At 43.9% G+C, this 120,759-nt stretch overlaps 1 protein-coding gene, 1 non-coding gene and 2 pseudogenes across 7 annotated transcripts; 1 reads left to right on the top strand and 3 right to left on the bottom strand.

Annotated features, from left to right (window-relative positions):
- Positions 1 to 11,874: 11,874 nt before the first annotated feature.
- Positions 11,875 to 12,942, bottom strand: LOC139564855 (erythroid membrane-associated protein-like; annotated as a pseudogene).
- A 194-nt stretch (positions 12,943 to 13,136) lies between these two features.
- Positions 13,137 to 17,691, bottom strand: LOC139541025 (zinc-binding protein A33-like; annotated as a pseudogene).
- Positions 17,692 to 29,081: 11,390 nt separating this feature from the next.
- Positions 29,082 to 29,153, top strand: trnaq-uug (transfer RNA glutamine (anticodon UUG)). Its single transcript has one exon. It is a non-coding gene; the product is annotated as a tRNA-Gln (tRNA).
- A 2,558-nt stretch (positions 29,154 to 31,711) lies between these two features.
- LOC139564823 (tensin-2-like) lies at positions 31,712 to 106,782 on the bottom strand. 6 transcript variants are annotated; one of them, XM_071384671.1, is made up of 26 exons: positions 106,035 to 106,779; positions 90,263 to 90,371; positions 90,143 to 90,180; positions 66,606 to 66,655; positions 61,107 to 61,290; positions 59,941 to 59,991; positions 59,641 to 59,763; positions 59,448 to 59,512; positions 59,245 to 59,328; positions 58,967 to 59,082; positions 58,035 to 58,095; positions 57,706 to 57,781; positions 57,274 to 57,403; positions 49,888 to 49,953; positions 49,684 to 49,800; positions 48,080 to 49,558; positions 47,786 to 47,942; positions 45,209 to 46,311; positions 44,863 to 44,991; positions 44,408 to 44,500; positions 39,651 to 39,728; positions 39,314 to 39,391; positions 38,723 to 38,891; positions 34,675 to 34,743; positions 34,033 to 34,059; positions 31,712 to 33,614 (listed from the first exon to the last, which is right to left on the bottom strand). In XM_071384671.1, the coding sequence occupies exons 1-26, from the start codon at positions 106,149 to 106,151 to the stop codon at positions 33,467 to 33,469; spliced, it is 4,917 nt and encodes a 1,638-aa protein (XP_071240772.1). In that variant the 5' UTR covers positions 106,152 to 106,779; the 3' UTR covers positions 31,712 to 33,466. The 6 variants fall into 6 exon arrangements, 5 of the variants coding, with proteins under 5 accessions (XP_071240772.1, XP_071240775.1, XP_071240780.1 ...); XM_071384674.1 differs by having other exon boundaries at positions 66,606 to 66,652; XM_071384679.1 differs by lacking the exon at positions 34,033 to 34,059.
- Between the last annotated feature and the right edge of the window lie 13,977 nt (positions 106,783 to 120,759).

The following is a 120,759-nucleotide window of genomic DNA, read 5'->3' as shown; positions in this document are numbered from 1 at the left end:
AACATTAGGAACACCTGCTCTTTCCTTGACGTAGACTGGACAGGTGAATCCAGGTGAAAGCTGTGATCCCTTATTGATTTAACTTGTTAAATCCACTTCAATCAGTGTAGATGAAGGGGAGGAGACAGGTTAAAGAAGGATTTTTAAGCCTTGAGACAATTGAGACGTGGATTGTGTATGTGTGCCATTCAGAGGGTGAATGGGCAAGACAAAATATTTAAGTGCTTTTGAACGGGGTACGGTAGTAGGTGCCAGGCGCACCGGTTTGAGTGAACTGCAATGCTAATGGGTTTTTCACGTTCAAGAGTTTCCCATGTGTATAAAGAATGGTCTACCACCCAAAGGACATCCAGCAAACTTGACACAACTGTGGGATGCACTGGAGTCAACATAGGCCAGCATCCCTGTTGAACACTTTCAACACTTTTTAGTCCGAGCCCTGATGAATTGAGGCTGTTCTGATGGCAAAAGGGGGTGCAACTCAATATTAGGAAGGTATTCCAACTATATCATCAACTATACTGAACAAAAATATAAATGCAACATGCAACAATTTCATTGATTTTACAGTTTATACGAGGAAATCAGTCAATTGAAATAAATTCATCAGGTCCTAATCTATGGATTTCACATGACTGGGAGTACAGAAATGCATCTGTTGGTCATAGATACCTAAAAAGAAATGGGTCTCACAATGGACCTCTTGATCTCATCACAGTATTTTTGTTTATTCAAATTGCCATCGATAAAATGCAATTATGTTTGTTGTCCATAGCTCATGCCTGCCCATATCATATTCCCACCACCACCATGGGGAACTCTGTTCACAATGTTGACATCAGCAAATCGCTCGCCCACACGATGCCATACATACGCCGTACAGACGAACCATCAAACAGGAAAAGCGTCAATACAGGACTAAGATTGAATCCTACTACACCGGCTCTGACGCTCTATTACAGACTACAAAGGGAAACCCAGCCGCGAGCTACCCAGTGACGCAAGCCTACCAGACGAGCTAAATACCTTTTATTGTCACTTCGAGGCAAGCAACAACTGTGTGATCACGCTCTCAAGCCGATGTGAGCAAGCCCTTTAAACAGGTCAACATTCACAAAGCCGCGGGGCCAGACGGATTACCAGGACGTGTACTCAAAGTATGCACGGACCAACTGGCAAGTGTCTTTACGGACATTTTCAACTTCTCCCTGACCGAGTCTGTAATACCTACATGTTTCAAGCAGACCACCATAGTCCCTGTGCCCAAGGAAGCGAAGGTAACCTGCCTAAATGATTACCAACCCGTAGCACTCACATCGGTAGCCATGAAGTGCTTTGAAAGGCTGGTCATGGCTCACATTAACAGCATCATACCCTAGACCCACTCCAATTCACATACTGCCTCAACAGATCCACAGATGACGTAATCTCAAACGCACTCCACACTGCCCTTTCCCACCTCGACAAAAGGAACACCTATGTGAGACTGCTGTTCATTGACTACAGCTCAGCGTGCAACACCATAGTGTCCACAAAGCTCATAACTAAGCTCAGGACCCTGGGACTAAACATCTCCCTCTGGATCCTGGACTTCCTGACGAGCAAACCCCAGGTGGTAAGGGTAGGCAACAACATGTCTGCCACGCTGATCCTCAACACTGGGGCCTCTCAGGGGTGCGTGCTTAGTCCCCTCCTGTACTCCATGTTCACCCACGATTGCATGGCCAAACACAACTCCAACACTATCATTAAGTTAGCTGACGACACAACAGTGGCAGGCCTGATCACCGACAACAATGAGACAGCCTATGGGGAGGAGGTCAGAGACCTGGCAGTGTGGTGCCAGGACAACAACCTCTTCCTCAATGTGAGCAAGACAAAGGTGATCGTGGACTACAGGAAGAAGCGGCCTGAACAGGCCTCCATTAACATTGATGGGGCTGTACTGGGGCGGGTCGAGAGTTTCAAGTTCTTTGGTGTCCACATCACCAACAAACTATCATGGTCCAAACACCAACACAGTCATGAAGAGAGCACGACAACACCCTTTCCCCCTCAGGAGACTGAAAAGATCCTCAAAAAGCTGCACCATCGAGAGCATCCTGACCGGTTGCATTACTGCCTGGTATGGCAACTGTTCACCATCTGAACGTAAGACGCTGCACCGGCTCTGACGCTCGTCGGATGTGGCAGGGCTTGTAAACCATTACAGACTACAAAGGAAAGCACAGTCGAGAGCTGCCCAGTGACACAAGCCTAACAGACGAGCTAAACTACTTCTATGCTAGCTTCGAGGCAAATAACACTGAAACATGCATAAGATCACCAGCTGTTCTGGAAGACTGTGAGATCACGCTCTCCGCAGCAGATGTGAGTAAGACCTTTAAACAAGTCAACATTCACAAGGCCGCAGGGCCAGACGGATTACCAGGACGTGTACTGCACTGACATTTTCAACATCTCCATGTCTGAGTCTGTAATACCATCATGTTTTAAGCAGACCACCATAGTGCCTGTGCCCAAGAACACTAAGATAACCTGCCTAAATGACTACCGGCCCGTAGCACTCACGTCTGTAGCCATGAAGTGCTTCGAAAGGCTGGTCATTGCTCACATCAACACCATTATCCCAGAAACCCTAGACCCACTCCAATTTGCATACCGCCCCAACAAATCCACAGATGTTGCCATCTCTATTGCACTCCACACTGCCCTTTGCAACCTGGAAAAAAGGAACACCTATGTGAGAATGCTATTAATTGACTACAGCTCAGCATTCTACACCATAGTGCCCTCAAATCTCATCAATAAGCTAAGGACCCTGGGACTAAACACCCCCCTCTGCAACTGGATACTGGACATCCGGATGGGCCGCCCTCAGGTGGTAAGGGTAGGTAACAACACATCCGTCACGCTGATCCTCAACACAGGGGCCCCTCGGGGGTGCATGCTCAGTCCCCACCTGTACTCCATGTTCACTCATCAGGCACGACTCAACACCATCATTAAGTTTGCCGATGACACAACAGTGGTAAGCCTCATCAACGACAACGACGAGACAGCTTATAGGGAGGAGGTCAGAGACCTGGCCGTGTGGTGCCAGGACAACAACCTCTCCCTCAACATGATCAAGACAAAGGAGATGATTGTGGACTACAGGAAAAAGAGGACCGAGCACGCCCCCATTCTCATCGACGGGGCTGTAGTGGAGCAGGTTGAGAGCTTCAAGTTCCTTGGTGTCCACATCACCAACAAACTAACATGGTCCAAGCACACCAGGACAGTAAAGAGGGCACAACAAACCCGATTCCACCTCAGGAGACTGAAAAGATTTGGCATGGGTCCTCAGATCCTCAAAAGGTTGTACAGCTGCACCATCGAGAGCATGGTACATCACTGCCATCACACCATCGAGAGCATCCTGACTGGTTGCATCACTGCCTGGTATGTCAACTGCTCGGCCTCCGACCGCAAGGCACTACAGAGGGTAGTGCGAACGGCCCAGTACATCACTGGAGCCAAGCTTCCTGCCACCCAGGACCTATAAACTAGGCGGTGTCAGAGGAAAGCCCCAAAAATTGTCGAAGACTCCAGTCACACAAGACATAGACTGTTCTCTCTGCTACCGCACGGCAAGTGGTACCGGAGCGTGAAGTCTAGGACCAAAAGGCCCCTTAACAGCTTCTACCCCCAAGCCATATGATTTCTGAACAATTAATCAAATGGCCACCCGGACTATTTACATTGACACCCCCCCCCTTGTTTTTACACTGCTGCTACTCGCTGTTTATTATCAATGCATAGTCACTTTACAAATTACCTCGACTAACCTGTACCCTCGCACATTGACTCTGTACCGACTCTGTATTTGATTAGATTTTTAAAAACTTTTGTTTATTTAGTAAATATTTTCTTAACCCTATTTCTTGAACTGCATTGTTGGTTAAGGGCTTGTTGTATTTGGCGCATGTGACAAATACAATTTGATTTGATGGTCTGCGGTTGTGAGGCCGGTTGGACGTACTGCCAAATTCTCTAAAACAACATTGGAGGTGGCTTATGGTAGAGAAATGAACATTCAGTTCTCTGGCAACAGATCTGGTGGATATTCCTGCAGTCAGCATGCCAATTGCATGCTCGCTCAACTTGAGACATCTGTGGCATTGTGTTGTGTGACAAAAGTGCACATTTTATAGTGGCCTTTTATTGTCCCCAGCAAAAGGTGCACCTGTTTAATCAGCTTCTTGATATGCCACACCTGTCAGGTGGATGGGTTATCTTGGCAAAGGTTAAATGCTCACTAACAGGGATATAAACACATTTGTGCACAAAATTTGAGAGAAATAAGCTTTTTGTGCATATGCACAATATCAGATATATTTTGTTTCAGCTCATGGAATATGGGACCAACACTCTAAATGTTGCATTTATATTTTTGTTCAGTATATATATACTAGGAAAACTTGAGGGCCCCCCCCCAAAAAAAAACCGTCCAGTTGTGGAACCCTGACATATAGACTTCACAGAAAGGCATAGTCTTCCCTTTCAACATAAAAATGAATTAACACAGCCACACTATAATACCTCCTTTATTGTGTTGCATGTGTTAAGTGAACTTGGGAGTGAAGACACTTCAACCGCAGATGGAGATAGGAAGGATGTATCTGTAGCCTATTAAGTTTTTCGTTAACTCCTTACATTGAACTTGAATTTAGAGTGAAACCAGAGAGACATTTATTTTGTCATAACCTGGCACTTTTTTTTACCTCACTCTGGCAATATCATTACAGATTTTTTTTTACATTTAGCTGTTGAATTAATAATGATTCGTAATATGCAGTGGTGTAAAGTACTTAAGTAAAAATACTTCAAAATACTACTTAAGTCGTTTTTTCGGGTATCTGTACTTTACTCACTATATTTTGGACAACTTCTACTTTTACTTCACTACATTCCTAAAGAAAATAATGTACTTTTTACTCTACATGTACTTGTTACATTTTGAATGCTTTACAGGAATGGAAAATTGTCCAATTCACGTACTTATCAAGAGAACATCCCCGGTCATTCCTACTGCCTCTGATCTGGCGGACTTACTAAACACACATGCTTCGTTTTTAAATTATGTCTGAGTGTTGGAGTGTGTCCCTGGCTATCCGTAAATAAATAAAAATACAAGAAAATGGTTCCTTCTGGTTTGTTTAATATAAGAAATGTGAAATTATTTATATTTTTACTTTTGATACTTAAGTATATTTTAGCTATTAAATTTACTTTTGATGCTTAAGTATATTTAAAACAAAATACTTTGACTCAATTAGGATTTTACTGGGTGACTGTCACTTTTACTTGAGTAATTTTCTATCAAGGTATCTTTAATTTTACTCAAGTATGACAACAACTTTTTCAACCATTGGTAATATGATACAATTAGTAAATGTACTATCCATTTTCATATTAGAAAGACGGACCCTTATTTCTTGTCTTATGCAATTGTTTGCCTCAAATCCTTAACATTGTTGAGATTCTTCAACTTGGAGAATGTATATTTGTGTATATTGACCACATGATAAAAAACCATAAGTTTGTTAAGCATTGATTACTTCTGTGCTATTGGCTCTGACCCCTGGCCTGGGACTCCATCTCCCTCTACAGGCTGTATCTACATAATGTACCTACACCACAGCACTTCTGAAGAAACATCGTATGCTTGCAACAGTTCTGTTTCACTATTGAACATTAAATAATGGGGTTGTCATAGTGGGTTAGGATTGTAGGTTGGTGTAATGCTTTGGTAAGATACATTACCATATACTGCTGTTCCATTGATAGGCGGAAGAAAAGAAAAAAACGTTATTTGCTCTAGTCGTGGAATAAGGAATAGCAGTTACAGTATGGTTTTGTATTTCCATGTAATTGGTCAGCAAGATAGGAGAAAAAACGGAATATTCCACTAAAACTGGACAAGGTGGCAACTCTTGTACTATCAACATTTTTAGCCTGAAGTTCAAATAAATACAACTAGTAAGAGACATTATCCACTCTTTCTGCTGTTCTTTTATAGATGCCATGGCAAGATCTTTAAAGACTGGCATTCACAGAAATGAGAAAAGCAGGGAAAGACTGTCTCAGTTAAAGTTCCTGTGAATGTGTGTCGGTGTGTGTTATTTATAGGGTCTTTCTTCTGTCCCTGTCCAGCTGCACTCTGATCCTCTGTGGTCTCTGTCTGGCTTTGGTGGGGATTCTTCTGAGTAGTCAGAATAAGCTCCATTACAATATAAACACGAATCCACTGGGTATGACTCCTTTCCTCGGGGCAGACTGTGATCACACCCAGGAACCAGCATATACTGTCCTCAACCTCAACCTCAACATCTAAGTTGTTTGTCCCTGAGTTTAAAGCCCTCAGAGCCCAGAACCATTCTGCGTTGTCAGGAAGCTGATATGTCCCATGCCCAAGTCTCACACTTGTCAAATCCTCGACAAGATCAGAGATGGGTGGCCAGTCTTGGGGTCCAGAGCAGTAGCGGTGTGTGGGTAAAATCACTGGGGAAGACAAGTCAGAAAAAAAAGCCATATTACAACCTATGTGTTGTGATAATTGCGTTGTTTTCTCTATAACCTGTTAGTTCATATGCCTTGCAACCGGGATATATATATAGGCCTCAAGCTGAGACAATAAGAAGACACAGTGGCAGAATACATTCAACCACACTTTTGTTTTAGCACAAAACTGGATAGCAACCTCTGTCCAAAGCATATTGCATGTAACAAAGAGTTATATTACCTACAGCATGGTCAAGCAAGTTAATGTTCCCAAAAATGTGCAGACTACTAAACAACTATTGATTTAGAACCACAGAGAGTTACCGCAAGTCACAAAGAAAACAGGAGCTGCCTCCACTATTCCAGCACCATTTCAACATAATCAAATCACCTCTGCTTAGTCTAATACAGTGACAACTAAAAGATACCAAAACATATTTAGCCCAATCAACGTCAGCTAAATGTGATGTGGCTGTCAATGGTTCTGATTTGTGTGTGTGTGTGTGTGTGTTCGTGTGTGTGTGAAAGTAGAAGAAACATGTTGACTCACCCTACTTGTAGAGAAACGTCAATACCATCCTCCTCTCTTTCATGTTGACGAAACAGTCTATGACTCATACAGTACACGCTTTTATTTTTTGATGTCCTAGCCTTACTTCCTTTCGTGGGTAACGTTAGCTGGTTAACATTAGCCTTCTACATCTAGAATTCATCCTCCTCTCAGTCCAGGGGCACAATGTATGAATTTATGGTTGGATCAGTATCGTCATTATTATCATTGGCCAGTACGGAGAATTAAGTAAAAACACAAGTCCAAATCTCTATCGCCATCCATGGCTTATTTAGGAAAGGGCCAATTGACTTGTGGCGGTATTGATGCGGTGGCGATGGGCCAACTGACGCACGCGGTGGTGATGTTGACAAACACCAAAGGTCCAGAGAGACGTCCTGGATCCATTCCTTAGATACTTTAGTCCCCAAAGGGCTTAATCTAGAGAAGGACTATAGTATTTTTTTGAGAAGGGCCCCATCCCTTTTGTTGGTCCAGTGACCACCCCATCCCCCCATTTGTTTTTCTTGTTTACACATGGAGGGAACTTACTAGCTCACTAGCTGTTGTCCAAACCAGTTGTTACCCAATACCCAACAAATTCAACATGTATTATATAGTAGTGGTTGTATATCAATTACACCTACTTTAGTTGAAAAAAGCTTGCCCCGTTTTCCAATTGTTGTTTAGTGGTTTCACTCCTGTGTTGTATCACTAGGTGGAGACATTGACCGCAGCACACCAGTACTAACCTGTATGGTCTCTCATTAGCACCACCAGCTGAAGAGAGTTTTCTCCCTAATTGTCTTCCCCATGCCCTACATGAACTTGTCCATTCCCTTCGTGATTATCCTGAAGAAGGCCATTGAAGGCCGAAACGTCAATCTTTTAAACTTGTCTAATAAAACAATGTCTTTTTTAATGTTGAGCGAGCGCTGCACCTTTTCCTGTCCAATGATGTCGACACATTTTTAGGTCGCCCCTCTATTCTAGTTGGTTGAGCACCTTCTACTTCTTTCCAAATGTTAAAAGAGTCATACATGCTGAAACATGAGGCGATGGCAGCGGATGAATGGCATGACAATGGACCTCAGGATCTCGTCACAATATCAAAATGCCATCGATAAAAATGCAATTGTGTTCGTTGCCCGTAGCTTATGCCTGCCCATACCATAACCCCGCCGCCAGCATGTTCACAACGCTGACATCAATCAGCAAACCGCTCGCCCACATGACGCCGTACACGCTGTTTGCCATCTGCCCGGTACAGTTGAAACCCGGGATTCATCTGTGAAGAGCACACTTCTCCAGCGTGCCAGTGGCCATCGAAGGTGAGCATTTGCCCACTAAAGTTGGTTACGACATCGAACTGCAGTCAGGTCAAGACCCTGATGAGGACGATGAGAACTCAGATTAGCTTCCTTGAGACGGTTTCTGGTTGTGCAAACCCACAGTTTCATCAGCTGTCCGGGTGGCTGGTCTCAGACGATCCCGCAGGTGAAGAAGCTGGATGTGGAGGTCCTGGGCTAGTGTGGTTGTGAGGCCGGTTGGACGTACTGCCAAATTCTCTAAAACAATGAAGGAGGCGGCTTATGGTAGAGAAATTAACATTCAATTCTCTGGCAGACATTTCTGTAGTCAGCATTCCAATTGCATGCTCCCTCAAAACTTGAGACATTTGTGGAATTGTGTTGTGTGACAAAACTGTACATTTTAGTGGCCTTTTATTGTCCCCAGCACAAGGTGCACCTGTTTCATGATCATGCTGTTTAATCAGCTTATTGATATGCCACACCTGTCAGGTGGATGGATTGTCTTGGCAAAAGTGAAATGCTCACTAAGAGGGATGTAAACAAAATTGTCTATAACATTTTAGAGAAAAACTTTTTGTGCGTATGGAAAATGTATGGGATGTTTTATTTCATCTCATGAAACATTGGTTCAACACTTTATATGTTGAGTTTGGAGTTGATTTGGCGATCATTTTTAGCTAGCGGTGGCTAAAGTGAGTACATTTTATATACAAAGTATGTGGACACCCCTTCAAATGAATGGATTCGGCTATTTCAGCCACACCCGTTGCTGACAGGTGTATAAAAGCTAGCACACAGCCATGCAATCGCCGTAGACAAACATTGGCAGTAGAATGTCCTTACTGAAGAGCTGTGACTTTCAACGTGGCACCGTTATAGGCTGCCTCCTTTCTACCAAGTCAGTTCATCTAATTTGTGCCCTGCTAGAGCTGCCCCGGTCAACTGTAAGTGCTGTTATTGTGAAGTGGAAACGTCTAGGAGCAACAATGAACACAGAACGGGACCGCAGAGTGCTGTAGCGCGTAACAATCTTCTGTCTTCGGTTTCAACACTTACTACAGAGTTCCAAATTTCCTCTGGAATCAACATCAGCACAATAACTGTTTGTTAGGGGGCTTCATGAAATGGGTTTCCATGGCTGATCAGCTGCACACAAGCGTAAGATCACCATGCGCAATGCCAAGTGTCGGCTGGAGTGATTTAAAGCTCACCGCCATTGGACTCTGGAGCAGTGGAAACTGAAAATTATATACTTTTTACTCTATACATTTTCCCTGACACCCAAAAGTACTCGTTACATTTTGAATGCTAAGCAGGACAGGAAAATTGTCTGATTCACACTCTTATCAAGAGAACATCCCTGGTCATCCCTACTGCCTCTGATCTGGCGGACTCACTAAACACATGCTTTGTTTGTAAAGGATGTCTGAGTGTTGGAGTGTGCCCCTGGCAATCCGTCAATTAAAAAAAACAAGAAAATGGTGCCGTCTGGTTTGCTTAATATAAGGAATTTGAAATGATTTATATTTTTACTTTTGACACTTAAGTATATTTTAGCTATTACATTTACTTTTGATAATTAAGTATATTTTATACCAAATACTTTTAGACTTTTACTCAAGTAGGATTTTACTGGGTGACTTTCACTTTTACTTGAGTCATGCCCATGATTTTGGAATGAGATGTTCGACGAGCAGGTGTCCACACTTTTTAGTGTAAGTTATACTAACCCACTGGGCACAGACGTCAGTTCAACGCCTAGTTTTGTTTAACATTTGGTTGTCAACTAACGTGAATTCAACGTGAAATCACCATGTCTTTGGATTTACTGTAGGTTAAAAGTTGGGTGAAAAAAAGAAGAAATGCCCTTAAATGTATGACTTTTTGCAAATCCAATCAGTTTCCCACGTTGATTCAACGTCATCACAGCTGTTTAAAGAAAACCGAGCCATGGATTACAGTTCCTCCTGGTCAATATACTACATTCAGGGTGAGCAACCATCTAACATAATGTTGTCAAATTCTGAACTTACCCTTTAATGTTTTGTCATTTAACTATACTCAATCAAACATTGAGGTCTGTTTATGCCCTTGTTTTTAGATTTTTTTGTTGTAAATTAATGTATTATCTTAAGTTAGTAAATGAACGCGTTCATTGTAACATAAGAATCATACTCACTCTATTGAGCAAACACACATTTTTGCCACAGGTTGTCAAGGTGCTTAGCCACATGGATCCGTGCTCCTGAAACCCTCTCTGGATCCGGCAGTGTGCACTGGGCTCTGGAAGAATATTCAGGAGTTAGTTCAAATGTGGGGTTGGGTTAAGAATAACCTAGGTCAAAAACCAGGGATAAGAGACAGAGACACGTGGTAGATCACTTACCTTGCTTTCACTGTAGGCCTTATAGTTCTGTCGGAGCACAAAGGCCAACTGAGTAATATATCCTCATAATACATGAGATGAAATCAGTTCATCGATAAATGTATCCCAAATAATGTCTTCTTGTCACAGAACTGTTGGTTCTTACCTGCAAGAATGGGATACCTTCTGCTTTCAGCTCCTCTACGGCTCTGATTGTGTCTGAAGGGAGCAGTTTACTTCAGTCTTGTTTAGTCAGGTGTGCTTTCAAATCTCAGTATTGATGCAGTCGTATCTTTCTCTTCGGAGTTGCTATCTTGTAGTCATAAAAAAAAGTTTGAATAACTTTGATTCCTATATCGTATCCAATGTCGAACACAGCAGGTAAATTACACCTGTAGCTGATACAAGCTGAGTTCTACAGTGTGAGAGCCTTTACCCAGGACAGAATTCACAGTTCTACAAAGCCAGTCACATGTATTTTATGTCTTGATGACTTATCACTTGCCATATACAAACACATCAGAGGTGGAAATAAACTTTGGGACATTCCAATGCAAAATCCTTGAATTCAGCGCAGTTAGGTGTAGCCAAATATTCTTTATTTACTGAATATTCCTCTCTAATTGAGAGTTATTGGTGACCCTTGCCTGACCCTGGCCAGTGACTCTCTATCTCCCTCTGCAAGCTGTCTCCCTCTGCAAACCTACCACACCGGTCTAAACTGGAAAAGCATATATTTCTGAAGAAACTTTATGTGCTTGCTCCAACTGTCGAAAAGTATGCCATACTAGTTTGAGAAGATTAAATCATGGAAGTGGGTTAGGCTAGTGGGTGAATGAAACGTTATGGTAAAACAGCATCGACTTTAACTGTGTTATTCCACTCTCATAGACAAAAAACAATAGAATGTATTTGGTTGAATCATGTAATAGGGAATGACAGTTACAGTATGGCTTTGTATTTCCATGCAATTGATCATATACTTAAGGCAATAAGAGCAAATGATTAACAAATCAATCGTATATAATACAAATAAGAAACAGGATTATACACTAATAAATTTGGACTGGGTGTCAGTTCTACTCTCGTGCTTTATCAACAGTTCAAATCAGTCAAGTCTTTATAATATCAGTGGGTGCTCGATTTAAAGGTGCAAAGTGCAGAAATTGCTCTCCCATTTCCTAGTTGCCAAAATTCGAATAGTTCGCCTAATTTCAGTTTATGTGACAAAACAAGCAATGTACAGTGTAGAGAATAATTGTACCATCTCAACCGCTGTGAAATATCTTTTCATAACCAAAAAGATTGTGTTTTCAGCTGTTTGAAGCTGGTGTACAAGACCGAAAGTAAAAGATACAAAAACGAAACTTAGGAACGGGAAGCATAGAAGTAGCGCACAAAGAACAGATCTTCCGCTTCTTAGACTTTCTTTCAATGAGAATTGCAGATCTAACACTCACCTTTCTATGTGAAGTTGGTCAGGTCGCCCAATAGGTTACATATTTCACCTTTAAAGTTGTAATATGAGACATTATAACTTCCTTATCAGCTCCAACTGTGCTGTTCCTAGACAAGAGGCCTATCCGCTCTATGTTGTTCCACTGTTACAGAGGCCATGATAAGATCTTTAGAGGCTGGTGTGTACATCGATTACCAAGGCAGGGAAAGACTCTCTCAGCGAAAGTGTGTGTGAATGTGTGTAGGTGTGAGTTATTAAAAGGGTCATAGAATGACAGCTTTCCTCTGTCCCAGTCCAGCTGCACTCAGATCCTCTGGGGTCTCTGGCCCAACGTGAAGGGAATGGTTGAATTTGGTAGGGAATATGCCCTGTATTCACCTGATTTATAATTTAGACCCCAGAGTCCACTGCGTATTCCTCCCTTCCTCCGGACAGTCTCTGTAACCACACCCAGGGTCCAGCCTACACTGTCCCAAACCTCAACATCCCAGATGTGTGTCCCTGAGTTAAAGCCGTCAGAGCCCAGGACCATTCTATTGTTGTCAAACCTCTCTGGGTTGTCAGGATGCTTCTGCGTCCCATCACCAAGTCTCACAGTGGTCAGATCACCAGACAAGATGAGAGATGGGTGGGCAGTCTTGGGATCCAGAGTCACAGCAGCTAAACAAAGAGAACAGAGATTCTGTATGGGGTTTTTCAAACTGCACATTTGGGGCTTAGACCAGGGCCAAGCAACGTTTCACACTTGCATGAAGTAGCATTATGTATTAACTATGGCTAGTAACTGAACATCTTGTCAATTGCAGCAATAAAATTATACTTACTAAATTGAGCAAACAATGTCCTGCATCTTCAACAATGTCCTGCATCTTCCCACAAAATCTGTGCAGGTTGTCAAGGTGCTTAGCCACATGGATCCGTGCTCCTGAAACCCTCTCTGGATCCGGCAGTGTACACTGGGCTCTGGAAGAATATTCAGGAGTTAGTTCAACTGTGGGTTTGGGTTGAGAACAGCCTTGGCACCCTAGGTTAAGAACCTCAGAGAAGAGAGAGCGAAGAGGCAGATCACTTACGTTTTCATTGTCACCTTGTAGTTCTGCAGAAGAATAAAATACCAAATTAATAATAAATAATGATAATACATGACATGTAATCCAGCCTGGCCTCAGAGCCAATACGTATGATATGTTACAAATGGTCGGATTACTTAAAACAGACACGAAAGTGGCATCTTATCTGATTAGCAACTTTAGCTAACCATCACCATAGCGTTTTGCAACTGCTGAGCATGTTATCGAACCCTCACCCCTATCCCTTACACCTAACCTAGCTAACCTTAGTGACAAATGCTAAAGCATCGGTGACTGTTGTTTAAGACGTATCATACGAATTGGAAGGATGTAACAAATAATAGATATTGGAGGGACCCCAAAATAACGTGCCAAGTCCTACATGTGGGTGTGAGATGACATTGATTAATCAGTTCATCAATAAATACACTCAGCAAAAAAATAAACGTCCTCTCACTGTCAACTGCATTTATTTTCAGCAAACTTAACATGTGTAAATATTTGTATGAACATAAGATTCAACAACTGAGACAAACTGAACAGGTTCCACAGACATGTGACTAACAGAAATTGAATAATGTGTCCCTGAACAAAGGGGGGGTCAAAATCAAAAGTAACAGTCATTATCTGGTGTGGCCACCAGCTGCATGAAGTACTGCAGTGCATCTCCTCCTCATAGACTGCACCACATTTGCCAGTTCTTGCTGTGAGATGTTAACCCACTCTTCCACCAAGGCACCTGCAAGTTCCCGGACATTTCTGGGGGGAATGGCCCTAGCCCTCACCCTCCGATCCAACAGGTCCTAGACATGCTCAATGGGATTGAGATCCGGGCTCTTTGCTGGCCATGGCAGAACACTGACATTTCTGTCTTTCAGGAAATCACGTATAGAACGAGCAGTATGGCTGGTGGCATTGTCATGCTGGAGGGTCATGTCAGGATGAGCCTGCAGGAAGGGTACATGAGGGAGGAGGATGTCTTTCCTGTAACGCACAGCGTTGAGATTGAGATTGCCTGCAATGACAACAAGCTCAGTCTGATGATGCTGTGACACACCGCCCCAGACCATGACGGACCCTCCACCTCCAAATCGATCACGCTCCAGAGTACAGGCCTCGGTGTAACGCTCATTCCTTCAACGATAAACGCAAATCCGACCATCACCCCTGGTGAAGAGCACTTTTTGCCAGTCTTGTCTGGTCCAGCGACGGTGGGTTTGTGCCCATAGGCGACGTTGTTGCCAGTGATGTCTGATGAGGACCTGCCTTACAACAGGCCTACAAGCCCTCAGTCCAGCCTCTCAGCCTATTGCGGACAGTCTGAGCACTGATGGAGGGATTGTGCATTCCTGGTGTAACCCAGGCAGTTGTTGTTGCCATCCTGTACCTGTCCCGCAGGTGTGATGTTCGGATGTACCGATCCTGTACACGTGGTCTGCCACTGCGAGGCCAATCAGCTGTCTGTCCTGTCTCCCTGTAGCGCTGTCTTAGGCGTCTCACAGTACGAACATTGCAATTTAGTGCCCTGGCCACATCTGCAGTCCTCATGCCTCCTTGCAGCATGCCTTATTCACATTCACGCAGATGAGCAGGGACCCTGGGCATCTTTCTTTCTGTTTTTCAGAGTCAGTAGAAAGGCCTCTTTAGTGTCCTAAGTTTTCATAACTGTAACTCTTTTGCTGAGTTTATATCTCAAATAATTTCTGCTTATTATTGAGTTATTGGTTTTTACCTGAAGGAATGAGATATCTTCTGCTTTCAGCTCCTACTCTATTGCTTTGATTGTGTCTGAAAGTGATGATAACCCTCCGATCATCTCATCAATCTTCTTCTTCATCAAGTGACTCTTCTGTTCCTCTTCTTCCTTCAGAGTAGCTAATCTGGCCGCCCCGTCTTCTCGAAGCAACTGGTGTATCTTCTCAAACTCCCCTTTAATCTGCCTTTCTGTGTCCTCTGCTTGTAGCTGCAGACAGCGGGAGGAATATGTGAAATACTATTATTACCACAGCTATTCTCACAATGAATCCACAAATGCACAAAGGCATTCAGCTACAGTTACATTGCACTGTGGTATTAGACAACATAAGTCAACATTCTCACCTTAATATGGGTTACTGCTTGATGCCAGGCTAGTTTCACTTTATGGAAGATCTCAAACTTCTTCTGTAAGTGCTTCAATAAAGTCTTGAGTTCCTCCTAGAATTGAAAATTGACACTGTATTGAAGACGGTCAACCTGCTATTATTACTTTGTGTGAATCGGGATGACTGATTATTAGTTTCTAGTTACTTTCAACAGCATTAAAAGTGACATAAGAGCCTAGAACAGACATGCGATATACACCTACAAGAGTGGGGAATGAAACACTCACAAATTCTACAATGCAAACATGCTGTCCATAAGGACACCAGACTTTTTCTTCTGGTGTAAAATGTCAGCAAAATGATGTTGTGGTAATGTTATTATAAGCCCCCTACCTTAAAATCCTGTGCAGCTTCATCCATGGGACAGAAATTGTGGTTTGCATGTTTTTTAGAAGTATGACACACAAAACACACTGGCTGTTTATCATTCAGACAGAAGAGTTTGAGTTTCTCGTGGTGCAGACAGCCCCTCAGGCCCTGCTGAATCTCTCTGATTCTTCTCCTCTAAGAAGGCCTCACACATTTTCTTTAAAATTAGGTTACGAGGAGGTTCTTCCTTTGAGGATATTCTACTGCAAATTGGACATTCCAGAGAATCCTTTTGTTTCCAGAATTCATTGAGACAGACTTAACAAAAGCTGTGGCTAGATGACAGGATTACAGGATCCTGGAAGATGTTACTGCACACTGGACTTGAAATTTAGAGGAGAAATGTATGGCAACTGGACAATGAAAGAAAGTGGAATCGCAATAGAACATGAGAGAAATGCTGGTTTCAATGGCATATGAGGAAGTGTTTATAAAATAAATATGGTCAGATTTTTCTTAGGCAATGTTTTTTTACATGCTGACCGCCTCTGCTCAGATTGCAAGGTGTGTGATGTTAATGTTAATTATCCTACATTATATTTGTGAAACATGACTGGCGTTTGGCCTATATATATATATACAATTAAATGTCTCATTAAAGTTTGGCTACATTTTCTATAGCCTCTCTCATGTCAGCATCGGTGTGGTATGGACATGAAAGTCTGTAGCTAATATACATAGTCTAGCACTTACACTTTGACATGTATGCTAATTATTTATGTATATTTACATTGCTTGTGTTTTTCTAAAGAGAATAGCTTGTGTTTTTTGGTTTTCTCTAATCAATCTAATTGACTATTTTGATTAATGGCCTTGGTGCCCTGGCAGATGATCTTGGTGCCCTGGCAGATTGGGCACCTCTTGAAGGCTAAATGTCCGTTCCCTTAAAATCACGAAATACCAGTGCTGCCCGGAACATATCCCATTCTGTACTAGCGAAAGTCTTGTAGCTTCGTGTCTGCTTCATTGGACCACTTCCATACTGAGCGTTTCACTGGTACTTACTATTTGAGCTTTTGTTTGTAATCAGGAAGCAGGAGGATAGAGTCTTGGTCTGATTTGCCAAAGGGAGGTCAAGGGAGGACCTTGTATGTGTTTCTGTGGGTAGAATAAAAGTGGTCCATAGTTTTGGCGCCCCTTGTGGCACATGGAGACATGTTGGTAGAAGTTAGGTAGAACGGATCTTAGTCTTTCCTCGTAAAAATTTCTGCCCACAAGAAACACCACCTCTGGGTCTGCGGTTTCTTGTTTGTTTATGGCCCCATACAGTTCATTGAATGACAGGTGGTGTTTGCTTTTTGTGGGATGTAGACAGCAGTGATAATTACGGAGGAGAACGATCTTGGTAGATAAAAAGGTCTGCAGTTTACCATGAGGTATTCTATGTCAAGTGAGAAAATGCTTGAGATTTCCTTCTCACTGGAAGCCGCGCACCAGTTATTGTATACAAAGAGGCACACCTCTCCCCCTTTGGACTTGCCCGAAGCCACCGTCTGATCATGATGCTGCATGGAGAAACAACTGAGTTGTATATCCATAGATTCAGTCAGCTAAGACTCTGTAAAGCACAGAATATTGCAGCTTTCAAGCCTATTTGATAGGAGACTCCCGAACTAAGCTCATCCATTTTATTCTCGAGTGACTGGACATTTGCCAATAAGTGCCGTTAGATTTTCTCTCCATCTCAGTCTCACCAGGACGCCAGCATGCCTTTTGCATCTATGCCTACGGCGCTTAGGTATCCAAAACAATAGGGTAGGATCCGGTGTAAGTTTGTACTTCAGGATGGACCACCGCCAGGTAGAGCTCCACACAGATACAGGACTGGAACACGGGCCGGCCAGTGTAGATGAGACGTGAAGAAAACGTAGTCATGTATCGAAGAACATGTCCCAGGACATATTGGTCCAGATAGTACAAGGCCGCACAGAGGCAGTAGAGGATTTCAGACACGGACAGGTTGAGAGCGGAGAAGTCCTGAGGCCCCAAGGCCTTCCCCTCCGGTCACTACCAGCCACAGGAAATAGACATTGTTTGGGACACTTAGAATGATGTTGGTTACTGCAGGCACAAGGTAGAGCAATGTGATTCATGCAAAAGCAGGATCCAAAGGGACAGGTGGAGGCAGTAGTGAAGTTATTTGCTTTGGAACTATTCATTTCCTTGATATGTCTGTGGTTTCAGTGGACACTGCAAAAAGAGACTAAATAAAAAGAATAGTCAGGATTTTCCGTTGTAGAGGGAGCAGTTTCGGTACCGCATGACCAAAAACAAAACATAGAAAATGTTCAATTAATTTCCCAAAGTGACTGAATCAGGCTGGAATTTACATCAACCCTTCAAAGCATACAAAATAGACCATAATGTTTGAAATATCAAAATTTGACATTTCTAAAATACAAAGTATTCAGTTTAAAAGAACACTTCACTACATCTGATGGTTGATAACAATTGCTACAATTGCCTAACTTATAAAAAGCCATACCTTGGCTGAAGGAGTTCTGTTTGCATTCATGGGGTGGATGTTGTGTGTAAGCCTGAAGAATCAGTTCTTGATGAATCTAAACTTCTCTTCCACAAACAAATTTTGCAAACAAATACAGCCCATCATCTGGAGCACGGTATGCAAATGTAGAGGAAAATCAGCACTCATTGTACCATCCCTGGTTAAAGGGAGCAGGTTATTTTTGCTCTTGGAAGGAACGCGACAGTGTATAGGAGTGCATCATAAATAAGACGGTTTATTTTAATATTGAAAGAGGAGAAGACATGGCTGTTTCCAGAGATCTCTCCATCTGCCTGCTCAAAGGGTAGTATTATTACACAGGCCATCCACCAACGAGGACCGTCAATTGAGATGTTATTAACCAATAAGGAGGATGCATTATGTGATCGCGCACTGAACAAGTGCATGCACCTTTAAATAAAGGCATTGTGTGCATAATAACATTCTGCTGTCTATTCTCATACACAACATTCATGACTAGTCTCATCAGTCCATTATTACATTTTCCATTCTGTTCACACTCAGGTTGTACATTGTCTAGCTAAGGATTCTCCAACCCTGTTCCTGGAGAGCTACTGTCCTGTTGATTTTCACTCCAACCCTAATCTAGCGCACCTGATTCTAATAATTAGCTCGTTGATGAACTGCATCAGGCTAGTTACAACTGGGGTTGGAGCAAAAACCTATAGGAGGGTAATTCTCCAGGAACAGGGATGGAGAACCCTGGTCTAGCTCATCATGTTCTTATTAAATTGATTGCCAAGATATTTTGTAAGTAAACAAAAGTATATAAGCTAAATGATATTGAAAATATTTTTAATACAAGGATAGAACAGCGGCCTCTGGTAAGACAAAGGGTGACGGTCTATGTATATTTGTAAACAACAGCTGGTGCACGAAGTCTCAAGGTTTTGCTCGCCTGAGGTAGAGTATCTCATGATAAGCTGTAGACCACACTATTTACCAAGAGAGTTTTCATCTGTATTAGCTGGTGGTGGTATGTAGCTGTCTACATACCACCACAAACCGATGCTGGTACTAAGACCACACTCAATGAGCTATAATCGGCCATAAGTTAATAGGAAAATGCTCATACCAAAGCCATGGATTACAGGCAAAATCTACAATGAGCTAAAGGGTAAAGCTGCCACTTTCAAGGAGCGGGACTCTAACCCGGAAGCTTATAAGAAATTCCACTTTGCCCTCCGACAAACCATCAAACAGGCAAAATGTCAATACAGGACTAAGATTGAATCGTACTACACTGGCTCCGACGAGCCATCACCCCTCAAGTGTTATTAAATACAGCCGGGAAGAACTACTGGATATAAAAGTGATGTCAACTTACCAACATTACGACCAGGAATATGACTTTCCTGAAGCGAATCCTTTGATCGGACCTCCACCCTGGACACGGGATCTTATTCCAGAGGCTGGCCCAAAACAATGTGGTCGCCGCAGACAGACTGAGCGGCCTACTGGTCAGACTTAGAAGGTGAGCACACCATCCACCGCTTCCGAGCATATTACTTGCCAATGTCCAATCTCTAGACAACAAGGTGGACGAAATTAGGGCACGAGTTGCAATCCAGAGAGACACCAGAGATTGTAACATTCTCTGTTTCACGGAAACATGGCACACTTGGGATATGTTGTCAGAGTCGGTACAGCCAACCGGTTTCTTCACGCATCGCGCCAACAGAAACTAACATCTCTCTGGTAAGAAGAAGGGCGGGGGTGTATGCCTCATGATTTACGACTCATGGTGTAATCATAACAACATACAGGAACTCAAGTCCTTTAATTCACCTGACCTAGAATTCCTTACAATCAAATGCCGGCTGCATTATCTCCCAAGAGAATTCTCTTTGATTATAGTCACAGCCGTGTATATCCCCCCCCTAGCAGATACGTTGATGGCCCTGGAAGAACTTCACTGGATTCTATGTAAACTGGAAACCATATATCCCGAGGCTGCATTTATTGTAGCTGGGGATTTTAACAAAGCTAATCTGAGAACAATTCTTCGTAAATTCTATCAGCATATTGAATGCGTGACACGAGCTGGTAGCATTCTGGACCATTGCTACTCTAATTTCCACGATGCATACAAAGTCCTCCCCCCTTCAGCAAATCTGACCATGACTCCATCTTGTTGCTCCCAGCCTATAGACAGAAACTCAAACAGGAAACGCCCGTGCTCAGGTCTATCCAACGCTCGTCTGACCAATCGCATTCCATGCTTCAAGATTGCTTCGATCACGTGGACTGGGATATGTTCCGGGTAGCCTCAGACAACAACATTGACGTATATGCTGACTCAGTGAGTGAGTTTATTAGAAGTGCATCTGTGATATTGTACCCACTGTGACTATTAAAACCTTCCCTAACCAGAAACCGTGGATTGATGGCAGCATTCGTGCAAAACTGAAAGCGCGGGTGCCCCCACCCAGGCAGTGGCAGTGCTGGCAACACTAGCTGCAGTAACCCATGGGGAGGGGGTCACACTCGGACATTCAGAGAGGGAGTATATTATTGTGACCCTGGTGGCACAAAATCAAAGTCGGACTGCATGGAGATGCTTGGGAATATGGTCAATACGGGTGACCGTATTGTGGGTGTTTCAGGGAAAAGGTGTACATTTGACCTCCATCACCTAGGATGTGACAATGGTAAATAAAATCTCAAAATTTTTGCCCATTTTTTGCGCGGTCTTGCAGGCCTTCTCATGCAGCAGCAACTGTAAGTGCATTTGTAAATCAAGACCTATCTTGAGTTGGGCTCTGGGATGGTGCAATTGTTGAGAAAGTGAGCTTATGGTTGTGTGGGGGTAAGGGTTGAGTGTGTGTGGGTGTATGTGTGTATCCCACAACTGTTGCGAAGGAGTAAAAGATGTTAGGGACAATAGAGGATGATCCACAGCTATATATAATACAAATCGAGGTGAGAGCAATGGAAATGGATATGGCAATTGATCTACTTCAATTCGGTAAATGGCACTGTGTGCTCTTTTCAAAGGATGGATCCCAGTCGGTTCAGGGCTATGGGATACAGGGGGTCGAGGGTGGTCTGCCGGGCATTGGGATGACAACCCAACTCGGGATGAGGAGGGCTTTTAGCGGGTGGAATAGTAGGGACCAATTGGAGGTTTACTTAGTAGAAATGCAAATATCATGGTACAGCTATATAGAATCATCATGTTACTTTTTAATGGTACGTTTACAAACATATATTTTGATAAAAAGAATTGAAAGTTGTGTCTCATTATGGTAAGTGGTGAAATAAGTATAGCCAGTTACAATTGTAATGGCCTGGCAGATAATAAGAAAAGACGATCACTATTTACCTGGCTAAAAGAGAAGGAATATAATATCTATTGTTTACAGGAAACCCATTCAACAGTTTTAGATGAAGTTTTGTGGGAAAAGAACTGGGGGGGCGAAATATATTTCTCCCATGGGCAAAGAAATTCAAAAGGGGTGATGGTTTTAATTAACAATAATTTTGATCCAAATGTGCAAATTGTCCAAACAGATCCTCAAGGTAGATGGATTATTTTAAATATGTTATTGGACAATAAACATATATGGCTTATTAACCTATATGGTCCGAATAATGATGATCCAAGCTTCTTTGAAAATATATATAAGAATTTATCAACTCTACAAGCAACACTAGACTCTATTATTATGGTGGGAGATTTGAATACGGTCTTAAATACCTCTATGGACCGGAAAGGAAATCACACTACAAACTATCACCCTCAGGCACTTAAGGAAATCATGAATGTCATGGATATATTGGAATTAGTGGATATATGGAGACTTAAATACCCTGACCTAGTGAGATATACATGGCTGAGGTTTAATCAAGCTAGTCATCTTGACTACTTTCTCATACCATTCTCTCTGGCACCAAAAGTTTAAAAAGTGTTGATAGGGGACAGAATGCGGTCGGATCATCACATAATTGGCATATATTACTCTTACAGAATTTCCACGTGGGCGAGGATATTGGAAATTTAATCAAAGCCTACTAGATGATAAATTGTTTAGAACTAGGACAGAAGAATTTATAACTGACTTTTTCAGACATAACATAGGTACAGCAGATCCCCGTATTGTATGGGACATTTTTAAGTGTGCCTTTAGAGGCCATGCAATTCAGTACTCATCTATAAAAGAAAAGCAATTTAGATCAAAAGAGTCCATATTAACAAAGGAAATTGAAGGACTAACAGTACAGTTAGATAGCAATAAAAACGGTACCATAGAGGCACAGAATAAGTTAGAGGAAAAACAAAAAGAAATGGAGGAACTTATTCAAGAAAGATCCAGTGTAATATACTATAAAAATAACTGGATGGAATATGGGGAAAAATGCACCAAACTCTTTTTCAATCTTCAATATAGAAATGCTACCAAAAAAAAATGTATTAAAAGTTGTTACAAATGATGGAGTCACGCATGATTCACCATATTATATTTTGAAAGAGGAAGTAAAGTACTTTAAGAATATGTTTTCGTTTCAGGCTCCTCCATCTCCACTAACTGAAACTAATTGTATGGATTTCTTTCCTAATAATAATGTAAAATTAACATCTGTACAGAAAGACTCATGTGAAGGCCAAATTACAGAGGACGAACTGCTTGATGCAATTGGGGCCTTTAAGGATGGGAAAACTCCAGGGCTGGATGGCATACCAGTGGAAGTATACAAAACTTTTTTTGGTATACTCAAAGGACCATTATTAGCTTGTTTTAACCACTCCTATATAAATGGTAGATTATCAGACAAGCAACAAGAAGGTCTGATATCATTATTATTGAAACAGGACCCAAGTGGTACAGTGGGGAGAACAAGTATTTGATACACTGCCGATCACGAGGTGAGATCTTGCATGGAGCCCCAGACCGAGGGTGATTGACCATCATTTGGAACTTCTTCCATTTTCTAATAATTGCGCCAACAGTTGTTGCCTTCTCACCAAGCTGCTTGCCTATTGTCCTGTAGCCCATCCCAGCCTTGTGCAGGTCTACAATTTTATCCCTGATGTCCTTACACAGCTCTCTGCTCTTGGCCATTGTGGAGAGGTTGGAGTCTGTTTGATTGAGTGTGTGGATAGGTGTCTTTTATACAGGTAACGAGTTCAAACAGGTGCAGTTAATACAGGTAATGAGTGGAGAACAGGAGGGCTTCTTAAAGAAAAAGTAACAGGTCTGTGAGAGACGGAATTCTTACTGGTTGGTAGGTGATCAAATACTTATGTCATGCAATAAAATGCAAATTATTTACTTAAAAATCATACAATGTGATTTTCTGGATTTTTGTTTTAGATTCCATCTCTCACAGTTGAAGTGTACCTATGATAAAACATTACAGACCTCTACATGCTTTGTAAGTAGGAAAACCTGCAAAATCGGCAGTGTATCAAATACTTGTTCTCCCCACTGTATGTGGCAGGGTCTACGGTCAATCACGGATTGCAAATAGAAAACCAGCCCCGTCGCAGACATCGACGTCTTGCTCCCTGACAAATTAAACAACTTCTTTGCTCGCTTTGAGGACAATACAGTGCCACAGACACGACCCGCTACCAAAACCTGTGGGCTCTCCTTCACCGTGGCGAACGTGAGTAAAACATTTAAACGTGTTTACCCTCGCAAGGCTGCCGGCCTAGACGGCATCCCGAGCCGCGTCCTCAGAGCATGCGCAGACGAGCATGCGCAGACCAGCTGGCTGGTGTGTTTACGGACATATTCAATCAATCTCTATCCAGTCTGCTGTCCCCATATGCTTCAAGATGGCCACCATTGTTCCTGTTCCCAAGAAAGCTAAGGTAACTGAACTAAATGACTATCGCCCCGTAGCACTCACTTCTGTCATCATGAAGTGCTTTGAGAGACGAGACAAGGATCATATCACCTCCACCCTACCTGATACTCTAGACTCACTCCAATTTGCTTACTGCCCCAATAGGTCCACAGACGACACAATCACCATCACACTGCCCTATCCCATCTGGACAAGAGGAATACCAATGTAAGAATGCTGTTTATTGATTACAGCTCAGCATTTAACACCATTGTACCGTCCAAACTCGTCATTAAGCTCGAGACCCTGGGTCTCAACCCCGCCCTGTGCAACTGGGTCCTCGACTTTCTGACGGGTCGCCCCCAGGTAGTGAGGGTAGGAATCATCATCACCACCCAGCTGATCCTCAACACTGGGGGGTCCCACAAGGGTGCATTCTCAGCCCTTTCCTGTACTCCCTGTTCACCCATGACTGCGTGGCCATGCACACCTCCAACTCAATCATCAAGTTTGCAGACGACACTACAGTGGTAGTCTTGATTACCAACAATGATGAGACGGCCAACAGGTAGGTGGTGAGGGCCCTCGGAGTGTGGTGTCAGGAAAACAACCTCTCACGCAACATCAACAAAACAAAGAGATGATCATGGACTTCAAGAAACAGCAGAGGGAGCACCCCCCTATCCCCATCGACTGTATAGTACTGGAGAAGGTGGAAAGTTTTTAAGTTCCTCAGCGTGCACATCACAGACAAACTAAAATGGTCCACCCACACAGACAGCGTGGTGAAAGCGGCGCAACACCGCCTCTTCTACCTCAGTAGGCTGAAGAAAGTTGGCTTGTCACCTAAAACACTTTAACTTTTACAGATACACAATCGAGAACATCCAGTCGGGCTATATAACCGCCTGGTACAGCAACAGCTCCGCCCACAACCGCAAGGCTCTCCAGAGGGTAGTGCGGTCTGCACAATGCATCACCGGGGGCAAACTACCTTCCCTCTAGTACACCTACAGCACCCGATGTTACAGGAAGGCCAAAAAGATCAACAAGGACAACAACCACCCGAGCCACTGCATGTTCACCCCGCTATCATCCAGAAGGCGAGGTCAGTACAGGTACATCAAAGCTGGGACCGAGAGACTGAAAAACAGCTTCTATCTCAAGGCCATCAGACTGTTAAACAGCCATCACTAACATTGAGTGGCTGCTGCCAACATACAGACTCAAATCTCTGGCCACTTTAATACATTTAATAAATGGATTTAATAAAGGTATCACTAGTCAATTTAAATAACGCCACTTTAATAATGTCTATATATCCTACATTACTCATCTAATTTGTATTTACTGTATTCTATACCATCTACTGCATCTTGCCTATGCCGCACGGTCGTCGCTCATCCATATGTACATATTCGTATTCCTCCCTTTACATTTGTGTGTATAAGGTAGTCGTTGTGTAGTCAGCTCTCCTGCTATCTCTCTCAGAATGACCTTCTTGATCCAAATCAGTCAGGTTTCAAGACTAGTCATTCAACTGAGACTGCTCTTCTCTGTGTCACGGAGGCGCTCCGCACTGCTAAAGCTAACTCTCTCTCCTCTGCTCTCATCCTTCTAGACCTATCGGCTGCCTTTGATACTGTGAACCATCAGATCCTCCTCTCCACCCTCTCCGAGCTGGGCATCTCCGGCGCGGCCCACGCTTGGATTGCGTCCTACCTGACAGGTCGCTCCTACCAGGTGGCGTGGCGAGAATCTGTCGCCGCACCACGTGCTCTCACCACTGGTGTCCCCCAGGGCTCTGTTCTAGGCCCTCTCCTATTCTCGCTATACACCAAGTCACTTGGCTCTGTCATATCCTCACATGGTCTCTCCTATCATTGCTATGCAGACGACACACAATTAATCTTCTCCTTTCCCCCCTCTGATAACCAGGTGGTGAATCGCATCTCTGCATATCTGGCAGACATATCAGTGTGGATGACGGATCACCACCTCAAGCTGAACCTCGGCAAGACGGAGCTGCTCTTCCTCCCGGGGAAGGACTGCCCGTTCCATGATCTCGCCATCACGGTTGACAACTCCATTGTGTCCTCCTCCCAGAGTGCTAAGAACCTTGGCGTGATCCTGGACAACACCCTGTCGTTCTCAACTAACATCAAGGTGGTGACCCGTTCCTGTAGGTTCATGCTCTACAACATTCGCAGAGTACGACCCTGCCTCACGCAGGAAGCGGCGCAGGTCCTAATCCAGGCACTTGTCATCTCCCGTCTGGATTACTGCAACTCGCTGTTGGCTGGGCTCCCTGCCTGTGCCATTAAACCCCTACAACTCATCCAGAACGCCGCAGCCCGTCTGGTGTTCAACTTTCCCAAGTTCTCTCACGTCACCCCGCTCCTCCGCTCTCTCCACTGGCTTCCAGTTGAAGCTCGCATCCGCTACAAGACCATGGTGCTTGCCTACGGAGCTGTGAGGGGAACGGCACCTCCGTACCTTCAGGCTCTGATCAGGCCCTACACCCAAACAAGGGCACTGCGTTCATCCACCTCTGGCCTGCTCGCCTCCCTACCTCTGAGGAAGTACAGTTCCCGCTCAGACCAGTCAAAACTGTTCGCTGCTCTGGCACCCCAATGGTGGAACAAACTCCCTCACGACGCCAGGTCAGCGGAGTCAATCACCACCTTCCGGAGACACCTGAAACCCCACCTCTTTAAGGAATACCTAGGATAGGATAAAGTAATCCTTCTAACCCCCCCCCCCTTAAAAGAGTTAGATGCACTATTGTAAAGTGGTTGTTCCACTGGATATCATAAGGTGAATGCACCAATTTGTAAGTCGCTCTGGATAAGAGCGTCTGCTAAATGACTTAAATGTAATGTAAATGTTGTGAATTTGTTAGATTACTTGTTAGATATTACTGCACTGTCTGAACTAGAAGCACAAGCATTGCTACACTCGCAATAACATCTGCTAACCATGTGTATGTGACCAATACAACTTGATTTGAAATATTTGGCATGGGTCCTCAGATCCTCAAAAGTTTCTACAGCTCCACCATCGAGAGCATCCTGACTGGTTGCATCACTTCCTGGTATGGCAACTGCTCGGCCTCCGACCGCAAGGCACTACAGAGGGTAGTGTGTACAGCCCAGTACATCACTGGGGCCAACCTTTCTGTCATCCAGGATCTCTATACCAGGCGGTGTCAGAGGAAGGCCCTAAAAATTGTCAAAGACTCCAGCCATCCTAGTCATAGACTGTTCTCTCTGCTACTGCACAGCATACGGTACCGGAGCACCAAGTCTAGGTCCAAGAGGCTTCTATACAGATTCTAACCCAAAGCCATAAGACTCCTGAACATCTAATCTAATGGCTACCCAGACTTTTTGCATTTTGCACTGAAACTGCATCCAGATTATTTCAGTTTAAGGGCTCCTTCAATGTAGTCTTGAGTTCCTCCATGGAATGAAGCTATGGCTACACGACAGGAGGACAGGATCCCTGAAGATGTCACAGCACACAGGACAGGATAAATCATTTTCTTGGAGAATGTTTGGAAGACATAAAAAAAAAATCCTAGTCACAATCCTCTGAAATGGCCTCTGAAGGGAGGAGAAATGCCTAACGCTAGGCTACTTCAGTTTTATTTAGTCAGACGTGCTTTCAAATCTCAGTATTGATGCCATTTCCTCCTACTCTTCGGGGGTTGATTTCTTGTAGACGTTGGAGTACGTTTGAGTCCTGTATCGTATTCTATGTCGAACATAGATAGCAGGTAAATTACACCTATAGCTGATACAAGATGAATGTTAGTGTGAGCCGAGGGACTTTACCCTGGACAGTTGTCATGAGTTCACATGAGTCAGTCACATGAATTGTTAAGTATTATATGTCTTGAAGATGACTTATCACTGGGCAGAACCCTCCCCCAACTCTCTCTCACACACATAAAGCATTAATGCACACACACATATTATGGGATTTTCCAGTCAGAACATACTTTTCTGTCAATGGGAAAGGATGCAATTAACAAGTCTTTGTTTGGAATGTTCACAAGGGCCAACAAGTCTTTTTATTCACAATTCCCAGCTTTAACAAATCCATAAATACTGGCCATATAAAGCATAAGTATAGTTTGTGGGCCTAATTAGACCCAAATATGTATTATTTACTGAATCTTCCTCTTGTTGAGCATTATATTACTGGTGACCCAGGCCTAACCCTGGGTCGTAACTCTCTAGCCCCCTCTACAGACTATTTACAACTTAAGCCGCAATATTATAGCCAGGGCTAAGAAAGCAATGCCATCATGTACCTGCAGCAAAACCACACTTACAGCAGAGCTAGCTAGCTAATAGAACGAAAAGGACGGCGATTAGAATGTTTTGCCTGCTATAGTATGTCATGCAGAACCCGAGATTCGTCTTCTACATTTAGGGACCTGCTTGTGGGATTGCCTTTTTTGGTTAAATTTAGCTAACTAGCCAACAGCCAGCATAAATATGCTAGCGTTAGCTGGCTAGCTAGCTAGTGACTTTTGCTAGTTAGGACAAATATCAACACCCTCAGCTAGCTGTTGAAAGCAGAAGCGAAGACGACAAATACATGTTTATTATTTGTCTTATTATTTGTTAGCAAGCTACGTAGGAAAACACTTCGGGAAAAGCTAGCTACCATGCTGCTCTAATATATACAGTACGCTAGCTGTTCAACTAAGCTAGCTAATTAATTTGCTTGTTTGGTAGCTAGCAATGTCTCTTTCTTTTGCCTAGCATTTCGGTATGCAGGTTTTTGCAATTCCACGTTGTAAATGTCTGTTGTCAAAGTTGCTACTGAATTGCATTACCGACGCACGAGTAGCTTAACAGCTACTTGTAAAGTGTTAGACGGCACGTGCATGTACCGGATAAGAACCCAGGTTTTAGCTATTTGTGCTGTGAGTGGTCCTATGGTGTAATGGTTAGCACTCTGGACTTTGAATCCAGCGATCCGAGTTCAAATCTCGGTAGGACCTCGTCATTTTGATTTAAAATATCCTAACAGTTACACAAATATTATGGACACTGAAATTATTGGTAGTTATCTCAGATGTGGATTTGTTGTCTCCTGTCAAAAGGTAAAATACAACAGTTTAAAATACAACAGTTGGTGGGTCTTCTGTACTAGGGCCCCCCAAGTTTTCTGAGCAAAGAAATATAATAAAAAAATACGTTTTTTAAATAATTTGTATTTTCATTGTTGGACATAATAGACTGTAAAACAGGCAATCTGCTCCAATTGATTTTAATTTAAGAAATCTTCTAAAGTATTCCCACGCATAATAAAGAGACGTGATCGTTTACACACGTAAGCAAGGTTTGAAATGATTATGTTATAGTCAAAACATATTTTGGACTTCTCGCGGTTAATTTGCAGTTTCCAAATTATTTGTAATTATGTTCCAGCCCCCGTCCACCCCTTCAAGAAAGAAATAGGCCCGCAGCTGAATCTAGTTGATGATCCCTGCTATAGATTCAGTGCCTTCAGAAAGTATTCATACCCCTTGATTTATTTGACATTTTGTGTTACAGCCTGGATGAAATTTATATTTTTTCGTCACCCATCAACACACAATACCCCATAATGATTAAAGTAAAACATGTTTAAAGAAATCTTAAATACAGAAATATCTATTTTACGTAGGTATTCACACCCCAAGTCAATACATGTTAGAATCATCTTTGGCAGCGATTACAGCTGTGAGTTTCTGGGTAAATCGAAGAAATTTGCACACCTGGATTGTACAATATTTACACATTATAATTTAATTCTTCAAGCTGTGAAGTTGGTTGATCATTGCTTGACAGCCATTTTCAAGCTGATTTAAGTTAAAACTGTAACTAGGCCACTCTAGAACATTCAATGTCACCTGGGTAAGCAATTCCAGTGTATATTTGGCCTTGTTTTAAGTTATTGTCCTGCTGAAATGTGAATTTGTAACCGTGTCTGTTGGAAAGCAGACAACCAGGTTTTCCTCAAGGATCTTGTATGTGCTTAGCTCTATTCCATAATTTTTGTAATCCTAAAAAACTCCCTACTCCTTCCCGATGACCATCATACCCATAACATGTGGCCACCACCTTGCTTGAAAATATGAATAGTGGTACTCCGTTATGTGTTGTGTTGGATTTACCCCCAACATAACTCTTTCTATTCAGGACAAAGTTCATTGCTTTGGCATATTTTTTTTCAGTTTTACTTCAGTTCCTTATTGCAAACAGGATGCATGTGTTGGAATATTTTTATTCTGTACAGGCTTCCTTCTTTTCACTGTCATTTAGGTTAGTATTGTGGAGTAAATACAATGTTGATCCATCCTCAGTTTTTTCCTATCACAGCCATTAAACTGTGTAAATGTTTTAAAATCACCATTGGTCATGGTGAAATCCCAGAGCGGTTTCCTTCCTCTCTGGCAATTGAGTTAAGACGCCTGTATCTTTGTAGGGACTGGGTGTATTGATACACCATCCAATAGGTGTCCTCCTTTGCAAGGCATTGTAAAACCTCTCTGGTCTTTGTGGTTGAATCTGTGTTTGAAATTCACTGCTCGACTGCGGGGCCTTACATATAATTGTATGTGTGGGGTACAGAGATGAGGTAGTCATAAAAGTAATTTCCTCACCATCTTAAATAAGCATGCCCCTTTCAAAGAAATGTAGAACTAAGAACAGATATAGCCCTTGGTTCACTCCAGACCTGACTGCCCTCGACCAGCACAAAAACATCCTGTGGCTGGCCATGCTTTCCTCCTGGCTACCCCAACTCCGGCCAACAGCTCGCCCTCGCTACATATTCGTCGCCAGACCTCATACCTCATTGTTTTTTACTTTTTTGCTAATTTGCACATCAGTATTTCTACTTGCACATTATCATCTGCACATCTATCACTCCAGTGTTAATTTGCTAAATTGTAATTACTTCACTACTATTGGCCTATTTATTACCTTACCTCCTTACTCCATTTGCATACACTGTATATAGATTTTTCTATTGTGTTATTGACTGTACATTTGTCTATCCCATGTGTAACTCTGTTGTTTTTTATCGCACTGCTTTGCTTTATCTTGGCCAGGTCGCAGCTGTAAATGAGAACTTGTTCTCAACTGGCCTACCTGGTTGAATAAAGGTGAAATAAAAAATGATGTAACTTGTTGAGCAAATCTCTACTCTTGAACTTATTTAGGCTTTCCTTAACAAAGGGGTGAATAGTTATTTACAAGACGTTTTTTATTAATTCGTCAACATTTCTAAAAAACATAATTCCACTTTGACATTATGGGATATTGTGTGTAGGACAGTGACACAAAATCTATATTTAATCCATTTGAAATTCAGGTTGTAATAAAATGTGGAGAAAGTCAAGGGGTGTGAATACTTTCTGTAGGCACTGTAAATGGTTTACCACCACTAAACATAGCTCTAGTATGTTTTTATTGGTTCTAAAGGCCTATTAGTATTTTGATGGATCTAATAAAATCCCTTGGAAATATCACAACATTTTTGTAAGGTAATTGCAATTAAGGCAGACAGAACACATTTCCCCCCAAACCTTTATTTACTAAATTTGTTAAAAATATCAATGTTTTTCTTATACTGCTTTGTTATAAACTTTACCAGAGACTGAAAATATATCATAAACTCCATATGAAAAATACAAACAATAAATCATTAATCTAAATACTGTAACGATTGTCATGTAAAACACTCGATAACAAAACAGCACAAAAAAAGTATACAGGAATCAAGCCTCAATAATAAAGTATTCCTTTACAAAACATAATATGAGTGCTTGGTTGTCTATGGCTTCAGCATTATTTATGGCTATACAGTATGTTTGGTTTAATACAAAGCAAATTGCATCATAAAACTCCCCCCAAAATTTGGCTCAAGATAATACTAGTTCAATCTATTCTGTCATGGTTTTCTTTTATCTTGCTGTAGCCCATCCTTTGAAGGATGTTCAGCTACGACTCATTTTAAGTTACAGTTGACTGCAAGGTTCACTAGCAGGTTGATTTAGTTGACATACAGTATGAAATATATCTAGATGTTTGAAAAATAAGTTTTAGGGGGGAAAATAAGAGTATTTTCTGATTCTTAATGCAAGGCCCATATAACTTGGGACATGGTGAGCTACGCTCACATTTATTAATCGCTACATTGAAGTGCATAACGCACCATTGTTAAATAAATACATAAACATAAGTGTAGGAAAGTTCTTCTATGGTTTGGAAAATATTCTTTGGGATATTGTGTGTAAATTTAAACTTTAATTTAAAAACGTCACAGTTCATCGTATCAACATAGCATTTAATAAACTCTTCAAATAGCTCTCTTTATATTCCTCTCCACAGGATCACTTGCTTTTCCTCTCTTTGGCATGCCAGCCCAATGTATCCACCTCAGTACTGGCATGATAGAAAAAAACATAATAAAGACTATGGTCATGTTCATTAGGGCACGCAAGGGAAAACATTTTAAAAAGGTTTCGGAACAGAAAATGAAAATGAGCAAGTCCAGGTTATCCTTTGTTTCAGTACATAATGAACACGACCCAGGATATGTTGCCATTCCAGTTAAATTATAAACGCAATAAAATGACTGCCAATCCGATTCCATTTCTGACATTCCATTACACTCACACACATTTACTATAACCAGCTTCTGCGCTGTTTTGTCCAACTCGTCAAAGAGGTTGACTATACAGAAATTGGGTAACATAATACTGACCAATAAAAAGTGATCTTCCAAATCTGCTTGTGTGCAAACTGGGTAGTCATTGACATTGTACAGGCTTTTTTATAAGGCTTGCCTATTTAAAATTACACATACTTCATAGTCATACAAATATGATTAAATGAAAGGTGATGGCAAACAGTAACTGAATGGACCCCCCCCCCAAAAAATATATAAATCTCACCCGGTAGAGGTGGTGTTAATCGACTCGCTTAACTGTAGAGGAAAAGCTTAACTCTATCACCTCCAAATATATTCTCTAACATTTCTAACGTACCGTCTTGATGGACATGATTCATGTCCAATCCTGTTCCTCTCCTGGACCAGTGGACAGCTATCTTCAAACATGAACACACACAAACACACACACACCAATTTGCAAACCCATACCCACCACCTTGTACACACACACTCACACCCACCACTTTGTACACACAAACACACCGACCAATTTGCAGAAACACATACCCAACCATTATCGCCCACCAATTTACACACTGTGACCCACACACTGTTATCCCCTGTTGTGGCTCTTGCTCTGGGGGCCCTAGCTCATCTGCGTTGCTGTTGGGGTCCCAGCATGACCTTGTTGATAAAGTTGACGATAGCCACAGCTGGCTGCTCCGGGTCCATCTCAGCAAACAGGTGACACACGTTCTCCGATGCGCTGCCCGTCCGCCTGGCCACAAAACCAAACACCCTACAGGAGAGAGGGATGATGAGAGAGAGAATGAGAGAGAAAGAGAGGGGGTGGGGGGTGAAAGGAGGTGAAGAAAGGGGACCAGAAAAAGGATGGAGTAGGAGATTAGTTCAACAGACAGGTGAATCAAAGAGAGCAGGTTTTGTGGTTGTTTTTAGATCTATGATGGTAGCAGAGTTCCCTTTTCAGTGCGCTCATTGTGTTCTTCTAATGAGAATCACGGATATGAGAAGAAACTGTGGGGCATCACTTGACTTATATTCACTTTAATGATCTTTTAAGGATCATTCACTGTAAGGATCAATTTGATAAAAGTCATATTTTCTAAAAGAGGATACTGTTTGATAAATTGCCATGCACACACACAATGCTATCCACACACACACAGACAAGCAGAGAGACACACACAAGCACTTACTTGCTTGACTTATCAGAATTAGTCCACCTGAAGCAGACAGACAGGCAGAGAGACAGGGACATAAAGACAAGGCTTAGATAATCACATGGATGCACGAGACAGATAGAGCTTCTCAAATACACCAAAAAGAGCAGTCATACAGTTACAGCTGTTGTACTTAACCAGAAAAAAATCATACTATAGTTGCACATTGCACAAACAGGTTTATACTGTACCAGTATTTAGAAACATGAATAGAAGTCCCTTCAAGCTGTAGCAGTCATAATAGCTCAATACAGGGTTAATACAGTTATTAACCCTACAACATTTAGCCACAACAGGGTTGGGATCAATTAGATTTGAAATAACATTGAACGAGATGAATTGACCCCAAACCCTAAACTACAATGCAATATCTGTTTACCAAATGAAGCAGTGTTTAGAAATGACAAAACACAAGGTCAACTTCGCTACATAGCTAAAGACCCTTATGGTCTGTATTTGCTCAACACATAATTTTTCACTGTTCACTCGGTGGTATTCACATAGAAACACGATCTATGTGACAGTGGTTGCATATAGGCATAAAGCCAGAGTGTCAGAACCTATCGTTCCATGTGTTGTCTAAAGGTTACTCTAACGTTTGCCTGACGTTGGGCCCACCTCTGATCCTGAGGCTCCACGCTGCTGAAGGTCACACTGTTGATGGGGTAGTGTCTCCTGAAAAATAGTCTGCATAGAGGAAAAGATAGGAAAGGTGGGTAAAAAGAGATGGGGGGGAAAAAAACATCAGAGGATGACATACCTAAACAAGAAGATAGCTTTACGGAGGTAAAGTTCCATTAAAAGTTAGAAAGTTCCTGAGTTAGAATACCACATGATAAGCTGTAGACCATGCTATTTACCAAGAGAGTTTTCATCTATATTTTTCGTAGCCGTCTATTTACCACCACAAACCGATTCTGGCACTAAGACCGCACTCAACGAGCTGTATAGGGCCATAAGCAGAGAAGAAAATGCTCACCCAGAGGCGGCGCTCATAGTGGCCGGTGATTTTAATGCAGGAAAAATGAAAAATGTTTTACCTAGTTTCTACCAGCATGCCACCTGTGCAACAAGAGGTGAAAAAACTCTAGACCACCTTTACTCCACACAAAGAGACACATACAAAGTTCTCCTTCACCCTCCATTTGGCAAATCTGACAATAAATCTATCCTCCTGATTCCTGCTTACAAGCAAAAATTCCGACAGGAAGTAACAGTGACGCGCTCAACACGGAAGTGGTCCGATGAAGCGGATGCTAAGCTACAGGACTGTTTTTCTAGCACAGAATGGAATATGTTCCAGGATTCATCCGATGGCATTGAGGAGTTTACCACATCCGTCACCGGCTTCATTAATAAGTGCATTGATGACATTTGTCCCCACAGTGACCGTACGTACATATCCCAACTAAAAGCCATGGATTACAGGCAACATCCGCAATGAGCTAAAGGCTAGAGCTACCGCTTTCAAGGAACGGGACACTAACACGGATGCTTATAAGAAATCCCGCTATGCCTTGCGACAAACCATCAAACAGGCAAAGCGTCAATACAGGACCAAGATTGAATCCTACTACATCGGCTTTGATGCCCGTCGGATGTGGCAGGGCTAGCAAACTACCACAGATTACAAAGGGAAACCCAGCCGCGAGCTTTCCAGTGATGGGAGCCTACCATACGAGCTAAATCCCTCCTATGCTCGTTTCCAGGCAAGCAACACTGAACCATGCATGAGAGCACCAGCTGTTACGGACGACTGCGTGATCAGCCAATGTGAGTAAGTCCTTTAAACAGGTTAACATTTCCAAGCCCACAGACGGATTACCAGGACGCGTACTCAGAGCATGCGCTGACCAGCTGGCAAGTGTCTTCAACATTTTCAACCTCTCACTGACCCAGTCTAATACCCACATGTTTCAAGCAGACCACCATAGTCCCTGTGCCCAAGAATGCCAAAGTACCCTGTCTAAATGACTATCGTCCCATAGCACTCACATCTGTAGCCATGAAATGCTTTGAAAGGCTGGTCATGGCTCACATCAACACCATCATCCCAGATACTCTGGACCCACTCCAATTCGCATACCACCCCAACAGATCCACAGATGAAGCAATCTCTATTGCTCTCCACACTACCCTTTCCCACCTGGACAAGAGGAACACCTACGTGATAATGTTGTTCACTGACTACAGTTCAGTGTTCAACACCAAAGGGCCCTCCAAACTCATCACTAAACTAAGGACCCAGGGATTAAACACCTCCCTCTACAACTGGATCCTGGACTCCCTAACGGGCCACTCCCAGGCAGTGAAGGTAGGCAACACATCCACTACACTGACCCTGAACACGGTGGCCCCTCAGGGGTGCATGCTTGGTCCCCTCCTGTACTCCCTGTTTACCCACAACTACGTGGCCACACATAACTCCAAAATTGTCATTAACTTTGCAGACGACTCGACGGTGGTAGGCCTGATCACAGACGACGATGAGACAGCCTACAGGGAGGAGGTCAGAGACCTGGCAGTGTGGTGCCAGGACAACCACATTTCCCTCAACGTCAGCAAGGCAAAGGAGCTGATTGTGGACTACAGGAAACAGAGGGCTGAGCACGCCCCCATCCACAGAACTGTAGTGGAACAGGTCGAGAGATTCAAGTTCCTCGGTGTCCACATCACTAAGGAATTATCATGGTCCACACACATACCAACAGTCATGAAGAGGGCACAGCACCACCACTTCCTCCTCAGGAGACTGAAAACAATTGGCATAGGTCCTCAGATCCTCAAAAAGTTATAGTTGCACCTTTGAGAGCAGCTTGACTGGCTGTATCACTGCTTGGTATGGAAAATGCTTGGCATCTGACCGCAAGGTGCTACAGAGGGTAGTGGGTACGACCCAGTACATCACTGGGGCCCGAGCTCCCGGTCATCCAGGACCTCTTTACCAGGCGGTGTCAGAGGAAGGCCCTAAAAATGGTCAAAGACTCCAACCACCCAAGTCGTAGACTGTTCTCTCTGCTACCACACGGAAAGTGGTACCGATGCACCAAGTCTGGAACCAATGGGACCCAGAACAACTTCTAACCCAAGTAATACGACTGCTAAATAGTTAGTTAAATAGTTAACCAATAGCTACCTGGAATATCTGCATTGACCCTTTTGCACTAACTCTTGACTCATCACATAATCTGCTGTTTCTGTGGACACCCCTTCAAATGAGTGGATTCGGCTATTTCAGCCACACCCGTTGCTGACAGGTGTATAAAATTGAGCACACAGCCATGTAATCTCCATAGACAAACATTGGCAGTAGAATGGCCTTACTGAAGAGCTCAGTGACTTTCAATGTGGTACAGTCATAGGATGCCATCTTTCCATCAAGTTAGTTCGTCAAATTTCTGCCCTGCTAGAGCTGGCCTGGTCAACTGTGAGTGCTGTTGTTGTGAAGAGGAAACATCCAGGAGCAACAACAAGCTCACAGAACGGGATCGCAGAGTGCTGAAGCACGCAGGACGTAAAAATCGTACCTCCTCGGTTGCAACACTCACTCCCGAGTTCCAAACTACCTCTGGAAGCAACGTCAGCACAATAAACTGTTCGTTGGGAGCTTCATGTTATGGGTTTCCATGGCCGAGCAGCCGCACACAAGCCTAAGATCACCATGTGCAATTTCAAGCGTCGGCTGGAGTGGTGTAAAGCACTCCGCCATTGGACTCTGGAGCAGTGGATAAGTGTTCTCTGGAGTGATGAATGAAGCTTCACCATCTGGCAGTCGGACGGGCGAATCTGGGTTTGGCAGATGCCAGGAGAATGCTACCTGCCCAAAAGCATAGTGCCAACTGTAAAGTTTGGTCGAGGAGGAATAATGGTCTGGGGCTGTTTTTCATGGTTCGGTCTAGTTCGCTTAATTCTAGTGAAGGGAAAACGCTACAGCTTACAATGAAATTCTAGACGATTCTGTGCTTCCAACTTTGTGGCAACAGTTTGGGGAAGGCCCTTTCCTGTTTCAGCACGACAATGCCCCCATGCAAAAAGCGAGGTCCATACAGAAATTGTTTGCCGAGATCGGTGTGGAAGACCTTGACTGGCTTGCAGAGCCCTGACCTCAACCCCAATGAACACCTTTGGGATGAATTGGAACGCCGACTGTGAGCCAGGCCTAATTACCCAACATCGGTGCCTGACCTCACTAATGCTCTAGTGGCTGAATGGAAGCAAGCCCCCGCAGTAATTCTCCATCTAGTGGAAAGCCTTCCCAGAAGAGTGGAGGCTGTTGTAGCAGCAAAGAGGGGATCAACTACATATTAATGCCCATGATTTTGGAATGAGATGTTTGAGGAGCAGGTGCCCACATACTTTTGGTCATGTAGTGTATGTACATATCTACCTAAATTACTTCGTACCCCTGCACGTCGGTACTGATACCCCGTGTATGTAGCAAAGTTATCGTTACTCATTTTGTATTTCTTCCTTGTGTTATTCTTTTTCTAATTTTCTATTACTTATATATTTTTTTCTCTGCATTGCTGGGAAGGACGCCTTAGTAAGCATTTCACTGTTAGTCTACATCTGTTGTTTCCAACGCATGTGACAAAAAAAATTACTTGATTTTGGATGTAAACAGACTAGGTTCGGCAGGAGTAGGCCTAATCCAGGTAGTACACACCTTCTCTGGCTGTCGGTCAGCGTGATACCCTGAGTGGACACTTTGAAGTGGACCACTGTGGCTGTGGGCCGAGGACTCTGGGTCAGAGTGCACCTGGTCGCCTTGGAGACAGCTTGAGGCCCGGTCAGTGACTCTGTCTCCACAGAGTTCAGGTAGAGTACGTTACAGGCTGGAGGGAAATAGGGATGGAGAGAGGGAGAAAAAGGAGGAGAGAGAAAGAGAGGGGGAGTGAGAGAGATGGAGGGGGGGGGGTGAGAGAGATGGAGGGAGGGAGAGGTTAGGGAGAGAGAAAGAGAGAGAGGGAGATTAGGAATGATGGATTTCCATGGATTAACATGAGCAGTATTTAGAGATGGAATTAGGTCAGGTCACACCTACACAAGGCAAACCTAACTTGAGAGGAGCTTGCCGAGCTTAATGCAATGATAGACAGTGAGTGTGGATTGACGTAAATGGGGTGGGTATATTTGCTAAATCATGCTAGCATTCCACACTGTTTTCCTATCTCTCGGTGGTGATTCAGGTACCTTGAGCAACCACTACTGGCGAAAGCCTGCATTGCAGCTGTATTTGACCCTTGAACTCTCTCACCTGCACCCTGTTTGAGGAGGTCCGCTGCAGTACTGGTGTTGCTGGAACTATGCATCTCCTGCAGCTCTCCAACCAGATCTGGAAAACAGTGACGTTAGGACAACATTTTCCCATGACTCACCTTAAAACCATGCAGACACTGTGTACATACATACACAACACAAACAAACACATAACACACTCCCAATACACACTTCACATGCACCCCATACACTTTCTGTAAATTGTATATCGTGTATTGCACACATATAGCTTATGCACTATTGATATAAACATGTAGTATCTGCCCCATATTGTTAGATAAAAAGTTGCTCCTTTGAAACATATAGGGATTTACCTTTCTCTGGGATGCACAGGGCACATGGCAGGGAGATAGGAGTGATGGAGTGCTGGTACACTAAGGCAGATAAACTTCCTAAAACACATACGCATATCAGATCAGCACAGGTAAAGGAGAGGAGATGAGGAAGGGAAGTTCCCATTTTCACAATAAATCAAATCAAATTTGTCACATGCTCCGAATACAGCAGGTGTAGACCTTACGTGAAATGCATACTTACAAGCCCTTATCCAACAATGCAGTTCAAGAAAGAGTTAAGAAAATATTTACTAAATAAACTAAAGTTAAAAATAATTTAAATAAAAAGTGACACAATAAATATAACGAGTTTATATACACGGGGTACCGATACCGAGTCATTCTGCGGGGGTACAGGTTAGTCGAGTTATTTTGTACATTTAGGTAGGGGTAAAGTGACTAGGTAAAGTGACTATGCATAGATAATAAACAGCGAGTAGCAGCAGTGTAAAAACAAAGGGAGGGGGCGGGTGTCAATGTAAATGGGCGGATGGCCATTTGATTAATTGTTCTGCAGTCTTATGGCTTGGGGGAAGAAGCTGTTAAGGATCCTTTTGGTCCTAGACTTGGCGCTCCGGTACCGCTTGCCGTGCGGTAGCAGAGATTACAGTCTATAGCTGTGTTCAAATACCCATACTAACATACTGTATACTACATACTTAATGAGTATATACTACATACCATTAGTTAATTTTAGTATACTGTAAACGGAACAGTATCCCTTTCAGTTGAGCGTACTAGCTTATCGCCAGTCTCCCAGAAGTTGATGCTGTTGCTATGCAACCTCTTGCTAGCTAACTAGCATAACAAATTACTAGTTAGACATTTTACGATTTCGGGTGTGTCCTTAAATTCAATCTGGAGTGCCAGAGTGCGCTCGTTGTCAGATTGTCCGTTTGTAAATTCAGAGCGTTTGGCTCTCAGAGCGCACACTGGACGCTCAGGCCGAGGAGTAGGGTTGATTTGAGCGTTCTGACCTTACAACGGTAGTCAAGCACCCAAGCTAACGTTGGCTAGCTACTTCCAGACACAAATGAGTGACCACTCTGACCATTTTACTCGCCTTAGCAGAGCTGGTTAGGCTGTTTTCATGTTATACAGAGCGTTGGTGACTGTTGCTGGAAACAATTTAATTACGCATTTTTGCCGACGATAACTGACACCAGCCATATCAAACCGGTGTTGAGCGCTTGTAAATTAATTAATCTGGCTCTGGTACACTCAGACAAGAGTGCTCTGAAATCGGAGAAGATAGCCAAAGCGAATTTATGAAAGCACCCGAATGTCCATTGAGAACCCACAACGACTACACAATTTAGCTAAAAGTTGGGTAATTAGATAGCATATAGTTTATATACTGGCAAGTGTGATGTTTATGTAGCCAATTTACGTTAGGTAACTAGCTAACAAACCGGTACATACTGCTGTAATGATATGCTATGTGGTTCGTAAGGACAGCGTAGCTAACAAATTGTCCGCCAACATAACGTGCAAGGTAACTTATTTGAAAAGTAATTACTTGATTACATTGCTCAACAATTTTTAACATTTGCCATACTGAGTTAAAGCAATGAATTTGTAAACACTATCGCTATCATATTTACCGCCATTTTCTTAAAATCTGAAACGATGTGAAGCCACGCCCATTTCCTGAAGAATTGCATTATGGGCCCTAAAGTACGGAAAATCTGCGTGTATACTTCATATTTTGGCGAATATACATCCGGGAACTTTTGGCATACTAACTATATCCATACTATGACCAATAAGCATAATATATACTAAATTCACGTCACAAATAGTATGGTTAGTATGGGTAATATGAGTATTCGAACACAGCTTATGATTTGGTTGACAGAATTTTTTGGCCTTCCTCTGACACTGCCTAGTATATAGGTCCTGGATAGTAGGTAGCTTGGCCCCAGTGATGTACTGGGCCGTATGCACTACCTTTTGTAGCGCCTCAGATGCCGAGCAGTTGCCATACCAGGCGGTGATGCAACTGGTCAGGATGCTCTCGATAGTGCATGCTGTAGAACTTTTTGAGGATCTGGGGAACCATGCCAAATCTTTTAAATCTCCTGAGGAGGAAAAGGTGTTGTCGTGCCCTCTTCACGACTGTCTTGGTGTGGTTGGACCATGATAGTTTGTTGGTGGACACCAAGGAACTTGAAACCCCCTCCACTACAGCCTGCCAATGTTAATGGGGGCCTTTTCAGCCCGCATTTTCCTTAGTCCACAATCAGCTCCTTTGTCTTGCTCACATTGAGGGAGAGGTTGTTGTCCTGGCACAACTGCCAGGTTTCTGACCTCCCTATAGGCTGTCTCATCGTTGTCGATGATCAGGCCTACCACTGTTGTGTCGTCAGCAAACTTATTGATGGTGTTGGCCACGCAGTTGTGGGTGAAAAGGGAGTACAGGAGGGGACTAAGCACGCACCCCTGAGGGGTCCCGGTGTTGAGGATCAGCATGGCAGATGGGTTGTTGCCTACCCGTCAGGAAATTCCTGGATCCAGTTGCAGAGGGAGGTGTTTGGTCCCATGGTCCTTAGCTTAGTGATGAGCTTTGTGGGCACTATGGTGTTGAACGCTGAGCTTTAGTCAATGAATAGCATTCTCACATAGGTGTTCCTTTTGTCCAGGTGGGAAAGGGCAGTGTGGAGTGCGATTGAGATTGCATCATCTGTGGATCTGTTGTGGCGGTATGTGAATTGGAGTGGGTTTCCTGGATGATGGTGTTGATGTGAGCCATGACTAGCTTTTCAAAGCACTTCATGGCTACCGACGTGAGTGGTAGGCAGGTTACCTTGGGCACAGAGACTATGGTGGTCTGCTTGAAACATGTAGGTACTACAGACTCGGTCAGGGGGAGGTTAAAAATGTCGGTGAAGACACTTGCCAGTTGGTCCACGCATGCTTTGAGTACATGTACCTGGTAATCTGTCTACCTGTTTAAAGGTCTTGCTCACATCGGCTACCGAAAGCGTGATGACACAGTCGTCCAGAACGGCTGGTGCTCTCATGCATGCTTCAGCGTTGCTTGCCTCGAAGCGAGCATAAAAGGCATTTAGCTCGTCTGGTAGGCTCCCGTCACTGGGCAGCTCGCGGCTGAGGTTCCCTTTGTAGTCTAATAGTTTGCAAGCCCTGCCACATCCGACGAGCGTCGGAGCCGGTGTAGTATGATTCAATCTTAGTCCTGTATTGATGCTTTGCCTGTTTGATGGTGTAGTGGTATTTCTTCTATAAGCGTACAGATTAGTGTTGCGCTCCTTGAAAGCGGCAGCTCTAGCCTTTAGCTCGGAGCGGATGTTCCCTGTAATCCATGGCTTCTGGTTGGGATATGAATGTACGGTCACTGTGGGGACAATGTCGTCGATGCACTTATTAATGAAGCCGGTGGCTGAGGTGGTATACTCCTCAACGCCATTGGATGAATCCCGGAACATATTCCAGTCTTGGTTAGCAAAACAGTCCTGTAGCGTTGCATCCGCGTCATCTGACCACTTCCGTATTGAGCGAGTCACGGGTACTTCCGGCTTTAGTTTTTGCTTGTAAGCAGGAATCAGGTGGATAGAATTATGGTCAGATTTGCCAAATGGAGGGTGAGGGAGAGCTTTGTATGTGTCTCTGTGTGAAGTAAAGGTAGTCTAGAGTTTTTTCCCCCCTCTGGTTGCACGTGACATGCTGGTAGAAATTTGGTAAAACGGATTTAAGTTTGCCTGCATTAAAGTCCCCGGTCACTAGGAGCGCAGCTTCTGGATGAGCATTTTCTTGTTTGCTTATGGCCTTATACAGCTCGTTGAGTGCGGTCTTAGTGCCAGCATCTGTTTGTGGTGGTAAATAGACGGCTACGAATAATATAGATGATAACTCTCTTGGTAGATAGTGTGGTCTACAGCTTATCATGAAGTACTCTACCTCAGGCGGGCAATACCTCAAGACTTCCTTTATATTAGAAATAGCGCACCAGCTGTTATTTACAAATAGACACACACCCCGCTCCTCGTCTTACCAGACGTAGCTTCTCTGTCCTGCCGATGCACAGAATACCCAGTCAGCTCTATAGTATCTGTGTCGTTGTTCAGCCACGACTCGGAGAAATGTAGGATATTCTTAATCATAGATTATCCATTTTATTTTCCAGTGATTGCACGTTGGACAATAGTACTGATGGTAGTGGAAGTTTACTCACTCGCCTACGAATTCTCAGAAAGCAGCCCGACCTCCACCCCCCTTTTCTCCATTCTTCACGCAAATGACAGGGGTTTGGACCTGGTCTCGAGAAAGCAGTATATCCATCGCGTCGGACTCGTTAAAGTAAAAATCTTTGTCCAGTTCGAGGTGAGTAATCGCTGTTCTGATGTCCAGAAGCTCTTTTTGGTCATAGGAGACGGTAGCAGCAACATTATGTACAAAATTAGTTTAGAAAATCAGTTTCAAACAATGCGAAAAAAAAACAAGCAAAATAGCAGTTGGTTAGGAGCCCGTAAAACGTCAGCCATCCCCTCCGGCGCCATTATACACTAGAGTCGAGTAGAGCCGTACTGCGCTGGCCTGGTTATGCATCCACCATAGTTGCTGGAACCGTGCTGTGAAGACAATGTCAACTGAAAATATCTGAGCCAGCACAGTAGGTCTATGGTTTGGGTCTGCAGTGTACTGATAGTGTGAAAAGGGAATGATTGACGTAAATGTGAGGCCAACAGCGACATCTGCAGGATGGAAATAGGACTCACCGAAATAGGACTCGTTCTGACAGCCCTTTATCTTGACCCCCCGCGAGCCCGTCTCTATGAGGAAATGTCTGACTAGCTGCGCCTGAGAATCGACTGAGACAGACAGAGAAAAGGAGGGAGGAAGGAAGGAAGAGAAAGAGGGGGGGATAGGGAGGAAGAGAGAGACAGAATGAGAGGAGGGAGAGGGAGACCTCAATGAATGCTAGGTAGTTGTAGAAGACAACACCTTGCCATAGTATCAAGAAAAACTATGCTGGTCATAGTAGTGAACTACAGTGGTCATAAGTAGTGCACAATTGGCATTGCCCAATAAGAACGATCACCCTTTCTTTCGCTTAATCTTCCAACAAAATTAAATTATGATAAAGCAAAACAGTACAATGTCAGTAAACTGTTACATGAACCAAAATCATGACATTTGCCTTTTGGGAACAATAAATATTAATTGAATTTACGGCAAGCGTTGTTGACGTTGTTTGAAGGATGGCTGGCCACCTTGAGGGCCAGGCCGTAGGCCCCTTGGAAGGAGTTACTGTCCCGGATCAGGAAGGACCCTGGCTCCTTGTCCTTCAACACAGCGATGGCTACATGGAGGGAGAAGAAACACATATTATGGAAGAAATTAGTTACTAAGACTTTAATTTAGAAAATATACACTACAACAGTGTTTCTCAACTCCAGATAATATAGTACCAGATGTTTCCATATAAACACAGTTGCAATTGACATTAGATCATGTGTTGGGGACTATCCAAATAAAGTGAGACCCTTCAAAACCTCAGAAGAGGCCTGTACCCTTACCTTGGTCTCTTGAGATGCTAGGCTTGTACCAGAACTTGGAGCTGTCCTGGACAAACTTGGCATTGACCTTGCTGCTCTCCACCACCTCCTCTCTGACACCAGGGTGTGCCAGTCCTCGTCTGACAGATGGGGGGAGCTCCCCCACCGAGGGTGAGAAAGTGACCTGGAGGAGGCTGGACTGGGGAGAGAGACCCATGGGTCCTACGGCACCCAGAGAGGCCCTGAGAAGAGACTGTGAGCCGTAACCATTGGGGGACCCTGGCATGGAGGACAGGCGCCTCTTTTCGGGGAGCGGGGGCTGGGCGGCGGGGATGGTGACGGCGGTGTAGCCTGTGTAGGGGACGTGTGGCACGTTGAGTAGAGGGTAGTAATAGGACGCCAGGGGAAAGGTTGGGGTGTTGTACCCATCTGGGACAGGCGACGGGGGTTTGGGGTCGCTGTCACTCACATGGGTCAGTCTTCGCCCAGCTGGGTCCGTGGCCAATGGAGAGGGCTGAGGGGAGGGGCGTCGCTCTGGGGAGCCAATGTAAAGGTGCGGAGAGGGAGGGACAGAGCTGGGGCTGGAACAAGGGGTCAGGGATGTGCCACTGCCCTTTTCTGACAGGGGGTAGTCACTAGGGAGAGCGGTGCCATTGAGTTGCACTTGGACTGGGCCGAATGAATTCCTTGGGCTCGGGACGGAGGCGGCCTGAGTGGACATCTCAGTTCCGCTAGACCCCTTTGTTTCACTCTCTACAACCTTCAATTCTCCATCTTCAGCTGTAGTTGGAGGTGGATGCACACTTACAGTGTGCACTTGCGTTGAGCCAGTAGGGTTTACGCGTTCATTCGGCATCTGTATGGTCTCTTGGTTTTGTGTCTCCACCAATGTTGGTGGTGTCGTGGAGTGTCCATTCGGCAGTGTCCATTCGGTTTCTGGTGTGCTACTGTTACTGTTAGGCTCCCGCGTGGTGGAGTGGGAGGCTGAGGCTTCAGACATTGGAGCCACACTGAGGGACTCTATCAGCTGGGGCCCTTGACTTGGCTCCTGGGGGCCTGCTGGAGGACTCCAGGTGGAACCCTCGGTGTGGTCACACATCTTCTCTTCATCTTGCTTCTTCTCACTAGAGCAGAGATATTAGAATGTCAGTTTCTACTCATTGACACATTTAAAAAGTACTAAAGCCAACGTGATGACACAGTACAAGGAAATGCCAACAGTACAGGGAACATAGTATTTGTAAATACAAAAAATGTGTTTTGTGATAAAACCGAATTTAAAGAGAAAGACTGATATGCAAAAAGTTTGTATTCTTTAATTATTATATAAGGTGAAATGTATTTCAAGGACAAGTGGCATTGCCAGTTGTAATGTATTGACTTCAAAGTCACAGTAATCATTAAATACCCGTCCAGCATACAGTACATTACGTTATCACATAACAGTCAGTTCAAAATATATTGGCACCCTTGATAAAGATGAGCAAAAAATGCTGTATAAAATACTGAGCTATATTGTATGGTCAAAAACATTTGGAAATTATGTTGTTCTATACTAATACAATTGCACAGAGAAAGAGATTGTGTTTAACAAGTAATATTTATTTTCTCTCAAAAACATATGGGTAAAAATTATTGGCACCCCTGTTTTCAACACCTCACCTTGAGAGGAAAACAGAGTATTTTTCTCAAATGTTGTATGAGATTGGAGAACACTTTGGTAGTGATCTTAGACCATTCCTCCATACAGAATCTTCCCAGATCCTTGATATCTTCCATCTATGCTTATGGACTGCCCTCTTCAATTCAAACCACAGGGTTTCAATGGGGTTCAAGTCCAGAGACATTGCAAAATGTTTATTTTGTAGTCAATTTCTTTGTGGCTTTTGATGTGTGCTTGGGGCTATTGTCTTGCTGGAAGATCCACTTGCGGCCAAGTTTCAGCATCTTGGCAGAGGCAACCAGATTTTTGGGCTAAAATGTCCTGGTACTGGACATGATTCCATTGACCTTAACAAGGGCCCCAGGACCAGTAAAGTAAATTAAAATAGAGCTCTTTAGCCACGCACACCAGTGGTGGGTTTTGCATCGAAAGAAAGATGCATATGCAGAAAAGAACCCGATCTCTACTGTAAAATATGGTGGTGGATCTTTAATGTTATGGGGCTATTTTTCTTCCATGGGTCCTGGGGTCCTTGTTAACCCAGTATCAGACATTTTTGCAAAAAACCTCCCGCTATCATAACATTTGTTTTTTAGACAGCTGAAGAAAGCACACACATTTCCTTCAGGAAATTTACCTGTTGTGGTTTAGTCATTTATCTTAGCTTAGATGAAGTGTTCACTGCAGGCTGACTAGCATCTATTAAGTTACAAATGTCGAACAAATTAAATGCCCAAATCAACTTAAAGTATCTACAAAACGTTTTTTTTTTTTTTTTTTAAGAATAACTGTAAAATAAAAGGTTTTGGTTGTTGATTTTTTGAGAAATGTGAAGGGGGGCATCCGTTATACAGTAAATAAAATGTGTATGGCCTTTGTAGGGAAAATGCTAAACTGACCAAAGATCAGCAACTAGAGGCAACTTCAGCCTATACCTGGATACATAACTGCTGGTGATAGTTGTGTAGTCTGGATCAGAGTCTGATAAGGGGGTGGGGCAAGCGGGCTGTCTGTCAATCTCTGCTTGCCCCAATGACCCCTGGGAAGAACAGTCCTCCATACCCACAATGTTCTGCACCACCTCTGATACACCTAGAATGAGTGAGAGAGAAAAAATGAGGGAGGGAGAGTAAATGAGAGAGGGGAGAGTAAGAGAAAGAAGGTCCAGTTAGATCTGATCCATCTAGTGTAAACATGTGCATAATACAGTACCTGTATTATGCACTTACCAGTGTGTCCATCAGTCTGTTGCTGCCGGTCGGTGGGTGGTTCCAAGGGGGAGGCACCAGAGTTTGTGCCACCAGGGGGCAGGGGCGAGGCAGACCCGGACTGGTACCCCGAGGCGTACCCCCGGCTCCCGTGGCTCTCCGAGGGGGATACCTGCTGGTAGGGCTTGTAGGGGCAGGAGTGTAGGGGGGGTTGAGGGGTGTGGTACCCACTGCTGCCACAGGGGCTGTCCAGGAGGGGGTGGGGGCTGGGATACCCAGGCATGTTAGGGCCTAGCAGGAAAACAGAAGGGTCGTGACCTTGACCCAGAGGGGAGTGATGGCCTCTATAGGACGACATCCCTCCCACTGAACGCTGCCAAATCTCTGCCTCTCGCTCCGCCTCCCATAGATTCTCTGCCTCCCAAAGCTGAGAAGGCCCCTCCCTCCCCCGCCTCAACCCGGCATCCCTGTCCCACAGCTCAGAGTCCCGCCCTCGAGCCCAGTGTGGGCTCTGTGGTTGGTCCGGGCGCAGCGGGTGGAAGGCTCTGGCTGAAGCCGATTGGTGCCCTCGCCTGCAGGTGCAGTCCCGACATGGGCAGCCACCAGGGGGAGGAGCTGCCGGTCTGAAAAACATCTCCCTATATGGACTGGAGGGCAGCGATTGGTGGGAGACACGAGGGGAAAGGGGGGCGTGGGCGGGGTAATGAAAGAGCTGACATTCCTCCCCGCCGCAGAAGACCCTATTGGAGGCTGGGAGGGTGTGGGCGTGTGGGTGGACGTGTTCAGGGGCGGGGTAGGGGTAGCAGGAGCGATGGAGACAGGGTAAGGGGGGCGGGGGGTGTTCCCACGGCAACTCGGGCAGGGGATGGGCGCTATGGCGATGGCACAAGTCCAGGTGGGGCGAGAGAGGGCGAGGAGATGCAGGCTGCTGGGAGGGTAAGGCGGGAAGCGTTCGGCTCTTTGGATTCCCCTTGGTTCTGTTACAGCGGTCCATATAATGTCCATTTGCAAGGCATGGCTCCCTCTCTCTCACCCTCTCCCAACCCGGTGCCTCCCCACACCTCTGGCATCTCGAACCATGGCCAGCTGGAACGCAACATGACCGCTGCTCCCGCCTTGACCCTCCGTCCGGCACAGACTCTCTGTCATCCAAAATGGCCGTCTCCCTGTCCCTCTGTCTCACCCTATCCCTCTCTTCGCCCTCCCCCTCTATCCTACTCAGAAGACAGTCCATCTCTTTCTTCTCTTTCTCCAGACGGGACAGGGGGCGAGGAGGGGGTTCCTCCAGGTGTTCCGAGGGGGTGGAGGAGTGCCCCGAGTCGGAGCTGAGGGAAAGGGGCTGGGTTTGAGGCTGGGCCTGGGAAGGGGGCTTGTTTGTGGGGCTGCTTGGGGGGCATCCGTTGGGAGAGGCCCCAGAGGCACCGACAGAGCCCGGGCCCCGACGCTTCTTCACCTGGGCGTACAGACTGCCATCCAGGGGGCCCCGCGTGTGGGAGATGTCTGACAATTAGAGAGGGATACAGGGTTAGCTGTGAGTGTGTGTGTTCTCTCTGAGGTGTCCTGGTGGTATAGGTTTATGTGTGTGTGTGTGTGATATAGTGTGTGCGCGCGTGCTTCACCCTTACCCTCAATGCTATCCTGGTGGTGAAGGTTGAAGTTCTCATATGAGTCCCAGCGCACCACAGGGTCTGAAGTGCTGTAGTCCACTGTAACAGAGGGGTCATTCTTACGGTACTCTCGCCCTGTGAAGAGAGAGACGTAAGATATAAATCACACGCACGCACGTATAAAAACAATAAGTATGTTGTGTGCACACAAACGAGCAGTACCTTTCATTTTCTCTGGGCCGTAGGAGAAGATAAACTCCACTGTAGCATCTGGAGGGAACCGGTCATCTACAGAGAGATAAACATCACAGAAATCTCTCTCATTTCAGGGTTTTAGTGGCATGGGAAACATTGTCAAAGCAAGTGAACAAGAAAATAAACAAAAGTGAAATAAACAATAAAAGTTTACAGTAAACATTACACTCACAAAAGTTACAAAAGAATCCAGACATTACAAATGTTATGGTATGTGCAAATAGATAAAGTAGAAAAGGGAAAATAAATAAACGTAAATATGCGTTGCATTTACAATGTTGTTTGTTCACTGGTTGCCCTTTTCTTGTGACAACAGGTCACAAATCTTGCTGCTGTGATGGCACACTGGTATTTCACCCAATAGATATGGGAGTTTATCTAAATTGGGTTTGTTTTCAAATTCGTTGTGGATCTGTGTAATCTGAGGGAAATGTGTCTCTGATATGGTCATATATTTGGCAGGAGGTTAGGAAGTACATCTCAGTTTCCACCTCACTTTGTGGGCAGTGTGCACATAGCGTGTCTTCTCTTGAGAGCCAGGTCTGCCTATGGCGGCCTTTCTCAATAGCAAGGCTATGCTCACTGAGTCTATACAGTCAAAGCTTTCTTTAAGTTTGGGTCAGTCACAGTGGTCAGGTATTCTGTCACTGTGTTCTCTGTTTTTTTGTTAATTCTTTCCAATGTGTCAAGTAATTATCTTTTTGTTTTGTCATGATTTGGTTGTGTCTAATTGCTGTCCTGGGGCTCTGTGGGGTCTGTTTGTGAACAGAGCCCCAGTACCAGCTTGCTTAGGGAACTCTTCTCCAGGTTCATCTCTCTGTAGGTGATGGCTTTGTTATGGAAGGTTTGAGAATCGCTTCCTTTTAGGTGGTTGTAGAATTTAACGGTCTCTTTTCTGGATTTTGATAATTAGCGGGTATCGGCTTGCATTATTTGGTGTTTTATGTTGTACACAGTCTCAATTTGGTGTTTGTCCCATTTTGTGAATTCTTCGTTTAGCCAGATCCTAATTGGTATGTCGAATTTGATGTTCCTTTTGATGGCATAGAAGGCTCTTCTTGCCCTGTTTTTCAGCTCGTTCACAGGTTTGTGGAAGTTACCTGTGGCGCTGAGGTTTAGGCCGAGGTATTTATAGTTTGTGTGCTCTAGGGCAATGGTGTCTAGATAGAATTTGTATTTATGGTCCTGTCACAACTGGACCTTGTTTAGAACACCATTATTTTTGTCTTACTGTGATTTACTGACAGGGCCCAGGTCTGGGCAGAATATCTTGCTCCCGAGTGGCGCAGCATCTAAGGCACTGCATCTCAGTGCTAGAGGCGTCATTACAGACCCTGGTTCGATCCCGGGCTGTATCACAACTGGCTGTGATCAGGAGTTCGGCAGCGCACAATTGGCCCAGCGTCGTTCGGGTTAGGGGAGAGTTTTGTTCTTAACTAACTTGCCTAGTTAAATAAAGGTTAAATAAAATTACAAATCTAGATGCTGCTGTATGTCCTCCTTGGTTGGGGACAGAAGCACCAGATCATCAGCAGACATTTGACTTCAGATTCTAGTAGGGTGAGGCTCGGGTGCTGCAGACTGTTCTAGTGCCCTCGCCAATTCGTTGATATAAATGTTGAATGTGGGGCTTAAGCTGCATCCCGGTCTCACCCCACGGTCTTGTTGAAATAAATGTTTTTTTTTTGTTGCCAATTTTAACCGCACACTTGTTGTTCGTGTAGATGGATTTTATAATGTTGTATGTTTTTCCCCCAACACCACTTTCCATCAATACGTATAGCAGACCCTCATGCCAAATTGAGTCAAAAGCTTTTTTGAAATCAACAAATCATGAGAAGACTTTGCCTTTCTTTTGGTGTGTATGTTTTTTAATTTGAGTTTGCAGGGTGAATACGTGGTCTGTCGTATGGTAATTTGGTAAAAAGCCATTTGACATTTGCCCAGTACATTGTTTTCACTGAGGAAATGTATGAGTCTGCTGTTAATGATAATGCAGAGGGTTTCCCCAAGGTTGCTGTTTGTCAAATTTGTCTCCACTTTTGTGGATTGGGGTGATCAGTCCTTGGTTCCAAATATTGGGGAAGATGCCAGAGCTAAAAGGTTGATATTAAAGAGTTTAAGTATAGCCAATTGGCATTTGTGGTCTGTATATTTTATCATTTCATTTAGAATACCATCAACCCCACAGGCCTTTTTGGGTTGGAGGCTTTGTATTTTGTCCTGTAGTTCATTCAATGTAATTGGATAATCTAGTAGTTCTGGTAGTCTTTAATAGTTGATTCTAAAATGTGTATTTGATCATGTATATTTTTTGCTGTTTGTTCTTTGTTATAGGGCCAAAAAGATTGGAGAAGTGGTTTATCCATACGTGTCCATTTTGGATAACTGTTCCATAAAGTGTCCAATGTTGTTAGTCGTGTGGTTTGGCCTCAAACCACTAAGTGTGAGCAGAGCCTGCTGAGCATCTGGTACATGCCATTGGCTTGGGCCAGTGTAAGAGTGGGGGTTGGGCCTGTTTGCCTGCTCACGGCCTGGGCTTCAGCAGGCTATAGCCCTTGTCACGTATGCTTTTCTTTTAATCTTATACGCATGTATGATGATTTCATTAATCTGTGTCTATATTGCATGTGTGTATCTATTTCTGTAGCATAACTTAGTGCAATAGCATGGCTTGGCGGAGCTCTTGAATTATTTGGAGGTAGACGATGTGAATTGAACCATTTCAAGGAAACAAATTCTGGCGGAACGCAGATGTTTATCATTATTATTATTATTATTTTTTTAGAACAAGTCATTTTATCTGTTGAAATAAACATGTTACAAGATAAAAAATGTTCTGGAATATGTACTCTTGAATTATATTTAAAATACGTTAACTTGAAATGAAAACAGGGCTTGCTTTGAAAAATCTGTAATAACTCTAATGACAAATTTAATTGTAATGTTAGAATGTTAAGACATCATAATCGAAGATGGCAGCTCAAGCCATATTAATTTAATTTGAAAGTCCATGCCCATTCTATTTCATTGAATAAATAATTTTCCCCCCAAATTCAATTTTCTCCAGTGAGTTTTTCCTGGCTTCCGTTTTTCCCAGTTGTCACTCTTAAAATCACAAATTAACAGAACATTTTAATTACCCGTCAAAGGTTTGGACACACCTACTCATTCAAGGGGTTTTCTTTATTTTTACTATTTTCTTTATTGTAGAATAATAGTGAAGATATTAAAATCATGAAATAACACAAATAGAATCATGTAGTAACCAAAAAATACTGTTAATCAAATCAAAATATATTTTATATTTCACATTCTTCAAAGTAGCCACCCTTTGCCTTGATGACATCTTTGCACACTCTTGGCATTTTCTCAACCAGCTTCAAGAGGAATTCTTTTCCAACAGTCTTGAAGGAGTTCTCACATATGCTGAGCACTTGTTGGCTGCTTTTCCTTCACTCTGCGGTCCAACTCATCCTAAACCATTTCAATTGGGTTGAGATTGGGTGATTGTGGAGGCCAGGTCATCTGATGCAGCACTCCATCACTCTCTTTCTTGGTCAAATAGCCCTTACATAGCCTGGAGGTGTGTTGGGTCATTGCCCTGTTGAAAAACAAATGACAGTCCCACTAAGCGCAAACCAGATGGGATGGCACATCGCTGCAGAATGCTGTGGTAGCCATGCTGGTAAGTTGCCTTAAGTTCTAAATATATCATTGACAGTGTCACCAGCAAAGCACCCCCACACCAACTCCTCCATGCTTCACGGTGGGAACTACACATGCAGAGATAATCCGTTCACCTACTCTGCGTCTCATTAAGACACAGCGGTTGGAACCAAAAATCTCAAATTTGGACTGATCAGACCAAAAAGGACAGATTTCCACCGGTCTAACGTCCATTGCTCATCTTGGCCCAAGCAAGACTCTTTTTCTTATTGGTGTCCTTTAGTAGTGGTTACTTTGCAGCAATTCGACCATGAAGGCCTGATTCACACAGTCTCCTCTGAACAGTTGATGTTGAGATGTGTCTGTACTTGAACTCTGTGAAGCATTTATTTTGGCTGCAATCTGAGTTGCAGTTAACTCTAATGAACTTATCCTCTGCAGTAGAGGTAACTCTGGGTCTTCCTTTCCTGTGGCGGTCCTCATGAGAGCCAGTTTCATCATAGCGCTTGATGGTTTTTGCGACTGCACTTGAAGAAACGTTCAAAGTTCATGAAATTTTCCGGATTGACTGACCTTCATGTCTTAAAGTAATGATGGACTGTCATTTCTCTTTGCTTATTTGTGCTGTTCTTGCCATAATATGGTATTTTACCAAATAGGACTATATTCTGTATACCACCCCTACCTTGTCACAACACAACTGATTGGCTCAAATGCATTAATTTCACAAATTCACTTTTAACAAGGCACACCTGTTATTTAATTGAAATGAATTCCAGGTGACTACCTCATGAAGCTGGTTGAGAGAATGCCAAGATTGTGCAAAAAGCTGTCATCAAGGCAAAGGGTGCCTACTTCGAAGAATCTCAAATATAACACTGTTTTGGTTGCTACATGATTCCATTTATTCCTTCACTATTATTCTACATTGTAGAAAACAGTAAAAATAAAGAAAAACTCTTGAATGAGTAGGTGTGTCCAAACTTTTGACTGGTACTGTACATTGGGATGATTCACCCACCTGTTGCCTCAGATGTTGAGGAGGTCTCATACCTACAGTAGACCTTCAGTCTCCCTAATAACCCCAGGCCCCCGCCGAGTCCAATCCAGACAGTCTCTGCTGCATGGGAGGGAGACTGGTGTGCAACTCAGCACGTGTTCAACAGCTCAGTTAGTGTGTCCATCTACCTCTCCCTTGCTCTATTCTGTACCAGTGCAGGCAGCCGCCCCCAGTCTCCCAGGGTTTTACATGGAGCAGTACCAGGACTTCTGGTACACGTACAGTTGAAGTAGGACGTTTACATGCACTTAGGTTGGAGTCATTAAAACAAATTTTTCAAAGAAATTCCAGAAAATGATGTTATGGCTAAAATAAACTTCTGATAGGCTAATTGACATAATTTGAGTCAATTGGAGGTGTACCTGTGGATGTATTTCAAGGCCTACCTTCAAACTCAGTGCCTCTTTGCTTGACATCATGGGAAAATCAAAAGAAATCAGCCAAGACCAAGAATTGTAGACCTCCACAAGTCTGGTTCATCCTTGGGAGCAATTTCCAAATGCCTGAAGGTACCATGTACATCTGTACAAACAATAGTACACAAGTATAAGCACCATGGGACCATGCGGCTGTCATACCGCTCAGTAAGGAGACGCGTTCTGTCTCCTAGAGATGAACACACTTGTGCGAAAAGTGCAAATTAACCCCAGAACAACAGCAAAGGACCTTTTGAAGATGCTGGAGGAAACAGGTACAAAAGTATCTATATCCACAGTAAAACAAGTCCTATATCGACATAACCTGAAAGGCTGCTCAGCAAGGAAGAAGCAACTGCTCCAAAACCACCATAAAAAAGCCAGACTACGGTTTGCAACTGCACATGGGGACAAAGATCGTACTTTTTGGAGAAATGTCCTCTTGTCTGATGAAACAAAAATAGAACTGTTTGGCCATAATGACTATCGTTATGTTTGGAGGAAAAATGGGGAGGCTTGCAAGCCGAAGAACACCATCCCAACCGTGAAATGCAGGAGTCGCAGCATCATGTTGTGGGGGTGCTTTGCTGCAGGAGGGACTGGTGCACTTCACAAAATAGATGGCATCATGAGGACGGAAAATTATGTGGATATATTGAAGCAACATCTCAAGACATCAGTCAGGAAGTTAAAGCTTGGTCGCAAATGGATCTTCCAAATGGACAATGACCCCAAGCATACTTCCAAAGTTGTGGCAAAATGGCTTAAGGACAACAAAGTCAAGGTATTGGAGTGGCCATCACAAAGACCTGACCTCAATCCTATAGAAAATTTGTGGGCAGAACTGAAAAAGTGTGTGCGAGCTTATTGTGGGAAGCATGTGGAAGGCTACCTGGAATGTTTGACCCATGTTAAACAATTTAAAGGCAATGCTACCAAATACTAATTGAGTGTATGTAAACTTCTGACCCACTGGGAATGTGATGAAAGAAATAAAAGCTGAAATAAATCATCCTCTACTATTATTCTGACATTTCACATTCTTATTAAAATAAAGTGGTGATCTTAACTGACCTAAGACAGGGAATTCTTACAATGATTAAATGTCAGGATTTGGGAAAAAATTTGTTTAAATGTATTTGGCTAAGGTGTATGTAAACTTCCGACTTCAGCGGTATCCACATACTCCAGTACAACAGCCAGTGCTTTTACGAGTACTTTTGACAGCTTCAATCCTTCTACTACAGGGAGCTGATGTAGAGGCCTGACTTGGAGAGAGTCCCACATGCACCCAGTGACACAGAAGAAACAGGCCTTGTCTGACTGAGGACGAAGTAGTAGTGGAAGAGGCAACATGGGAGCTTTGACGAACAGTGGCTCTTTTCTGATGAGGAGATGGAGAAACTGGAGGCCATACCGGGAGTGTTGGAGTTGGCAGTGGAGATGGGCTTCCTCTCTGCTTCTGAGGTATAAGTTAGAATTTTGGTAGGTATACGTTTGCTGATACATTGTTAATTTTTATGGCAATATGCTATTCGAAAATATTTGTTAAATAATGTAATCATAAAAATGTGGCATTTTCTGAGTCAGATTTCTGTGTGGGTGTGTCTGTGTGAGCGTGCGAGCTAGTGAGAATGTGCGCTTGCGTTTGTCTGACTGCTTTGGATAATGAGCGATTGCACTTCGTCCTGAAACACAACCATTCCCCTCTTATTTTATTTACTTTTATTTAAATCTTATTTTACCAGGTAAGATGACTGAGACCACATTCTTATTTGCAGCAACAACCTGGGGAATAGTTACGGGGGAGAGGAAGGGGGATGAATGAGCCAATTGGAAGCTGGGGATAATTAAGTGGCCATGATGGTATGAGGGCCAGATTGGGAATTTAGCCAGGACACCCAACACTTACAATAAGTGCCATTGGATCTTTAGTGACCACAGAGAGTCAAGACACCTGTTTAATGTCCCATCCGAAAGACGGCACCCTACACAGGGCAATGTCCCCAATCACTGCCCTGGGGTATTGGTATCTTTTTTTAGACCAGAGGAAAGATGGCCTCTTACTGGCCCCCCAACACCACTTCCTGAAGCATCTGGTCTTCCATCCAGGGACAGACCAGGACCAACCCTGCTTACCTTCAGAGGAAAGCCAGCAGTGGGATTCTGGGTGGTATACTGCTGACTAATCCAACCCCTGGTACCTACCTGCACAGGCCAGGTCCAGCTCTCCCTTGCCGAACCACAGCTGAGCTCCGTGCACCGTGCAGGTGTGGAACTGCAGCCTGAACACTGCCTCCCTCTCTGAGCCACGCGGCCGCCGGTGATAGCACTTCACCTGGAGAAAGAGACAAGGAAGAGAAACACAGATCGCAATTAAGTGGCCACACTATTATTTACACGGACACTGTGTTTGAGACTTAGGACTTAGGCAATCACATTCTAGTTCAAATGACGTTATTGTCATGGAATATTTGGTGGCAACATGGAGGATAATTTGCCTGAAAGTGGATCCATGGCTGAAGCTTTACAGATACGAGCTGTTGAAAGGGTCAAAGAGAAAAGGAGACGGGACTGGTAGATGAAGACGGAGAGGAGTGATGACTAGTTGCTGTGTTGTCCATTTTGTTTAACACTCACCACGATGTCCCCCTTCAGCAGTAGCGCCGGCTCAAGTGTCACACACAGCTTTCTCGCCCTGGAGCCCTGGGGGTCACTACACAGAGAGAGACGTGAACATAGTCAAAACACATTAGATCATCTGTAAAACACACCTCAAGGTAGTAAAACACAGGCAAACAATGTTCAGTTGGAATAAACACAGACCAGCACACATGTAAACACAGGCGGTAGCACATATAAATAAAGTCCCAACAAAGGTACCCAAGTACCTACTGCGTCTGAAGGTGGAAAGGGAGCACAGTGACAAATATACTGACCATATGGTATTAACAACATAATTAACTCACTAGATGCCTGATGTGTAGACCAGCTGTAGAGACTGGTAGATCTTCAGGAAAGGATAGTAACCTGCACAGAAAGCGAGTAGGTGTAGGAATGAAGGAAAGGAGAGAGAGCAGGGGGAGAAAGATTATGCTGATGTGAGGTCATTAAAAAAAGAAGTGGAGGTAATCTATCCCCCCAAAGTGGTTTGAAGTGAAAGGAATTGTAGTTGCAAATTCTAAAAATACTAATGTTAGTACTCCTTAAGGCGTCCGCATGGTTCCCAGCCGGAACAGTTCGGAAGAGATAGTGCATATATTATGACAACATTTATTAAAGTTTTTGTTCGTTTTGGACTTCGGTAAGGGTTTTTCCAGCACAAAAAAAATGTCTTGCCGAAAGCCGAAGTCGGTAGCCGAAGTCAACGCCCTATCGTCGGTTATTTGTTTAACAGTAGGGATTCTTCAATAAAGTCTTGTTGTCATCCAGTGAGAGATGACAAGTTCATGCACATTTTTTTTGTTGAGAAATAATGCACCCAACATCTTAGTTGGATGTAAAATTGCACGACTAACATCACCTCGGCAAAACTGTCAAAATTAATGACAGATCTCTTGAGGTTCTTACTCTAAGATTAATTCGGACTATTTTGAGGAAGTGTATACTGGCTACAGCGTCTCAAAATGGACTAACAGTGCTATTTTTCAGGGAGTATGCAAGAACACTCGTTCGGCTCGGCGCCAGCCGAACTGAAGCATGCTGACGCCTTTAACAGTAGTAAACTAACAAGTTCCAACTCATTTCATAGCCACACACGGACTTCCTCATTTCCATCTTAACATTTTCTGTTTCACCTTGAACAGGAAGGCATCGTGGTAAGTTATCTTTGAGTTGAAACAACACAGATTTAACAGTGTAGTGTACACTGCTACATCACATTGTACAGGAGGACACTGACCTCCTCCTGCTGCCTGGAAGTTGGGCAGGCTGGGGATGAGGACCTGGTGGAGGAACAGAGGTCTGCTGTTCATCCTGATCGCCCCCGACAGCAGACCCCCAAAGTAGTAGATATACCTGGGGAGGAGAAGAGAGAGAGAGATTGGGGCGTTTAGAATTAAGAGGGATGTGCATACTCAAACAGGTGACAACCTAGCTGCAACATACAAGGAGGAGAAAAGTTGGGAAGATGGCACGACATAAAAGTGGCATGACATAAAAAAAGAGCGATTCTCCTGCCTGTTTTGAGAGGGCTGAAGCGAGGAGGACACTTTATCTTCACAGAACTTCCTCATGGCCAGAGTGGTCAGGGCCTGGTCCACCCTGCATAGACACAAACATAGCATCAAGAACTCTCTGTACAAGTGTACCCACGTACGGCATCAACATGACTGACAGTATGCATGTGGACACAAACGGCCGAGGACACAGTCATCACATACCCTGCGGAGATCTTGCTGTAGTGCATGTAGGCCGCCACGATGACCCCCGTCCTCCCCTTGTTTCCCTGTGAGAGAGAAGATGAGGAAAGAAGAGAGAAGAGAGCTATGTAGGCCAACTGGACATATTTGAACAGAACAAACCATACAAACAATGCAAACAGCAGCAACGCAACAGTAGCGCCTCTCCCCTGACCTTGCAGTGCAGGACGACCACGTTGCCGGGGTCAGAGGTGAGCCAGGTCTCCATGGCCTTACACATGGCACAGATCTTATCCAGGGGTGGGGCGTGCAGGTCTGGCCAACCAAAGTCTTCAACCTGAGTTTGGCACACACAGTGAAGTTATCCATCTCTGGATAAACCTTCTATGGGAAGCAGTGATCGGAACCAGGATTTGAGAGCACTATACTAGTGGCACTCTGGAGAGTGGTCCTCACACACTCAATTACAGGTATATTGCACAATTATATTGCATCTCTATGGTGGTCATCCTACCTTGGGGTTGAGTCTGGTTATGTCATGACGCTTCTCAGACAGGTTTAAGAGCTGGGAGAAGCAGACGTTGAGACAAAGAGAAGGGGAAATCAACAATGTCACACCCAGTAACCACCACACACCGTTGTCTCAACATTGACCGCAAGTTGTCTGACATAGTGCTGGGTGGAACAAAACAATGACCTTTTGTTACAAAAAAACAATATACTGTTTGTATTGCTTCTTTATAACACCATAAAGTAACATAGTTAATATACCCAACCGGGCCCTAAGAATGAGCAATCGTCACTTGTTAACTATATGAAAGAGTAATGGAAGATGGCGCAAGCTCAATGGTTAGTAATCGTTATGATAGAAAACACCGTTGTACATGGACCACGAACAAACATCTTTGTTTCGGTTTTATAAACATTTAGGGGAGAAACAAGCCTTGGCAATAGATTTTTTTTTTTTTTGACGGCATCATTCAACAAATTGTCTCCTTTCATCTCCATTCAAATCAGGGTCCATACTCAGAGCAGTGAGTGCTGATCTAGGATCAGTTTTGCTTTTTGGATCATAATGAATAAGATTACATGGACAAGGGGGCCCGGATCCTAGATCAGCACTCCTACTCTGAGACACTCCGTGAATATGTGCCCAGATGTGGACAACCTTAACTTGCGAGGGCCAGTGTGGGTGCAGGCTTTTGCTCCAGCCCAGCAGTAACCTAATTTTAAAACTCAAAGCCTTGATTGAGGACTATGATTAGTTGTAAGTTGAATTAGGTGTGTTACTGCTTGGCTGGAGCAACAGCCTGCAGCTACTGTACATCGAACCTCGAAGGTTATGTCGTCCCACCCCTGGCTGACCGACAATTAACTAACTTTTGGTAGCCACAATAATATGCAGGCTTCTTGTTAGTCGTATGTATCGATTGATGTACCCAGCACCAAAGTAATGTACATTAGTACATGCAATGGAAAAAGTACATTAGCACACGCAATGGAAAACGTTTTAAAACGTTTTGTAATGGGCAAAAAAAAATTGTGTTTCTCATTGGACAAATCCCCAGGTAGTTTTTACCTGTTTCGGTCTACTTTGTTATGTTTGGTGCCTGAACGTTCACATTTTGGACATGTGAATTGCCTTTTTCCAAGTACGGTACTCATTCCCCCCCAACTCACCAGGAACTTGTCTTGGTGTTTGGACTTGAGCATGGCAGCCACTTCCTGTAAGTTGCCGCGGTAACATTGTTCTTCCAGATCGGGCAGGAAGAAAACAGAGATGATCCTCTCGGTGATGTAGGTGAGGTCAAAGTCATAGTGCCTCGCCATCACTCTCTCCATCGCACACTCCCCACTCTTACTCCTGGAGGAGAGAGAGGGAGAGATGAGAGGGAGAGAGGCAGTCAGTTCATCTCTATCATTTATTCTATTCTGGGGTTAAAGCAAAAACTTAAGTCAATCTCAGATCAATTGTCTGGGGCCAAGTTAACCTCCCCTTTCACGTAAAAGAAAATCATGACCATCATGCTTTTAGGGAATGAGGATCATTTTGTAAATGCGAATTTGACCAATTCCAGTCCCCTTTCTTAGTGGGTCCAGGGTCCATCCCAGAATAATTTATACGTAGGACTGAGAAGCTCACTTCTGGTGCCTTTTTAAAAGGACATTCTACTCCAAAATGAATGAAAATAAAATTATGCTGACACCATCTAAAATATAATATCCACCTCCATAATGAGCCCTAAATTATTTTAACATATTGGACCATGCATATAGCCTATGCATTATCAGATGTGCCATTAGCAATAAGCATTATCACCTGTAGCCCAACAGATGCAGCATAGGGGCTATAAATACATAGGTTGAAGCATGGTGCTTTTCCATCTGCATTTACCCCATTGGACATCCTGATTGTTATTAGAATAAATCATTATTAAAAAATATATTATTAGTAATTATTGTATTACAAAGTATGTCATTGCCCTTTTAAGATGCCACTGCCCCTTCAAGAGCTCTGTTGCTCAGCTGCGCCTAAACCATGCTTGAAACTCCGGTTGTGTGGTTGTAACTGCATTTTTTAAATTTTAAATGATGCCACGTGTGCAATTGTAGTCGTAAAGAAATAAACAAATTAGCAATGGAAAGCTGGGATCCCCCTCTTTTTTAACAAAGGCCAAAAGACAAAAGTGTTCTTCCTGTGATTGCATTAAGAAATCTGGTGCATTGACTGCTTGCATAGGCGGAGCATAAGTTTCAAGTTAGGGGAAGCAATTATTTTTTTTTTAAATCAACAAAAATAAAAATCACCTTTGTGATAAAATATTACAGTAACAGACACATCTCAACATCTACTGTTCAGAGGAGTCTGTGTGAATCAGGCCGTCATGGTCGAATTGCTGCAAAGAAACCACTACTAAAGGACACCAATAAGAAGAGACTTGCTTGGGCCAAGAAACATGAGCAATGGACATTAGACCGGTGGAAATCTGTCCTTTGGTCTGATGAGTCCAAATTTGAGATTTTTGGTTCCAACCGCCGTGTCTTTGTGAGACGCAGAGTAGGTGAACAGATGATCTCCGCATGTGTGCTTCCCACCGTGAAGTATGGAGGTGGTGTGATAGTGTAACCAGCAAAGAACCTCCACACCATCTGATTTATTTAGAATTCAAGGCACACTTAAACAGCATGGCTACCACAGCATTCTGCAGCGATGCGCCATCCCATCTGGTTTTCGCATAGTGGGACTATCATTTGTTTTTCAACAGGACAATGACCCAAAACACATCTCCAGGCTATGTACGGGCTATTTAACCAAGAAGGAGAGTGATGGTGCTGCATCAGATGACCTGGCCTCCACAATCACCCAACCTCAACCTAATTGAGATGGTTTGGGATGAGTTGGACCGCAGAGTGAAAGAAAAGCAGCTAACAAGTGCTCAGCATATGTGGGAACTCCTTCAAGACTGTTGGAAAATAATTCCTCTTGAAGCTGGTTGAGAAAATGCAAAGAGTGCAAAGCTGTCACCAAGGCAAAGGGGGGCTATTTTGAAGAATGTAAAAAATAAAATATATTTTGATTTGTTTAACACTTTTTTGGTTACTACATGATTCCATATGTGTTATTTCATAGTTTTGATGACTTCACCATTATTCTACAATGTAGAAAACCGTAAAAATAAAGAAAAACCCTTGAATGAATAGGTAGGTGTGCCCAAACTTTTGACTGGTACTGTACATACACTAAGTCTGAAAGCCCATCGGATTTGCAAACATACTGCAAACTAAGAAATAATGTAAATAAAAATGACTTGTCTAACAACAATGGCAATCCACCAGTGTCTGACAATCTGGATGGAAAATTACTGAGGATAATAGCGGACGATATCTCCACTCCTATTTGCCTCACCTTCAATTTAAGCCTACTAGAAAGTGTGTGCCCTCAGGCCTGGAGGAAAGCTAAAGTAATTCCGCTACCTAAGATAGTAAAGCCCCTTTTACTGGCTCAAATAGCCGACCAATCGGCCTGTTACCAACCCTTAGTAAACTTCTGGAAAAAATTGTGTTTGACCAGATACTATTTCACAGTAAACAAATTGACAACTGCCTTTCAGCACGTTTATAGGGAAGGATACTCAACAAGCACAGCACTTACACAAATGACTGATTGATTTAAAAAAATATTGTGGGGGCTGTCTTGTTAGACTTCAGTGCAGCTTTTGACATCATAGTCTGCTGCTGGTAAAACGTATGTGTTATGGCTTTACACCACCTGCTAAAATGTGGATAAAGAGTTACTTGTCTTACAGAACACAGAGGGTGTTCTTTAATGGAAGCCTCTCAAACATAATCCAGGTAGAATCAGGAATTCCTCAGTGTAGCTGTTTAGGCCCCTTGCTTTTTCAATCTTTACTAACGACATGCCACTGGCTTTGAGTAAGGTCAGTGTGTCTATGTATGCGGATGACTCAACACGTCAGCTGCTACAGCGACAGAAATGACAGCAACACTTAACAAAGAGCTGCAGTTAGTATCGGAATGGGTAGCAAAGATAAAGCTAGTCCTAAATATTTACAAAACTAAAAGCATTGTACTTGGGATAAATCATTCACTAAACCCTAAACCTCAACTACGTCTCGTAATGAATGATGTGGAAATTGAGCAAGTTGAGGTGACTAAACTGCTTGGAGTGCTGCCTTGCAGAAGCTAATGGGGATCCCTAATAAATACAAATACAATGCATCCGGGAAGTATTCAGACCCCTTCACTTTTTCCACATTTTGTTAATTTACAGCCTTATTATAAAATTGTTTTCCCCCATCAATCTACACACAATACCCCATAATGACAAAGCAAAAACAAGTTCAAACTACATTTTTAACTGAAATATCACATTTACGTAAGTATTCAGACCCTTTACTCCGTACTTTTTTGAAGCACCTTTGGCAGTGATTACAGCCTCGAGTCTTCAGGGGTATGCCTGGCAAACCTGTATTTGGGGAGTTTCTCCCATTCTTCTCTGCTGATCCTCTCAAGCCCTGTCAGGTTGGATGTGGAGCGTCGCTGCACAGCTATTTTCAGGTCTCTCCAGAGATGTTCGATCGGGTTCAAGTCCGGGCTCTGCCTGGCCCACTCAAGGACATTCAGAAACTTGTCCCCAAGCCACTCATGCATTGTCTTGGCTGTGTGCTTAGGGTCGTTGTCCTTCACCCCAGTCTGAGGTCCTGAGCGCTCTGGAGCAGGTTTTCATCAAGGATCTCTCTGTACTTTGCTCTGTTCATTTTTCCCTCGATCCAGTCACTGGCGCTGAATAACATTCCCACAGCATGATGCTGCCACCACTGTGCTTCACCGTTGGGATGGTGCCAGGTTTTGTGACGCTTGGCATTCAGGCCAAAGAGTTCAATCAGACCAAAGAATCTTGTTTCTCATAGTCAGAGTCTAGGTGCCTTTTGGCAAACTCCAAGCGGGCAGTCATGTGCCAGCTCTAGGAAGAGTCTTGGTGGTTCCAAACTTCTTCCATTTAAGGATGACGGAGGCCACTGTGTTCTTGGGGACCTTAAATTCTTCAGAAATGTGTTGGTACCCTTCCCCAGATCTGTGCTTCAACACAATCCTGTCTCAGAGCTCTACGGACAATTTTTTCAAAGTCATGGCTTGATTTTTGCTCTGACATGCGCTGTCAACTGTGGGACCGTATATAGACAGGTGGGTGCCTTTCCAATCAATTGAATTTACCACAGGTGCACTCCAATCAAGTTGTAGAAACATCTCAAGGATGATCAATGGAAACAGGATGCACAAAATTTCAATTTCAAGTCTCATAGCAAAGGGTCTGAATACTTACGTAAATAAGGTATTTCTGTTTTCAATTTTTAATACATTTGCAAAAATGTTTAACATTTTTTACCTCCTTTTTACTCCCCAATGTTGTGGTATCCAATTGGTAGTAGTTACAGTCTTGTCTCATCGCTGCAACTCCCGGTCAGACTCGGGAGAGGCGAAGGTTGTGCGTCCTCCGAAAGACAACCCAAACTAGCCGCACTGCTTCTTGACACAATGCACATCCATCCCGGAAGCCAGCCGTACCAATGTGTCGGAGGAAACACCATACACCTGGCAACCTGGTCAGCGTGCACTGCTCCCGGCCCGCCACAGGAGTCGTGAGTGGGCAATGAGCCTGCTGGCCTTGTCGGGCCCTGCCGGCCTTGTCGGGCCCTGCCGGCCTTGTCGGGCCCTGCCGGCCTTGTCGGGCCCTGCCGGGGCCCTGCCGGCCTTATCGGGCCCTGCCGGCCAAACCCTCCCTAACCCGGCCGACGCTGGGCCAATTGTGCGTCGCCCCATGGGCCTCCCGGTCGTGGCCGGCTGCGACAGAACCTGGGCTCGAACCCAGAATCTCTGGTGGCACAGCTAGCACTGCAGTGCCTTAGACCACTGCGCCACCCGGGAGGCCCTGGTAATGTGTTTAGATTGATGATTTTTTAATCCCTTTTAGAATAGGGCTGTAACGTAACAAAACGTGGAAAAAATGGAAGGGGTCTGAATATTTTCTGAATGCACTCTGACATTGCTTGTCCGAAAATTTCAATTTTTGTTAATTACATTTAAAAAAAATGTAGCTGTGTGTATTGTTGTGTATCGTCAGATATTACTGCACTGTTGGAGCTAGGAACACAAGCATTTCGCTACACCCACAAACACATCTGCTAAATATGTGTATGCGACCAATAAAACTATGGGGTTGTCTGATTTTGTTTTAATAACATTACAAAAATAGCAGCACTGGAAAGTTACATCCTAACTAATAAAGTATAAACTTTGAATTACTTTGCTAGTAGCTACAGTAGGCTACACCGCTGTTTGAGTTGAGCGCCCTAGTGGTGCGTGTTATATAATATTTAGTTCCCTTCAGCTGAACATCGGAGTGTCAGCATAAATCATGAATGTCAGTGCAGTGCACACAATGTAACAGATATGTATTTATTTCAGTATACAATTATTTGGGAATTTATTTCGTAGAACAGACATGCTTCTGTTTGAAGCTGAAAACGCCCATATGATGGAAATCTGTAGGAGAGACAGACAACTTTAACCCCTGATTATATCACTGGCCTCATTTATCACTATCTGCTATTGATTGAATCAAGTCCTTTACTACAGAGTATAAAAAGCATTTGGTACCTGGGAAGGAAGATCCTCTTCTTATGGTACAGGGACTTAGTGGACCCCTGCTGAGAAAGAGGCATAAAGGACAGAGGACACATTACTAACGTTGTACAGAGTTCAAACCATAGAAATAAGAATGATACAGTGCGCATTCGTAAAGTATTCAGACCCTTTCACTTTTTCCACTTTGTTACGTTATAGCCGTATTCTAAAATTGATTAAATAGTCCCCCCCCCTCATCATTCTACACACAATACCCCATAATGACAAGCCAAAACAGGATAATGTAAAAAATTCAACGGAAATATCACATTTACATAAGTATTCAGACCCTTCACTCAGTACTTTGTTGAAGCACCTTTGGCAGAGAGTACAGCCTCGAGTCTTCTTGGGTATGACGCTACAAGCTTGGCACCCCTGTATTTGGGGAGTTTCTGCCATTTGTCTCTGCAGATCCTCTCAAGCTCTGTCAGGTTGGATGGGGAGCGTCGCTGCACAGTTCTTTTCAGGTCTCTCCAGAGATGTTCGATCGGGTTCAAGTCCGGGCTCTGGCTGGGCCACTCAAGGACATTCAGAGTATTGTCCCCAAGCCACTCCTGCATTGTCTTGGCTGTGTGCTTAGGGTCGATGTACTGTTGGAAGGTGAATTGCAATTGCAGCCCAGTTTGTCCATTTTGCTTTCTTATTTAGCAATAGATGCTCTGCTCTCCTTGAACTGTTTCATCGCTTCTTTTAGTTTCTGGACAATGTCATCCTCAAAGCTTGTTCTCTCTGTGCTCTATGACCTCTGCTTCGACTAGAGAGAGGGTGTTGTGGAAACATTGCATGGCAGGTGTTCTTGGTGTGCTCTTGGCTGTGTCTGCTGCAGGTGAGGTAGGTAGAGGGACACTGAGGGCTTCTTGCTGGGTCACAAAGGCTATTGAGGGTGTTGGGGCCTGCTCTTCTCTATCATCTCCCTCCTTTACTTTTTCCTCAGCTTCTACTTTTAGGGTAGCAAACACATTCTCAAAAGCCTGGAGGCTTGTATCAATACAGTTCCATTATTGTATAGACTATTTGATATGCGTTAATCTGGTTTGCTTTTATAAAAATGTTGATGACAGCCTTGGCTGATGCCTCTTTTTTGTGAAAGGGAAATGGTTGCAAATGTCCCTTTTCCATATGTGCACTCATTTGATGTTAAATATAACATTTGCTCTGCTTTTGCAGCTGGTAAAATCGCCCAACAGGCATTCATGGCTGTGTCCCATCATCAAAACTTTGAAACTTTTCTTAGCTTTCTCTATCTGGATGTCTGGTGGGTAAACAATTCCCATAGCAACACTGGATATGTTGGCTACAATGTTGCAACAGAAGCCTAACTTTTCTTGTATTATTTGTCTCTGGTGTCTTTAGAGAACTGTTTTACTTTGATGTCCTTATTTTGTATTATATATTGTGCTGTTAGCTAGCTATTTTGGAGTTAACTAGCTAGCTTCTTTTTGGAGAGCACTAGCAACTGCTTAGCAATGGGTAAACAATCCAGCTAGCTAAGCTAACTTCACAATTTGATAAAAATTGAATTCTTCCAAACATATTTTCTTCTTTTGTTGCTTGTTTTGTCTCCCATTCAGTCTTGCAGTTTTCCTTTATTTTCTTTTCAATGTAAAACATGTACATTTAAATATTTGTAGGAGCAATTGTTTTCAGCAGCTGCTGCTATTTTTTTTTACTCTTTCTTACCCTTTTCAGACATGTGGAATGTGCCACCTCGAAAGAGCCTTAGTTAAGGCATGTTTGTCCTTAACACGGAACCCAAACCGGCTGCGCGCGTGTGCTATCGTGCATAAATGTATTTTGCCCCCCCACAACAAACGCGATCACGACACGCAGGTTAAAATATCAAAACAAACTCTGAACCAATGACATTAATTTGGGGACAGGTCGAAAAGCATTAAACATGTATGGCAATTTAGCTAGCTAGCTTGCACTTGCTAGCTAACGTTAATTTGTCCTATTTAGCTAGCTTGCTGTTGCTAGCTAATTTGTCCTGGGATATAAACATTGAGTTGTTATTTTACCTGAAATGCACAAGGACCTCTACTCCGACAATTAATCCACACATAAAACGGTCAACCGAATCGTTTCTAGTCATCTCTCCTCCTTCCAGGCTTTTTCATCTTTGAACTTATATGGTGATCGCATCTAAACTTTCATTGTATTACCACGACAACTGGCAACAAAGTTCGTCTTTGTCACCCACGTGGGTATAACCAATGAGGAGATGGCACGTGGGTACCTGCTTTTATAAAACAATGAGGAGATTACTTTCAGCGCGATCTGCGTCAGAAATAAGAACGACTTCTATTTTAGCCCTTGGCGTCGCAGACGCTCATTGGCGCGCGCAAGCAGTGTGGGTGCAATAATTGAATAACATGGATATCTAAATTTATTTTGCGACGTTTCCGGTCTGGTCAGCATGTTAGGGTACACTATGGCTTTTTAAATGCCGACACAAAACCTTCTCTGGAGCCAGTGAACAAGCATTTTACTTGTCTGTAAAGGAATGTCGCTTCTGAAGCGGGACTAACATCCATCACTACCATAAACTGCATACACACAACACAGCACATCAATAAGCAACATGTATTGTCGTCAGGGAAACAGTACAGAACATTCTATGCCGTAGCAGAAATCTGCTGTCTGAAAAGGTACAGATGCGGCACTTATTAAAATTGTCTGAAGGTTATCAAATGTCACTTACGACACATTACTGTAGTGGTGTTCGATGTCTGTAAAGCAGTGGTCACCAACCGGTCGATCGCATTCCTAGTCGATCAGCAAACATTTCTGTAAATAAAACAACTATAAAGCCTTGCTTTCCTATTTTTTCATTCGTTTCACGCTAATAGCGGTAGGTGCAGTTCATTCAGGAGTTCTAGCGCCGGGAAGGCAAAGTGTTCCCATGTTTAACCATTTCATGTGTCTGATGTTAGAACTCCACCTACCCGGCAGGCCCAGCGAGCATATCACGTGCACCAATAGGTCTACCAATAGGTCTAAGGCACTGCATCTCAGCTAGAGGCATCACTACAGCCAACCTGGTTCGAATCCAGACTGTATCACAACCGGCTGTGATTGGGAGTCACATAGAGCGGCGCACAATTGGCCCAGCGTCGTCTGAGTTTGGCCGGTGTAGGCCGTTATTGTAAATAAGAATTTGTTCTCAACTGACTTGCCTAGTTAAAGGTTAAATAAATACAATTTAAAAAAAAAAGTAACAGTCAGTATCTGGTGTGGCCACCAGCTGCATTAAGTACTGCAGTGCATCTCCTCCTCATGGACTGCACCAGATTTGCCAGTTCTTGCTGTGAGATGTTAGCCCACTCTTCCACCAAGGCACCTGCAAGTTCCCGGACATTTCTGAGGGGAATGTCCCTAGCCCTCACCCTCCAATCCAACAGGTCCCAGACGTGCTCAATGGGATTGAGATCAGTGCTCTTCACTGGCCACGGCAGAACACTGACATTCCTGTCTTGCAGGAAATTAGCCATACTGCTCGTTCTGTGCATGGTGGCATTGGCATGCTGGAGGGTCATGTCAGGATGAGCCTGCAGGAAGGGTACCACATGAGGGAGGAGAATGTCTTCCCTGTAATGCACAGCGTTGAGATTGCCTGCAATGACAACAAGCTCAGTCCGATGATGCTGTGACACACCGCCCCAGACCACGACGGACCCTCCACCTCCAAATCGATCCTGCTCCAGAGTACAGGCCTCGGTGTAACGCTCATTCCTTTGACGATAAACGCGAATCCGACCATCACCCCTGGTGAGACAAAACCGCGACTCGTCAGTGAAGAGCACTTTTTGCCAGTCCTGTCTGGTCTAGCAACGGTGGGTTTGTGCCCATAGGCAACGTTGTTGCCGGTGATGTCTGGTGAGGACCTGCTTTACAACAGGCCTACAAGCCCTCAGTTCAGCCTCTCAGCCTATTGCAGACAGTCTGAGCACTGATGGATGGATTGTGTGTTCTTTGTGTAACTCGGGCAGTTGTTGTTGCCATCCTGTACCTGTCCCGCAGGTGTGATGTTCGGATGTACCGATCCTGTGCAGGTGTTGTTACACATGGTCTGCCACTGCGAGGACGATCAGCTGTCCGTCCTGTCTCCCTATAGCGCCGTCTTAGGCGTCTCACCGTATGGACATTGCAATTTATTGCCCTGGCCACATCTGCAGTCTTCATGCCTCCTTGCAGCATGCCTAAGGCACGTCCACGCAGATGAGCAGGGACCCTGGGCATCTTTCTTTCTGTGTCAGTAGAAAGGCCTTGTTAGTGTCCTAAGTTTTCATAACTGTGACCTTAATTGCCTACTGTCTGTAAGCTGTTAGTGCCTTAACGACCGTTCCACAGGTGCATGTTCATTAATTGTTTGTGGTTTATTGAACAAGTATGGGAAACGGTGTTTAAATCATTTACAATGAAGATCTGTGAAGTTATTAGGATATTTACGAATTATCTTTGAAAGACAGGGTCCTGAAAAAGGGACGTTTATTTTTTTGCTGAGTTTATTTTTGTGACTACCTGGACTACCAATTGGTTTTTAAATATTGAAACCAAATCATATGGATTTGAATGAAAAGTATTGGAATAAACATGAAAAGGTAAGAGGCAAACATTTCAAACAGGCTACATGTGATATTAAACAGCATATAAACACTAAATAGGTCAGGAGCCAGACGGAAAATGAATGATTTGGGCTATATTATTTCAAAGAAATACATTGTGAAGCATTTGCGAGTGCGACACAATAAGCTGTATGGACATAAAGCGCTCAGTATTTCAACATTTCGTTGTATTAAATCATTATAGTCCAATAATTGTGCATATAGGCTGTGACTTACTTAGAATTCAATTCAAATTTAATGAAAAATGACTTATTAGTACCTTTGAATTCATTTTTAGAATCGCGAGTTTGGCCAGTCTGTGGCTTCAGGCTCATGCGATGGTGAGTGGAGAGCAGGTCAGCAGCGGAGAATGTCCTCTCCACACTCGCAGAGCCACTTGGGACGCTAAAAATCCTTTTGCACACTCTTGACAGACTGGGCAGAGATGCATATTAGTTTTTTATTTTTCTATAGGTAGGCCTGAAGGTTTTTAGGCAAAATAACTTAATCAAAACGGAAAACTCTTTGAACGTTGGAATATGCCAGGCCTATTGGGCCAAAATCAATTATGGTCTATTGTATAGATAATAGAACGATAATGAACAACACATTTAAGAGAAGATTTTTTGTTTATAAATACTTTTCTACCCACCTCGTTCCATTCATTTAGCATGTGTAGTAAGTATATGTAGTAAGTACACCATCATGATTTTGGGATACGTGTCTCTTCAGATTCCACAATGATTTTTTTGTTGTGGACACTACATCACCACACTCACTTTCTTGCTCTTGCTCTTTGTAAGTCACCTTGATTTAGCATCCGCTTGTTTTATCAGTTTCTTTATGAAAATATTTAGCAAACTCCATGACAGTAGCTAAAGCAAGGGGCTATAGCAGCACACAAGTAGACTACAAATGCATGCTGGGGAACGAGCGAGAAGGCCGAAGCTCCAGCCTTTGGGAATCTCGCTCCACGCTCCAGTCAAATTGGGCACGCTCTACTCCTCGCTCCACTCTTGCTCCGCTCACTGGTCGGGTGAGAGGCAGACACTGTTAGCTTTGATGCAACCAAGACAGTCTTTACACAGCACAATGTAAAAACTCTTGGTTGCATCAAAGCTATTGCCGCTGCTCTTTCCCTCCCTCCCTCTGACTGACCATCAGGTGCAGGCCATCAGCTAATTATGCTCACTCAACTGTGCCTCACAAGTAATAAAACAAATGATCCATTACCAGTGTGACCATATAGCTCAAACGTATAATTTTTTTAATTGTCTGAGAAGAACAACAGACAGGGCAATTCAAGCATAGCCAATATGCAGTGATAATGTATTGGGCCTATAGCCTTCTGCACAAACCTCATTGCTATAGAACTATTAAGGCTTACGTTTTTTAAGTCATGTTTAAAAATAAACCTGAGTGGTAAATCTCGGCTTGGATTTTGACTCTGAGTAATCTTGACTCAGAAAAGGTTGGCGACCACTGCTGTAAAGGGTCTCTCTCTCGCTCAACAGCTGGACAGGAAATACTGCTGCAGTCATGCTGTCATCACAGATTTCCCCTTCCACATGACAGACCAGTGAGGCATGACGCCAGACTGTCACACACACATAATTGCACTGCACGGATATACAAACTGCATCAACATGTCCCAGAGAGGCAGAAATTAATCTGTCTAAACTGCTTTGTAGTCCTACACTGAAATGTGCCATATACTATACTTCACAACATGTGATAATACAGAATGTATGTAGTCATCGATGTTCAATGAATGAGGCGCAGTAAGTGAGCAATTGCGCACTGCACACATTGGAGAGAATGACAGCCCTTATGTCATAGTTGATTCTGTTTGGTATTTCACACTTGTTTAGACTGTTTATGACTAACAATCTATTAACATCTTTCAATTCGATCTGTTTATTGTTACAACTAGAGTGTACACAGTCACACCATCCCTCATCTGAGAAAGGGAGGGAGGGGGGAGTACAGGGGTAGAGTAGGGCCAAAATAAACACCAGATTACATCTCCCTCCCTAGCTGGCAATTAGACAGGCGTTTACTGAATGCACAAAGGCCTCCTCTTCATTCCATATACTTATGAACAAATGTGAAGATAGAAAACGCAAGCCAATTTACATTTACAAAAGCACCCAAGCACAAAACGCACACTGTCCCACACAGACACACACACAATACCAGTTTATTAGGTACACTCATCTAGTTCCTAAGTCGGACCCCCTTTTGCCTCCAGAACAGCCTGAATTCTACAAGGTGTGGCATTCAAACGTTGCTCAATTGATCTCAAGGGACCTAACGTGCACCAGGAAAACATTCCCCACACCATTACACCACCGCCACCAGCCTGTCCCGTTGACACCAGGCAGCAGAATGGGGCCATGGATTCATGCTGCTTAAGCCAAATCCTGACTCTGCCATCAGCATGACACAACAGGAACTGGGAATCGTCGGACCAGGCAATGTTTTTCCACTCCTCAGTTGTCCAGTGTTGGTGATCGCGTGCCCACTGGAGCCGCTTCTTCTTGTTTTTAGCTGATAGGAGTGGAACCCAGGGTGGTCGTCTGCTGCAATAGCCCATCCGTGACAAGGGCCGACGAGTTGTGCGTTCAGATGCCGTTCTGCACACCCCTGTTGTACTGCGCTGTTATTTGCCTGTTTGTGGGCAACCTGTTAGCTTGCACGATTCTTGCCATTCTCCATCAACAAGCTGTTTTCGCCCACAGGATACCCACTGACTAGATTGCATCATTCTTGGTAAACCCTAATCACCCTAATTGCCCATTCTAACATTCAATCAAACAGTATCTGAATGCCTCAATGCCTGTCTGCCTGCTTTATATAGCTAGCCACTGCCACGTGACTCACTGTCTGTAGGAGCGCACCATTTTTGTGAACGGGTTGCGTACCTAATCAACTGGCCACTGAGTTTATGTTCATGTGTTCACAGTCTTCATCTATGCATCTTTGTGTGTGTGTGTTTTCTTCTGTGTGTGTGTTCTTGTGAGTCTGGAATGAAGAGGAGGCCTCAGTCACACGCACATAAGCTGTGCACCAGTTTTAAGAAATCAATACCATATGGTTAAGCGCTGTTGTTTTACAGACTACTGCACACACGCCAATATCAGTGGACCACAATGTACAGTACAAAGCAGCCACAGTAACATACTGACCCTAACTGAGCACAGGGGAATGATATTATACCCATGTAAACTCATCTCTGAGATTTTGTGATAAATTAGACTAAATCTAATCTTAGTTTAAGACACAATGCAGATGACTGGAATGAAAACATGTCAGGGAAAAATGTGAAGAGGGGTGATATGAAACTAAAACGGAGTCAGAAAGAGAAGACCAGAAACAAGAACAGGGAGGGGGACAGGGAGTGAGGGATGGACAGAGAGATGGAGGGGAAGTGAGAGAGAGAACGCAAAAGAGGATATGGAGATAGATATATAGAGATGTATACAGTGCATTCGAAAAGTATTCAGACACCTTGACTTTCCCCCCATTTTGTTACGTTACAGCCTTATTTTAAATGAAATGAAATAATTTTTTCCCCTCATCAATCTACACACAAAACCTCATAATGACAAAGCGAAAACAGGTTTAGACATTTTTGTATCCTTGAGATGTTTCTACAACTTGGAGTCCACCTGTGGTAAATTCAATTGATTGGACATAATTTCGAAAGGCACAAACTTGTCTATATAAGGTCCCACAGTTGACAGAGTCCGTCAGAGCAAAAACCTAGAGTACCTCACAATCAAAGGCCGACCGTATTACCTCCAAAGAGAATTCTCTTCGGTCATAGTCACAGCCGTGTATATTCCCCCTCAAGCCGATACCACGACGGCCCTCAAAGAACTTCATGCAAACTGGAAACTACATATCCTGAGGCCGCATTTATTGTAGCTGGGGATTTTAACAAAGCAAATTTGAGGAAAACGTTACCGAAGTTCTACCAACACATTGACTGTAGTACTCGCGCTGGAAAAACATTGGGCCACTGCTACTCAACTTTTCTAAATGCCTACAAGGCCCTCCCTTCGGGAAAATCTGACCACAACTCCCTTTTGTTCTTCCCTTCCTAAAAGGCAGAAACTGAAACAGGAAGTACATCTGCTAAGGTCTATTCAACACTGGTCTGACCAAATCGGAATCCATGCGTCTAGATTGTTTTGATCACACGGACGGGGATATGATCCGGGTAGCCTCTGAGAATAACATTGACGAACACACGGATATGGTGATTGAGTTTATCAGGAAGTGTATAGGAGATGTTGTACCCACTGTGGCTATTGAAACCTACCCAACCAGAAACTGTGGATAGATGGCAGCATTCGCGCAAATCTGAAAGCGCGGACCACCACATTTAATCATGGCAAGGTGACAGGGAATATACCCGAATACAAACAATGTAGTTATTCCCTTTGTAAGGCAATCAAATAGGCAAAACGTCAGAACAGAGACAAAGTGGAGTTGCAATTCAACGGCTTAGACACAAGACGTATGTGGCAGCGTCTACAGACAATCACGGACTACAAAGGGAAAACCAGCCACATCACGGACACTAACATCTTGCTTCCGGACAAGCTAAACACCTTTAACCACTTTGAGGATAACACAATGCAACCGACGCGGCTGGCTACCAAGGACTGTGGGCTCTCCTTCTTCATGGCCGACGTAGGACATTTAAGCATGTGAACCGCTCGTAAGGCTGCCGGCCCAGACGGCACTCCTAGGCTCGTCCCAAGAGCATGCGCAGACCAGCTGACTGGAGTGTTTACGGACATATTCAATCTCTCCCTATCCCAGTCTGCTGTCCCCACGTGCTTCAAGATGTCCACCATTGTTCCTGTACCCAAGAAAGCAAAGGTAACTGAACTAAATGACTATAGCCCCGTAGCACTCACTTCTGTCATCATTAAGTGCTTTGAGAGGCTAGTTAAGGATCATATCACCTCTACCTTAACTCACAACCTAGACCCACTTCAATTTGCTTACCGCCCCAATAGATCCACAGACACTGCCCTATCCCATCTGGACACGAGGAATACCTATGTAAGAATGCTGTTAATTGACTATAGCTCAGCCTTCAACCCTATAGTACCCTCCAAGCTCATCATTAAGCTCCGGGCCCTGGGTCTGAACCCCGCCCTGTGCAACTGGGTCCTGGACTTCCTGACGGGCCGGCCCCAGGTGGTGAAGGTAGGAAACACCTCCACTTCGCTGATCCTCAACACAGGGGCCCCACAAGTGTCCGTGCCTACATGAACAGTCCTCTACTGCCTGTTCATCCATGACTGCGTGGTCACGCACGCCTCCAATTCAATCAAGTTTGCAGACGACACAACAGTAATAGGCCTGATTACCAACAATGATGAGATGAGACAGCTTACAGGGAGGAGGTGAGGGCCCTGGGAGAGTGGTGCCAGGAAAATAACCTCTCACTCAACGTCAACAAAAAAAGCAGCTGATTTTGGACTTCAGGAAACAGCAGAGGGGGCACTTGCCTATCCACATCGATGGGAACGCAGTGGAGAAGGTGGAAAGCTTAAAGTTCCTCGGCGTACACATCACTGACGATCTGAAATTGTCCACCCACACAGACAGTGTGGTGAAGGCGCAACAGCGCCTCTTCAACCTCAGGAGGCTGAAGAAATATGGCTTGGCCCCTAAAACCCTCACAAACCTTTACAGATGCACAATTGAGAACATCCTGTCGGGCTGTATCACTGCCTGGCACGGCAACTGCACCGCTTGCAACCGCAGGGCTCTCCAGAGGGTGGTGCAGTCTGCCCAACGCACCATCGGGGGCAAACTACCTACCCTCCAGGACACCTACAGTACCGGATGTCACAGGAAGTCCTTCCACCCGGCTAGCGATATATGGTAGCACAATAGAGGCTGCTGTGCTATATACATAGACTTGGAATCACTGGCCACTTGAATAATGGAACACTAGTCACTTTAACAAGGTTTAAATATTGTTTAGATATTGCTTTACTCATCTCATATGTATATACTGCATTCTATTCAACTGTATTTTAGTCAATGCCACTACGACATTGCTCAATCAATTATTTGTATATTTATTTTACTTTTAGATTTGTATGTATTGTTGTTCATTGTTAGATACAAATGCACTGTTGGAGCTAGGAACACAAGCATTTCGCTACACCCGCAATAACATCTGCTAAATATGTGTTTGTGACCAATAAAATTTGATTTGTTTTGTCCATAGCGCTCCAAGACAGGATTGTGTCGAGGCACATATCTGGGGAAGGGTACCAAAACATTTCTGCAGCATTGACGGTCCCCAAGAACACAGTGGCCTCCGTCATTCTTAAATGGAAGAAGTTTGGAAACACCAAGTATCTTTCTAGAGCTGGCCGCCCAGCCAAACTGAGCAATTGGGGGAGAAGGGCCTTGGTCAGGGAGGTGACCAAGAACCTGATGGTCACTCTGACAGAGCTCCAGAGTTCCTATGTGGAGATAGGAAAACCTTCCAGAAGGACAACTATCTCTGCAGCACTCCACCAATCAGGCCTGTATTGTAGCGTGACCAGACGGAAGGCTCTCCTCAGTAAAAGGCACAGGACAGCCCGCTTGGAGTTTGCCAAAATGGCACCTAAAAACTCTCAGACCATGAGAAACAACATTCTCTTTTCTGATGAAACCAAGATTGAACTGTTTGGCCTGAATGCCAAGTCTGGAGGAAACCTGGCACCATTCCTATGGTGAAGCATGGGTGGCAGCATCATGCTGTGTGGATGTTTTTCAGCGGCAGGGACTGGGAGACTAGTCAGGACCGAGGGAAAGATGAACAGAGCAAAGTACAGAGAGATCCTTGATGAAAACCTGCTCAGTGATCAGGACAGGAGTGCTCAGGACCTCAGACTGGGGGGCGAAGGTTCACCTTCCAACAGGACAACGACCCTAAGCACACAGCCAAGACAACGCAGGAGTGCCTTTGGGACAAGTCTATGAATGTCAGAGTCCGGACTTGAACCCGATCGAACATCTCTGGAGAGACCTGAAAAAAGCTGTGCAGCGACGCTCCCCATCCAACATGTCCGAGGATATTTTTTTTAATTGAACCTTTATTTAACTAGTCAAGTCAGTTAAGAACAAATTCTTATTTACAATGACGGCCTACCCCAGCCAAACTCGGACGACGCTGGGCCAATTGTATGCCCCCCTATGGGACTTCCAATCACGGCCGGATGTGATACAGCCTGGATTCGAACCAGGGACTGTAGTGACGCCTCTTACACTGAGTTGCAGTGCCTTAGACTGCTGTACCACTTGGGAGCTTGAGAGGATCTGCAGAGAAGAATGGGAGAAACTCCCCAAATACAGGTGTGCCAAGCTTGTAGTGTCATACCCAAGAAGACTCGAGGCTGTAATCGCTACCAAAGGTGCTTCAACAAAGTACTGAGTAAAGGGTCTGAATACTTTTCTAAATGTGATATTTCAGCTTTTCTTTTTAATAACCATTGTTGGCTTTGTCATTATGGGCTATTGTGTGTAGAATGATGAGGGGAAAAATATATTTTATCCATTATACACTGCCAGAAAGTGTTCTTACTCCTTGACTTATTTCACATTTTATTGTGTTAGTCTGAATTCAAAATGGATGATTACATGGATTATTTTTCTCACCGCTCTACACACAATACCCCATAATGACAAAGTGAAAACATGTTTTTAGAAATGTTTGCACATTTATTAAAAATGAAATACAGATATATCTAATTTACATAAGTATTCACATCCCTGAGTCAATAATTTGTAGAAGCACCTTTGGCAGCAATTACAGCTGTGAGTCTTTCTGGGTAAGTCTCTAAGAGCTTTTCACACCCAGATTGGTTGTCAAATTGGTTGTTGGATCATTGTTAGACAACCATTTTCAGGTCTTGCCATAGACTTTCAAGTAGATTTTAGTCAAACTAACTCGGCCACTCAGGAACATTCACTGTCTTCTTGGTAAGCAACTCCAGTGTAGTTTTGGACTTGTGTTTTAGGTTATTGTCCTGTTGAAAGGTGAATTCATTTCCCAGTGTCTGTTGGAAAGCAGACAACCACGTTTTCCTATAGGATTTTGCCTGTGTTTAGCTCCATTCTGTTTCTTTTTTTTATCCTGAAAAACTCCCTAGTCATTAATAATTACAAGCATACCCAAAACATAAAATAAAATGTTATTTGTCACATGCTCCGAATACAACAGGTGTAGACCTTAGTGAAATGCTTACTTACTTGCCCTTAACCAACAATGCAGTTATGAAAAAATACCTTAACAAAGTAACAAATAAAAGTAACAAATAATTAAAGAGCAGCTGTAAAATAACAATAGCGAAGCTATATACAGGGAGTACCGGTCCAGAGTCAATGTGCAGGGGCAGTGGTTAGTCGGGGTAACTGACGTAATAAGTACATGTAGGTAGAGTTATTAAAGTGACTATGCATAGATAATAAACAGAGCATAGCAACAGCGTAAAATTAAGGGTGGGGGCAATGCAAATAGTCTGGGTAGCCATTTGATTAGAAATTCAGGAGTCTATGGCTTGGGGGTAATAGCTGTTTAGAAGCCTCTTGGACCTAGACTTGGTGCTCTGGTACCGCATGATGTGGACACCTAGGAATTTGAAGCTCTCAACCTGCTCCTACACAGCCTCGTTGATGAGAATGGGGGCGTGTGCTCGGTCCTCCTTTTCCTGTAGTCCACAATCATCTCCTTTATCTTGATCTGACCTCCTCCCTATAGGCTGTCTCGTCATTGTCGGTGATCAGGCCTACCACTGTTGTGTCATCGGCAAACTTAATGATGGTGTTGGAGTCGTGCCTGGCCATGTAGTCATGAGTGAACAGGGATTACAGGATGGGACTGAGCACGCACCCCTGAGGGGCCCCCGTGTTGAGGATCAGCGTGGCGGATGTGTTGTTACCTACCCTTACCACCTGGGGGCTTCCCGTCAGGAATTCCAGCATCCAGTTGCAGAGGGAGGTGTTTAGTCCCAGGGTCCTTAGTTTATTGATGAGATTTGAGGGCACTATGGTGTTGAATGCTGAGCTGTAGTCAATGAATGGCATTCATTGACAGGTGTGAAAGAACAGTGTGGAGGTGTGAAAGAACAGTGTGGAGTGCAATAAAGATTGCATCATCTGTGGATCTGTTGGGGCGGTATGCAAATTGGAGTGGGTCTAGGGTTTCTGGGATAGTGGTGTTGATGTGAGCCATGACCAGCCTTTTAAAGCACTTCATGGCTACAGATGTGAGTGCTACGGGTCGGTAGTCATTTAGGCAGGTTACACCTTAGTGTTCTTGGGCACAGGGACTATGGTGGTCTGCTTGGAACATGTTGGTATTACAGACTCGGACAGGTTGAAAATGTCAGTGAAGACACTTGCCAGTTGATCAGCGCATGCTCGGAGTACCTGTCCTGGTAATCTGTCTGTCCCTGAGGCCTTGTGAATGTTGACTTGTTTAAAGGTCTTACTCACATCGGCTACGGAGAGCGTGATCACACAGTCGTCTGGAACAGCTAATGCTCTCATGCATGCTTCAGTGTTACTTGCCTCGAAGCGAGCATAGAAGTAATTTAGCTCGTCTGGTAGGCTTGTGTCACTGGGCAGCTCTCGGCTGTGCTTCCCTTTGTAGTCTAATAGTTTGCAAGCCCTGCCACATCCGACGAGCGTCGGAGCCGGTGTAGTACGATTCAATCTTAGTCCTGTATTGACGCTTTGCCTGTTTGATGGTTCATCGGAGGACAATTTAAACAATTTAAAGGCAATGCTACCAAATACTAATTGAGTGTATGTAAACTTCTGACCCACTGGGAATGTGATAAATAAAAATAAAATAAATAATTCTCAATACTATTATTCTTACATTCTTAAAATAAAGTGGTGATCCTAACTGACCTAAGACAGGGCATTTTTTACTAGGATTAAATGTCAGGAATTGTGAAAAACTGAGTTTAAATGTATTAGGCTAAGGTGTATGTAAACTTCCGACTTCCACTGTACGTACAGTCACTGTGGGGACGACATCATCAATGCACTTATTGATGAAGCCAGTGACTGATGTGGTGTACTCCTCAATGTCATCAGAAGAATCCCGGAACATATTCCAGTCTGTGCTAGCAAAACAGTCCTGTAGCTTAGCATCTGCTTCATCTGACCACTTTCTTATTGACCGAGTCACTGGTGCTTCCTGCTTTACTTTTTGTTTGTGATCGTAGTCCGTCTATTTTATTATCGATTGATTGTACGTTGGCTAATAGGACTGATGGTAAAGGTAGATTAGCCTCCCGACGACGGATCCTAACAAGGCACCCGGATCTTCGTCCATGATACCTCAGTCTCTTTCTCCTGCGAATTACGGGGATGAGGGCCTTGTCGGGCGTCTGAAGTAAATCCTTCCCGTCCGACTAGTTGAAGAAAAAGTATTCCTCCAGTACGGGGTGAGTAATCACTGTCCTAATATTTAGAAGCTCTTTTCGGTCATAAGACATGGTGGTAGAAACATTATGTACAAAATAACGCAAAGAAACATACACAATAGGTTATGGGATCATAAAACGGCAGCCAGAGAGAGAGGAGAGAGGACTGTGCCTGATTGTTTACTGCTGGGCTAAGGGAACCGCTGCAGCTCTTTCAAACACCATCATTAGACACTAACAGCCCTAGCCACAGATCACAGCACTTCACCCACTCCACTGCCCTAGGATGAAAAGAGAGAAACAGAGATGAACAGAATATGAGAGCGATAGAGAGAGGTCGGGATATTGAGAAAGTCAGAATCAAAGACGAGAGAAAAAAAGGGAAGAGAGGTTGTGTGGGGGTTGAACAGGATATAAGAGAAAGATGAAACAATATGAGATAAACGGAAATGTAATATAATAGAATGAGAGATTTAAAAAAAAAAAATTCATCATTTACATTTTTATGTGTTCTACTGAGACATTAACTAATCATGCTCAAAGATGCCATTATAAAAGTGATGGTAGAGATTAGGGGTGTGAACGTTAAAATGTTTAAAACAAAATTGGGATCCTCAACAATTAAGAAAATATTATAATCCCCACAATTTCAATCATCGTACAGTTATCACAAAACATATGTTCTGTGTTATAGCCTAACTAGACAATAGGTTATAAAGGCCATGAGTTGTGTGATTTAAAGGCAGACTCAAAAGGTAGACTCAAAGATACAGTACGAAGTAGATGGAGAAAGTAAACAGCATAGGGGGTAAATTTCCGCAACAACTAAGAGTGGTGAAGCGCCAGGCCCTGGTGCCCTGGCTACCACGCCGTGAACAGCGTGAAGCAAACCTGTGCACATGTGCAGATACTGTGTGTGACTGTATGAGAGCAAAGTGTTGCTCACTCATCTCAATATCCTAGCCTATAGAGCCCCACATTTGAGGTGTCATAATTTCAATCACCCACGTGGGTATATGCTCCTAAAAACCAATGAGGAGATGGGAGAGGCAGGACTTACAGCGTGTCGAGCGTCACAAATAGAACCAAGTTCTATTTTAGCGCCTGGCTACGCAGACGCTCGTTGACGTGCGCAAGCAGTGTGGGTGCAATGATTGAATAACATGTGTACATATATTTTGCAACGCGAGCAGTGTGGTCAGTATGTAAGGCTGTAACGTAACAAAATGTGGAAAAAGTGAAGGGGTCTGAATACTTTCCGAATGCACTGTAGGACTGCCAACATTTTCAGGATGATGCCTTGTTGCTCGAATTGACACCAAACATCAGACTAACTAGATGTAGGGGATGGCTAATTGCTACTGCCTTCCTGAGCTCTAGAGGAACTGTTACCCCCAGATCCAGATGCCTTGGCTGTCAGGGAGGAATTTCCACTGTCACATTTGAGTGACCCTTTTTTTTTGGTAAATGGACTATTGGGTTATTCATAATGGTCATTGGCTGTAACTTTATGTGGTGCTTTTTTTGGACCAGGTCTCTCAGTAGCAGGAAGGCGAAGGCAAAATCAAGAAAGTGGCTGGGAATTCTGAGTCAGTGGGAGAAAACTAATTCTGACTGTCATCCAAGACAGAACTGACATAACTTCCAGTTGCCAAGGTAAAAGAGAGGGAAGAGAGAGGAGGAAGAAGTGAGTAACACACCAAAACCCTGAGAATATTGAGCTGAGAATATTCTTTATGACAGCAGTTCAGAAAAATGACACTTGGTAACCCTCTCAAGCATCTTCACTTCTCTAGCTAATGTCTAACTGAGTTAAAGAGACTTTCGTTTCAGACAACGGCAACATTTCATCAAGAACACAGGCTAGATTTAGGAGCTGTGTTGCTGTGGCTAAATAAGTATTAATCTCCGCCTGTCTGTCTGTCCGTCTGTCCCGTAGGATCTTATGTAGAGGGGCTACAGTAATATTTAGACTAACCACAGTCTTGCCCGCCATGGGACACAAGCATGTACCCCTACCCCCACAACCCTTGCCCCGAATAAAAACTACCATAATGAGATGACAAAAGACAGAGATTAAGATAATGCGCAAGAGGTCGGGGGAGAGTAAGAGGCATGGGGGAGGAGAGAGATTGGAGAGGGAACTGGGCGCACAGAGCAGGGAGGGAGAGAAAGCTTGGGGGAGAAGGCAAGAGAGCAAGATTGGGTAAAAGTAGAGGGGAGACCTCGGGGTCGAGCCAGAGAGAAATAATGAGAGAAAATGAGAGGGGGAGAGAGTAAGAGCGAGACAGGGAGTGAGCTAGTGAGTGAGCACTTGGGGGGGGGGGGGGGAATCAACAGCTGATAATGCCTTCCAACCATCGAGAGCAGACAGATTTCGCGAGCTATTTTGATAGACCTCCTTATTTTAGATCCTGCTCTGAGCGCTCATCAGGTCATTTGTTGGTTTGTTCATCCGTCAACTCAGATCTCTACTTGCCTTTCTCGTAACGGCTATGACAAAGTGTACAGACCGTGCTATGTCATGTCCGTTACACACCAACGTGTCGCTCTTTAACCCTTTTATGCTTCTGGATATTCCTATAACTAGTGTAGTCAACTTCATAGGCAAAAGCTGCTATGTAGGATTCATGAAAATGAATTAAACCCTACAAAACCCTATAAGCCTCAGTGGTACCAGAGGCATTGACATGGCCACAGCACAGAAAATAGAAACCCTATAATCCCTGTAACATTAGATAGCTATTGTTGTCTGTATCTTCCAGCTCAGCTACACAGGAAATTAAAAAACACTCGGTAAATATAAACACACATACTTGTGTGTGCACGCACACGCGCATGCACGCATTCTGCCTTTATTGCTTCCGTACTCAGCGGGTAGAGAGCTTAAGCCATTAACACACTATGGTGGTGCATGCAGCGTCCACCACAGTGTACACCCCAGAGGCTGCAGCTGGAATGGTGCCAGAGATGACAGTGACAATTCTGTGACGGTGATGACTCCACACTGTTACCAACAAGCTCAACACCGTGACGTTTATCCAGGCCATTGCCTTGACACTAGGATCTAAGGCTGCGTGTCCTTTCTAATTAAACAAATCCACTTCACCTCCTCTGCTATTGAGCTCGAGCACTAGAGAGCTGTAATCTGCATTGACAGAACTATTTCGGTGTCGTAATCGATATAACCTTAATTGTAGTGGTCGCTATAACATCCACTCATGTCTGTGTCTTTGACATGCTGCCCAAGGTACAGTATTCCACATGAGCGAATTTCACCCCAACCAAGACACTCTGCTACTACTTATATATATCGCCCTGGTATTTTTCTTAAATAATACATTAAAATCTATTGTATAATACATGTAGAAAGCAGGTCATTGCAAGGTGCAATCCACATTCATAGTCCACAAAGTACTTAAGTATGAAAAATGGAACCAACTCCAAAACTAGGTGATGTTTTTGACGCTTCTATAAACACCCCAAAAATCTATCCATCCATTATCACATAATAGCGTAACATACCACTGTAATCTCTACCTCAATTCATTTGTCAACAGAGCAGTGCATTACTTGAACGGCTGACAAAGTGTGTGTATCATGATAATCTGTAGCTCACATGACCAGAAGCAGTTGGTTCACAGATGTTAGGGCAGCTGACTGTTACCCAGCCATTCTGTTTCTTATGCGTCCTCCCAAACAGAACCTTCTACACACACGTCTGAGGTACGCTTCCCTAGCGCTTTCTCCCATGCCCAGTTTTGCTGTGTGATGTACAGCAATGCTCAATCTATATACTCAATAGTCCATACTCTCTTCTAGGCACTTCTGCCAGCCTTCATATCGAATAGATAAGGGTTCAATATCAATATATTGCTCTACCAACAACAAACACAGAGAAGGGAAGACTCAGAGTATAATCTTTCCCTTCTGTGCCCACTATAAACTCAGGACTACTCAATATCATGAATGAACCACTGAAATAGTTTTACCTTTCAGCCAGGCGCTTCAGTTCCCCCTCGCTCGTTCTCTTCAACCTCTGTCACCGACAAGCCTTTCTGTAGAGAGATGGTGATACAGTCCCGCTTTCTCTCTATCCCTCTCTTTCTCTCTGACTGCAACACACGCGATACAGTACTCTTCTACCTCCCTCTTTCACAGACACAGACACACACACACACACAGTCCAGCTGTGACAGTACACCCACACACACAGACACACCCTGGGCACCAGTCCAGAGTCAAAGGGCTCTGGTTTCTGACGCCCTCTTCACTGCCCTGGGACGAGACACTGGTAGAGGGAGGGAGAGATGAAGAGGCAGAGTTGATGAGAGAGAGCCCGAGAGAGAGAGAGAGAGAGAACTTTGGGGAGAGCTTAATGCCTCACATCAGAAAAACCCCATTCGAAATGGCAACATCTGGAAAAACCAATAAAGCAAATTGAACTGAACTACTATGAAAACGATATGAAAATCCAGAATGGCCGAAATGTAACGAGACTCAGATCAAATTACTTGATAATTTAAAAAAAAAACGTAGAAAGAACAGTTAAAGACCAACAAAACCCATTAGACATACCCATCACAATAACAGAGCTGAAAGAGAAAACCAAAGTGCGGTAAAGCCTGTGGCAGACACCATCTGCAATAAGATGAAGAAAAGCTGCAGGAAGCCATGCTCAAGCTCTTCAACCCAGTGTTGAATGTAGGATACTTTCCAGAAATATAGAATAAAGAATAAATAATATAGAAATATAGAATAAATAATAAATATGAGAATACAGACCTTCCTCAACAAAAAGTGTTTTAAGTGGCTTCTTACCAAAACAAACATCTGACCACATCTACACCCTTATTAAAAAACATGTTTATCAGTCCACCAAGGGTAAAATATTTGCCTGTTTTATTGACTTCAAAAAGGCATTCGATTCCATCCAGCATAAAGGACTCTTCCTCAAACTCATCCAAAGTGGAGTTGGAGGAAGAACCTGTGACGTTATTAAATCATAACATAACACAACATTGAAAATAAATGTTGTGTTAAAATTTGTTAAGAAAAACCTCTTTTTTTTCACACAGTGGTGAGGGGGGGTCACTCAGGGCAGCAATCTGAGCCCAACACTGTTTAATATCTACAGTGGGGTCTGGAATTATTGGATCCCTTGATAAAGATGAGCAAAAAAGACTATATGCATTTAGCTGCTAAATCATGGCTACCACAACATTATAATTGTTTTTTAAAATAATTTGTATAATCTTCGGGATGGTAAAACATTCTCGGTGCAAGCTTAAACCAGATATAAAGTATGTATAAAAGATAGTGGAGCAATATATTTTAAACAAAGCCACATTATATAATGTTTACATACCCTACATTACTCATCTCATATGTATATACTGTACTCTATACCATCTACTGCATCTTGCCTATACCGTTCGGCCATCGCTCATTCATATATTTTTCTGTACATATTCTTATTCATTCCTTTACACTTGTGTGTATAAGGTAGTTGTTGTGAAATTGTTAGGTTAGATTACTTGTTAGATATTACTGCATGGTCGGAACTAGAAGCACAAGCATTTCGCTACACTCGCATTAACATATATGTTTGTTTTACCCCATGTGTAACTATGTGTTGTTGTATGTGTCGAACTGCTTTGCTTTATCTTGGCCAGGTCGCAATTGTAAATGAGAACGTGTTCTCAATTTGCCTACCTGGTTAAATAAAGGTTAAATAAATAAATAAATAAAACATCTGCTAACCATGTGTATGTGACAAATAAAATTGGATTTGATTTTAATCATCCTTGAGAATAATCACCCCCAATGATTTTGTTATGTTTGAGTCAGTCAGATAGCATAAGAACAAGGCATAAGCCATGAGAAATGGTGTATAATTGAAGGAAATTTGCTTTAAAACTGTACATTTTCTCAACCCCATGGCAAAATGTGTGTAATTGAAGGAAATTTGCTTAGAAACTGCAATTTTTCTCTCGGCCCAATGGCAAAATGTGTAGAATTTCGGGAAATTAACTATAAAACAGCAAAATGTTGTCACCGAGACCAAGAGGAGGGCCTTTAAAACCACACCATTGGCCACTCCTAAAAGGTTTAATGAGATTGGACAACAAATTGGGATGGACCTTACACCATTTCCTTATACAATCTTTCCAGATCCTTTATATTCATCTGTGCCTCTTCAATTCAAACCACAGGTTTTCAATGGGGTTCAAGTCCGGAGACATTTCTTTGTGGATTTTGGGGTTATTGTCTTATTCATGATGCCATTAACCTTAACAATGGCCCCAGGACCATTGGAAGTAAAAATACAAATAAAAAAATAAGAATTTAACTAGCATGATCATAATAACTGTGTCTCCCATTGGTAGGGTACCACTACATTCAGTCTTGCCTATAAAACAAATGTTTATTGACAGGTACAGAGAGCAATGGTAAGAGAGGAGGGAGGGAAAGGGAGCGTGAAAGAGGAGCAGAGAGATAGCGTGCTGTGAAGCTTTTAAACAACATTTGTAGCCTTGTCTCGTGTCCTTCATGTATTTATGTATACTCCCAGATTGGAGCTGTCAAATCATTCTTTCTCTCTCTCACACCCTCCGTCTCCAGCTGCCACACACTTATTTGCGCTCGCCTTCAATCGCTCCCTCACCGGCATCCCGAGAACGCCCGTTATTTCTATATTTACCTACTTAGTGTCCTTTTCATATTGATCATTACTCACCGTGATGCGCGCTCCACTCCTCTCCGTGTCACGAGCCGCTGTTGTTTTTGGTCATACTACCGTTACTATAATACCACAGAGGAGGAGTACCAAAATATATAATCCTCTTTTAATGCATGGTGAGTTAGATACAACAGCTGGTGTGGAGTCACACGCCATTATATTTTGAGTGTATGTGTGTGCGTGCTTGAAGAGGCACACCATTATGTTTGAGTGCGTGTGTGTCGGTCTGTGCGCGTGTGACAGAGAGAGTGAAATGTGGTGGTGTGTGGTAGCATGTCAAATACAAGGTTGCAAGCCAACAGAATGGGATTTGATGCTGTAGTAGTTCCTGTGCAGGAGTGCTAGCTGTCTTAACAAATTAGAGTAGAGAGGCATTTTTCACAACGATGTGGCATAAGCTGGGGACCCGGGACAAGACGATGAGGGACACACACACACACCTGTTCTCTCTAGCATGGTCACCTTGCTGCTTAGTGTGCTTCTCGTCCCTCAATGTCATACCAGGTGGTGGTGTTGCTAGGTGGCCATTTCAGAATGAACAAAAAGTGCCAAAGATATTTGTTCTTCATTTAGGGTTATGGTTAGAGTAAGTGGTTAAAGGTAGACTCCACAATATTACATTATCATACAAAACAGGGAAACTTCCTGCGTACACTAATGCTCATCTCACTTTGTGCTCCTCCTCGCAGCTTGAGGCTTGCCCACACTGGGAAAAAGCCAACAGTGGCAGTCTTGGCCGATCTGAATTCTCAATTTTATTCAGGGCGGAAAACCTAATTTCTTATTGGACAAGCTCCTGTAGTACTCCCTGTTTAAATCAATTTTCTCCCGTTTGCCAAATGAATACAATCCTGTTGATGATTGAATGAATACAATCCTGTTGTCGCCCGGGTATGTGTGATAATTTCATCCATCGGAATGCAACTTAAAAATCACATGTGGTTAGAAATCTTACCGTCCTTTCTGGCATTGGACTACCTGGTAATCCCAACCAGCCCCCCTAGTGAGCTACTACTAAGCCCAAAGAGAGACAGGCAATAAAGTTTGTCTCATTAAAGAGCGGAAGCCAGCAGTAATTTGTCCTTCCTATGCTTTCTTGTCCTATCTAACCCGACTGCTGCAAGTGAACCTGAACGCTTTTCTTGACCGTCTGTCCACCCAGTCAGTCAACAACTCACCGCTGCCCCCCTCTGATAATTTAGTTCTAAGTGCTGTGTGTGTACCAAACTTTACACTTAGCAGCACAAAGTACACCTCAGATGATTAAATCGTCAATAAATGTGTCGGAAGGAATTGTTGGCAACCTCAGCCCATAATCCAATGTCATTTTGGGCCACTTGGCATGTAATACAGTAGTCAGTACTGTATCACAACATGCCCTTTGCTCACAAAGCATGCCAAGAGGTAATAACATTTCTTGGCATCCTTCAAAAACATAGCCAGTAGTTTTTAACAGCTTCCCTCTTATAGATACATCTAGACCATGCTAGCCTTGTCCTAGGTTTGTTTGGTCCTTGCCAATTTCTATGGTGATAATAACCATAGTCGATGGCGAGACAGCGCAAACAGATCTAGGACCAGGCTAGTATCCCTTCAAAATGTGAACATTTTAGCAGTTTCTATGGTGAATCTTGTAGACCACACAAAACAGATTTACTCTAGACAAGCAATTTTTCTTTTAAAAGATGGCTCAAGACCTACCTTGGCTTCACATTTTTTATGAACGGCTGTCTTGCACTCTGCAATGAGAGAGAAAAGAAACCGTGTGAGAGTTGGTTGTGTGTGTGTGTGTGTACGAATTGTGTTACACTCTGTACTCACCCTTACAGAAAGCCCCAGGGATGTCGATGGTCTGTCTACACACTTCGCATGGTCGTTTCTTCCTACAGCTCTTCTCTGTGAACGCATGGGACACGGCTCCTTTACCTAGCTGTAACAGAACAGAGTAGCAAAAAATGACATTACCCAATGAGATGGAGACTGCTGGCATTTCTGCACCCAAATATACCAACTGTGTCAAATGTAATAGTACAAAGGTCATTGGTATACTGAGAAAATCTGGAAATATCTTTGCTCAAAAACTGACATCCAGAAGAGTCTTGTCCGGTCACGGAAAATGTGACGGATAGAGATTGTGATTCAAAGTGCTTAAGTCACATATACAGGGTTGCAGGTGTGATTGCAGAGTACAGTGAAAATCTAAGGCTTCGAGCTCCAACAAGCAGGACAAAGTGAAATTGAAAAAAAGAGAGGTAATAAACAATAGAAATAGAACTATATACTGTACATAACTGTGGGAGTAATTAATAAATACATGTACAACGGGGTGGAGGCAGAGTAAGGACTGTTGAGGGGGTGGGGGGGGGGATGACCATAGGGGGAGCAGCACCATGACCATTGAGCGGCGTAAAAAAATAGACATCAAAAAGTGCTGAATGTCGTTGGGATGAGGCAGAGTAAAAGTCTGTTGGGGGGGAATGTCCATAGTGGGAGCAGCAGGAGAAAGAACCTCCATAGTAAGGTGGGGGGAGGGGGGGTCCATAGGGGGGGGGAGCAGGTAGCTGACTAGCAGTAGCTATTCAGCAGCCTGATGGTCTGAGGGTAGAAACTGTTGGCTAGTCTTTCAATTTTTGCCATGATGCTCCTGTACTGCCCACATCTGAGTGATTGAAGCGGGGAGAACAGGTCATGGCTCAGGTGGCTGGGGTCCCTGATGATCTTCTTGGCCTTCCTGCGACACCTGGTGTCCTGTAGGGCAGGCAGTGTGCACCCAATGGTGCGTTCGGCTGCACATATCACCCTCTGAAGAGCCTTGCGGTCCGCGGCGGTGGAGTTGCCGTACCAGGCTGTGATGCAGCCCGACAGTATGCTCTCGATGGTGCTCCTGTACAACATTGAGGGCCATCGGGGACATGTCGAATTTCTTTGGATTTCTTTGGAGTCGCTGTCGCGCCTTCTTCACTACGGTGTTCGTGTGGTTGGCTTCTCAGATGTGTACGCCGAGGAATTTGAAGTTATTGCCTCCGTGGCAGCCCCGTTGATGATATATAGTTTGATAGATAGTGTGATAGTGTGAGGGTGGTGTGTGCTCCTATACTCACCCGTGCTTGAGGTGAATATGTGTGTGTGTGTGTGTGTGTCTATATGTCTGTCTTCACTCTTGGTGTTACAGGTTGAAGGGATGGAGGGATTCAGACTAGAGAGAGACACCACTAACATTTTCCTTAATACAGGGAGAGAGGTGGATGTTTGCACAGCTGCCTAGACTGGCACAGTGCAGTACAGGCACCCTTTCAGTGGAAACCTATGCTAGACAGTCAGCACTGTCAACAGGCACCAGTGACAAACTAGAACACCCCAAAAATGTTGCTCAAATGATAATCTAATCTGTTTTAAATGGCGGATCAAAACCCACTGTTTGTGGCTAAAGCTTAGCAGTTGGCTAGAAATATGGCTTTGTTCATTTGTGGGTCGCAATATAACTTGAAAAGCTTTATGTGAGTCACGTCGCAAAGAAGTTTGGGAGCCACTGAGCAAAGCCGAGAGGAGAGGCAGAGAGAAGAGAAGTAGAGACAAGAATGGCTTGGTTCGTTGAGAGAACATCATTTGTCAGAAAACTAAAATGGGAATGGATCTAGGGTTTCATTCCATTGCTGCTGCTGCTCATTTTACAAGTGGACATTTGCTCAAACAGTCTTGACGTTGGGAGATGGATGGCTAGTCCAATAAGGAAGATAAAAACCTCCAGGAAGATTGAATGGACTACATAAAAACAGCTGCTTACGCATGCATACACGCACGCACGCGGGATTCAGACTCACCTGCCTACAAAATACAACACTTATTTTAAGCAACACAGTTAGACTTCCACATATTTCAACAGAAATCCAAACTACATTCATACACAAATGTATGCACACACAGTCCCTGTGACGGTATAACTATAAAATCTACATCATCTACTGCCTCAAAATCCATGTTTTTTATGCACTCTCAGAGGACAAAGGCATGGCAAATGTCTGAGAACATCCGAAAGCGGTGTCATCTGATTGCGCGTGAACTGCATTAAGTCATTAATCTATCCTCCCCAGAAGGGAGGGGGGAGAGTGTGGTCTGGGTCAACAACTAACACCAACTCCAGCAACAAACACCTTTACTTATTCACTCACTCCATCACCTTTATGTATTCACTCACTCCATTACCTTTATTTATTTATTCACTCAATCACCTTTATTCACTCACTCCATCACCTTTATTCACTCACTCCACCACTCCACCTTTATTTATTCACTCCATCACCTTTATTTATTCACTCACTCCATCACCTTTATTTATTTACTCACCCCATCACATCTCTCCGTTGTCCACCCCTCCCTCCCTCTAAGAGGAAGCATATGTAGCTTTGCTGTGATTTAAAAGGTTGCTTTAAAGTGTGTGTGTGTGTATTCTATCAAGATCAATAGAGTTCATGTAGTCCACTGAAGTTGCCGCTGGCTTGTTTTTAACACGCAAGGATGTTAAAATAGCATGTTCAACAGCATAGTGGTCATCCTACAGATATTCAGATAGCCAGAGCACAGTGTGAAAACACATACAATGATGTATATATGTGTCCAGACTGTTATATTTGGGGTCACTTTGCATGTTTACTAAACTGCCACGGGACTCATCAGAATGGATGGATCTGCCATTATGACTGTGTTTGTTACCGCTAGCATGGGAAGTGGGAGAGATGACTAAGTTTCACTCTTTTTCTCACTCTCTGTCTTTCACTCACTCGCTCCGTACCCATCTCTGTCTCTCGTTAGATACTAGGCATACATCTTTTATTAGATCCATCAGCTGGTATACTGTTATATAACTCATGATTAGGGCTGCCTCCTAGAATCAATTTGAGTTAAGCAATTCAGTATCCATCCTTTCGAAAAGAATGGTCAATGGCAAGTGAAATTATCTGATGAATCTGGAAAAAGAAACACTGAAGAAACAACTTGAGTGGTGTACACACTGTGAACTCGCCTACACCCTTGGCAAAGACCAGTGACTTAACTTGTTTCATTTGTAACTAATACTTTCCATCCAAGGAAAATTAGACTTCTTACATAAGACATCTAGGAAGCAATCCAGGAAGCTCAAGTGACACAAACTCAAATGAAATCAACTGTTGGGTGAAACTGGACATAAAGTTAAGTGGGATGATATACATTATATTTCACAAGCATAGCATATACAGTTGAAGTCAGAAGTTTACATACACCTTAGACAAATGCATTTAAACTCAGTTTTTCACAATTCCTGACATTTAATCCTAGTAAAAATTCACTGTCTTAGGTCAGTTAGGATCACCACTTTATTTTAAGAATGTGAAATGTCAGAATAATAGTACAGAGAATGATTTATTTAAGCTTTTATTTCTCATCACATTCCCAGTGGGTCAGAAGTTTACATACACTCAATTAGTATTTGGTAGCATTGCCTTTAAATTGTTTAACTTGGGTCAAGCGTTTCTGGTAGCCTTCCACAAGCTTCCCACAATAAGTTGGGTGAATATTGGCCCATTCCTCCTGACAGAGCTGGTGTAACTGAGTCAGTTTTGTAGGCCTCCTTGCTCGCAGACGCTATTTCAGTTCTGCCCACACATTTTCTATAGGATTGAGGTCAGGGCTTTGTGATGGCCACTCCACTACCTTGACTTTGTTGTCCTTAAGCAATTTTGCCACAAATTTGGAAGTATGCTTGGGGTCATTGTCCATTTGGAAGACCCATTTGCGACTAAGCTTTAACTTCCTGACTGATATATTGAAGCAACATCAAGACATCCACATAATTTTCCACCTTCATGATGCCATCTATTTTGTGAAGTGCACCAGTCCCTCCTGCAGCAAAGCACCCCCACAACATGATGCTGCCACCCCTGTGCTTCACGGTTGGGATGGTGTTCTATGGCTTGCAAGCCTCCCCCTTTTTCCTCCAAAAATAACGATGGTCATTATGGCCAAACAGTTCTATTTTTGTTTCATCAGACCAGAGGACATTTCTCCAAGAGGTACGATCTTTGTTCCCATGTGCAGTTGCAAACTGTAGTCTGGCTTTTTTATGGCGGTTTTGGAGCAGTGGCTTCTTCCTTGCTGAGCGGCCTTTCAGGCTATATCGATATAGAAGGAGACAGAATGCGTCTCCTTCCTGAGCGGTATGACGGCTGTGTGGTCCCATGGTGTTTATACTTGCGTACTATTGTTTGTACAGATGAACGTGGTACCTTCAGACGTTTGGAAATTGCTCCCAAGGATGAACCAGACTTGTGGAGGTCTACACTTTTTTGGGCTGATTTCTTTTGATTTTCCCATGATGTCAAGCAAAGAGGCACTGAGTTTGAAGGTAGGCCTTGAAATACATCCACAGGTACACCTTCAATTAACTCAAATTATGTCAATTAGCCTATCAGAAGCTTCTAAAGCTATGCCATCATTTTCTGGAATTTTCCCAAACTGTTTAAAGGCACAGTCAATTTAGTGTATGTAAACTTCTGACCCACTGGAATTGTGACACAGTGAGTTATAAGTGAAATAATCTGTAAACAATTGTTGGAAAAATTACTTAGGACATCTACTTTGTGCATGACACAACAGACTTGCCAAAACTATAGTTTGTTAACAAGAAATTTGTGGAGTGGTTTAAAAACAAGTTAATGACTCCAACCTAAGTGTATATAAACTTCCGACTTCAACTGTACTGGTAGTATACTATTCTACAATTCATATTGAAGTATGATAACCTATACTATAGGCTAGTGGAGTATAGTGTGGTATAGTAGAAATGTTGAATGGAGGCGAGGTTCGTGGTTGTTGAAGAGTATTAGGTTAACCGTTAAGAGTACAATAATGAGGAAAACCGGTAGAAATTAGAGTCATGTTGAAACTGAAACCCAGATAAATGATCCATAATAATCTAACACAGAAGTGTTTACTAGTGACGTGTGCTGCAGACATCTACACCCAAGTACACGTTTTTCAATTAAATTGTCAATATAAATAATAGTTGGCTGATGATGATTACAACACAAGTCCTCTTAACTTAATCATCTCGCAATTTGGTCACCTTTTAAAACCTGTGCAATTATTCATATATCATTAATGACATCAAATATACCGAGGTAAAGTTGGTTTTATATTCACACATTCAACAGACATTCAACAGACATTTGCCAAAAGCCATTTAAAATTGTAAAAATCAATAACGTTTTCACTGATTATGACAGAATCATCAAGCTAGGTATGATATATTCTATAAATGTCTGGCATACTTTCACAACCTTTATTTTGAGGAAAGATTCCAGTTTTAAAGCGGTATGAATAAATAATTCACCGTTTGTCACAGAAACATCAAACTATGTATGATTTATTCTATAAATGTCTAGCATACTTTCCCAACCTTTGTTTTGGGTAAACATTACAGATTGGATTTGATATAAAAACATAAAATCTATAAGATGCCTTTTAAAGCAGTATAAATCAATAACTAATTCACCGTTTGTCACAGAAACATCAAACTAGGTATGATTTATTATATAAATGTCTAGCATACTTTAACAACTTTTGTTGTGAGTAAAAATTCCAGTTTTGATTTGATAGAGGGCATGTGGTCAAAGTTCTAACGAGTCTGTTACACCCTATTAGAAGGGGCATGGCATGAAATTCTGCATCTTCAGTCATATTAAATTAGATTACAGGAAAAAACTACAGGATGAAGGGGTCAGGCCTGACTAACAAAGAAGAGGTGGATGGATCAAGAGGACCAAGACAAGCAAGAGGATCAACATGGACATTCCACAGTGGAGATAAGGGAAACTAAGAGTGAACCATAACATACACTACCGTTCAAAAGTTTGGGGTCACTTAAACATTTCAGTTTTTATTTAAATTTTAAGAAAAGCAAAATTTTTGTCCAATAAAATAACATCAAATGGATCAGAAATACAGTGTAGACATGGTTAATGTTGTAAATCACTATTGTAGCTGATTTTTAATGGGATATCTACATAGGCGTACAGAGGCCCATTATCAGCAACCACCGCTCCTGTTTTCCAATGGCACGGTGTGTTAGCTAATCCAAGTTCATAATTTTATAAGGCTAATTGATCATTAGAAAAACCTTTTGTAATTATGTTAGCACAGCTGAAAACTGTTGTGCTGATTAAAGAAGCAATAAAACTGGTCTTCTTTAGACTAGTTGAGTTTCTGGAGCATCAGCATTTGTGGGTTTGATTACAGGCTCAAAATGGCCAGAAACAAAGACCTTTCTTCTGAAACTCATCAGTCTATCCTTGTTCTGAAAAATGAAGGCTATTCCATGTGAGAAAACTGAAGATCTCGTACAACGCTGTGTACTACTCCCTTCACAGCGCAAACTGGCTCTAACCAAAATAGAAAGAGGAGTGGGAGGCCCCGGTGCACAACTGAGCAAGAGGACAAGTACATTAGTGTGTCTAGTTTGAGAAACAGACGCCTCACAAGTCCTCAACTGGCAGCTTCATTAAATAGTTCCCGCAAAACACCAGTCTCAACGTCAACAGTGAAGAGGCGACTCTGGGATGCTGGCCTTCTAGGCAGAGTTGCAAAGAAAAGCCAACACAAGATGAAGCAGATGCTAAACTACAGTACTGTTTTGCTATCACAGACGAACATGTTCCGTGATTCTTCCGATGGCATTGAGGAGTACACCACATCAGTCACTGGCTTTATCAATAAGTGCATCGAGGACGACGTACATACCCCAACCAGAAGCCATAGATTACAGGCAACATTTGCACTGAGCTAAAGGGCAGAGCTGCCGCATTCAAGGTGTGGGACTCTGTTACGAATCCCTTTGGCCCGACAATCTGGGGGGGATGGTAATGGGACCCGTAACACAACTCACGCAAATTATAATAGTGAAAACGTAACAGTGAGAACAAATAACCACGACAACTTAAATCTACCGTCAAACTCAGGGTTTATTAGTAAACACACGGTAATGGGGGGGTGGGAGGGGCAGGAAAAGGGGCTGAGCTGGACCCAAGGAATGAAACAATAAGCATCCATAAAACACCCCTAAGCTAGACTAGCCTATTTCAACAACAGCTAACTAACTAACCAAAAATACAGTGGGTGGTCCGCCCAGTTCTAACTAGTGTATTTAACAAAGTTTACCTATGGGTAGTGTATGCCCATGGGCGAACTGTCTGGTTACCACCTTTTCCCACCATCAAACAAACACTCAAACACCATAACCAAAAACAATACTCACAGGTGGGGACAAAGTGACATGTATCCTAAACCACACAAGAGATCTACAACATATGGCATTTACAGAGAGATTGAGCTCCTGAGAAAACAACTGACAGGGTTCTAAACCAAGGGAAAGGAACTGTGATTGGGTAAGAGAAAAGGAGCAGGAGTCTTCTGATTAGCGACTAATTGATGACTGATTGGGGAATGATGATTGTCACCTGTGAGTAGGGGAGAAGGAGAGAACAGAAATACACACAGGATACACACAGAATACTTGTATCCGTAACAGACTCTAACCCGGAAGCTTACAAGAAATCCTGTTATGCCCTGCGACGTACCATCAAACAGGCAAAGCGTCAATACAGGGATAAGATTGAATCATAGTACACCGGCTCCGACGCTCGTCTTATGTGGCAGTGCTTGCAAGCTATTACAGACTACAAAGAGAAGCACAGCCGCGAGCTGCCCAGTGACACGAGCCTACCAGACGAACTAAATCCCTTCAAGGCAAGCAACACTGAGGCATGCATGAGAGCATCAGCTGTTCCGGACGACTGTGTGATCACACTCTCCGTAGCCGACGTGAGTAAGACCTTTAATCAGGTCAACATACACAAGGCTGTGGGGCCAGACGGATTACCAGGAAGTGTGCTCCGGGCATGTGCTGACCAACTGGCAGGTGTCTTCACTGACATTTTCAACATGTCCCTGATTGAGTTTGTAATCCCAACATGTTTCAAGCAGACCACCATGGTCCCTGTGCCCAAGAACACAAAGGCAACCTGCCTAAATGACTACAGACCCGTAGCATTCACGTCCATAGCCATGAAATGCTTTGAAAGGTTGGTAATGGCTCACATCAACACCATTATCCCAGAAACATCAGACCCACTCCAATTTGCATACCACTCCAACAGATGCAATCTCTATTGCACTCCACAATGACCTTTCCCACCTGGACAAAAGGAACACTTATGTGAGAATGCTATTCATTGACTACACACCATAGTATAGTACCCTCAAAGCTCATCACTAAACTAAGGATCCTGGGACTAAACACCTCCCTCTGCAACTGGATCCTGGACTTCCTGACAGGCCGCCCCCCCAGGTGGTGAGGGTAGGTAACAACACATCTGCACGCTTATCCTCAACACTGGAGCTCCCCAGGGGTGCGTGCTCAGTCCCCTCCTGTACTCCCTGTTCACCCACGATTCCATGGCCAGGCACGACTCCAACACCATCATTAAGTTTGCAGACGACAACAGTGGTAGGCCTGATCACCGACAACGACGAGACAGCCTATAGGGAGGAGGTCAGACCTGGACCGGGTGGTGCCAGAATAACAACCTATCCCTCAACGTAACCAAGACTAGGGAGATGATTGTGGACTACAGGACGGGGCTGTAGTGGAGCAGGTTGAGAGCTTCAAGTTCCTTGGTGTCCACATCAACAACAAACTAGAATGGTCCAAACACACCAAGACAGTCGTGAAGAGGGCACGACAAAGCCTATTCCCCCTCAGGAAACTGAGGATTTGGCATGGGTCCTGAGATCCTCAAAAGGTTCTACAGCTGCAACATCGAGAACATCCTGACTGGTTGCATCACTGCCTGGAACGGCAATTGCTCGGCCTCTGACTGCAAGGCACTACAGAGGGCAGTGCGTATGGCCCAGTACATCACTGGGGCTTAGCTGCCTGCCATCCAGGACCTCTACACCAGGCAGTGTCAGAGGAAGGCCCTAAAAATTGTCAAAGACCCCAGCCACCCCAGGTCATGACTGTTCCCTCTACTACCGCATGGCAAGCGGTACCGGAGTGCCAAGTCGAGGACAAAAAGGCTTCTCAACAGTTTTTACCCCCAAGCCATAAGACTCCTGAACAGGTACTCAAATGGCTACCCAGACTATTTGCATTGTGTCCCCCCCCCCCCAAGCCCTCTTTTTACACTGCTGCTACTCTGTTTATCATATATGCATAGTCACTTTAACTATACATTCCTGTACATACTACCACAATTGGGCTGCCCAACCAGTGCTCCCGCACATTGGCTAACCGGGCTATCTGCAATGTGTCCCACCCAATACCCACCAACCCCTCTTTTACGCTACTGCTACTCTCTGTTCCTCATATATGCATAGTCACTTTAACCATATCTACATGTACATACTACCTCAATCAGCCTGACTAACCGATGTCTGTATGTACCCTCGCTACTTTTATAGCCTCGCTACTGTATATAGCCTGTCTTTTTAATGTTGTTTTATTTTTTTAATCTACCTTTTGTTCACCTAATACAGGCTCTAACCAATAGTGCAAAAAAAGGTAAGTAAGCATTTCACTGTAAGGTCCACACCTGTTGTATTCGGTGCACGTGACAAATCAACTTTGATTTGAATTAGTTGATTTCTTCATCTTTCACTGCAACATTTTAGATTATGTATTTCTATCAAAACTGGAATTTCTGCTCAAAGCAAAGGTTGTAAAAGTATACTAGACATTTATAGAATAAATAATACCTAGTTTGATGATAATGTCCTAATCAGTGAAAACGTTATAGATTTACCTATCTTTAAATGGCATTTTACAGATGTTATGTATTTGTAAAGTGGAATTTTTACTCAAAACAAAAGGTTGTAAAAAGTATACTAAAATGTATAGAATAAATCATACCTAGTATGATGATTGTGACAGTGAATTAGTTATTGATTTATACCGCTTTAAATGGCATCTTAAAAATTGTCTTTCTATCAAATAAAAACTAATGTTAACTCAAAACAAAACAAAAGGCATTTTATAATGTTATGTATTTCTATCAAATCAAAACTGGAATTTGTGCTCAAAATAAAGGTTGTAAAAGTATGCTAGATATTTATAGAATAAATCATATCTAGTTTGATGATTATGTGACAAACGGTGAATTAGTTATTGATTTTTACATTTGTAAATGGCTTTTGGCGAATGTCTGGCGAAAGGCTGTTGAATGGTCTGTTTAATGTCTGACTATATAACCAACTTTACCTCAGTGTCAACTATACGTCTTATCATTACTCATCCTCTTTCAGATCTATTCCCGACGTAGGTGGATTTAGGGCCACAACAAATCCCAGAGGATTGTTTTTACAGATTTGACTAAATCTATTGGCCAGGTCATACTAAGGGAGTGGCCAAAAACTTGTGTTTGATTGGTTCATATAAATCTACATCGTCAATGTGAATAATATTACCGCATTCAGTCTGTACATTTTTTAAAACATTAAAAAATACGATCAATTATTCCCACTATATCTATCATCTCTGCACGTCATGTCACTGTTTTTCACAAGCCTACGAGTACAAAATATTAGACAATAGCTGCACCTAGTGGTGAGAAAGGAGAAGAGAACCAGAGAAGCCACATTGCATACCAAACAATGTAGAGAAAACCTCTCTCATAGGATTCAAACTTTTCAATTATATTGATTGATTTGACTGTTTGCATGAGAAAAATGTATTGAATCCCCCGCAAAAAGAGTACAATTAGGGCCTTTAGTGAATGTGGTTTCAATCAAATCTTATGTCACACTCGCCGAAGACAACTGCTGAAGACTTTACAGTGAAATGTTTGCCTATGAGCCCAAAGCAACAATGTAGAGTTTAAAAATGAAATAGTAACACAAGAGGAATAAAATACACCAGAATGGAGCTCTATACAGGGAGTACCAGTACCAGCTCAATGTGCAGAGGTATGAGGTATTTGAGGTAGACATGTACATGAAGGCAGGGTAAAGTGACTATGCATCAGGATTTATAAGAGTTAAATAAGGAACGCAGCACTAGCAACAATGAGTGTATTTATGTGTGTGTATTTGTATGTTTGTGTGCATATGTAGTGTATGTGAATATGTGAGGGTTTTGTGTGGGCATGTCAACGTAGTGTGTTTGAATATTTATGCAATCAGGAGTAGCTTTAATTTCATTTAAAAAAATCTTCCACTTTGAGAGAGTATTTTTTGTAGATCGTTGACACAAAAAGACAATTAAATTCATTTTAATCCCACCTTGTAACACAACAAAATGTGGAAAAAGTGAAGGGGTGTGAATACTTTCTATAGGAACTGTACACCCCAGTTGTCCCGGTAGACTTGCATGACTGTTTGTGAAATTGCTGGATTTGAGCACCCCACCCCTTTCGTCATACTCCAGCCAAAGGCTAGCTCATTCCCAAGGCATCTCCAACCATTACAGCCCCAAAGCACACAGCCTCTAATATGGAGATGGGAGAGGAGCGGCCGGTGCCAGTGATTCATACATAGTGGATTTCATTATTACCTTCTGGTAGATGTGTTTTTTTTGGTGTGTGAACAGCAAGCCAGCATCCACATCTCTCCCACACACACTTGGATATTTATTCTTGCATGCACACAAACACACTGCAGCACACATACTACGCTACACTGTAGTCACACACCACATGCACACATAGGCCTACATAAACCTCTCCAAATACCAGAGACACCCCTTTCCACAAAGTGTGTGTGTGTTCTCAGTGACAGCCTGTTGCTGACGACATGCTGAAGTATGGGTCCTGGCTTTGGGTAACACACACGGAAGGGACGGGAGCAGGTGGGGAAACCAGAGGTATGATCCTACGATGTGTATTTATATCCCCACATTCCATGAGCAGAAGAGTGACACCTCGAAAAGAGCCATGAAACTCCCAGAATAGGTACAGGAACACAGGCGCGTGTGAATCCACCTAGTCAACAAGCACCTTATTTTTGGCTTGGGTTAAATACGCATGGCACCAAAAGAAAAATGTCCGTGGCATTCAAGAGAGCAATGTGCATTGGACACAATGCAATACATGTGGTTTGGAGTAATGCAATGTCAACTTTGCCAACAAACATGACACATTAAACAAACAAATTCTTTGCATGTATAAACCCATGCCAATGTTTCTTTCTCTAGGGCAGGGGTATACTGCTGTTTCTCTGTTCTACCTGATAATTAAATGTACCCACCTGTTGTCCCAGGTCTAAATCAGTCCCTGATTAGAGGGGAAGAATAAAAGCAAAGCAGTTGAACTGGCATCAAGGTCCAGTTTTGAATTTGAGGGCTGTAGAGCATCGGCCAGGTATTGATATAAGTATTAACAGCACGCGCAGTTGAGCTGGTCAACTGTCACAACCATACCCTCATACCATAGTATTTTCACTGTACTTCTATCATGAAAACAAAAACAATAGAACAGCACTCACACAGATTATCAAATTCAATGACTGAATTATGATTTATGACATAGGCCTTAATCATGTCAAGAAATCGTACATACATGCAGTTCACATTTTTGGAACAGACTAGAAAAGACACTTGGAGCCACGTTGCAATGTGGCTGCTCCTAAATACGGCTACAGCAGACACGCAGACGACGCGACGCATAGGAGAGTAACGGACACCACTTCCTCTTCAACTTTGATCGCCAGGGAACAGACATGATTAACCCCCTTCGATCCCCTCCAACTATCATCCCCCGCTCTCTCTCTCCACTTGACCTCTAATCCTGACCGGTATATGACCCCTTCTGAAAGTGAACTAAAATGGGACTACTGACATTGCGTGCGGCGAATACTGGGGATACTTTAATACCTTTGACTAAACACGGCAGGGCTAACCTTTTTCCCTGGTGGCACTGGTGCTTCCAACTTTTTCAGTTGGTGGCACCAGGCCATGATTTGGTGGCACCCCCCCCCCCAAATGTGCAGTGTCACACAAACAATTTGAGTAGGCCTAATCATTTTATAAAGTAACTACAAAGTAATTCTCAATGCTTTATTAAGAAGTGTAATAGACTACGGAGATTCAATAAATACATTTTTACATCTAACATGTCCAAGCAGATATGCACGATTCAAATATATTTTGATACGCAACCTAATCCAGGGTTGTCATGAATTTTGGGTTGACAATTAAAAAGGGAAAGGGGGATACCTAGTCAGTGAATGCTTTCAACTGAAATGTTTCTTCCGCATTTAACCCAACTCCTCTGAATCAGAGCGGTGCAGGGAGCTGCCTTAATCGACATTGCTCAGGGGCAGAACAACACATCAGGCCATATTAGTTATATTTTACTGTCACAATAGGGGTCCTTTTTGTTCAATAGATTCATTTGCTGTCATCTTTATGTGCACTAATATCATATAAGCCTAAATACATTGGTGCCATTTTACCACCTGAGGAAGTGCCAACTCAAAACATAGTAGCTAGATCACTAACTCTAAATATAACACCTACTGCTAGTAGCCATGTATAAATCTAACAGTAAATGTAATGTCATAAAAAATAAAAAAATTGCAATGAGGCCTAGTGCACTCATTGACCGATGCACATTTTCATCCTCCACATTTCTAAGCCATTTCAAATATCTTGATTGTATAAAAAGTGTGCCTTGAGCTTATTGATCGTTGAGAAATTATAAATTATACTTACAGAAAGCTGAGACCATTCTCTCTTTAGTGTGGACAAGTAGTTGCTTCCAAAGTTGTAATCTTTCCCCGAAATTGCATTTTAAAATGTTATACCATCACAAAAACTTGGGGGAGGTTCTCTTCTGCATTTCTGCCTTGTTCAACCAATCCAGTAAATGTGGAGGAGTTAAGATGGAGTGTCGCCATTGTTAATGTCTAAAAGCAGAAGTCATGTCATAGGCTCTCTTTCCATTTCCACTGAAAACTGGAACATCCGGTTGGTCAGTAGTCAGCAGAGGGTATGAGTGAGGTGACCAGGTAGAATGTGCAGCTCGCACCAGACCTCTGCCAAACTAGGATCATTGTGTCCACGGTGTAGAACTGTTTTTTTTTTTTTAGGCCAACAGGTGTACGTACATTCGGAAAGTATTCAGACCTTCCACATTATGTTACAGCCTTATTCTAAAACGGATGAAATATAGAAAAATATATTTAATCCATCTACACACAGTACCCCATAACGATAAAGCATTTACATAAGTAGAACATTTACTAAGAACTTGAAGCACCTTTGGCAGCGTTTACAGCCTTGAGTATGACGCTACAAGCTTGGCACACCTGTATTTGGGGAGTTTCTCCCATTCGTCTCTGCAGATCCTCTCAAGCTCTGTCAGCTTGGATGGGGAGTGTCACCGCACAGCTAATTTCAGGTCTCTCAAGAGATGTTTGATCTGGTTCAAGTCCGTGTTCTGGCTGGGCCAACTCTAGGAAGAGTCTTGGTGATTCCAAACTGCTTCCATTTAAGAATGATGGAGGCCACTGTTTTTGTGGACCTTCAATGCTGCAGCATGTTTTGATACCCTTCCCCAGATCTGTGCCTTGACACAATCCTGTCTCGGAGCTCTACGGACAATTCCTTCGACCTCATGGCTTGGTTTTTGCTCTGATATGCACTGTCAACTCTGGGACCTAATTGAATTTACCACAGGTGGACTCCCATCAAGTTGTAGAAACAGCTCAAGGATGATCAATGGAAAACAGGGTGCACCTGAGCTAAATTTTAAGTCTTATAGCAAAGGGTCTGAATACTTATGTAAATAAGATATGTTTTATATTTGTAATACACTAGCAACATTTAAAAACCTGGTTTCGCTTTGTCATTATGGTGTATTGTGTGTGTAGATTGAGGAAATGTTTTTATTTAATCCATTTTAGAATAAGGCAATTTAACAAAATGTGGAAAAAGTCAAGGGGCCTGAATACTTTCCGAATGCACTCTAGGTTTTTGTTCCAGCCCAGAACTAACACTATCCGATTCAACTAATCAGGGTGTTGATTGATGACCATGATAAGTTAGATCAAGTATGGTATCCATGGGTTGGAACAAACAAACTATACGCTCTTAGCCTCCAGGATCTGACTTTGAGACCACTGATTTGAATTTCAATCCAAACCATTTGAGAGTGTGTTTCTGTTATATTCTACATTATGACACTATCCACATGCCCCATTTCCATAGGGTAGGTTGCAGTTGACACCTTATGGGCTGAGACTCCGGGTCCTGGTTAGAAATATTGGTTTTGTTTACATATGTTGGGTCACAAGACAACTCCAAAAAGCGAGTCACTCACGTTACAATCGAGAACTTGAAGTTTTGTACTTTTTATTCATCCCCAAAATATTGTCTCCTGAGGGGATATATATCAGCAGGCGCCTTAAACAACTAACAGTATTGTATGCATACATCTTTGGATGAGTGGCACCAGCATGAATAGAACCCACAACCCTGACGTATGTACCATACTCTACCAACTGAGCCACAGAAGGGTTACACCTTTAGAGTGTTGCAAACAGAGATGTCAACAAGTGCCTTGCTTACCTCAGCCAGCTGTAGGATTTCAACGGGGATATTGTGGACTGCTACTTTCGGGGATCCCTCAGGTTCCGGAGCGTGTCTCTTTCTGCTGCAATGCTGGATACTGTGAATGCACCCCATTGATCCTCTGGTTCTGTCTTCCCCTTTTTCAGATTTTATCCACAAGTCAGTTAACCAGATATCCCAAGGACCTGCTTTCCTTCTCTTACTCCTTAGGCTCCCCTCGTTTTTTCAATAGGGAATCACTCTTTTCCTCCTTTTCACACTGGTACAGGGAAGCTAGGTCCTTCCTTTGCTTCTTTGACACCCCAAAACCCCTTTCCTCCCCGTGAGCCCTCACACCCCTGTCCAAGTTGATCTTTCTCACTCTCTACTCAGCCAGAACTGGAACCGTCACAACATTCACTCAGTCCAGCCCCCCCGTCTTTCCTTCACCACACGTCTCTCCCTCTTCTTTCAGAAAGCACAGGGCCCGCTCTCTCGCACCCTCCTGCCGTCGCTCTTGCCGTTCTTGCACCCTTCTTTCTTCTGTCAGCCTGTACACACAGCATGTACTTTTACACCATTCTCTCTCCCTCGCTAGCTGTTGTCCCTTCCCTCCCAGCATGCAGACCCTTCACTCTCTGCACTTACACTCTTCTCTGGTTGCCCTCTTTCAGCCTTCAAAGAAACACCCTTCTCTCTCTCTCTCATTCCCCCTCTCCTCTTACAACCCTCTCAATAGCTGTTCACCCTGCCAGCCTGCTGCACAAACACTACACTCTTCCCCTCGCTCTCATTTCTCCACTCCCCCCCCCCTTTCCACACAGCTGTTTAGGTCAGGCTGACTTCAGGCCCTTCCCTTTTTCTTGCCGTGTTCAGCCTCTCTTCCTCTTTTCCTCCATCGTTCCCCCTGAGATTAGATGGAGCCGCTCAGTGCGACACCCTGTCGACCCACCGGACTCTGCAACTTAGCACATGAGGGGAGGGCATACACAGTGCAACGGTTCTATCCTACTATTTTTCCTCTCCTTCCTTCCCCTCATGTCATGGATAAGCGACTAGATAGTACCGCACAAGCCAAAACCTTGTGCACCAACCCAGCAACTCTGCATGAGGAGAGAAGATACACACTTTGCCTTAATATCCCTCTCAACTGAAAACAATAATAGGCTCTGTTCCTTTAGATCTGTGTAGAGTAACATGGGGATTTAGGACCTCCTCGGAGCCAGCTGGTATTCCGCCAAGCCATCAGGAATAACACCCCACAGCAGAGCAGGAGAACAAACACAGTTTAACACACTATCAGCCCCCCCCCCACACACACACACAGACTGGCATCTGCTGCAGTAGAGAACTACTCAAACTGTGAGATACACAAACAGACTAGTCTCAAATTAGCCCAATAAACACACGTACATACACACAGCCACGCAGGGTAAGGAGCAACAAGAGGCTGAAATACAAATTATTGCATCCGACTGCAAGAGAACACACAAAACCCACACACACCTCCCCCTCTGGAGTGATGATACACGCACACAACCTATTGCCTGTCAGCATTCCGGAGGTAAAACATAAACACGCTGAAGGTTGTTTTTAGCAGAGGGGTCTGGGACCCTCCTGTCACTGTCGAGACAGGCCAGAGGGAAGGGGACGGGGACACAGCAGGACCCTCCACACCTGCCACCAAGAGTCCTGTACCCAGCAGGGGGTGAAGAGTGTTCTCCACAAAAGAAAAATCAAACTAACGTCTATGTTCAGGACCATACCTGAGGGGTAGCCAGCTAATTTTGATAAGTATCCAGAGGGGTATTCTACGAATCAGGTTTAAGGAGCTAGCGAGGTAACTTTGGTCAACTCTGAGTTCAACTCGGGATAACCAGTCATACAAATTTTGTTAACTTTTTAGTCAGGTAAATTTCTATGGCAACAAATCCTTCAGAACTAACCTGCTCCCGGAGCAGGCTAAATCAGCACTAACTCCATTTATTCTGAGTCTGACCCACAAGTTGAGAACAAATGAAATCAGATTCCCTCCCTCTCGCAACGATTGCATCACTATCCCCTTCATTTCAGGAACACTGATTAAATATTTTATTAATCAAATGTTGTTTTTTTATTCAAATATTTAAAATACATATTACATTATTTAGTAATAACAGAATGCATTTGAATCTTCACACACGTAACACTTAACAATATTCTCTAGGAGCAGTAGTGTCTAGATTCTAGAATCTATTGTAGGTTCGCTAAAGTAGAATTTGACACAGGCACAAGCGTTGTATTAAAACGTTTTTTATATTTTTTAATAACTGCACATTTATTGCATAGACACAAATTCATCAACACACATACAGTATAATAACACAGTAAAACATGGTCTCGGTCCTAAATTGAAAAGTATTAGTGTGTGTTCAGTTTGTAGGCCTACTACCCGGGTAGTGCACATGTGCATGTTGGAGCTCTTATGTATCCAAGATTGATCCAATTAATAAGCATGTCCTCAATGAGATGGATTGAAGAGGCAAATAAATGCTAGTTCATGGCTTTTCTCAGTTACCATGCAACTGTAGTAGAAAAAAAGCTACGTAACTCACCGGTTTCCACGTGGATTTTGACCAAAAAAGAAATCTTGAAACACTGTTCTTGACAAACACACCGTCTTGAAACAAAACCAATCTTGAAAACAAATAAAACGTAGTTTCTCACTCAAGGGCAGACAAATGATATAATATACAATACTATAGCGCCCTCTAAAGTAAGTACAATGTATTGAATAAAGAAAAACCCGATTCTATACTGGTGTAAATTGTCTGGGTTATATCCTCCCCTTCCGAATCTGCATGCGTCCCTGCATGTACTACACATCTTAAGTCGGATTCAACTGGCTTATTTCGGGGGAATGCATAAACTCGAGGGCTTGGGAGAAAGCTGTGTCTAAACCATTTAGAATAGAATTCATAACTAAGAGTAAGGGGTTAACGAGAATTAAGTAAATCAGCTCTTCGAGAGGATTCATCTCAGCATGGTCATCTTCTGGAGTAGGGTTGACTCTTGCTCGACAAGGATGGACGATGATTGTCGGGTACCTGATCTCTTTCTGAGCAGACTGAGGGTTGTAGTACTCCAACGCTGTCATTTCCACATTGTTCTGCTCATCTTCCTCTTCAGATACTGGACTTTGCTGAGATGTTAGTTTGGGTCTCTGTTCCAGGTCTTGGTCCTCTTCAACTTTAGCAGACGGCGCAAAGAATCCACAGGGCAAGAGCAGATTGCAGTGTAGCTTCCTCTCCGCAACAGCTTTTCATACCAGACCTGCTGGTTTTCTGTCCTACTCCTACCCGCATGAACTAAAATTTGATTTTGATTTGATTTGAACTGATCCTGAACCCAACTGCAGTCCCGCAATGTTATTTTAGGGCGTATGTGAACATTTTTTAAATAGTCCGGGTGGCCATTTGATTAATTGTTCAGCAGTCTTACGGCTTGGGGGTAGAAGCTGTTAAGGAGCCTTTTGAACCTAGACTTGGCACTCCGGTACAGCTTGCCGTGCGGTAGCAGAGAGAACAGTCTCTCTGCTACTTGGGTAACTCGTCTTTTACAATTTTTTGGGCCTTCCTCTGACACCGCCTAGTATATTGATCCTGGATGTCAGGACGCTTGGCCCCAGTGATGCACTGGGCTGTACGCACTACTCTCTGTAGCGCCTTTAGAATGGATGCCAAGCAGTTGCCATACCAGGCGGTGATGCAACTGGCCAGGATGCTCTCGATGGTGCAGCTGTAGAACTTTGAGGATCTGGGGACGCATGACAAATATTTTCAGTCTCTTAAGGGGGAAAAGGTGTTGTAATCATATCTATAGCCTAGTCTATTTAATTGAGACCACACCTGATCTCGCACATATGGCGACAACTTGAAGCAGCAAGAATGATGAGATTGGACACTTGCACTTTCTCTTAGGCTATATCCTGTATGCAAAACGTAGCACATCTTTTAGGACGACGATTTGCAGGCAGAAACAAATAAATGGGTAATCAATATTTATTCAAAATGAAAAGGTGCAACGCTCGCTCACCATGGTAGCCTATGTGCACATTGCAGATTTTTCTTACAATGATGATCACATTTTCTAAATGCACCTCGACTCATTGGTTGAGTGCCCTCCACTTCTTTCCATTACCAATATTTACTTAGGTACACTGTAGCCAACTATAGTCTAATCATATTTAATTACATTTGCTTGGAAAGATAACTGCCACGTGACTCTCCGTCCACGCATAGGCAGCCTACATTATTTCATTGAGACTACACATATACCAGGCACACTTGATCTTGCGCGCCCAACTAGGAGAGGTAGGCTACTTAACTTGAAGCAGCTAATTCTGAGTGTGAATAATGCGCCAAAGAGCTGCTTTTTAATACAATACGTAGGCTAAAGCATACAAAGCAGAAAGACTAACGTTTCCAAATAATCTGCGGGACAAAAATATTTTCACCTCAAAATTGTTTATCTGACCGACCACTCCCAACTGCAGCATGAAAAATGCAGATCGCACCGCAATGATCTGTCAGGACTCGCAGCCCTCTAGTTTCCGGTGCTACGACGTAGACTGGGTAGTCGCCGATGTGATCTGTTGTCCTGTTGATTCCTGTGTGACCAACTGCATTGTTGAGACCTTCGATAGCCATTTTTCTGTACCTCTTTGGAAGATTGCATCCCCTCTGTTGATCAGTTTCCAATAGTGACTCCGTTAAGTACAGGCTGATCCATGACTATGTTCTGCTCTTTCTCCCTGCTGCCTAATGCGATAGGACAGATTTCTCCCGGTGGTGACTATGGCAATCCCTCTGCTGATGGTGGGATTATTCCTCTGCTCTGCAGCCCAATCTTGCGGTGACATCTTGGGAAGAGTGCTTGAACCAGGGAGTAGATCAGGAGAGACACTGGACAGCAACAGGAGAGTCAGTACTGACATTTCTGTGCTTGAAGATCTGTAGAGTATATGTCTCTGAACCACAGCTTTCACAGCTTCTCTTGGGAACAGGGTTCGGGGTGTTCCTTCATGAATCGAGCAATGAACTTCTGGACTTTGTAGTCTTCAGCTTTGGAGCTGAGGTCAGTCTCGGCTTGGTCGTGTGGACTTCTGAACAGACCGTCTGCGTCTCGATTCCTCTTGCCAGCTCTGTATTGGATGTTGAAGTTGGACAGATCGGCTAGCCACAGTTGTCCCGCAGCGTCGAGCTTCGCAGACGTCAGCGGGTTGTTGTCAGTAATGATAGTTAATTCAACACCGTAGGGGTAGTCGAATAACTTGTCAGTGACAGCCCACTTGAGAGCTAGAAACTCCAGCTTGTGATTGGGGTATCTTCTCTCAGTTCGGCAGCCCTCAGCTGGCATAAGCGACGACTCATTCGTCCCTGTTGCTCTTGGTACAGAGCTGATCCGAGTCCAAGCAAACTGGCATCAGTGTTGAAGACGCATGGTTGCTTGCGGTTTGCAAACCCTAGGACTGGAGCAATGGTCAGATTCTTTATGAGTGATCTGAATGCACATTCACGTTTCAGACCACTTCTCATTGAACAGTTTCTTAAGTTCTGTGCTGGAGGAGGACTTGGAACCTTTTGTTGTCATCTATGGTGGGAGATACAAAGCATCTGAACAACCTGACTGCTGGTTGAGTTTGGAGTAATCCTTGACAAACCTGTAGTATCCAGTGAAGCCTAGGAAGGATTTCAGCTCGCTGATGTTGTTTAGCCTTGACACATGGTCAGAGCAGTGATTTCGTCAGGTTGCGTTTCCATTCCATTCTCAAAAATGATATGGCCCAAGTATCAGACTGACTTCCTGAAGTGGCACTTTTCAATCGACAGCTTGAGACCGAACTCTCACAGCCTGTTCAAGACACGCATCAGCCGTTCTTGATATTCTTTGAGCGTGTCTGAGAACACAATGAGATTGTCAAGGAACACAAGGACTTCGTTCAGGCTGCCTATATATACACTGAACAAAAATAAACGCAACACGCAACAATTAACGATTTTACTGAGTTACAGTTCATATAGGGAAATCAGTAAATTGAAATAACTTAATTAGGCCCTATTCTATGGATTTCATGATAGGGCAGGGGCGCAGCCATTGGTGGACATAGGCTTACCCACTTGGGAGCCAGGCCCAGCCAATCAGAATGAGTTCTTCCCCACAAAAGGGCTTTATTACAGACAGAAATACTCTGTTTCATCAGCTGTCTGGGTGACTGGTCTCAGATGATCCCGCAGGTGAAGAAGCCAGATGTGGAGGTCCTGGGATGGCATGGTTACACATGGTCTGCGGTTGTGAGGCCAGTTGGAAGTACTGCCAAATTCTCTAAAATGACGTTTGAGGCGGCTTATGGCAAAAGAAATGAACATAAAATGCTCAGGCAACAGCTCTGGTGGACATTCCTGCAGTGAGCATGCCAAACGCACGCTCCCTCAACTTGAGACATCTGTGGCATTGCGGTGTTACAAAACGACACATTTTAGAGAGGCCTTTTATTGTCCCCAGCACAAAGTGCCCTTTGGCAAAGGAGAAATGCTCACTAACAGGGTTATAAACAAATGTGTGTATAACATTTGCGAGAAATAAGCTTTTGTGCGTATGGAACATTTCTGGGAACTTTTACTTCAGCTCATGAAACCAACACTTTACATGTTGCGTTTATATATTTTTTCAGTATACTTCTCCATGACATGCTGAAAAGTGCTGGGTGCATTTGTGACTCCTTGAGGCATCTGGTTGAACCCACAGAATCCCATGGATGTGAAAAGCAGTGCTTGTCTTGCTCCTCCATTTCAACTTGATAGTGTCCGGACTGCAAGTCCATGACAGAGAATCACTTCGAGCCTGTCAGAGCTGATAAGGTTTCCTCTATGTTTGGTAAGGTGTATACGTCTGATGGTCTGGTTGTTCAACCTGTAGTTGATGTCAGAGCTCTTTCAGGTGAAGTTGTACGGCTTGGTAGTCAGACGGATGGATCTGGCTCTCTCTGCTTGAAGTTGGATTGGAGAGACCAATGCGGTGCTTGACTGCAGTTGTGTGACTATAGTCAAAGTCACCCATGGCAAACACTTCAAGGATGGAGCTCAGCTTGCTTGTCGAAAGTGATGGTGCTCTCAGAACCTGTCAGATTCAGTGTTGCACTCAGCAGTGGTATTGGGAGTGTGAGACACTGTTCTTGAGCTTTGTTTCTGGGTGTTGACAGTGAGGCGAGGGACGAGGGGATGGAGAGTTCTGCAATTTTGCGGTTTGCTGGCACTGATGTCATGAGCAGTCTCGTTCTTGAGTAGGATTGGTACTTTAAACAATGACGTTCTTGGACTTGACAGGATGTAGCTACAGAAGAGCAGACCACCTGGCATGAGTGGGAGGCTCCACCAGCAGTGGGTACTTTTCTTGTGTAACCATTCAACACCATCTTCTGTGCTGCTGGAACAGTGACACTTCTTGCATTGCAATTTGACTTTCCCCACTTTGCTGTTGTCTTGCATATTCTGTACAGGCTATTGAGTGGAGCGTATGTGCTCGTCTCTGGCTTGCTACGAGCTCTGCCATCTTTGTCGGCTGTACATGCTTGTACAGGATGTTGGGATGACTAGGGCTAATGTGTTCATTCTCGTTTTTTTCAGGGATGTTCTCGGGAAAGAGGATGTTGACTTCAACGTAGCCTAGGTAGGGCACAGCTTGACCTCCAGCACCAACCTCTGATGTTGTCCAGGGGGAGAATAGGCTGGGATGGAAGGTATTCCTCATGGAAGGACTTAGTGAATATTGTCACTTGTAAGCCTGAATCGAGAAGGGAATTGCTCTGGTTTCCTTCGATAATGACGACAGCCGTTCATCTTGGTCCTACTAAGCCAATGAATTTGTCAGTGTTGTCAGCCTCAGTATGTCCCTCTACTAAAACCTTGTCCCGTTTAAGGGAAGTTCATGTTTGGCGTTTCATTTATACTGCTTAGCTCGTGGCTCCTTTACTTCTAAAATCGATAGCAGCTTTGTTGATAGGGTTGTCACGTCTTGGCTATGCGGCCAATCTTCACTATACCTGAAGCAAAACCATGCTTTTGGCTGGGGCGTTATGTGGTGTGCCTTAGTCTCTGCTCTTGGCTTTTGGGCTGCTCTGGGCTCACAGCGTCTCTCCGTCTTCAAATCAGCAACCTGCCTCCTCACGCTCCCAGTCTGAGACACAGGCTTCCAAAACTTCTGAACCCGGGTCTGTAGTGACGGCTCTTGCACTGTGATGCTGTGCCTTACACGGAACACAAACCGGCTGCGCACGTGCGCCATCGTGCATATATGTATTTTGTCCCCCCACACCAAACGCGATCACGACACGCAGGTTAAAATATCAAAACAAATTCGGAACAAATTACATTAATTTGGGGACAGGTCGAAAAGCATTGAACATTTATGGCAATGTAGCTAGCTAGCTTGCACTTGCTAGCTAATTTGTCCTATTTCGCTAGCTTACTAACAACATTGAGTTATTTTACCTGAAATGCACAAGGTCCTCTACTCCGACAATTAATCCACACATAAAACGGTCAACCGAATCGTTTCTAGTCATCTCTCCTCCTTCCAGGCTTTTTCATCTTCGAACTTATATGGTGATTGGCATCTAAACTTTCATAGTATTACCACGATGACCGGCAAAACAGTTCGTCTTTCAATCACCCACGTGGGTATAAGCAATGAGGAGATGGCACGTGGGTACCTGCTTCTATAAACCAATGAGATGGGAGAGGCAGGACTTGCAGCGCGATCTGCGTCAGAAATAGGAATGTCTTCTATTTTAGCCCTTGGCAACGCAGACGCTCGTTGGCGCGCCCAAGCAGTGTGGGTGCAATAATTGAATAACATGGATTTCTAAATTTATTTAGCAACACTCGCGCACGTGACGTGTCCGGTCAGCATGTTAGCCCTTGGTAACGCAGACGCAAGCTGGCTCACCATGTCTGAGGCTGGGGGAAGCAGAATCTCCAGGACCCTCCTCTGCTGTAGATGTTTAGAGGGGCAATCTTGTAACATCAGTTTAACATCACACCATGTTTCATAGTCAGGTTCACATGGGGGCCTTGGGTACTTTGCCTGAGAAGCAACGTAGCCATTAGAGTTGGTTCCGTGTTAAGGAGGTGTTGTTCTTCATGACATGCTTTACAACAACGCGTTGGACATCAGGTGAGTTGATGACATAATGAAGCTGCACATCAGTCCTGGTTGGGGTTATTCACCTACCGTGGACTTCCTCATGTCTGAATGAGAGGGTAGCTGGAATGGGATGGTCTGTGTTCGATCATACCTCTTCTCAGCAGATCATTTCAGTAAGGGTGTGTCGCTATTGTCAGAGTGGACATGGTAATTGTCAGACCTACTTAGTCATAAGAGGTAACTAGTGGCTGGTCAGTGGGCTGTAACTCTACACATACTGCTTGTAAATAAATAGAATTTAAATGTCTGAAATATGTCTGTACTAAACCCCAAAACACCAGCAAAATATGTGCTCTGCTTTCAATTATCCTGGCTAGCTCGCCACAAAATTATGTAACACTATGCTCAAGGAGCAGCAGTAACTGGGCTAGAATCTATTGTAGGTGACTCATGAAAATTTGACAGGCACAAGGGTAGTATTAAAAATGATAATAAACGTGTAATATATTACAGACAAATGAATCCCAAATTCATCAAAACACAAATATAAACACAGTAAAAATGGTCTCTGTCCCAAATAGAAAAGTATCAGTGTGTGTTCAGTTTGTAAGTCTACTACCCGGGTAGTGTGTGTGAGTGCAGGTTGGAGCGCTTATCTGTATCCAAGATTGATCCAATGAAGAAACGCACCCTCAAAGCGATGGATTGAAGAAGCAAATACAGTGGTGCAGCCTGCATGTGCCAGTCGAGTCGAATGGGTCGTTGGTGGTTAGTTCGCCATTCTTCTTTGAGATCACTGAATTACCTTCGTTCTAGTCTTAGAATCAACCAATAAAAACATACAAAAATCTGCAGAGCAGCAGCACAGGATCTCAGTTAGAATCTCATAGTTAGTGGTAAAACTTCTCAATTCAATAGAAACATTACAATGACTGCCATAAAAACTGGTAGCAACAGTATTGTACAAAAGTGAACAAGTAAATGCTAAAGTAAAAAGCTTAGCACAACATATTTACATACAATAGCATCTCAATTTTAAAAATATATATATTTTTTAAATTTACAACAGGAATAATAGTATCTCTAATTTAAACACCATTTCAATAAAATTAGCTTACAGTTCCATGAGCGAGGAAAAATGCCAACACATTCTAGAATGATCACTCAAGAGCTAGCCCCATCAGCAATACAAGTAACGTTAGCTAGACATAAATTAACACTTCATATGAGCTCAAAACTGAAATACACTTTCTCATTTACACATCTAACTACAATTGGTTTTTAGTTACAAATAACTCAAAATTAACATGACAGTAATATAATTATTCAACAAAACCCTGCTAATGACATGCTAGTGCAATGGCTTTTCTCAGTTAGCATGCTAGTAGAAAACAAGCTAGGCAACTCACCGGAGTACATGACTTTGACAAAGTTAATACATCTTGAAACACTGTTCTTGATAAGCACACTGTCTTGAAACAATACTAACTTGAAAAGGAATATCACTCAAAACACTATATAATTCAGTTTTCGCACTGGTTAACTCTATGGCACATCACTCTTGCTAGCTCGTGATGGTATCTGACTGGCGCGGTTTCTCACTCACAGCCTGATTGAACATTCTATGATCATCTACAATACTGTAGCGACCCGCACAGACAGCTGTGTGTTATGTGTTAGGCTAGGAGGTGGTTGTGTTGTACTGACCAGTACCCAGTGTTCGCGGGGTCCGACATGTCAATCAACCTGCTATCTGCCAATCACGGGAATGCCTGGAATGTTCTGATGCCGGGCATCCTGGTGGTTGGCGGAGTGGCGTGGAGGGGGGTTGGGCAGGGGGATGGAGCATTGGAAGTTAAGACCAGGTTTAGCCTTTGTTCTCTCTCTCTTACGTCTGGGCTTCACAAGAGAAGGTCACGATTGGCTTGTGGGTTATCTGTCATCTATTTGGCGTGTGCTACGGCCCAAACAGTAGCCTGTGTAAAGTTGGTTTAATAAACCGTCAATTCGCAAACTCAAGCCTCTGTCTGGACAATTGTTCATTTATGATCTAGTCAGGTCATTACATTGGTGTCAGAAGTGAAAACGTTGATACAAGTTAGCCAGCTAGCTAGCTGACTTATGTGGCTAGCTACCGTAGGTGAGAACGGGGATTGAAAATGCTTCGAGGGAATCCGAAAGTGAAGGTGGAGGTAGGGGACGATTATGGCCAAAGAGGTGCGTGTGAATGGACGTCGGGGGTTCTGGCTGAGGAGATCGCCAGGGCGTCGGAGCGCAGAGGCCGCTTGAGGGAGGACGTTAGAGCGATGGCGGCTGAAGCGGGCATGAGTGCTTCGTCGACTGTATTTCGCGCGGATTCTGGTGGGCGGACCGAAGTGGTGACGTCGACGCGGCGTGACGAGGAATCTGGGGCTCAGGATGTAAACAAACATGGCGGCGCCCAGTTCCCGGCTGCGTCCGTATCTGTTAAGACCCCGAAGTATTCCGGTAAGGCGGATTGGGAAGCTTTTCATGCTCAGTTTGAACTGTTAGCTCATTTTAGGGGGTGGTCGGATGAAGAAAGGGCACTGCAGTTGGCTTTATGCCTCACGGATGAAGCTCTGGCCTGTTTGATATTGATTAGCCCCGAGGACAGACATGATTATGGTGCTTTAGTGGGAGCACTGAGGAGGCGCTATGGACAGTGTGTACAGCCCGGGCTACTGCGCTCCGAACTGAGTAATAGACGCAGGCAGCCTGGAGAGCCTCTACGGGTGCTAGCTAATGACATTGAGAGCCTCTCTCGGCGGGCATATGCTCACATGCCCCCCTCCGTGCAGAGCGAGCTAGCACGGGACCAGTTCATACAGGCGCTCTCTCCTACGGAGCTGCGCATACAGACCCAGCTGGCTCATCCTGAGTCATTGCAGACAGCCTTGGAGATGGCTTTGGAGAGGGAGCTGGTGTGGGCTGGGGCTTCAGCTGGGGCTTTGGTGGGGGTGCAGGGAGACACACCCTCTGTGCGAGCTGGGGGGCAGAGCAGCCCGGAGCCGGAAAAGCCTGCATGGGTGGCCGAAATGACAGAACTCATTCGTGCTGTGTCGCTACAGGCAGCACGAAACACACGCCCTGGTCCCAGGGTCTGCTGGGGTTGTGGCCAGCCAGGCCATCTGCGCCGAGATTGCCCCATGTCCCCCAGAGCTCAGGGAAACGGCTCGGGGTCCGCATAGACCGGGTAGTGCGGACCCCTGGCTTTCTATCCCAACCACCATCATCTTCAGGAGGAGCCCACCGGCACAGACGGGGAAGCAAGGCTCCACTTCCCCCAGAAGCAGACGAGGGCAAGCGGATGGAGCCTGTTGTTGTGGTGGGCCGGACCTGTGTTGGGGACTTTTGTCATGTCCCTGTCACTGTGGAGGGGGTGCCCTGCTCCGCCCTGGTGGACACTGGGTCCACAGTAACCCTGGTGAGGCCAGATATTGTGCCAGGTTGGACTCAGTGTGAGCCTACAACTGTGCAGCTCCGCACAGTCACAGGTGAGCTGGCACCCATGAAAGGGAAGGGAATAATGACTCTGACAGTAGGGGGCAGGACTGTGCGTCATCCTGTGTGGGTGGCGGCTGTGCAGGACCCTTGTATCCTGGGGTTGGACTTTCTTAGGAGCACAGGCTGCCAGTTAGACCTAAATAGGGGCACACTGAGCTTCCAGGGAGGGCCGGAAGTCACCATGGCCCCCCCTAATGTCACATTCACTCAACCCAACAAACCCTTTACTCCAACAGTTAAAGCAGCAGAGACTCATGGCTGCCCCCCCTCCCCCACAGCTGTGTGTGACTTTTCCCCAGTCCCCCTGTCACCTACGGCGGTGTGTTACATTCCCCCAGCTACCTCCATGACACAGCCCTCTGTGAGCCCGGGCCGCGCCCCCCCAGCCCAGCTGCCCCAGATGGGAGAGGAGAGGACACTGTCTGCAGTGAGGGAGATATGGGGGAGGAACTGTGTTGGTCTTGACCCCGAGCAGCAGGAACGGTTGTGGCAGTTGCTGTTTGAATTCAGAGACAGCTTTGCGTTGAGTGAGGAAGAGGTGGGTCAGACTCATCTGGTGCAGCATGAGATCGACACAGGTGATGCTCGACCCATCAAGATGCGTCCCCGCCGTATCCCGCTGGCACGCCAGGAGGCGGCAGACAAGGCTGTGTTGGAGATGCAGCGGGCAGACTTCATTGAGCCCTCAGACAGCCCCTGGGCGGCGCCAGTCGTCATGGTTCCGAAGAAGGGGGGTAAGCTGAGGTTCTGTGCGGACTACAGGCGGCTGAATGAGGTAACTAGGAAGGACTCATACCCCATACCACGTATCGATGAGTCGCTGGACCTGGTTAGGGGGTCCTCCTGGTTCTCCTCACTAGACCTCCGCAGTGGCTACTGGCAGGTGCCCCTCTCCCCAGAGGCCAGAGCCAAAACTGCGTTCTCCACTAACAGAGGACACTGGCAGTTCAAGGTCCTGTGCTTTGGCCTGTGCAACGCTCCAGCTACTTTTGAGCGTTTGATGGACAGGGTGCTGGATGGCATCCCCCGACAGCAGTGTCTGGTATACCTCGATGACATCCTGGCCCATGGCAGCTCCTTCCAGTCAGCCCTGGGGGCGCTACGGCGTGTGCTGGAGAGGGTGGCTGCCGCAGGTCTGAAGCTCCACCCCGAGAAGTGCCACTTCATGAGGAGAGAGGTGTCCTTCTTGGGCCACCGAGTGGGGAAGGAGGGGATCAGCACCATGGAGGACAAGGTAGGGGCTGTCAGAGACTGGCCCACCCCCACCGACCAGCGTCAGCTGAAGAGCTTCCTGGGCCTGGCCTCGTACTACAGGAGGTTTGTACGGGGCTTCTCAAGCGTTGCTGCTCCACTGAACCGCCTGCTGCCGAAGGACAAGGCTTTCACTTGGACAGTGGAGTGTGAGGAGGCGTTCAACACCCTCAAACGTGCACTGATCGAGGCCCCCGTGCTCGCCCCCCCTGACCTCACCTTGCCCTTTATCCTGGACACAGACGCGAGCAATGTGGGCATGGGTGGGGTGCTGGCCCAGGTGGGGCCAGAGGGGGAGAGAGTGGTGGCGTACTTCAGCAAAACATTTGACAAACATGAGCGCCGCTACTGTGTCACCCGGCGGGAGCTCTTGGCTGTTGTGGCTTCCGTCAAACACTTCAAGTACTACCTGGGTGGTCTGCCCTTTACTGTAAGGACTGACCACTCTGCTCTCCAGTGGCTCATGTCTTTCAGAGAGCCAGAGGGGCAGGTGGCACGCTGGTTGGAGGAGCTTCAGCCGTATGACTTCACGGTGGTGCACAGGGCAGGGGCACGCCACTCCAACGCCGACGCCATGTCCCGTCGGCCCTGTACTGCAGACGGCTGCCGCCACTGTGAACGGAGAGAGGGACGGGAGAGAGAGCTGCATGCAGAGGAGGGTGTCTGTGCCACAGTGTGTCGGGCGAGCGGGCCTGTCTGCTGTGAGCTGCAGACTGTCGACGTGGCTGAATGGCGGCAGCAGCAGGGACGGGACACAGACCTACAGCCAGTGCTACAGTGGGTA

This window comes from Salvelinus alpinus, chromosome 2 (assembly GCF_045679555.1).
Source record: "Salvelinus alpinus chromosome 2, SLU_Salpinus.1, whole genome shotgun sequence".
NCBI lineage: Eukaryota > Metazoa > Chordata > Actinopteri > Salmoniformes > Salmonidae > Salvelinus > Salvelinus alpinus.
The sequence above is the reverse complement of the archived record's forward strand: the minus strand, read 5'-3'. Positions and strand labels throughout refer to the sequence as shown.

Coding starts and splice junctions, on each gene's coding strand:
- LOC139564823 (XM_071384671.1), bottom strand. CDS start 106,151: ATGGGGTGCATTCACAGTATCCAGCATTGCAGCAGAAAGAGACACGCT. Junction 90,181..90,262: donor CCCTGGGGCTTTCTGTAAGG/GTGAGTACAGAG, acceptor CTCTCATTGCAG/AGTGCAAGACAGCCGTTCAT. Junction 46,312..47,785: donor ACCAGCAGTTATGTATCCAG/GTATAGGCTGAA, acceptor TCTCTGCTCTAG/TGAGAAGAAGCAAGATGAAG.